General features: G+C 41.6%; 3 protein-coding genes across 5 annotated transcripts; 2 read left to right on the top strand and 1 right to left on the bottom strand.

Moving 5' to 3' along the window:
• Positions 1-10903: 10903 nt before the first annotated feature.
• On the bottom strand, positions 10904-49908 carry ARFIP1 (ARF interacting protein 1; the record flags this gene model as incomplete). 3 transcript variants are annotated; one of them, XM_081999056.1, is made up of 9 exons in its annotated part: positions 10904-11059; positions 19312-19486; positions 22530-22687; positions 26123-26344; positions 31194-31303; positions 32771-32866; positions 35590-35704; positions 44978-45079; positions 49801-49908. In XM_081999056.1, the coding sequence occupies 9 exons, from the start codon at positions 49906-49908 to the stop codon at positions 10904-10906; spliced, it is 1242 nt and encodes a 413-aa protein (XP_081855182.1). The 3 variants fall into 3 exon arrangements, with proteins under 3 accessions (XP_081855182.1, XP_081855183.1, XP_081855184.1); XM_081999057.1 differs by having other exon boundaries at positions 35596-35704; XM_081999058.1 differs by having other exon boundaries at positions 32771-32857; positions 49801-49878.
• Positions 49909-55117: 5209 nt separating this feature from the next.
• TIGD4 (tigger transposable element derived 4) lies at positions 55118-56833 on the top strand (the record flags this gene model as incomplete). Its single annotated transcript, XM_081998890.1, has 1 exon — positions 55118-56833. One exon carries the CDS (start codon positions 55118-55120, stop codon positions 56831-56833), a length of 1716 nt encoding a protein of 571 aa, XP_081855016.1.
• Positions 56834-74040: 17207 nt separating this feature from the next.
• Positions 74041-116419, top strand: TMEM154 (transmembrane protein 154; the record flags this gene model as incomplete). Its single annotated transcript, XM_081998889.1, has 6 exons — positions 74041-74624; positions 83037-83348; positions 85106-85133; positions 86239-86324; positions 87892-87952; positions 116071-116419. The coding sequence occupies exons 1-6, from the start codon at positions 74558-74560 to the stop codon at positions 116417-116419; spliced, it is 903 nt and encodes a 300-aa protein (XP_081855015.1). The 5' UTR covers positions 74041-74557.
• Between the last annotated feature and the right edge of the window lie 24893 nt (positions 116420-141312).

Raw genomic sequence — 141312 nt, 5'->3', positions numbered from 1 at the left:
AGCACTGTACATATGCAAAGCTTTAAACATTTAAGAAAGCTTTTACATCTAGACTACCTCATGAAGCAGTTTAACAGGAATCACAATAGTTTTGAGCAATTTTTCTTATACTGTCACCTACTAAATGAAGATGTTGTTATTGACAGTAAAGCTTCAAGTAAGAGCATGACTTTCGCAAAAAGCACAAGCCAACTCTATTAAAACAGATTTACTTCATAAGTCTCAAAGAAAACAAATTAAGGTGTTTCAAATACAGACCAATGAAGAATCCCATGGTTTTATGGAAATTTGTAAGCTATCTCAAAAAATATTGGGAATTTAAAAAAAAAAAAAAAAAAAAAATCAAAGCTACCACACAATACAAATATAGATAGACGAAAGCCAGCCCCTGATCAAAAATCAGTTGCAGGAAAACTCAACAGAAAAAGCTGAAGTAATGCCCTGGCACAAGAACAGTATCAAGTCAGAAATCTGGCACCGATTTCATCGTATGCCTCTTCAGCACGGTTCACATAGAGCTAATAGCAACCCAGATCAATTTGACATTGTGTGATGAAAAACCTTTGCTATCTTTGCCAGAGATCCATCATCAGAGTGTACAGGAACAAACAGACCCAAGTCACATAAACAAGCCTTAGGGCAAATTCGCTCTTGGTCTGCAAGAACTCTGCCACTCACAGCTTCACTGAAATCAATGGAAACAGACACAAAATGAACCACTGTACCTTTTCTTCTCAAAAGCTTGCATAGGTAGCAACGAACTCCTCTTTCCTGCTTCAGATTTTCTAACCTTATGTTATCAAGGTATTTGCAAGACTAGAAAACATACATAAAGATCTGTATGAGGTTTAAGTCATAGAAGGATGGAAAATATATTAATGGCAGGGTAAAAAGGGGAAGGGCTACAAAGAAAGTAGATCAGGATAGAGGATTTCAAATTTAAATCAGCTTTAATACCCAGTTGCTATTACAGAGGTCTGTATGTTCATACCTCTCCTCCCAAGTTCATGATCATAGAAGCAGAGAAGCATAAAAAAGCAGGTGCAAGGTGGTGGAAAGAGATTAACCACTCAAAGCAATTAAGTGTTGCATTAATTTAAAGAAATACTCAACTAGGAAAAAATCTTCTCCTCCCTACCACTTATTTAAAAATGGAAAATGTATTAGCTAGTCTTCTACCATCACAAAGCAGTATTCAACAGTTATTATTTTCTAACTTGGGTTCCCACAAAACCCAAGTTTTTGAAAAAAAAAAAAAAAAAAGACAGACGAGAAAGACAGACAGACTGACCAACCATACCCCTGGGCAACGTGCAAGAACCTCATTTTGAAACTTCCAATAAATCTAGATGCTTTAAGAAAAATGGGATCAAATCCTAATGAAACAAAGTTGTAGGTGATGAATCATCAGAGTCCCAGCGCTAACACACAAGAGTGGAAAATGACTGATCTCAGACCTGAGCACTTCTGAGTTAGACAAGGGACACTCCTAGTGAAAGGAGTGGAGAATGCAAGGGGAAGAAAACATCCCAACCTAGATGTAAAGATAGATAGATAGAACAGGAAAAACCATTCTCAAGCCAATGAGCCCTGTACTGTTTTGGATGAGGTAACCGTCACCCAGAACCAGGAAAAGGGAAGAATCAGCGTTTGGAAGGAAGGCGTGAAAGGAAAAGCACAGCATAAAGGCTGGCATTCAGCTTTATCTTCTGACAGATAAGCACGATGCAGGTGACAGAGGTCACCTGCCTGTAAGAGTAGGGCAGTCTCAAGTTACCAGATACCAGAAGACTGATCAAAATTCCCTTCTGCCGCCTCTCGCTGGAGTGGCTTGAAGATGTTACCAGCGCCCCTGCCATTACCGTGGGTGGGAGAGGAGAGAAGCTGGTAGCCAGGATGGGCTCTGGGCCGTTCGTTGGTATCAGCAGGTGCCTCCAAGCAGGAAGTACAGCGAGAGGAGGTGGGGAACAAGGCAGCCGTTCCCACTGTGAACGACAGATTACTGAGAGACGCCAGGACTGGGATGCGTAATAAAAACCAAGCAAAATTTTAACTCCTAAGAAGCCTCTCCGCGCTTTCCAAAGGATCAAAGAGAAGAAAAAGAAAGGGATCCAAGAACAAACATTTAAGATGTCTCAATTATGCTTAATTATTGCACGTTTGTTATCCAAAACAGCCCAAGAAGTGCAAGAGCTCTAAAGTAACATCTTTACTGCACGTTTTAATTGTGTCCATATTTGGCATAAAATTTTATTTCTTTGTCTCATTCATTGTTTTAGCCAACCTAATGTAACTTGGAAATGTATTTCAAAGTTAGAGGGTGGGGCCAACTTTCTCCCCAGGTAAGAAGACAAACGCTCTAGAGTAATTTGTTTCTTGCAAAAAAGGCAGTTGCCACTGAGACAGACATATATTATATTTGCATACACAAATTAACAGGTGAAATGCACGATGCGCTGAAGGGCATCTCATAATTCATACTGCAAGATATTACTCCCTTTAACTCAACGCCTTATGTTCTCTGCTGCCCACGTTCTATGTCAGGCGTCCTCCAAATTCTCACGAGAACAACGCCGATTCTGACACCAAAGCCCAACCACACTATTTGGATGTCTGGGTCTCAACAACAGCTATACAAAAAGGTAAAGGGAGCAACCAGTTGCTAAATGCAGATAAAGAAACTGCAAACACTGCCTCGTATAACTAGCCGCTGATCTTGCCAATACCCGTGGGTTACAAAGAAGATGCAGCTCGTGCTATCGCAGCAACTTGGTGCTTAACCACTTAATGCACCCAGCAGGATCCCTGATGCGGCACGACCTCCCTGCCAGCCAGCCAGGCTGGGAAGGGAGCCCCACGCGGGTTCCCCGCACAAGCCAGACGGGCCACAGACAGAAGACCCCCGCGGCCGGCAGAGACCTTGCGGGTTTTGTCAGGGGGCTCAGTTCCAGCTGCGTTTTGCTCGGGGCTCCCGGCCGCTGCGCTCACCCCGCTACGGGGAAGGGGATGCCAGAGGAACAGCCTTACCACCTTGTTTTCCACCCCGAGCGGGCCTTTGCCCAGGGCGCGCGTGAAAGGCGGGCAGCACGCCAACGCGCCCGCAGCCGGGACCACTCGAGGGCCCCGGGGAGGCCTCCTTACTTCGCGACTCCCTCCAACAGAGGCCGCCGGCCACGGGGGACTGCCGAGGGTTTTTCGGGGGGAAGCTGTCCCCGCCGCCTCGGCTGGGCTCGGGGGCACCCGCCACCCTCTCACCTCGGGCTCCCGCCCGCCCGCCGGACCCCGGCGCCCTGAGGCGCCGCGCGCCCGCCGCTCCCTCGCGCACCGCACCTCCCGCAGGGGGCGCCCTCGCCGCCGCGCCGGCGGCGGGCGCTGCCCGACCCCTTGCCTTGCACAAGTCCGGGGGGACACGCTGGCCCCAAGGGCGACAGCCCCGGGGGGAGGAGAGCCGGGGGTCCTCGCGGCAGCCCCCGCTCCGCCGCACACGCCCGCCGTGCGAAGGGAGCGGCGGCGGCTGCCGCCCGTTAATAGGGGACGGCCGGAGAGGTGAAGGAAGCAGCGCGGGGCGCCGGAACCCGGGTTCCCGCGGGGGAGGGGAGCCCGTTTCCCGGGAGCGCTCTCTCCACCGCCCTCTCGGTAAGGCGGAGAGGGACCCACGCAGGCGGCGACGACCCCTGCCCTCCGCTCCCCGGCTGCGACCCCCCAGCCAGCGGGAGACCCCCGCGGCTTGCCGCCTCCACGCCGCCGCCACTCACCTCCGCGCCCGCGGGAGCACGCGGCGCCGCGCGCAGCAGGGCCCGGTGCCGCCGCTGCCGCCTCCTCCCATCGCGCCGGGGCCGCGCCGCCGGAGCGGGAGGGGGCGGAGCGGCGCGCAGGCGCGGCGCGGGCGGAGCCGCGGCAGGTGACACCGGCGGCGGCTGCGGGGAGCGCCCCGGTCCGCCCCCGCCCACTCGCCGCCTGACGGCGGGGACGGCGGCGCCCGTCTCCTTCCCCGGCCCGCCGCGGCTACCGAAACAACCGTGCGGGGGGAGGGAGACCCGCACCCCAGCGCCGGGTGCTGCCGCCGCCGCGGGCGGAGGCGTGCGTAGGCCTCCGCCGTGGGTCTTGGTCTAAGCAAGCTCCTGGTACGCTGGCTGGTGGGTGTGTGAATATGTATGTGGGGTACCACGCGCTGCCCTCGAAATCACAGCAACTATTTCTATAGAAACGGGACAGCAGTGCCACCAGCCACGCTCCCGGGCAGGAGCAACGGGCTCGGTCTGCGACTGAAGCCTTTCAGCCTCTGCGCTTGCTCCCAGGCAAGCAAGCCCTTCCGACCCCGTCCCCGTCCCCTCACCCCAGCACTACGCACCAGCTGCGCCAAGCCAGTGGGAGCAGGCATGATGGGCCTGCAAACTTGCCTTGTGGCAGCAGCAGGCTGAAAGTCAGTCTTCAAAGCAGACAACGTGAGAGAACTGCAAATTTAAGATGCGACCGCAGCCCTGGGTTTATGTCACACTAGGCAGCTCACATGACTTGTGGACACCTGAAAGCCAAAGTACCATCTGCATGTTATATGGCGAACAAATACATTGTTCTGAAATACCGTGCCAAGAGATTCAATCACATTTGAAAAATAAAACCACTTTCCCAAAAAGAGCGAAGGTGAACTTCACTCAAGTAAATAAACAGTCACAGCTGTAAGGAACAACCACAGCCCACACACCCCAACACTACTTTTCACAGGAGGCAAATTCCGAGGCAGAATCAGGAGCACTTCCTTGCCCAAGAAAGGAGGGAGGGATGAAGAAAACCCTCACGTCCAGCCTTGCACAATCAGCTACCAGAGCTCCCGAGCCAAGCACGAGAAAGAAAACAGAACCTTGGCAGGGCCAGGGGTGGGAAGGCAGGAGCAGGAGGACAAAAGTGTGTCTCATCTCAGTGTGGAGTGCCTAACCTGCACCCCGCTGCCTCTGATCCGGAGCCCAGGCCTGTGGTGGCTGAGGTTACGCCATCCCGGCTTACAGTTCTGCAGCCAGAGATCTGACCTACTGGCCTGGCAAAACAGCCCGTCCGATTCACACGATTTAAAAAAAAAAAAAAAAATCAATTTTAGAACCGAAGGAAAAATTATGGAATGAAATGTCAGAACCTGGTCGTTTAAGCTCAAAATTCACCGAGTGAAAACAATTCAGCTGCAGTAAATGGCAATTCACATCAAGCCAGACATCTCCGCTTGGCAGGGTTAGCGGCAGCTGGGGAGGACACACTCAGCTTTGAGCAAGGACGGACATTCCTCGAGAGTGTCAGGTCACCCCTGAGGTCATCAGCGAGGAAGCGCATTGCCGCTTGGACTGTAGCTGCTTGTGTTGGAACCAAAGAGACTTGTTTTCATTGCTGCCAGTCATGAGCACAAATGTTCGCTCGAAAAGACGGAAAGAGAAAGCCAAACAAGAGACTTTCATAATGGCATCGTATTATAATGGCATTGTATTAAAAAAAAAGTCCAAAACTGAACAGGGCAGCAGAGGACTCGGGAGCCAGTCCGGATGTGAAGTTAAACTCTTAACTTTTCCTCACCCTGTGGGTTTTTGCCCCAGAACTTTCCCAAAACACAATGTTAGCAAATTAATTTTTAAGTTTTTAGCTGATTTTCCTCCCCCTCTAAAAATGTGAGCACTCAGCAGGCAAAGATTTTGCCCACATGGCTAAAATTCGAGTTACAAACAACTGAAAACAGGTCTTTACAGTAGGAAGTATTGAGCAACTTTAATAATAGGTAGATCAAGCAGCCCCACCTATAATAAGCAAGAAATGCACCTCCCTGCAACAGATAGCATTTATATGGGTTGGTCTACTACAAAACCAAATCTTGTTCTTAAAATGTTAAGATTTCTAGTTAATTGAATGCTCAAGACAGTTTTCAAGATGACTACTACTTTTAAGACATTACCTTTATTTCTTACGAGAGAAAAAAATGTCTTTTGTAAACTCTGCTTTTCTTCAGAGTCCAAAAAGCTTCCAATGCTTTAGGCTGAGCATGAATTCAATGACTGAACAGATAGATCTAGTGGGAACAAAGCAATTTATACCACCCGAACAAATGGTGTCATCATCTTCATGACTGCATTTCTACAGTGTTTGGACAAAGGCAGGAGAGAAAGTTATATTGTGACACTTTAGACACATTAAAACCGAGTTCTATTTGGTTTCAAAATTAAGCACTGTGGTAGTTAACTTCTTGAAACAAAACACTGCAATTAATTACCACTATCACATAAAACTAGCATGATGCATACATGTATGTAAGAAAGGCAAATCAAGACTGAACAGGCAACACCAGTTTTTAGCATTATTTAGCTCCTAAGTGCTTGGATTTACAGCCTTCAGTAGTCTTTAAAAGGTAGTGAGGTGTATAATTATTTTTTTAATCAGCACAGTAAGACATACCATTTGTTAAGTACCATTTACTAGGAACACATTGCCGATAGCTGAACTGTTCCTGACTGAACCAATGGCTTTATGCTGGCATAAACAGTAATAACAGGAGAAACCCAAACTAAAAATTTGTTTCGGGTTTACTCTGTTCTATATCTGATCTCTGCACTTAATTAAGAAATGTTATCACACAGCCACACTGGTACCCATCTAAGTTCTACCTCCCGGTGATGCAAGGGAACTCTGGAAACATACTCTTGATGTCTTTTTCTGCATCTCCTGGAATATCAAATATTTCCATTCCTCCAATAGCTATTATCTTTAAAATGGGTTCTCATAAAGAGATGAGACAGAGTGTATTTGCTCAGAAAACAAAGGTTTTCTCACCTGCAGTGATTAAGAATAAAGCTGAACATACATCTTGCGGAGTACAACTACTTAACAGAAATACACTACCAACAGTGGACAGCACAGAATTGTTGCTGCTGCTGCCCCCTTCTTAATTTTTTTTTTTTTTTTTCCTCCCAAAAGTCAGCTAAGTGTGAAAACTAACATTTTTGTGCCGGCACTCTCAGCCATACAAGTGAAAGATTTGCAAACCATGGACTGAGCTTGAACTGATTGAGCCTTGAACTGATGTCCAAGGCCATTGCTCTGCAAGGTTCATATGCTGCCTCTCTGCGTTTCAGTGTAGGGACCTTGATGAAACAGCAACGCATCACTTTTCCTTTCCACGGCTGCTCTATCAATTTATGCCATCCTTCTCCAAGGCAGGCACAAACCATCCTACTTGCTACTCTCATGCTACAGGGTAAGGTACTCCCTTAATTCACTTCCAACTACTGCCATGGTGAAACACCCCATCTACCTTGGCCACTTGGGTCCCATATAAGACTAAGAGAAATTAAGAGGTGACTTTGGTGAAAATGGGTGCGGTGAGGTGAATGAGACCGCCGTCCCAGGCGCAGGAATGTGCTTTCTGTGCAGCAGTAGCTTTAACACCACACCTGAAAGAACACAGAGATGTCAAAGAGCTACTAACAACAACAAGTGACAAAGAGAATAAAGAGATAAAAAACAAGGAACAGTCAACCCCTCTGTGGATCTTCTCATAAAAAATAAGCTTTTGGTTTGACACAACTTAGCTGCCAGTAGCTGGAGAAGTTTGGGGTGGGGGCAATACACAAAACATGAACAGATTAATGACTAATTAAAAAAAAAATCTGTGACTAGTACAACCTCTACATCAAGCATGCAGCATGGAAAAGATAACCAGACTAAAAAAAGCCCTAAAGATAATTGCAGATGAGGAATGCTAAATAATTATAATACCTTATTATTCTTGTAACACCACAATAAGGACCAAGAGCAGATAAGCACAGAATACAAACTGAACATGCCCCCAGTTCAGATCAAAACAGAGTCGAGGGGAACGTTTAGCTTTCCTTTCATATTACTTTGATCATTTTTGGAAGCAGAGACAGAACAGAGATAAAGTGGCTGGGAAAACCAGTTGACAGAAGATTGAAATCAAGCTGTTAGTTCAATGATACTGGTGTGTTACTGTACTCTACTGGCATAGACCTCTCTGCAAATTTAACTATAGATACATTTTATAACCAGAAGAGTTCTTTGTAAGGGCTTGACAAAGCATGATGCCAAAGAACATCTTTAGAGCAGAAGAGCTGTTTGTAGGATTTATGCAAACAACACAACAGGAGCTACAAGTTTCAAACAAGCCAGGAGTGCCGGTAACTTACAGTATGGTCACCAAGAAATGAAACCGTTCCCTGGGCCTCTGTTTAGTGGAGCAGCTGCAAGAGCATATCTGAAACACTATTAACCGCTTTAAATTCTTCTTCCTGAGAAACCTCACATAACACTAGAAGCACTAATGTGATAAATTGTAAGAGAGATGAAATCTTTCACAGCCAAAACTCTGCTAGGTGGGTATGGCCCCCTTGCCAAACAAACAAAAAAAATGCACCCTGAAAACTGTCTATCCAGATAAATGCCAGTATTACAACCTTAAAATATTTATACAACTTGTTAGTATCAGAAAAGCTGAAAACCGTAATTACTTCCCCATTAGAAACTTCAGAAGTTGCCTTCCTCTCATGATTTCCAGAAGCAAGTTTCTAAATTTGGTTAGACCAGAAGACTTGACTTTGAATACAAGACATGTGCTTGACTTATTCCATAAGCACATATATTTTAATGGGGGCAAAGAAAGAAAATTAATGTACTACAAAAGGCAAACAGTTTAATATCCTATCGATCAGCTGAACACAGAACTCTCCTCACCAAGGCTATCAGAGCAATTGCTTCAGTAAGCAAAATGGAAGTCACTCTTCCTTCTCTCTGGTATTAAACAATACACGTTTCAACGAGTAATCTCTTTTGTCCAACCTTTCATCCAGGTGAAGAGACTCTAGCAGTTTTAAGCCATTGCAAAAGTCTGAGGGTTACGCAATGGCACATGGGTCATACCCGCATAAGGCAATTTCAGATTCAAGTTCACTCTTACTGTTTCTGACAGATCAGTTCCTTCTGGGCAGGGACTATCCTCAGCAGGAGACACGTGAATCTGAGATAGAAACCAAGGGCACATGTTCCGTATATATCCTGGTGGTCTGAAAGCTGACATTTCAGTTGTAGTCAGTAGGTTTGCATTCGTCAACCCTGCTATAACGCTCCCATCTGCATTTCCTAGCTCAGCCATACACAGGTAACTTCTTTCTTGCACCATCATAACCATACGCATGCCAAGATTCAGAGACCGTGGAAGTCAAAGTCTTCATAGAAGTTGTAAATGTAATGAAACTTCCTTTAAGTCAAGAATTAGATACACTGAAAATTTGTTTCACTATGAGTTTACATTGAACTTGCACAGTATTAAATCATCCTGAAATAAAACAGTGTCAGTATTACCACCTAGTACTGCTTTACCAGAAGTTCCTGGGCAGGGGTGGCAACTCAGAAACAGGACTAAGCTTCCACTGCAGGAGCTGGGTTCTACTCTTTACCGTAACGAGTCAAGGAAGTTTGACTGCAAACACCTTTAATATGAATACAAAATTCACATAGGATATACATTCTGGGGAACATAAATGAACTATTACAAGAGATTCTGACAGAACAAAAACGTAAAGGCAGCTCTGTCAGGCCAAGAATTTAATGAGGAATGATTAAAAAGTTTGATTTACAGTTACATTACAGTTTTGTTAAGCATTGAAAACTTTAAGAACATCAGCTGAAAGGCATTTGAATGTACAGTACATAAATCATACAATCCACACCGTTGTAAATAACATATTTGAAATATTTCATTTTACTTAATAGAACACAAAGCAACGCAACATGTGCAAATGAGGACTCCAATATATTGAATTTAAAATGTCTATGATAAAATTGACATAAAATTTTACATTTAAGGACTACACGATTGACAGAGAAATTAAAAAAGTATCCTCTGTGGTCCTCCCATTACTGAAGTATGCTTTTCAATTAAATAGGAAAACCATACTGGCCCAACTTCCTCTCTCAAAAATCATACCTGTCCATGAAGGTTAACTAAAGCATTAACTTTCTCTAAGTGTAAAACAAAACAGCATTTACACAGTCTCCTTCCCCTTGTTGGGAATTGACAAACCGTTATGTGAAAGGGTTCTTGGACTATGTACACTGGCGGAAAATACTATCTTTTAAAAAGGCACATACCCGTGATTTAAGGCTAGTACGGTATTTGATTCATAGAGAAAGTAAAATTTTAAATGAAATTAGTACATTGCATGGTTGGCCTCACTCAGCAAACCACTTGGTGCAAAGCAAAAATGTGTGCTTAGAAGCCTCAGACTGACAGTGATTCTTGCTTTAGTGTTTTCCTTTTTTTTTTTTTTGAACCTATAATGGAAAGGTACATGTTTTAAAAAAACATTTGCTGCAATTCCACTAGTCAATGAACCACCTGCTACTGTTGCCTTATATGCACATATCACATATAGGCCGTATATTATTAATCTGCAAAATATTTTTAACTCTGTCCTTTTAAAAAGTCATACGAAAATTACTAAAGATGTTCTCTATGTTCATCTATAAAATACCAGATGTTGCTACAAATCATGTAAACCTTCATTTGGAAATATTCTGACTAGCCACCAAAATGACCAGAAATCACAAACATAATTTGTCAGTGCAAATCTAGAATAGTTTTCTTTCCCCTCCCTCCCTCAGTCCCAGTTACAGAAATAACCAACCTTCACATACAAAACGAGCGCTCTATATTTGAAATGACAGAAATTACATTTGGTTACCTTAAAGTCACGCACTTTCCCACCAAATTCAGTTTTACAGTATTATAAAAGGGGAAAAAAAAAATTAAAGCTGTCTGTGCAAGAATCACTACAACAGTCCTTCAACCCCAACCCTTAATTATTATCAGATTTAAAGATTTTAGGTTAACATTGGATCTTCTTCTCTGATCCGATTACTGTTCTTCAAGCCAGGATGGGGCATCTGCTCCAGGAGTTTTCAATTTGATGTGGAACTGTTTAAGTGTCTGTTCAAGCTGCTTTTGATTCCCAGCAAAGTATGCCGCAATGGCATTGTGGAACAGAACAAGCTGATTGTGCAATACCTTAACCTGTAGGCAAGGATAGAAAGAGGTTAAGAGGAGGCAGCAAATGTTAACAACATTACAGGTCCCTTACTAAAAAAACAGGTGTATTTGAGATGCTCAGACTTCATACAGGTTTATTTAATAAAAGTTTAAAAATACAAGTACGACATGCAAATTAAAAATTCTTTAACATTAAAGCAATTTAGAGTTTTCATAAAGTATGCTCAACAGTCAATACCAACTCAGTATGCATGGACCAAAAGCAATTCACTAAACAGCATAATGTTATCAAATATCAAACACTTGATTACAAGTACTTGATTCCTCGAAATTAGATGCCAAACCTCTATTTAAGATACCTACCTGCAGGCTAAATGGACTTCCCTGAGACAGTACATGACATTATCTATTTGCATATCTAAATGCATTATCTAAGTATACAGTTCATTCATTTGCCCCCTGTGCAGCGAGTTGCTGTTTTCCAGCTCATGTATACCTAAGTCAAATGAAATTGATTTTCTTTTCCCAGCAATACTTCTTGCCCATCTCCTGTAACACAGGATTATTTACAGCACTTGGTCAGCATCTTGACTATAACATTCGTGCAAAGTACTCAGGAAGCACACATGTCATAGCAGTAATCAAAACTTGGGGAGAAGAACACAAGAGCCGCTGGAGGGCATCATGTTTTTTCTCTTCCAGTCTGGTCTATGACAACAAGCTATAGCACTGATGAAGTCAACAAGTGTTACATTTTCATCCTAGCACACCAGGCAACCTGAAGTTGTGCATGATGAACAGTAGTACACTGGAAAAGTTCTGTCCAGTTTCTCCTGCAGCCTCGTGTGTACGCTCAGCCCAGCACAACCTTACTCTTAAGTCAGAGACCAAATCCTTAAGATGGTGGCCCTGTGCCTGTTTTCAGCCTACAAGACCTTGAGCCCAATAGCATTTAGCCAAGAGAACAGAGGAACAGGGTGGCTGACTGACCCCAAAAGGAAGATGTGTAGGCAGCAGATTTAGCTTTCTCTACTCAAATTCTGGATCACTGCCCTGCCTGTCAGCACAGTCCACAAGGGAAAGTCTAGTCCTGCCATGCTAGGAAGCAAAACTGTCCTTGGGCCAGGTTTGCCCTATGCCTACCAGTTGGCCATGCTTGTTTTAACAGGTTATTTAGTTAACGTGCTTTTCTGAAATGCATGCAACTCAAGACAGAGATACTTTATTGCCTTAATTTAAGAAAAAGATCTCAATTTAAAAAAAAACCCCACGTATTAGACATGCTATTACACTAGAAGAGTAACACTTACACTATTACACAGAAATGCAATAACATACTTTTAAAATCAAACACTGAGAAAAAAGGGCTGAGCATGTATGCATGTGCACAAGTGTATACAAAAGTTTCAGCACTAGAAGTTAAAATTTCTTCTCTGAATAATACAATTTATTTTTTTACTGAATAGTCTCATTTCACTAAGTTTTGCCCATAAACTGATGACTGTACAGACTTTAGTATCCTACTTAAGTGATAACGTCTCTTTGGTGACCCAAATTTTGCTCTAAGTTGCTCTAACAATTTGAAAACTGGTATTCCTGTGTTCTCTGCTAATAATTCAGGTGAATTTAAACTTAATGCATGTGAAATAGGCTTTTTGCCTTAATAACAGTGTAAAATGGTAGGTTCTTCCATCAAAAGGCTCTCCAAGAAGAAACATGAGAGGTGGGTATGGTTCGAAGGGACTCTGCAGTGCACGTTGTATCTTGGGACAATGTTTTTTTAATTTACAGCAGAAGACTCCAAATTCATGAAGTACAGACATTTTAGTATTTTGGAGATGTAGAATATAGCTAACTACACTTGTTCAACAAACTTACAGTTCAGCTTTTCAGAGTCATGAAAGATGTCCTTGTTCAGTTTGTGTGGTAATAGAAGTATATAAATAGACGGGTTTTTTGTATCTATAACAATCTGTATTTTCATCCCAAAAATATTAAGTCATACAAGTGGAACATGTCACGACAACATCAAGAGTTTGCTTTTAAAAGTAGAGAGCAAAAGATTTAGCAAGTACATTTTTTCTTGAGCAGATTCTTTCATCATTGACATGCAAGGTTTCACACAGTCCAAGCTAGTTCTAGCTCATTATTAAAATGCTACAAGAGTTTTATTCACACTGTTTATGGGAACTCAAATAAAACAAGGGTAATTAATACACTCTCCCAGCCCAAGTTCATCAATTTGAGGCCAAATTTTGTACTTTGTTAGGGTACCTTTTAACACAAAGCTTTTGTGAACTGCCCTGAAGTCTTCTGATAATTTTATCAATCCAGTCAGGCCTGGGCTTAAGTATGCCTGCGCGCACACACACACACACACACAGGCGCAGGAATTGACATGTAGAGCAGATGATTCGGACCGAAAAAAAAAATCTTTCGTTTTGGTGAGGTTTTTTTGAACTACTAGAGCTACCTCGTTGTATGAGGTCCTATCCCCAAGCCAGAGCTACCTCACTGTGGTATAAATTTTGTGACCGTGATCACACTGGATGCAGAGGTTCAAGATGTTAGAACTTCTGCTCTCCTCTTTCAGAAGCTGATTGCTAACTGAATCCCAAAAATGGCAGCAGGATCTTCTTATCCACAGCTTCATTCAGGTAACTAAGATTAAATTTCTAGAAAAAGATCACTTAAACTGACACTATACAAAGAAGCTCTGCTATGAGCTCTACTATGAAGCAGCAGCCAGCTAAGAGAAAAAGCTGTAACATCTCAACTTGTCTGATGTCCACTGCAAAAACACCTGCAACCACAGCTAAGAACTGGGTGACAAGTATTCGCTTAAAGCCAAATTCAAACCTAATCAGTGTTCCCATGAAAGAAAGGTTTCCCAGCCTAGCCCATTCCCATATCCAGCCATTGATTCCTACTTCCACACTATGTTTCACCTTAGCCCTCTGTTGGCAAAACATTCATGCAGCTATGTAGTCAGTTGGATCAGGGAGCAGATCTAGATTAAAACTAACCAGACAACAACATAGTTGCTTTAACCTGGATCAGTTCCCCAATCTGATTCTCTGCACAGCTGAAAAAACACTTTTGTAAGCACAACAGTGAAGGCAACATGGGGGAAGGGAGATAGAAGATGAAGAGACCACTTTTGGTTTTTTGCAGCAAAGCCTTGAAGTGACTGTCGGACTACAGCACTAAAGGCCAACCCTTGAGCACTAAGTTGTAGCACCTATTTCAGTAAAGGAGCATTTGAAGATTCGCCTTGCAATCAAAGAATGTTAATGGTATGCTGCTAAAATACAGGTTCTAGTGTATGACTAGCACACCTGTCAAAAAGCCATCATGTTTTACAGTTGAACATCATTTAAAATCATTGTTCCTTGTTAATTAACTACATACACCTATTTGTTCCTAATTATGAGCAGAGTAAGCATTCCATAATAGACTTGGCAAACTTAAATATCAAAACAAAACTGAACTTTGTGGGTAAGTATGAGAAATGGGCATGCCCTGAACGGAAGACTTAAGTACCATATACAGAAGATACTGTAGGTTGGACTTGAGTTTTCACATTTTCTCTGGATGCTCTTAACGTTTAATTTCTTTTTAAATATTGTCCCCTTTCCCCTACACCTCCTTCTGAAAACCCTATTTTCCATGGCCTAGTAAGTACAGATTTCTTTACATCCTCAGACTGTTTCAGCCATCTTAATGGCCAAAAAGACTACCCCCATTCTAATCTATCTGTCAGTTTGTACCTCCTCACAACTATCATAATCCTTTCCTAGCTATCTTTATTTGAAGTTATTTGGTCTAAACAGTTACATCATCCAGGTTTCCATTAGATTGCATATTGCTTTCATTTGTAGAAGCAAGCATTTAAACAAACTTCTGAAGTACAACTCACAGAAGTGCATTCAGCTTCTTCCTTTACACAGAAAGATTTGACATTTCTCAAGTGCATACATGAGTAAGTTTTTCCTGTCTCAAAAAGACAACGCCTTTTCAAAAACTTCTGAGTGGCAGAAATCTTTAAGGAAAGAAAAGGACACCCATCCTTATTAAAAAAAATTAACTATTTGTAAGCTACAGATTTTGACTGCAGCTATTCTTATATTCATTACCCAATGCCACAAACTTGTACAGACCTCTGCCAGCTGGGGTTAGCACCGATACAACTTCGCAGCAACGCAAAATAAAATCATTAGTTCTACCTTCAAGATCAAATGCTATAATGAAAGTGAATAGAAATCTTGCATATCTTGGTTTTACAGACAGAAACTTGCAATCCCAGCTTTACTATAATTCAGTTTTCTGAACCTTTGGGGGCTTTTAATTGAAATATTAACACATGAACCCAGGTGAACAGGCACAGAGAGACTTGCAACCATGCAATGCCTTTTTTCCCCCCTAACTGTAGGGCCACATAGATTATGGCTGTTTGGAGACATTTGCAGCAACACAGACCAACCAGAGCCCACCAGCCAGTTAAACTGGCTTTATAGTTCCTTTGCAGTGGCAGCTTGAATCACCACCCAGTTTTCCCTGCTCTCCTCATATGTCATGCTTAACCAAATATGGGACAAAACTTTTGAGTGGGAACATAACTGAGTGCAACCAGTGGAGATAAATTTACAAAAGAATGTCTAGGATTCTGTTTTGACATTAATCTGTCAGGCAAAAATTATGATTTATTTTAAATGTTTAATATTGGTCAGACTGTAAAAACATTTATCGGGAGATAATAATGAACTGATTTATCTAATCTAAAATTAAACCCTAAATTGCTTAATTGCCTCACTATGTCAAGGTTTCATTACACAATTCTGTTTTCAACACAGAAGTGATACTAACAACTAAGCTTGAGACTACACTGTGCTACATCCTGTATCAATATATATAAGACTAAGCCCAAAGGTTTACAACCTACAACAGAAAAATTATATGGCTACCATACCATCATCTTATTTAAAAAGGCTTCTCTAATTAGACTCAGAACAACTATTAATTCACATCTGGATTCAGCACCATGACAATATATATTAATAAAGTTGATGATTAGAGATTTGCATGTTCTAGTATACTGTAACATGAATCTGGCAAGGCCATGCCTTGATACAGCTGCTCAAATACTAACCCTCATTTGCCTTGTATGCAATAAGCCTGCAATAACAAAGGCTTTCTAAAACTGGCTGTAAAAAGGCCCTTTGTGAGAGACTGAGTAAAACCAGTATTTTGTCCACCTGATCTTCCTTCATTTTGATCTCCCATTCTATTAAATGGGCACCAGCATGGTCGTGGGGACAGACACACAAAATGGCAAGTTCCTGATGCTAAGAATGTAGTATCAGTATAACCAGTATAATTCCCTCCCTAGGGCTACTGTAACAGTTTAACAATATCAAAATGGCCTTTCCACTTGCGAGTTCAACATCATATATGGTCTTCAGCTTAAGCCATCTCCTAAGCAGTGCACTACTCTCACATCTGAAGCAGCTGTGTCACAGACACACCCATACAGCTGTACCCATTGTGCTCTTCCTCCTTTCTTTCTTCTCCTTCAGGTTATTTATTTATAGATCTTTAAATTATGATGGATCATAGTAATTGCTATCATATACCTTTGGAAGAAGTAGAACATCTGAGATTATTAAATCTAACTGAAATTAAAATCTAGTTCCTATACTTACTGATCCTATATTTGAGTTAATAATCCTTTATAAAAAGTAATTGATTTAGGAGCAGTCATATACACTTCGCCCACAGCTAAAAATGAAAAGTAATGTTTAGAAAGGTTATATAGTTCTCTGGAATTGTGCACTCCAATTTCTTAATACCAGCTGCAGGACAAGTATGAGGTCTAACAGGAGCTCCCCTCCTTTGACATTAATAACAAAATGTCTGGCACCAGAAAAAGAAATAAAGATGTCAGATTGGCAAGAACATCATCTCTCAGGTAACCACTGCCTCCCACTACACCCCAGGAAGTATTCTGGGCAACAGAAGTACAAATACTATGAAAGACAGATGCAAGCTGGGAAAAGTGTGCTCCTGAAATGAAAGTTTTGTATTAGGATTAAGACTACATATCGTTTACTATGGAGAATCCTAAACAATAAATAGAAAACACCAAAGTAAATCTTACCTCAGTAAAGCTCTCAGTAGATAATTATATTTAAGCCAATATTTGACTGTAAAGAAAGTCCTTTCTATGGCTTACTTGGGAACAAAATTACATACAACTTTTAGTAAATATTTTGACATCTCTAGTACCAAAACAGAAATGTCAACCAGTGATAAAAAGGCTTAACCATGTGAAAGGCCCCTCTGTATTAGTCTAAAAGAAAAGGCAGGAAGGAAAAAACAATCTCTTTCAGAAACAAAATTTGTAGGCTGTGACTACTAACAGGATGCTTGATCTAATTCAAGACTGTCAATTTCATTAGTGTTCCCTAAATTATCTAACTTATTTTTTTAAAAAAGAAACATTCTTGTACAAGATGGAAATAAAATGCTTTCACTCTGAAGCTTTCCTATCTCTATAAACACGAATTGATCAGTCTGCTATATACTTAATGCAAACAAAAAGGAAACAGGGTAAGTGCTATTTTCAAGCAATTTGAATTTAAGCATTAGAATTCCTGTACATGTATGAGCTGGAATGATCAAACAATTTCAACAGAAGTACATTATATTAGTAGCAAACTATTTACTAAAAGATGAAAACAAAGAGGGGAGGGAACAAACAAAAAAGAGACACCTTCAGTATACCCATTTTCAACCTAGCATAGTTTTAAATTAGAAAATGCTCATAAGAACTGAGTTTTAAGTATCAGCATTTAGATTAGACTTCAGCTTGTTAAAGAAAATTAATTTCAATATGGATTTTTTTCCATTTGAAAGTTAATGGGCTACAAGTACAGCAAGAACAAATGAAAGTTCGGGCAATACCAGTTTTTAATCATCTGATGATCTGGTTCTTCAACTCTTAACATGCTAAATGGCCATGTGATTCCAGACCCCTGGAATCCTAATGCAAATGCCTATATGAAGTAACAGTGCCCAGGAGCTACATTTTTAGCATATATCGTTTTGGAAACCAAAAGGTTTTTTGATTTCCTCCTTTCTTCTTCTCATCTGTTGACAGTTCATGTTTCTTCCTTGTCTTCCACCTTTATTCTAAGTAGCTGATGCAACTGCATATGTAATAATGTATTCAAGAATTCAGAGTAAGTTTTAATTGCTTTAGCTTGTCCCTGTGGTTTTCCCTTAAAGTTTCCTCCTTCCATGCAAGGAGCATGGTTTGCTACTGTTGTCATTTGGAGCCACTCCTGTATTCTCTGACAGGCAGCTGTGACTTCGATTCAGATCTTCAAAATATATGGATTAACACATACTGAAAATGTTAATCAACTACTAGACATTGACAAACTGACAAACTACCAACTTTTATGTAAGTTTTGATCATATTTTCCTCCCTCTGAAGACATAGGAAATACAATCATAGATGATTATAACCATTTCATTTACTATGAATATGAACAAAAAATCAGATCTTGAAAGACCATAATTTTTACATAAAACTAGAAACGAATTAGGAGGACTTGTTTATCAAGGTGTATGGAAATTTTATTTTTGCCTGGTAGACAGAATAAAAGAGGCAAGAATCCCATCATTAAGAGGGTATAGACGAAATGGTATGCTTGGAATAAAGACATATGAAAAAAACCCTTCAAACCAAGAGTTCAAGAGCCCTGTTTAGAATTAAGAAACTATAAGGGCATTAATTATAGAAAGTTGTATTTCTCGGTTCAAATTATTACAGAAAGCTTAATTTTGAAGAAGGCTCTTCACTGTTCTTTCACTTTCTTTCTGCATATCCCTCCATGACAGTGTTGTCAAACAGAAATATTACTTTGAATCTTAAAATCAGTAGGTATATGACCCGTTTAACCATTAATGCGATAAATGGGAGAAGTAATGCTTTTCCAAACTTGAAACCTCCCATATCAACATGAAACTTACTGCCATAATGTTTGCCATTTGTAACTGGAGCAGCTTGATCGGGGATTTTTAAGTTTGCCTGCTCTAAAAGTCTGTCATCTAGTGATACAGCAAGAACTCTGAAAACTCAGCTTATTTTCTTTGCTTGCTCTACTTTTAAATTAAGCTATATTTTAAGATTTAACAACTGAAGTATTTCTAGCAAAGTGGAAATTTACAGGACAAAACTCCTAAACATAACATCAGAAGTTGTAGCTTACCTTATTTTCTTCCAAAAATTTCAATTTGATAGATACATCATTACGCATTTTGTCATATTTCTCTTTATGTACTTGAAACAGTTGTTGTGATTGCTCAATCTTTGGCAGAGTGTTTGCATCACGAGGGCCAAGATTCAGCTCTTCTAGGTCTGTTCGATAGGCATCGTATTCAATCCTGACAAGAAAGAGGAGGAGGAAAAAAAACTAAAGGCAAAGTGTCTCAAAACAGACCTCACATACAGGGGCCAAGTACAATACATGATGAACAAAACAGTCAAGTACGGAAAAAATAAAAAACACAAGTGAGTTTTTTTCCCGTCCTCCTATTCATCAAGAAAAAACACTCTTAAGTACATTGTATAAAGCTGCTTCAACAAGGACCCTCCCTCTTCTGTTCCTGTCTCAGCCACATGTTCCCAACCCTCTGTTTTATGCTGCCTTCAGTGGTCAGAGCCCTTCCTAGGACATCTCAGATTATTAACCCAGATAAACCTAGTAAATTTTTTTTTCAGGTTATTATTCCGCTGTAGAATCCGTTCAGTGAAGAGTTTGTGCCAAGAGCAAGAGAAGCATTAAGAGTAGGACATCCCCTTTAAGCAGATGTTTGAGCAACATCTCACTTCTACCAAACTCTGCCCCAAGGCTTTTTCAGCATGCTCTAGGCTTCTCTGTATGCGTTAACTGGAACAGTTGTATACTTTTCCCACAAATGGTTTTGCAAGAACTCATATGCCCTGTAGATAAACAGGCTGCAAAAAGATGATGTATTATTTATACTCTGCTGAGGGCCTATCTATCTTCTCTAGAGAAGTCAGACTCTAGATCAATGCCACCACTGAAATTGATAAGGGAAGACAGAAGGTTAAGGCCAACAGCTGGGCAAGTATTTAAGCTAACTCTACATCAAAGATATATATCCCACTTCTAGATAAGACAGATGAAAAGTATTTTCTAATTTACTCTTGTTCTCTCCAAACTATCTCTCCTGGATACTGCTAGCAAAAATAGAATTTGTTACAGTATAGGCTCTTGCCTGCAGACACCTGACAACATTTTAAATCAACCAGCAAGTATTCATATACCACTATTTATTAAAAGAAGTTATAAACCTCCTTGATATCCTTCCATATTAGACTGTATCATTTTATTACAAGAATAGTGATGAACCAGTCACACCTTCTTTCTTGTTTTAATGGAACAAATCAAGATGTCTTAAAAGTGTTTTTTAATACAGAAGTAAGTTTGAGTATTCAGTTTTGTCTTCAAAAACATCAAGTTTTTGGTGTTTTTTGTATCAAGAAAATTTATTTTAAGCTTTCCATTCATCAACACATAGCATTTATAAGTGGGAAAAGCACCTATGGAATGTTAGTAGTTTAAAGATTGTATCACTAAATTAATCTTCTGCTTTCCAGGGTTACATATAAGTCTACCAGAACACTGGATCCTTGCCAGATAAAGGATTCTTATATTTAAAAGCATTATTGCAAGTGGGTGAGACAAGTGTGGTAATAACCTGTAACTTTTTTCCTCCTCCCCTTACGCAAGATATGCTCCTTTGTTCACAGCCATCTAGCACTTGACCAGGCAAAGCAACAGACAATAGCCAGAAATCACTCCAGGGTCATGGGCAGCCCTACCCAAAGCCTCACTCTTCCTTCCACACCTCTTTGTAGTTTTCAAATAATGGAACCTAGCATATCAACATGTGATAGATGCCAATTTTAATGGAACAAACCAACCTATTTCTGGCTTTTCAAATATACCGCCTCAAACAGGCATTTCTAAAACTGGAGAGGAAAAAAGTCAGGATTTAAAACTGGTTATAAACACAACTTTTCAGTTAGTGGTATAACTGCCCCCAAATGAAATGTAACATTTTCAGAAGTAAAAGGAATTATAATATTCACAGAGCTCTTCCTGATTCTCATTGCCACTTCAATTTAGGCTTTATTTAAATAATTTGTGACTTAATTCCAAGAAGGAAACAAACCAATTCAGAGTTGATAGAAGACAGGAAAAGATGAATGCTGAAGTGCAACTGGGGACAGGGAAGAAGCGGCACAGAAATAAATGTGACCTATTTTCACACTGCAAAATCATACACTGGCTATGTAAGTGAAAAACCTTTGTAATTTATTTGCCTTATTAAAGTGGCAAAATACTTGATGTCTTTAATGAACAGGAAGGGAAAATAAGGAAGGTATTTCAGGAGGGGAGACATATATTGAAAATGACTGGTAGGAACAATCGCAGCAGATGTATTTTGTATAAATTTTCAAGGTGATACCTGGAAACTGTATGAACTAGTTTTTCAATGTAAAATGTAAATTTATTATTAATGTAAAAATGTAATGTAAAAAATAAAGCCATACTTTACATTCAGATTAATTCTGTTTTTCATGCCTTTTGAAGGTTTACCTAAATATCAAAATAATAACTATTTTGCTTATAAATAAAGCATTAGAAGAATTAAAAAAGGGGGGAAGGAACTTAAAAACTCAAGCAGCTTGCAATTTTTGACCAAATAAAAAAAATAATAAAAATTAATATGCATAAACTGCATCCTTTTGAAAATTAAAAGAAACATGCTTTATCCTATTAAATAAAAGAAGTTCAGAATTGAACAAGCATCAGAAAGGATCATAAGTCCAAACCCTGGCAGAGGAAGGGAACCTGGCTTTACAGTACTATGCCATATCTGAAAGTGACCTTCTCCAGGGCAGGAAACCCATTAGCTACTGCTAGATATTATTCCCTCACTACGAAATTTCTTATTTATTTTCCAAGCAAGTCTGCAACTTCTGCATAAAAATTGAAGTGTGAATTGCACATATTGTGCATCAAGAGAAGCACAAGATTCAATGTTTTTCAAATAAATTATTTCACCTATTACAAAGTAGCTAAATAAAAGGGTTAGTCTTGCATTGTCACACTGCTTAGAAAGCCACCTTAATCTAGCAGGCAGAAGAAACATAATTACTCTTAGATATAGAGCTAACAAGTAAAATTAAGTCTACAACAAAGTATTCTCAAAACATTTGAAGATATGTGCAATGAGGTAGTTAACTGTAAATCCTAATTATATGAGAGATGTCTTACACTTACAAGGTTTTTATCCGACAGGTTAGTCACTCAACGACAAGGACTAAACTGATACAAAGCCCATTTCCTGAAAATCAGTTTGTAATGAAAATAGCTAGACATAGAATAACTACCTGGCACTTTCATACTGTTTCACAGTCAATAGTGTATCCTCAATTGTTTTATTCACCAGTGTATTCACACTGGCAATAAAAAAGTTAATAGCCCCAAGAAGCGTTTCTCCATTTTTAGCTAGAAGTTTCTGCGTATCTGCATTGTAGCCAAACTCCTCCTATAAACAAAAAGCAGAGAAAACAAAACTGTAGATCATTTAAAATCATAACATTCATCAGCAACTGTATAAAAAAATACAAACACACAGATGTGGAAGTTCTATCACTGCTGTTTTGGTATGGTTATGATTAAGCAGATATGATTTCAATACAATATTCAGTTCACAGTTTTTATGAAATCTCTCTAACATCAGTAAAACATGGTTTATAATTTTGTTACCATGCATGATGTTAAATCCTACTTTATAATGTGATTTTTCCGCACTCTGAAGTCTTGAATGTTACTTAAAAGTGCTAATGTAATCTTTACATTGTCATTCAGCAGGGTTTTAATCCAGCATCTCTCATGTGGTTGTCTAGGTAATGCTTTAATACCATCAGAGACACCACTACATTAAATACAATAATATAACTAAATTCACAAGGGCACATAGAGTTAATTAGCTATGAAGTTTTATTCTTAGACTCTGGAGAAAAGCACTGTGAAAAACCCCCAACATCTATCACAGTTTAATAGGCTGTAAATAATTGAAGAGCAGAACATAACGGATAGCAAATAAAAATGATAATGTAGCCCATCCATAAATTTTAAAGGGACAAGGGCAAAATTATTTCCAAGGCTTTTTGGTCACATTTGGATATATATTTGTTCATGTCTTTGCTAACAGCAGTGCAAGCTCTGACCAAGGCTGCAAAGATTTTCCTAATGCATGGATGCCAAACAAGTCCAATTATTGTACTTATGTCATCCATATGGCATCTTCATATTCTGCAGATGGGAGTTTTCACAAAAGAGTACAATCTCTGGTTGTAATGGCTGTAAAACACACTAGATTCATATTTGGAACTTTGTTTTAGGCTTGCACGCTGCCAACAACTGACTCAGAAGTGCTGTATTCTCCCAGTTTCCTTTCATCTGTCTAGAACACGAACACCAAAGCCAAATGATATTTCATGGTAACATTAATGACTTCATGAGGGTAAGGGTAGTGGGCAATGGTAAGGGAAGAAGCCTCTAGAAAAGGAGGTGCAGTGTACCTGAGCAATTTGAGGGAGGAAAAAAAAGGAAGAGAACTTAAGGCAGTTTTCATGAGCTAAGCCCTCTAAACACCATTAAAGATCTGTCGCCTGCGCTTTGCACAACTCCTTGTGTGGCAAAAGCAGACAGCCAAATCACTACAGGTCTTGCTGAAATAAAAAAAGTCTTTTTCAGCCGGTTTTGCTCTAACATTGCCAGCTACACAGTAACACTAGCACAGGTAAGAAGTAGGAGCATACAAGCAGAGACAACAGCAAATGGTCTGCCCTTCTCAGCAGTGTTTAGTCCCATCTCTTTTCCCTCCTGCAGGCAAGACTGCAATTAGTTTTCCAGCTGGTCCTCTGACCCAGATCATCACAGACCCAAATGAGCAACACTACCAGCTGAAAGGAGGGGAGGTAAGAAGGATGGGCCTGCAGTGCTAAGAAACATGCTAGCTACCAAAACAGTTCTTCAGTTTGCACAGTTTCACATAAAAACTTTTGAGTTTCGTCCATGACCTCTGTGGATTTATGAAAAAGACAGGAAATCCTTCCTGTATCGAGAGTTTACACTCAGTTCATACTCCACGCACAGTTCAATTAAAATTGGAATTCATCTGTCTATATAATTAGAGGCACATGAGCCTGGAACCAGGAGTTATCTTTGTATCCAAAAGAGAGACAAAGCATTCACATTAAGTAATACCTCTGCAGACACTACATTAAGATCTCATTTTGTTAACATATATAAAATAAGAAATATTACCTTAAGAAGTGGTGCTGGTTTTGGTGTTTTGTTTTTTTTTTTTAAACTTATATACTGTTATCACATTAAACATTAAAGACTAACTGTTCAGAAATGTGACTTTTAGTCTTGCACAAATTTTAGAGGCAACAATACTATCCCAAACATCCAAGAAGAGGAGGCCAGGCTACAGATGGTAATACAGTACAGATTAAACAAAGGGGAAACACAAAGAGGAAAGAGACAAACATCAGGCAAGTCTCCAAGAGGCAAAGGCTAGATAACGTTTATTACAGCAGCAGAAACTTTTATTTGATTTGCATCAACAGCCCCATTCAATAATCTACACAAGAGATGAATAACTGAAACAAATTCCAAGACCAGCATAAGATGCTAAAAGAGCCTGGAAGAACAGTATTCCCATTAGAAGTTACATGCTACTCATGGGGGAAAAAAAATTACAATCATTAAACAGAGCATGATGCCAGATTTGATCCAAGTTTCAGAAGAAACATCCAGCTTCAGCACACCCTTCATAACAATCACTAAGTTCTGACACAAACCACACGCCCGTACTGGTGTTGAGAGTAAACTGATGATTAAAAACTTCTTATTTTAGCACATTATTTAATTTCTTAGAGCACTTCTAGCAGCTACTTTCACAGACTTTCATCTGTCAGGCTGTAATATTAAAGATTCCTCTACTCCAGTGCAGGAGTCTAAAATTTTTCAGCTATCAGTTAAGGTTCCTCTCTGCAAGCATGAACTCCACCTCCTCCCTTAAAACTCAATGGGGATAGACAATCATGAAAAGGGAAAAATAGACAGAGGTTTTAAGTTTAATAATCACAAATGTAATATGTGCTGTTCTAGCAGCTATGTTTTAGGGACTCATTAAGCCCCTTAACATTGATTTTCCAAAGGATCAGCAGCATTATCACACTGATTTAACTTCGGAAGTACAGAACAATCAATGCAGAGGCAATCCAGCTACTACATTTTGTTCACCACATCTACCTTCTCTCTCTCGTTTACAGCAGACAGTTTTGTTATCAGCAACAAAAAGTGCCAGCATTGCATAAACGAAACCAAGGAATCATAACAACCCAAATTGATAGCTGAAGATTGCCTCTCACTCAGAAACTCCAAACAATGTAAGAATAAGATTAGTCCTATTAGTAGCAAAAATCTGATTAAAAAATGACTTTGAGATGAAGTCTCAATGCTTGAATCTTCTACAGAAAAATAATTTACTTACATTCAATGTACACAACTGAAGTAATGTGCCCTATTCTACTTACTCCCAGGCATATTCCCCAAAGACATCCTGTAATTGAAATGATGTAACATTCTGGAACACTTTGATGACATTTCATTAGAAGCAAAATGAACAGTAAAATGCATTTTCTACACAGAGGAAAGTTGTCAGTTCTTGAGCCCAACCATTAACTAAAGGCAAACATTTAAGAGACTATAAAGAACTACAGTCATCTCAGTAATTTCCTATAGTTTTAAGTGAATTACATAAGCTTTTAACACAAAGAGCATGTAATACATTGTTAACTACAATGTTTAGAAAAATAGCCACTAACTATTATATACTCCGCACAAGTCAGTTAGGCTTATCTTCATCTCTGCCATTTTGTTTTTAACACTACAAAAGTCTTACATGAAGTTCCAATGATTTCAAACTCAGGTCAGCAAATGCATCTCCAAGTTGCCTTTGGGTATGTACCATCTGGAAGAGTTGTGTGGACAGCGTCTGTGCCAGTTTCAAGATATTTTCGTATTTTTTTTTGTTATCTCTCAATATATCTATCTGAGCTTCTAGTTCCAGATCTACTGTTCTTGAGCCACGACCCAATTTTTCAGAGATGATCTGACGTGTACACTGGGGAAAAAAATTTAAATTGTAAAGAATCAAGTATATTCAAGACAACACAGCATACACCCATTTTCAGCTTCAAGGGACATATAATTACACACAATTCTTTCACAATCACCCCTCCCAATATAAGTTTGCACAACAAACTGAAAAAACAACACACTCTTTAGAAGTTTATCAGGACTCAGCAAGAACAGTTGGACAAGTCTCAACTCCTACTAAGATGAATATTGAAGTTAGCAAATCAAGAGCATAACTAATTGTTTCTCAAGTAAAAGAACTCTTATCTCTTTTTAGGTTTGGTGAATCTCATTAAGTTAAAAGAAGCAATTTAGCCCACTGCATTAAAAGTCAGTTAATGGGAGTATTACTAGTTCTGTATAAAAATATCTAGTTAGTGGTCTTTTGGGCTTTGTCTACCAACCATCCAATTCCAGATCATCCATGTTATGTTTTCCAAAAATGTTATTTTGGGGGTTTATTTGGAGATGTTGGGGGAGTGGTGGTAAGGAGGTGATGGTTTTCAGCATGTTCTTTAAAGCTGACTGGGAAACTACAAACTCCTACTGAGAAATATGTAAAACTATTAAAATACGTTTCTCATTATTTACACATCTATAAAATGGAGCTGATTATCCCAGAAAGACTTACTATTTCTTTTCTGTCACAAGTTAAATTCTTAACAGATTTGCAGTTCATTAACACAGTGAGCAGAAAACACGCTTTTACAAGGCTGTAGACACTTTCACCTAGCCAATGTCTGTGACAGCCGAGGCTGCTACCACAATTCCACTTATCTGTGACACCTTCTCTGCTAGGGATTTGAGCCCAACTTGGCAGTGAGCCTCCCAGGGTACACATTTGGGTTACCCTTGACTGAGACATAGGAAAAGCCATTTGCAAAGCAGATGTGTAGCAAAGCCATACAATTTCTCTATGGAAAGCAGGAATTATTTACTGTTATAGTAAGTTACTTGATGTTAATCTGTGGTCCCAAGAGATGAAGGGATAACCAAGTTACATATATGAAGAGTTACAGCTAGAAACAGAATTATGAGGAAATTAAGTTAGTAGTCAAGGCCACAAGTACCCTGAAGGGACATAACCTAAATGCAAAGCTTCTATCTTGTTAGGTGAAATAATGCCCAAGCCCATTTTATATCACATTCCCCAAATACATTATATCACTGGATTTCCCAGGGTTTCCAAATTCAAGGACTTTACCTTAATCCAGTCTTTACTTATGTCCAAAAGGAGATAAACATTTAACCTGCTAGAACTTTTACATCCTTTCTAAATTTAATAGACAAACACAAGAAAGACTCAAAAATTATCAAACAGAAGGAGTTGGTCATAACCCATAAGCTTTAGATTGGAAGGTACAGACTATTTGGGCTACTTCATTAGATTCAACCAATTAACAAGAAAGAGCACAGCTAATCTAGGAGACATTTGTCTGTCAAGAATCAGAAATTTGGGAGAGCATAACAAATCATACCAACACAGAATACAACTTTACTACCAAAGTCTGCAACAGAAATTGGAAAATACAGCTTAGCAATGACTGTGGTCAGAACCTAAGTAAGCATTTCACTAGCAACTATGGAATTGATGCACAAATTTTGGCTATTTTCCCAAAAAGCCAAGACAAACACACACCTATGGAAATGCAAGAGAAAAATCTGAATCATGGAAGGCAAAGTTTTTGGAAGCCAGAATAAATTACAAAGGAAGGAATTATTTTCAACCAAGGAGTATTTGCTTCAGAAGTTACAGCAAAACACCTAAAGAACCCTGTAGTGACAAGTGAGGAAAAGCAGTAATTCGAAAGACTTGCACTCCTTATTTTGTTAAACTGAGACCTAGCTAAAGATACAAGTTGAACACTGAGACCGAATAAAAATAATTGAGAAAGAAGACGCACCTATCTATTTTGATTTACTCTAGTTCTAGGCAGACTAGTACAGACACACGCATTGCTGTATATTCTCACTAGCAGCGAAAATGCTACATATTAACTCCATTTTCCTTTGTTCTAAAAGACTATCTATAAAGAACACTGTCCTGAATAAAACCACACCCCTCAAAAAGAAGTCACACAATGCAAAGTTTAAGAAAAACAACTCTCTCAAAGAAAAAAAAAAACCACCAAAACTACATTTAAGAGAAATCTATTTTAAACTGTGTATGTTAATAGATGAACAGATACATTAGTGGACGTGGCTCAGAAATAAAAGTTCCATTATTAGCCCAGTATTAAAGAGAGGCTTGTAAAACAGGAATATTGTTTTTTTCCCCTCAAAGTTTGAGAAGTTGTATGAAAAACAAAAAGATAAGCTTTTTATTAGAACTGCTCAAAGTCAAGAGGATTCAAAACTTTCTTGTGCCTATGTCTTCCTCCTAAACTGAAAATGCCTCTCTCATCCAAAGGGGGAGGCAGGGGAAGGAAAAAGAACAGAAAAAGCTCTTGCCACTAGATTATGGAAAGAAGGGCAACTTCTTTTCATTAATAATTAACTCATGATTACTAGGGAGCATAAGACTGGAGAGATCAAGGAGGGACAGTAGTTGCAAAGGCAACAGAACAATCTTATGAAGTTAAGTTACCGGAAAAAGTTAAATACAGTCTACAAAAATTAATGGTTAGGCTAGACAGAAAACCAGCTTTAACCTCCTGTGATTTTCAGTTGGAAACAGTTTCTTAAAACAGAAATAAAAGTAGGACATAACAAAAGCAATTGTCTTTCATTCACAGAAATGCACACAGGACAAAAAGCAAGGTACTTAAAATATATGAAGGCATACTTAATTTCTTCAGATGGCTATGACTTTTGAACACATCCAGTAATTTGGATTTCACAACTCCTGATACAGTGACAAAGGAACTATTCATGTCGGATCCCTGAAGAACTTCCTAACAGGAAGTTTCACCACTAACTCCACTTGCAGATTAATGTCTGAATAGCATGGCTTTTAGCTCAACTGTGGGCTTCCCTCCACTAACCATTTAGTCCTTCCCCAGAACTAAATACAGAACCATTTAGTTCTGCATCTTCTAACCTATGATCAGTTAGCTATTATGAGATGAGGAGGCTTCTTCCCACAACCTTCCTAAAGGGAGCCAAAAAAAGCCAGTATGTCCACAAACTGAAATACTGTCCTTAATCAAATACGCTTTTTGTATGTAGCCTATATACAAAGTGTTTTCAAATGTATGGCATCCCCAAGGACATTTGCATAATGCTCCCTCAACTCAGAATGAATTCATAAGCTCTCTGAACAATCCTGTTCTTCAAAAAAAGCTGTACAAAAAGTCAGTATGTGACTCTAGAAAGACCATAACTGACCTATTTGGGGAACAACTTCAAGCTTATAGATTTCAAGAAAGCAGATCCATTTAGTTTTCTGAAAGTGCTAGTCTTTGTTTGCTATGTCATAACTGGTGGGATTCCAGATTTCAGGGAGGAGGAGTTTTAAGCCAAGAAAGAAATCTAAAAATACAGACTTTGTAAAGACTACTGCCAAAGAAATAACGTTCTAAACAAGGATCCGAGACCATTTTTCCCAGCATTTTTCACTCGTCCTCTGGCTATTACTTCACATAAATAGGTTTGCAATCATTCTGCGACTAAGATGTTTTTTGGGGGGGAGGTCCTCTAAATCAAGGCACCAAAAAGACAGAGTAAGGTCAAGTCCTCTCCTATTCAGTTGTGGTATAGCAGATTCAATCTCCAGAGTCAATGTTTCTCAGACAGAGAATTTTAAAGAACAGCTTCAGCTGAATAGCATGTATTCTGATTGGACCACAGCACACTCCAGGAGTAGTTGGCAGACTTCTGCAGTTGCTACAAAATTTAGATTACAAGAAAAGTAGAAATTCTTTAATGACTAATTAAATGGCTTTTAAAGATGCAAACTTCCAATTCTAATAGAAAGAACAGCATAAGCATTTACTAGTGGGTAGAATAGTCTCCATCCTTGCTTCGCATTCTCACTGGGGAGGAAGTCCTTATCTGGACTTAAGAACACTGCAGGGATTCAGACCTGTGTGTTATAAAGGAAGTTTTTTTCCAGAGAGTCCTAATTTCTTCATGGTTTGATGTGGATCCCACTGATGCACAACCCACACCTCTGTCATTTAAGTTGCAGGCATAGCAAAAAGCTATTTTTCAAAACTAGTCTTTGTTTAAAACTCCTGGTAGTAATATATTCCCTCGCAATTGTTCCTTACCTTATGGCTTTTTAGTAAGAGTCACTTCTGGCAAACTGGTATGCTTTAAGCACTTTTTCTTTATTTTTTTGTTATTATTTTAATTTCATCAAATCCCAACTGATCACAAAGAAGCCCCATACAAGAGTAAAACACACATGAATCGAAGCAACAAATTCCAACACTAAGAAAAAACAATCAGCGAAGACAGTACAAAAACCTCAGAATAGTGATTAAAAAGTATGAAACTTGTAGATGGGCCTAACTTTTTCCCATCAGCTAAACTTCTACTATATCAGCAATCAACTCAAAGATAGCAAAAAGATTTAAACACAAGCATTAGTGCTGAAATACATACATTCTGTATGTTGAAGGGGACATTAGAAATGGAACATTCTTTCCCTTGGTAAGTCAATGATACCTATGAAAGATTTTCCACTTAAAACCAGGAATTTAAAGAGGCATACAAAGAATGCTACATTTGGAAGAAAACTAAGCCTTCCCTATGCATTCTTGCTTATGCTCAATGCAACAGCAGACCACTTTCAAACAGCACTGCGATACTTTGAAAGCTTCAGTCAGATCCAGCAGCAAACTCATTTCTAGAATACATACATACACACACACAAATACATGTCTGCATACCTTGTAAGTGTTTAGGCTCCACTTTCTCACCAATTCCAATTTCTCCATTGCTGGATTCTTTACTTCATCTGCTAACACAACAGGTCCACTCTTCTGCTGAGCTCTGCCCCCTATGTCAGACACAAAGCAAATCTTCAATGCCTTGGGTTTTTTTTTGTTTTAATGGATTAGTAGCGGGTATGGAAGATTTGTGCAATTGCACATGCAAAAGCAGGGCAAGGTGACATTAAGAACTTGAGACAGATATGCAGATTTTCAAAATCAATTCCAGAAAGAAAGAATTATTTTAAAACTGATAGAAAGCATGTATGTATCTCAGTATTTCACATAGTAATAGAATGAATAAAGCTTACCTGCATGCATGGAGTTTTACTAACCGACCTTAAAACAGCTTTTGAGACATGTTTATTACTTAATCTAGGTTTTAAAATTCCAACAGTTGAACACCTTCTTGGATGTAGCCAACCTAAAAGTCTGTTTACAACCTGCAGATCATTAACTGAAAATTATCGGCGTGTAAAAACTGTTGTCACACAGTACAACCAGCAAGTTTCAAAACTTTAATTTTTTTTTTCTTTTCCAATGAACGTCATCCTTTCCAGAAGATGTGTTCAGCCAATATTTAACCTATTTATTTTAGCTTTATTAGCTCATTGTATTAGGAATAATTAATTTTACAAACCACCAGTATAAAACTAGCAACAAAGAAAAGACTGAAAGCCACAACTTAAGGTATCTAGGGCCAATCACGACACATTAGTTGCCAATACTTAGCATTTTCAAGCTAGTATGGGATATCACGTGGATTCTAAGTTTTAATTTTGCAAAAAAACTTCCTAGTGTCCTAAATAGTAAGAACTGCAAAGCATTATCACTTTTTAAGCAACATTCTTATTTACGCATGTACAATTTTGACTACTCCTGCCTCTAATCCCTACTGCTACTTGCAGTCACTTTAGCCTTGCCAGGTTATTTATGTAAATAAGAGTTTGGAAAAAAGTCTATACAGATGCCTCAAGATACTCCTTTAGCATCAAGCTCTACTATGTTCTTTACATCTTCAAAATGCTGTGCAAACATTAAGTAATTAATCCTCTCAGCACCCTAATGAGGTAACTGAATAGGTTTTCTCCTTTTATATAGGAGGAAACAGACAAAGATGTTAAGTAATTTGCCCATAGGCACAAAATGAGTCAAGTGGCAAAGCCTAGTTGGGTGTTTTGAATTCCTCATGGCCACCTCATACTCTGTTCTACTGGAATATGTGATCATTTTGGCAAAAATCACCAAATGTTTTAGCTTTAACCTAAATAAGAGATTTTGGTTACTCCCATTTTATCTACTGTTTGTTATTATTAATATTTGGTAATCTAAAAAAAATTTTATAGAGCAAAAAGCAGCATACAGAAAGGAAAGCAGATGTTACTTTGTAAACTGTTAAAAGCCAGAAATGAGAGCTACCAAAAAACCCCAGAAGTTATATTTCCAAATAACAGTAAATCAAATTATTATAGACATGGAGGAGTTAGTACAGTGTCAGCAGAGACAAGGGCGTTATCCATTCAGTGCTATGATACCTGTGGGAATAATTAAATCACAACCTTGTCCAGCCAGTCTGCTAGCTGCTGCACTGCTAGGAGATATAACAGATGATTTGGGTGATGCTGAGGAACCTGAAAAGGGGACATATTTAACCATGAAAATCCATCATCTTACCTCAGAAGGCAATGTGCACTCTTACACACATAGGATTTTTTCCAAAACCAAGAAACATTTGCTTCAGCAGCACACTAAATAGAAGCATTCACGGAAAAGTTGCTGGAATTTGATGAAAATGCTTTTTGAGAGTTGCAGCTGTTCATGTGAGCTACTCCAAGTTTTCATGATTTAATCTTTCTCTAGGTCATGATGACAAACCTTTTTGTTTTGTTGTGTTTTTGGGTTTTTTTTAAAACAATCAAAATACAACTGACAGCTTAATCTGTAAAGTATATACTATCAACAGAAAATTCCATGAAAGACTTATTTATGGCTTCCACAGCTGAAACCTCCTTTTTAAGGTCTAGGCAGATTTCACTCTGCACTGTCATTGAATGGCACTCACAGCATTGAGGGGTGAAGTAAGCTCTGTAATCTGTGCCAATTTCAGATACACTTGATTAACATCTGCTCCTAAGTCTGTGTAAACACACACTAATAAGCTCTCCTGAAGATCATATGAGCCATTAGCTGTTAAGGTGTATAATCTCTTTCCCAAAAGAAAGCTTTTTACAGCACGTGCTTGTTCTCGTAAAAAAAAAGCCAACTGTAAATGACCTGCACCGTGTGTGTTCTCTAAACTGTTTTAGGATTACGTTTTTCAGAACTTTGCAACTTCCACATCACATAGATGTGAAGTGTCATTCTTATGAAGTTTTCAGGATTTAAAAAACAAACAAATTAGCTTTTTCTCTGTAGTGATGAGTAATCATAAGGCGGGGGGGACACATTGATTTTGCCAAGAAATTCTGAGATATGTCAGGGCTGACAGTGTGCTGGAAGAAAAGGAAATCAAACCTAACCTTTAGCAGTTTCAACAAAATTTAGTTATCAGTAACACCAAAAATATCACTCAAAGTAACTGAACCAACGATCAGCTTTTGCCTTTTAAACATACTATAGAGCACTACTAACATGGAGTACAATTAATCCTATTATTTGGATACAATTGCACAGAGATGATGAGATTGAAAGACAGCTCACTTGCTGCGTCCTTCCATAACGATACATTGCATAAGAGCTGCAACCGGATTCATCCAGGCATAAAAGTCTGACTGCAAGATCCTGCTAAAGGCCCAAAGACTGAATCACTTCAAGCGAGCTAAGACAAGCAGTTAAAAACAACCCTTATCATTTGACAGAGTATTAATGCAGCCTTACGCATGCTTCATCATTCAACATCCCCCAAATCCTAAAAACCCTTCCCCTCCAGCATTGTCTACTTTGCATTCAGAAATGAAGCGCTAATAAAGGCACTCAAACACAAAATAGAATTTTTAGAAATAGGGCAATCATTCTACTTTTGTCCATAGTTTCATAAGAAGCCTTAGTTTCTACCACTTCATTCTCTGACTTGGTTAGAGCATTAGGAAAAATCTGAAGAAAATATCCTTAGAGGAAAACCGTGATACCGTGTTAAAAATTACACGTCCAAAGCTCATAATTTGTGTACATAGCTTACTACAGAACATTTGGAATTCAAACATATTAGTGCAGCTTAAAACACATCTTCGATACTTCTTCCCTTACAGGCTATTGCACTTGACAGCTGCAACAGTTATCCTCCTAACAGAATATAAAAAGGCAAGAATGGTGAGCAGTTTGCCATCTGCCCAGTTTTTAGCTAGATATTTGCTAATTTCAAAGACTTAAAGAAACCACAGCATTCATTTTGTAATATATGTAAAGTACAGCATGTAAATCACCATTTTCATAAGCACAACATTTTACCAAACAGGAAATGAAGCAAAATGTAAATTAAATCTATGACTACAGAGAGACTTATTTTCACAGCTGCTCATCTGAGATCATTTCAAACCTCTCAAAGTTCAGAAATTGTCAAAGTTACATAATCCATTAAAGTATCACTTTCACATACACTGTGGCACTATTGTTTTTAGATAGATGGGAAACACTGACATTACTGGCTTGTTCATCACTTTTTATTTCTCATTGTTTCATACTAGCTTAGATTCTCTAAAACATACATTAATACCTGCATAGTGAATTAAATATTGATTAACTAAAATCCTGCTGCTATAAACAACCACAACTCTGTGTTGAGAAAATATGAGAACAGACACTTTTTCATTAGGTAGTACCTGGAAAAAGAGACTGAAAGCATTATCACTGCTAACAACTATATATTAAAGTATTATATACAATATTACAAAAACAGAAGAGACAAGTCTCAGGGGCAACAAAGAATTCCACTCATTAATCTACTCCAGGTAAGTGAACCGTGTATCAAGAAATAAATAACTCTCCAGTTATGTTTCAAATCAGAACAATACCTGCAACATTTAAAGAAAATTTCAATGCAATGTAATAGTAAAATTCCTCAGTCTGACACCATTTTAACATGCTCAAGGACTTCCCCTTCCTGTAAATGTAGACAAATTTAACACTAAGCAGTTTCCACTAGTCCCTTGATAGATGCCACAGAAGTGTACCGTATATTGTCTATTTTAACAACCCAGCCACCAGAGAAGATAAACAGGTTGTCACTAATGCATACCTCAATGTGTACACTTACACCAAAATGCTCAAAGCAGCTACAGAACATTGTATTCCTGACCATATGAAAATAACGCCTAAAGATTATAAATTGAGAAATAAAGACAAAAAAAGCAGTTACCTTTACCTGGAAATGGTCCTGCCTCAATGACTCCCTCTTTGGTGCTGTCAAAGCCATGAGATGTTATTTTGGTTTCAGAAAGTCCAAGTCCAACTGGTAGGGAACATTTCAAGTCCTTGGAAATATTCGAATAAAAATGGAAAGCCATTTTATTTTTTTTTTTTTTTTAAGAAGTGACTCAAAAGTATTATATTATTATTTCAACAGCTCTCAGACAGACAATTCTGCCTTTAGCCTGGAATGTCTTGGCTGGTGTCACAGCATTCTACTGTGATACACAACTAAACCAAAGATGAATAAGAAACACTACAAGTACAGCCTGTGTATTTATTCTAGAAATTGTTTTAATGTTGATGAACAACTAGAATGCCATCCCTTACAGCAGCAGCTACCAAAAACGTGGCCTGCAACATCACGTTATGTGGTCTGAAGCTGGTCCAAACAACTATATTAGTTTAATAATGTTTCCGGTTAAAAACTGACAGGGGTACAGAACCATCTGAGACTAAGAGCAAACATTACAAACCAAAAGTGTGGAAGCAACTCTCATAAGGTTAAAGATGAAAAAAAAAGTTCACTCTAAGCAAGAAATAGCTTTAAAATTCACAGCATCCTTGATTTCTACAAATAGCACATGAAATCTCTTTAATATTTGACATGGGAGGAGCATCCAGAAAGGTACTACTTCAACAGCTTCCTTCTGAGCACTTCCTCTACATCACAAGTGCTCACAGCACAAAGTTGCCGTTTACTTCTGTTTGCTTTTGCAAGTCTGAGATCACCTCGTTTAACTTTTGAGAGCTAGATTAAGTAAGTAGATTAACTTTCAGGCAACTGAAGTCTTCACAGAAACCCAGTGCAGGCCTATTACTGAACTATGAATTCATACACTATAATTCACATACCATCCTACTGCCCATTTTTGCTATCTTACCCACCTCTACAAACAGCTCCCAAAGGTTTCCTGGACTATATTTCCAGCCATCTGACTGAAGTTTAAGCCTCTGGTGTTATGGAATATACTTCACACGTTTAAAAAAGTTCAGGTATTCAAAGCTATTTAAAATCATTAATTCTTAAAAGCAAAAAGTGAGTGAAAAGCTACTCTGCTAGTAAAAGTAAAAAGGTAAAATACACTTCAAAAAATTAAGCATCAAGAAATCGGAAAGCTGGCAGTTTCTGGAGTCAAGTACTCTGTTGCAACCCTTCTGCTTCCATATAGAGGCAAAAAAGATGAAAAAGTATAGAGAAGCAATAGTGAAATTTGCAGAGAAAAACTGGCTTTAAGATGCCTAAAAACACAGCTTTAAGATGCCAGTGCCTGGACATGTGTAGTAACTATTTATAATATATACAATGCTTCTAATTACAAGGAAAACACAACCTTTAAAATGCGATCCATGTTTGACATATTACTGTAGGCATTCAATCCACAAACCAGAAGGAAGCTAGTACATAAGAATGATACTGCCTAGAGGCTCAGACTGTCAAGAAGTGGCTTTGGATAACATCCCCACAGATTTAGTTAGTTGTCTTTAGCTTAAGTCAAACTCCTGGGAGGAGGGGAAAAAGGAAGAGCTAAAAACATATAAATTCCAGCAGAGTAGAAATCGTGTTGACATCGAAAACCCAGGATGTTATTGCAATCAGAGTAATCAATTCCTATAGCCATACTTTCACTCTGAACTGGCTATTTAATAATAGATTATGCTATATATATATGTATCTGAAACACTATACCAAAAAAGGGGAAAAATAAATAGCATGAACAACAAATAGTAGTCACATGCAGAACCTGATCTCACAAATTAAGCATATCACAACATTGGATACATACTGTTTTCAGTCTTCACAACTGACTTAACACTGGTGCTTCCATTTAAGTACTCGCAGTTGGTGGTATGCTGGAAAGCCTTTGCTTCAACTTAGCTTAGCTATTAGACAGAGTCCATTTAACTCAAAATGTAGCAAGTCACTAGGAGCTGAAAAAGCAGAGAGACTTAAAAAAGGATAACCAGGTTGCAGAGGAGAAGATGCACTGATTTAACAAAAAGGACATGGCATCAGGTTTTTTTCCCCTGAAGGCACCTTGGCACATATAGTTTTCAGAAACATCTAAATCTGAAGCCAAAGAAATGTAGACAGCTAACCTGCTTAAGCATGTTTGCAATAGGAATCTAAACAATCATCTGTATTTAAGGTTAAAATGCAGAACATCTGCTTTGTAAAGACAAAAATTTAGGTATAAACTTAAGCAATTGTACTACTTCTGTACATTCAACTTAATTCTAATTTGAAGCTAAACATAGGCTGAACAAACTACAGAGTTAAATAAGTCAGAATATTACAACAAATCCTTCTCAAATAAAAACCTGATATTTGGATCATGAAATTTATTAAGAACTACAATTGTGCATATATACACACCAGGGTTTTTTTACATAAATATATATATACGTATATGTACACAAACACACGTTTGTTTGAAGAGATCTATATTTTTTTCATTGAAAAAAGGCTAAGATCAGGCATTTTTGCCTAAAAAGGCAAAGAACTGCATTCAAACCTGTTTTTAAACACCTCTACTAACCAGTTGACATATACCCTGCTGAAGATAGATATCCTTACATATGAATTTAAAAGATTTACCATTTGTTGATTTATACATGACCACAATTGTCACCAAAAAGTCAGTGATCATCAATACATTACCATTTTGCTGTTTTAGAAACATGCAAGTTACTGTTCAGTAGAGACACATTTCTACACATAAACAATTTTTAACATGTCATTCTTGCAACTGATTGTGTTTTGGTTTTTTCCCCAGAAGTGTAGATAAAAAAGCTAACCAAAAATCTGTAATCATTCTGACAAAGCAATTATCCCTTCAATAACTTACAAAGAAGGATAATTTAGAAACAGCCTTACAGTAAGAAAAGACATGCACAAAACTCCACATTTAAGAGGAGGTGTGACAGTACTTAAGGAGATTTTACAGTGGTAAGAAGGCAATGTAAATAGCTTTCTTTTTTGTTCCCACCAAATGTAGGTTTGCTGTTACAACAGGGAAGCGAGGACAGATTCCCCAGAGATTATATTTTTACTATGTATTGCTCTAAGAGGAAGATGTTGATTATCAGAAGATCTGCTTTCAAACTCATAAGCAATTTCCATCCTTCTTCGTGAAAGGGAAACAAAGTCTTTAGAATTCATCAAAATTTCTTGATACATTTCAGAACCACAAATCTGTTACGTGATCACCAGCACAAAAGAAAAAGAGAAAAGATGCTTCATTCATAATATTCAATTGTATGAGGCTGAAAACCATGGCATATTTACGCCATTATCATCTAGCAGAAGTATTTTAATATTACAACTTCACTGAGACCCAGATCTAGAGATATAAAAACCCTACAACTCAGAAGATTCCCAAGAAGTCAACAGCCTGGATTACCTATGCCGTTCTCAGACACTTAGCATGCTAAAGGCTCAAAGCAGCAAAAGCATGAGGTATATATACAGGTACACAAAACAGTTACACTATCTTAATTTGGTCTTGTCACGACAGTGCAAACGTATATTGTATAGGGCATTTAAAACACTAACTCTTTGTTACAATCTCATTTTAATTCATTCAAGCCACCATATAACTAAACATTTTAGTAAGGTTAGCCTTCTTTACGCAACTAAGAGGGATATTCATAAGTTTATTATACAGATCATCTAGAGGAATCAATATGAATTTTTGACATATGAATCCTGTTGAGACAGTAGACGTAGCAAAAAAAGACGCTCTGAATGTACGTTCATGAAAGAATGTTGGCTGAATTACAAAACTATTTCCAAAAAGATACTTCCCATCCATGCTCTCCATAATAATCTAAAATGCAGAGGGGAAAGATACCAGAACAGTATTGTTTCTCCACCAGCCGAAGCTAGCATAGCAGAAGCTAGCTTAGCAGAAGGTTGCTAGAATCTGCTTAGTAGAAACTAGCTTAGCAGAAGCTTACTAGAATCTAGCTTAGCAGAAACGCTGCCTCAGTAGTAGAACCTTAGTAGTGGAACCTTAGATACTAGCTCAGTAGTAGAACCTCAGTAGACACTAGCTTAGTTGTAGACACGTTCTAGACTAGCGCTTAGTCGTAGACACGCAGTAGAAATGACACTGAACTAGGAACAATCATATGCTTGTTTAAAATTTCATCCATCATTTAAAGAATAAATAAAACTACTCAAGTTACCTGCAGGAAAAATTTGCAACACATCTTATTGTAAAGTTCACAGTTTAAAGTTTTAAAGACTACAAGTACCATGAAACAAAATATTACGTAGATCGGCATAATGTCTATCCAGTAAGATAACTGGCTCTGAACTTTAACTTCTTACCCTAATTAATGTACAAATGAAGCTCCTTGTACGTATTCAGCATTTTGTTCTTCTTTTTGCCCTATTATGTCACTCAGCGCCTATTTTCCATGAATTAAGCCACTAGATCCTCACATCAATATAAATTCAAGCATAAAAATAAATGGGATGAGAGCTGAAGGCTTAATGTATGCTGAAGTGGCAAACAGAAAACTGACACATTTCTTCTATTCTCCAATATATTGCTCTTCACTCAGAAGACCCTTTCTTCTACTACATCCCTTTTGACTTACTTAATATCATACTACAAACCAGTTTTAAATTAGTTTCCCTTCTACTCATGATTAACATTCATACTACTGCTTTTTAAGACTATGAAGCAGACCACTTGGCAACAAAGACTGGTCTTTTTTGTTTTGTCTCCTAAAAACAGTTTTCTAGAACTGACACACAGAAATATATTTTAAATCAGTCTACATTAATTAAAATATAATTGCCCACAGTAAAATCTAACTATGCCAGTCAACATAGCAAAGCTTAAGAGATTAACTCAGATGTTTCACGTAGAACATGAATGACAAGGCTGACTTCTTTTCAGAAGGCAAAAGACAAAAAAGAATTGACCTTATCTGTGCCGTCTGTCAATAAAATTACAGAACAAGATACTGAACAGATGCAGTCAAAGTCATCAGATCCCAGAGTTTATTTTGCAATTCCAGTAAGATAAATTGAAGACTCACAACAAAGTTAATTCATCTTTTGCAGCCTTAAGTTTATTACTGGTATTATATATACGTTTAATAATGGTTTTGTCCCCAAAAGAGTACAAAAAGAGCCAGGAGAAGAGAGTCTATACTGACAATGAAAGGAAACAATTGGAATAACAATTTCAGAGACTCAGACTGATAAGAACTTCATATAGATTTTGTACAGTAGTTTAAACATAACAAATAGCTTACAGCTGCCTGCATACCTTTACAGGCAGACCAAACAGGTTTTTTTATTAGTTTAATTTATTCCTCTGCAGCTTTCACACTTTACAGCATGTTATTGAATTAGGAATAATACACTTCCTCACTCCTTCCTACAGTCCTCAGCTCCCAATCCCCTCTGTGACATTAAGACACCACTATTCTAATCGTATAATTATAATAGCATAGGAGGAAAACTGTGTTCTAGAAGTCAGCGATAATTGAAATAAACAAGTGAAGAACAGAAACCAGCAAGACTTTTTTTTGTGTTGAGTTTTCTTGTACAAAGTAGTAAGAAAAACATGTTTGATTAGGTAATGCTGAAGTCCTCTCTTGTTAAGACAGACTAACAAATGTCCAAATACTGGCAAACAGTTCTACACACCAAGTTTTTAAAGCTTGAGTGAGTTCCAACAGAGTTTGGCAAGCTGAAAAGCACTGGGTCAAGCTTCTTCATAATGAAAGGGCATCAGACATTTCACCCAATGACAACTGAACCTACAGCTTTTTTTAGTTTAAAAAAGTTTCCATCCACCATATGGGCAGGACAAAACTTGTCAGAATTCCACAGGCATCTCTTCTTATTACAAACAAGACAGAATTAGAATGTAGCAGCATATTTCTGAATGAGACTTTACAGTTAGGCAGACACTTAAGTTACCTTATAAATATGCTTTTGATTCTTTTTCTTAAACAAGAACCAAGAAGACACATCAAGTGGTACTATATCACATTCCCACAAGACTGGAACTAATATACTTTCTTCTGAAATGACATTATGGCAATCCGTCTGATGTTCGGTACAAGTAGTATTTTTCTTCAAAGAAGGAATAACCCTACTTGCCATTTCCAGGTAAATACATTTGCACTGCATTGCCTTGCAAAATTAAATACTTCTCATGCTTGTGTACATACAAATACAGCATTTGGTGGAAATGTGCATTCTCATGCCTGGGCAGCTTATAGATGAGGTCTGATGGAAATGCTAAAGAGAACGTGAGTCTAGAGGAAAGTTTAGTTTTATCATTAAAGAACCCTGAAGAAAAGGTTGTACAACTACCTCTTTACTCAGTCTGTCAAAAACATACAATCAGAGCTGCTCAAGGGTTTGTCACAAAATAGCTGTAGAAGACCAAATAAGAAATACAGGAAAAATTATGTTTTATTGTTTACATCAGAATTGTACATCTAAAAGAATGGCTCCCTGATCATAATAATAAGAATACAAGAAACTAAAATAACCTCATTCCCTAGCTTCCAAAGAAGGTGTAATTGATATGGGTATATTGGAGTTTGAGTGCTCTAAACTCTACTGTGGTCACATACTCTAACCAAGCACTGTGGTAACAGTATGACTTAAGGTGGCAATGGTTTCTTGCTCCCTTCTTAAGTGACCTCCTAAAAATCAGTACTTGGCTTGTCATTTCCATACTTTGATAGGAAAAGAGACCCCTGAAAACATGGCACAGAGATTTCTTGGTGCCATGCATATTGCTTTTGGTTAAAACAAAAAACTACCTGGCACAGAAAAAAAGACAAAGCATAGCATTAAGCATTAGGAATAACAAACACAAAGCAAGATGAATAGAAGCTAAATATTAGAATTTGAGACTAACAGATTAGTAAACAGACCTAGATGCTAATTCCAAGAAGTCTGTTTTCTTTGTTTTGTTTATAAGAAGCCCCAGTTATCACATGCTCTGAGTTTAGGTCACACATGCAGGTGTTAACTTGTTTAAGACAGTTCAAAAAATATTTGAAATGTACTTCATCTTCATTGATCTCCGAATAAGCATTGTGAAAATAATTACAGCAAAAAATGCAACTACGCTTGCACAGTATGTTTTCTGCAACTCAACCAAATGTTTAACCCATTTTCATGGAAGTTTCAAAACGTAGTTAACTCCAAACCAGCAAAATAATCAGCATGCCAGCAAAAATCTACTTCATCTTTTATATGTGGCCATATACAAAAACTACCTCAACATTGCAACTTTCCATAGAAAATGGTGATTACATTTTGACTGAACAAGAGCTCTGACCTAGTCAACAACAGTGCAAGTTCCATTTATTGTAACTAATAAATGGATGCACTACACTGAAGCAGCAATTCTTACGTAAGGAAAAATAACTTTGCAGTTAAGTCACAGCAGCGTCAAGATCATCAGGCTTAAAAATCTCTTTCTCTACTTCCAGGTGAACCCAAATTCATTACAAATTTAAGGTGTATTTTCGCTGTCCCCCGTAAACATAGGTACATCTTTATCAAAATTTAGTTTTAACTTTATTTAATTAAACATCACCCTAATTTTTACATTATGTTATGGGTAGATGTTACTTGAATGACAAATCTTAAGAAACATAAGCTTTCCCTCATTGCAGTGCTATTCATAAAAAAAAAATCATGGCCCATTCAGCTGAAGTAGAAAAAATGCCCAGTAAAAAGTGCAGTACTTTTTTAATAAAAGCTCTAATATGGATGCATTTCCATCTCATGAAGCTTTATACTTTTTTTTTTTACAGCCCTGCTCACTATACAGCTACCCTGCAACCAGTCAAATGGTCTCAGATGTTGTTTTCAGGATGTCTTTTATTTTTAATGTTTTTTCAAACATTAGTACATATTTTTACATTTTTAAGTAACATTTTATTTATAATGATAATATAATAAATACATGTTTAAGACTATACTTTTAATATATACTTAAATTCTAGTTTTCCTGGTTTATGAATAAAATTGATGGATTAAAAAATCTGTATCCTCAAGGGTTAGAGTCAATAATTAGAAATGTATACACTTGATTGTGCATTACAGAGCACCCAATACTTTACACTACTTAACATTCAGAAAAAAAATCTGCCACTACTAATATATCTTTCATACTGTACATTGCAAGAGCTGTTTTGTATCTGCTTCAGTTTTTTACAGTTTTTTTAGTCAACTTTAACTATAATTTACCAGCTTTGAAGGAGTTTTTTCTTTTAAAGCTGAAACTAGAAGACAAAATTAGCCAGATAGGTATTTTACCAATATTCAGGATGTATATGTAATTTGTTTTTAAACTTATGAATGTTCTCCCCTCTAAGCAGCGTTTTAGTAGGACAGAATAAAATCTTGATGTTCTGCTCAGTATTTCTTTTAGAATTAGTCCCGCATTGCAAGTCAGCATGGGACTGTTAAAGGTTAGAGATTTCCTTAAAATCTAAGTCTCAACAGATATCAAATAAGCGTGGATAATTAACTAGTCTTCACATTTCCAACTGAAAAGCAAAACAGAGAAATACAACCCCACATTCCATAAACTGTACCGTAGCGCCCCCTGCTGGACAGCCAAACACAAGAACAACTGGTAGTAAAACAACCCCAGCTTCAGGGAAAGAACTCAACATTGCGTACAGATGATTACGGCAGTATGATTTTTCTTCAACATATTCTGGATTCTGATACATTTCGTCTATATAGCATACAGCAATACAGCAGTAATTTTTCAGTTTCATCACAAGAAAAGTTACTTCTCTCCTGTTCACAACTTCAGATCAGAACATGACTATCTTTACCTTTAGGCATGTTTCCTCCAAACTTAATACCTCTTAGAAGTAGCTTGCTTCAAACAATCTGATACTTCTTAGTAAAAAAATGTAGGATTTGGTAGCCTGAATTCACAGGACCTGTTAAGTCTCACATTTTAAAAATGCTTGTTGTCCCGTTTTATAAATAAAACTGTTGGATTAAAAATCAGTATCCTCAAGAATCAGAGATAATAATGTAGAAGTATATACACTTGATAGTGCATTACAGAGCACCTAATTCTTTACACTATTTCATGTTCAGAAATATTTGCCACTACTAACATGCCTTTTATACAAAAAAGGTTATTGCAATGTGCAATCACATTATGTTATGTCAACTTCAACAATAATTTATGAGCTTCAAAGGAGTTTTTCCATTAAAGCTCTAGAAAACTATGTCAAGTGAAGTCTGCTATGCATTGCATTGTAACTTTATCATTTCTAATAATGGTACCTTGTTAGACAGCAAAGAAAGTTCTCACCCTGTTAAAGCTGTGCTCATGAGAATCTTCCAGCTGTCCATTGCTAGTCACAGGAATTTCTGCTGCTGAATTTTTGGGAGACTCTTGAGCCATTGCACCTTCCTATAGTATAAAAAGAAACAGGTTAGCATTTGTCTTAAATTTCCAATGAGTGATCTATGTAAAAATATTTGATGTATAGGTTTCATAACAGTTGATTTTATTTCAAACTCCTATTGGTAATATTCAGATATACTAGGTCTGTATACATTCACTTAATTACATACCCAAATCACATTAATATGCTAGCACAGCTCAGTCAGAAGTAATTTAAAGCTTCAAGATCTAAGAGAAAAGAAACACTAAGATTTAACTCATTAACTGGCCCTTATGTGGGGCCAGACAAATATTTTGTATGCACACATGACCCTTAGAGTAGTTTATGTATCCGATACCATAAAAAAGGTGAGCTTGGCTAAAAAAAAAAAAAAAAGAATTGTACTAGCTAATGATAAACAAGAAAAATGAGATAAGTGCAATGAGTTTAATAATGTGTTACAAAAAGAAAAGTAACAATTCCAAACTCTAACTTGCTTATTGTATCATAACATAGTGCCACCTTCTGACAAAACTGTTGGTATGCAAGTCTCATTCAGTCAACAGCAGTAAATCTAAAGTGAAATGCAGAAACAAGAACTGAAAAGCACCAATGCAATTCAAGAATCAAAGGTAGTTTCAAAAGGCAGTGCGTTATGAACAGTGGCAGCAGCTGTGAAACCAATGCTTTCAAGAACAACCTAAGGTATAACCTCAGAGATGTTCCCAGAAGAAACGCACACCATTTACAAACACCTCAAGAGGGAATAGCACCTTAACACTCTCCAAAACTAAGAGAAACTGAAAATTTCAGCCCTCTCAAAAAGCTACCCCTAACTCCGCAAGACAGCTTCGTTAGTCAACTAAAGCTTAAACAGTAGAAAAATTAACACACAACCGAAGCTGTGTTTGTTCAATTACTTACATAAAACTTGTCTGAAGCCTTCAAACCAGCCCATGTACTTGTGCCAGACATGGTACACCACCAACAGGCACTTGAGAATAGCTGCTTTCTTCCCTTAAAGCTCCTAAATCAAACTGAACCAGCCCTTTTCAGTCAGAGTCAGGAAGAAGCTCAGGCTGAAGTACCAGCAGCTTCTCAAACCACGTGTGAGGCTTATGCAGGATATCCGTATAACACAGAGGTTTTACTGGTACTTACTCAGGATCGCCTACATCATTCTTAATTGGCAGCATCTTCTGTTATACCCCATTCCTAATATTTCCCCCACTTTTACCTATTACTACTTCATTTACTGAGGAAATCAAGCTTACTAAAGTAAGATTTGAGGCCTCCCAAGCTTTTTTTCTAACTAGCCACTGTCGGTGGGCTCAACTAAACACACTCCTCTGCTCCTCTAACTCCAGATTGCTTTCAAAGCTATGTGACCATAACTTCTTTCAAAGACTGTAAATTACTGAGACTTCACCTCTGATGGTCTTCTGAAGCAGAGCTCACTACTCAAATCCATTGTTTGGTATCTACCAAATCTGATTTACATTTCTGAAAGTGTAATAAGCTTCTTCAATTAGGAGCATAAAACACCATCACAATCACACAAAAAAGGCAAGGAGGCTGAAGTCCACCAAATTCTGAGTAAATGCTGTCTTTACTCACACAAAGAAGTGAAAGAAAAAGGCCAATGCCAAACCACTCCAAGAACCATACATATGAACCACAATCCGTGGATGCATACCCATAAAATACCATCTGAGGCGATACATTTTCCCCTTTTGAGGATCAAGACTTCATCTACAAACTTACCAAAACTTGTAAGCTATTCTTTCAAAAAAGAATAGTGCTTTACGAAAACACTTCGCTAAAATGAGATGTTAAATATTTAGGCACAGCTTTTGAAAAAATTCTAGAGAACAGATTTCAAATCATTTAAGAAAAAGTCAGTGTGCTATAAATTCAAGAAAAAGTGACTTCATAACACACTAACTTACTGGATCCTAAATGAGATGGACTGATGGGGTAAGTACCTTCTTTCAGCACTGGGAAAGAATAGCTCGCACGCCATGTATTCACATTCTCCATATAATCCAATCTTCACCCACAACTAGAACACAGAACAGCTTTGGTTTTGGGGTCATTCTTCATACAAAAGAACAAACTCAAAACTCATAGCCCTTAAGTAAATGAAAATATTGAAGCACACCAAAAGGTCTATGTTTAGTTAATAAGTACTTTTAAAACAGTAATTTGTTTCATTTCATAGCATATACAGTATCTTGAGTTGGAAGGGACCCAAAAGGATCATTGGGTCCAACTCCCTGCTCTTCACAGGTTGTTGCTATACAACACCATTAGACCAAATGTTCTAGTTACCTGCCATATTAGACTTTAATTTAGGAAATCTGTCCAATAACTCAAGCTTCTTAAGCTTGCTCTAAATCTCACATCTGCTCAAACTCCAGGACTGCCAGGAACTATGCTTCTACTTGACACGGTAAAGTGAGGTATTTTTTGATATGCTTGGCCTGTCACAGCTACCTGCACAATACTGAAACATTAGCATAGGCTAACATCACTATTTTTGTTCTTCTTTCTGCAAATTGTCAGAAAACACAATGTCAAGGGGAAGTCCTGTACCATCAGGGGATACACTTTGTTTGGCAGGGATCACAAATAAAATTGTATCTCCAAATTTAATTAAAGGCAAAACAAACACCTGGCTTGGATGCTTTTCAGCAAGAATCTCAAAGTATTTTGCTAATATTGTACATTGATATATGTCTATGCATTTATTCAGTTATACACACTCACGCATATGCATACATGTCTTTAATAAATACATATATTAAAAAAACAGAAAGTCATCAGCTTCTCTGGACAACTTATGAAATCTAAAAAGGCCCAGAAGCAATTTACAGGTTTTTTAGGTGTTGCTACTTGAGGCAAACCTATGCAACAACTTCAGAGAAAGCAAAAAATTACTTGCTAACTTCAGTTTCATGCTATGTCTGAAGTAGAACACCATTTTCCATTGCTGAAAGGTGGATGGATGTTTCACTACTCCCCTTCTCCAGTCCCTACAATAAGTCACTCATGTCCAATCTCCCAACCACAACACATCTGCCACTCCCCTGACTACACAGTAAACACTCAACTCACTTGCCTGACAATAGGCTGTTTCTCTGGATTAATTTTCCACAGTTTCAGTGAGTTGAATCAGTTTGCAATGAGGTCAGACAAGCACCAAAGATATGTGAGCATCTGAAAAAGGGAAGTGGGATAAACTGCTAATTTGGCTCAGCCCTAACAAGAAATCACCACCTGCATTTTAGTCAACAGCCTGAGCTAGCACTGCTACCAAGAACAAGTCCTTGCCCTCCCCCCTCCCGCCCCACCCTTAACCCTAATTCTTCCCCCCATCAACTTTTCCCATTCCCACACCTCTTCCCTGGGCCAGAACAATGTATTTGTACAGCAAACAAGATTGTGGAAACATCGCAGTTTAAAAGAAGGTGACCTATGCCCAAAAAGGGGATGGGTAATTTTTCCACTCAAATTGGTTCTCCAAAACAGTTCATTGCACAGCTCCAACACCTATACCTTCAAAACAGAGGGTGTAATAACACAGTAAAACAGTACTAAGAATGAAGGACTGCTCCCAGACACAGCACCAGCTTACTTCAGCAGTGCAGTATCTCAAAATACTTTAACTGTAGACTGCTGCCAAAACCAGTGGCCATTCCTCTTCATCTCTGGATGCATGTTTCTGCAACCTCATACAATCTCGGTAAGCTTACTGAGCTGAGAGAAAACTGAACCACCAAATCACAACCATATTTCTGTTAAAACAGTGAATATGATTGCCGAATGAAGTGTCCCTTTGGCAAGTGCAGCCCACAGCTGATTTAAACTATAGTAAGTATATAAAGAAACTGCATCCTCAGAAGAAAATTTATCATATGTAGGAACACTAAAGTAAACAAAGTTCCTAAAAGCACATTGATGTATGAGGCATGAATGAAATATGCACTATGGAAAATCATGAAGTTTGAGCTGGATATTTAGAAAAATATATTAATCCTTCAGTAATTTTTTTCTTAGCACATCTCTGTTTGGAAATATCGGATTTAGAGATGTACTAAGTATCTATGGAATCATTATTAAGTTCTTATAAAAAAGTTTAAAAACAATCCACTGGTACCGAAACTCTAACAGTCATAAAGTCAGCATCATCTTTTTTCATTCTCACTCTAGAGCAGCCAGGGAAACATTTACTCTTCACCTTTCTGAAACAGCCTCATAAACACATCTGATTAGCTAAGTATTATGACAACCTTAGGAATTTATTCATTACTTCAAAAAGATACAGACTTCACAATGAAGGTGCAAGCTGTATCTGCTCCCAGGAAAAAAAAATTCACCACTCCCGCAGCAGATAGAATGTCTGGTTACAATGATGTTACACAAAGACTGCTGCCTTTTAAGTACCAACCCTTTCTTTCTGCAGCACTTGCACATTTCAGACTCTACCCTGCCTAAGTCTATTCAGCTTACAAAACAAATACCACAGCACAGCAAAAGACTACTAGTTGAAGTATTCCTGTGTTATGAATTAATTGGATTGTTCTTAACAGTGTCTCAAAACCAAACCCACCCATTCAAGATAATGTGCATGAACTCATATCCCCATACTAACTTCACTGTGCTCTGTATATAAGAATTTTTGGCAGTCTGAAACTGTTGCTGGGATTGGTTGATTTTTACTCTAATATAACTATCACCCAATCACCTCAGAGTCAGACTGGACCTCTTCTGCAGCTGGATGAGATTCATCAAGTGTTGTGGATTCACTGCTGTGTTCTGACATACCTGAAAATAAAATAGGTTTGGCATGCATTAATTCATGTCAAAGGACCTTACAGAAACCAAAGCAGAATTTCAGAAAACGTTTCTTTTACAAGTTCTGCTACAGCAAAGAGAAACCTCCCTCTTTTGATGATGACCAGGTCTTTAGCTCTCCAAAATCTAACCAATACTAGGAAAATAGCTTAGCATAAGCTCCCATTGCCAAAGCAACCTTCCCCACACAGACGGCTAAGCTCACAACATAAAACCCAGGAAGTCAAACAAGGTTCTTCAGCTGATATTTCCTGTCACCTGCAACAATACACTGACTGCATCCTACCATTGCAAAGATCACAATTTTGTTAAGACATGAGACTTATCCAAACATTGCAAGTTTATGCTGATGCTAAGACACTGGAACCTACTAAACTGTTCAGTCTGTTATGCCTAACTAAAACCAGAATCCCTTTCATTTGATTCTCAAAAAATCTCACTTATGGAGGCACAGAAAGTCAGTAACACTGAGCACACACACAAGAAATCAACTCTGAGTAGCGCGATCATGAAAGAAGTTACATACTTTTCTTATTTAAGCTATGTTGGGTATCTAAATTTTATTTCAAATACCTGATAACTACAGGTGACACTGCAATTCACCCAGCTGTTTAAGAGTAGACAACCATTCATTAAAAATTAAAGAGTCTGTCAGTATTGAGCATACGTACACATGACTTCAGTTCATTAAGTCTTGCACCATTTTATACGTGTTCAGCCACATACATGATTAAGAAAAATTATGAAGAGATCGCTATTTATATTGCATTTCAATTTCCCAAGCTATAAGGCATATATTTTTTTAAAGCAAATAATTAAGGTAAGCAGCTCACATGACAAGGGAAATAAAATAAGGACATAAAGGCTAAGAAACTGAACCATCTAGATTATCTAGATCATATTACACTGGATAACCTATTACTTTACTTTGGAAAACCAAACACTTAAAGTAAAAGATTTTCTCCAGAAAAACAATTCATTCAGGGCTATCACTGATGAAGTTGGATTTTTCTCCGACCAATACAAAGTTCCTTTCAAAGTAATTAAGCATAACTGCTTTATACATCTTTCTTAATTTTCTATAATTCTTCTGAATATGAGAGACCTTACAGCAGTATGAAAGACCATACAGCAGAGGTGCTGTTTTCCTACACAGTCCTGTCCAAACTCTGCTTGTGGTTGAAAATAACCTCCATGCTTAACAGGTCATTTCTGAGTAGATAAAAAATTTCGATTATGGACTAGATAAGTTAGACTCTGCTGGTTAGACAAGAAGCTAAATCCATCTTGTAGTGCAGTCTTGGTCAAGACAATCCGTACCTCAGTTTTACCACATTAGTGATCTTGGAGCTATGTTTGCACCTCACATGCAAACTTCTATACCGTGATAATGCTGTGTAAGACTATTAAATGCTATAAGCAGCAAAAATATTTTCTCTTAATAACCTAATCTAGAGGCATGAACCATCTCGCAAAACCCATGTAGATGACACTGCATAAAGACAAATAATTATTCATTTTTTAAAATCCAAATTAATTCACTGTTTGTATTACAACTCCCCCCCCCCCAATTTTTTTATAGTATTCTTTTTCTGCAAGCAGTATCAACACTTTCAACACAGCTCGGCAGGATCACAATGACCAACTTGAAGACATGAGAAGGGGAAAACTGTAGATTAAAGGTGGCTTTTGTAAAAAGTTTAACTGTACATTCTAGTTTACAGAATTCCCTGATGACTGCTTCTATAGCAAAAAAAGGGATATAAACATCAAATATTGGGTGTAAGGATGAAAACTTTCTACATGTTTATGAAGACTCAGAAGTTAAGATATTCATGTGAAAATGTGGGAAGTTCGGCATCTACATACACGTATTAATCATACTTAATGTTCCATTACAGAAATGCATATAGATCTTCATATCTCAGTAGGTCCTGATTTTCTCTTGCGTGTCTTCTCTCTAGGTGTCAGAGAAAGGGTCATTCTTTATAAGACTTTGCTAATCTTTCATAACTGTATGAATTCTACATTATCAATTATTTTTTCACTAAAGCAGCCACAACATTAGAGCATGCTAGGTAGGTAGAAGACTGTTAGTTGTACCAGGATATTCATTACCATCAGCTGCACTTACAACAACTCAGAGATGTTCTACTTGGAAAAAACATGCCTGATCCATATTCTGACATGAATTCAAGACCAAAACCCTGCCTTCATCACTCCTGCCCCTCTGGATTTTTTTTCCCCACAGACTAATTCTGCAAATTCACAGAATCACTAGGTTGGAAAGGACCTTCAAGATCATCAAGTCCAACCATTAATCCAGTGCCACCATGTCCCCTAAACCATGTCCTGAAGTGCCACATCCACACGTTTTTTGAACACATCACACAAACACATTTTCACACAAATACTGTACCAGAGTAGAACAGAGGAGACGAAATAGACTGAGAATCTTCCCCCCAAGGCAAAGCCACCTTAAATGTGTATCAGGTTACAACCTCAGTCATTTTAAGTTCTGCTTACCATAAATAGAACTATGTAATTTTAAGTCCTGGGGGTTTATATGTGTTTTTTTCAACTGGCAAAGTAAAAAGCAAAGCAAAGACTTAAAAACAACATACTAAGCTTCCTCTACGAAGAGAGCTTCAGAAACATTTAACCAATTATAATTAGTGGTTATAAGAACATTTTTATAAGTGGTTTTAAGACCTTTCATAAAAAAGGCAAATTCATACTTGTTTATTCATGCAAATATGAATTAAACGTCATCAACAATAAATTCACTTTGAATAAGGGGGTTTATTCTTAACATAGTTACATTACTTAGGTAAATGACTTATGAACTCAGAAACAAGAACCATGCGATTCTCAACAATTACATCTGCTTTTCTAAGCAGGGTGCACTGGCTCCTTCACTTAAGTTTTTCTCTTAATTGCCCATAAGGTAAAAGCAAGAGATCTTCTGTCCAAATAAAGTTTATTTACACACTTTTATTGTTGTCTTATTACTCCACTACATAGATAAACAATAGAAGTTTCTATGACACTGCAGAAAATGCAAGTGCTGGTGGAAAATAATGATTTAAGGCATATTTTCTTAATTTCAATTTCTAAGAACACTAATTCTTGTCAAGATCAATTGCTTTTTAAAAAGAATTTAAAGAACTGTATTAAACACTTTCTGCTGCAATCAAACCAGTTTCCTCTTTACGCTCTTGAATTCCCTGGCTGCTCCTCTTGCAAGATCTAATTATGCTTGAAAGTTTCAAGACATGACGGAGATAAGGGCTGGAGGACAGGGCTGCCACTAACTTCCGTACTCCCTGCTCTAGGTCACTCAACCTGCCCCTAAGTGCTTTAACACTTTGCTCATCTCCCGATTAGCTAAAGCATGGGCTCCCATTATGGCTTCAATTTTTATCAAAACAGAAAGAAGCAACTGATGAAGATATTGCCTCAGCTTCCAATTTTTCCAATCCAATGTTCTTCTGTGTTTCTTATTCCTTACATTTTAACTGTGTATCTGTAGAAACATATATACGATTCAGACAGCTGTTTAGTTTTGGAGTCGCACTCATCAAATGACATCCTTCTCCAGCCCTGCAAAAGAACTCTTCTGCTATCTTTCCTAGAGAATCAACACTTGGATAACAAAGCCACTGGCTGCAAGTGCCAACTCCTCGTTACCACTTTCACCACACATAAAAAGCACACGTTAAGACACTAAACTACATCCAGTGCAGGGGATAAAAGATGAAAGGCTATGAGGGTGGTTCAGTTAAAAACGATAGATCAGAGATGTACTATAAGCAACTCCAGAAGAATTGCTTATAGTTGCAAGCAACATCAGATGCAACACCTGCTTGTCACACACCACCACAGTGTTTCCATGTTTTAAAAACAGTAAGCCAGCTGCAAAAGACAAATTGGAACACTTAAAAGAGTAATTGTCAGGGCGTGGAATAAGTCCCAGGGGCATGAAATTTATGCAGCATTTAAAGTTTTTTTCCTCCACCAACAAACAGGTTCCCTTTCTCTCTCTCTCTCACGGAAACCCACCTTCTACCAGGCTCAGGCTCTGCCCGCCCTCTCCGGGTACCCACCACCCCCGGAGCAGGGACCCTGCCGTGAAGCCCGCAGACAAGCGAGGGAATGGGCACACCCCAACCCGCACCGCACTCCGACCCCTACGGCACGGGCACCCGCCCAGCGGCCGGCACCCGGGGCGGCGGGCAGGCCGAAGCGGGCGGGGGACAGACCCAGGTGGGCTGCAGGCTTCCCCCACGCCGCCGACGGGCCCAGCCGCCCGCCCCCACGGGCTGCTGGGGAGGCCGGGGAAGCGGAGGCCGCTCCCGCGGCGCGACACGTAGGACGAGGAGGAGCGGGAGGTCAGGCCCTCCCCGCCCGGACGACCCCCGCGCCGGGCCCGGCCCGAACCCAGAGGCCCTCCCTCACCTGCCGGCGGCGCTGCTGCCGCCCTGGAGGCGTCGCACTGAGAGGGGAGGGAGGACAGGGCGGAGGGAGGGAGAGGGATAAGGAGGAAGCCGGGCGGGGCGACGCCAGGGCCCCCTCTCCAGCTTTATTTCCTTCCTTCTCCGGTACCAGCAGGAGCCGGAAGCGCTTGGCCGGAAAGGCGGCTGACGGCGGCCGCGCGGGGAAGTGCGGCGGGCAGCGGCCTCTCTAGGCTGCGGCGCGCGTGTCTATGGTCGCTGCCTGGCCGGGCCGTAGCCATAGCAACCAGAGCCGGGGCCGCCGCGCCTCACCCGCCGGCAGCGGCGCCCGCCCTGCCCTGCCCGCGCTGCTCTGCCCGTCCTGCCCTGCCCTGCCCGCACTGCTGTGCCCGTCTTGCCCGCTCTGCCCTGTCTGCCCTGCCCGCTCCTCCTCTCCTGCCGGCGCTTGCATTTTACTACTGCCCGGCAGAGGCCTCTGGCAGGGCGGCCAGGTTCTGGGGGGGCCGAGGGGGTGCCCGGCGGCGGTGGCGCGGCGAGGGACTTCTCACCCCCCTCCGCTGGCGGCGGCTCCTCTTGGGGTAGGCCAGTGTGGTGGGGGTGTGGGTACACTGGTCACCACAGTGGTGGCGGCTGCATCCAGCCCTCGGCCTGTGTGGGCACAGGCCCTCTCCTCGTCAGGCCCGAGGTGTGCTTCAGGGCCTGCTCCCCAGCCAAGGGCATTTGCGGAATTATGCTTTGCAGCCCTTGGCGTGCATGTGCCAAGTGGAATCGGGGAGGCTGCTCCGGCCTCTGCCAAGTGCCATGCCCATGAGATCAGAGTGCTGTCTTGAAAACCAGCCTCATCGAAGGCCCCCACAGCCAAAAGTGGCAGAGCAGGAGCGTGCCTGCGTGCGCGTGGATGTGCGCGCCTGCAAGACAGCGCTCAGTACCATGGCAGAGGCGTCGAGAAGTCCTCAGCCCGAACCCATAGTGAGGAAGAAAAAAAGCATATCTATTGAGGAAAAAATTGACATCATAAGTGCTGTGGAGAGCGGGAAGAAAAAGGCAGACGTTGCAGCCAAGTATGGCATAAAGAAGAATTCCTTGTCTTCAATCATGAAAAATAAAGAAAAAGTTTTGGAAGCCTTTGAATCTTTACGATTTGATCCTAAAAGAAAAAGACTAAGGACTGCTTTTTATACCGACCTGGAGGAGGCATTGATGAAGTGGTACAGAATTGCTCAGTGCTTGAATGTGCCGGTGAACGGTCCTATGTTGCGCCTCAAGGCTAATGATTTTGCCCAGAAGCTTGGACATAGTGATTTTAAATGCAGTAATGGCTGGCTCGATCGTTTCAAGTCAAGGTATGGTTTAGTTTTCAGAGCTCAGCCTGTAGAAGCAGCTGCTACTACTACAGTGGATGCTCCAACTCTTCGGTACCAAAATGCTCTTCCTTATTTTTTAAAAGATTATCAGACAAAAAACGTGTTTTATATGCAGGAGACTGGATTGTTGTATCAGATGTTACCACATAACACATTTGCTTTTAAAGGGGAAAATTGTTCTGTAGGTAAACTAAGCAAGGAGAGAATAACCTTAGTGGTGGGTACAAATATGGATGGCTCCGAGAAACTTCCTTTGCTTGTTATAGGAAAAAACAAAAGTCCATCCTGTTTCAAAGATGTGAAGTCGCTACCTGTAGATTATGAAGCAAATGATATGGCGTGGATGACTTCGGAAGTGTTTGAACAGTGGATGCATAAACTTGATGACAGATTTCAAGCGCAGCAGCGACAAGTAGTTATTCTTGTTGATTCTCTCCCAGCTCACACAGAAGTAAAGAACCTGAAGTCTGTCAAATTAGTGTTCTCTCCTCCCGACTCTTCTTCATGTATAACTATGAAACAAGGGGCTATCAGAAGTCTGAAGGTTAAATACAGGCAATGTCTTATCAAGAGATTTGTTGACTGCGTAGAAGGTAATAAAGAGTTTATGCTGACTCTTCTGGATGCAATTGAGATGTTGCACCTGTGCTGGAGGAAAGTAACACCAGAGACTATTGTAAAAAGTTATAATGAAGCAGGATTCGAATTAGAAACCAAGGCAAATGGTAACGACACAGAGGTTGAAAGTAATTTTGATTTGATTGCACATGCACAGGCAGCTGGAGTGGAGTTTCCCGAAGGTTTATCTTGGGAGGAATATGCAACGCTAGATGATGGCTTGGTAACTTGCAAAATGTCCACAAATAATGAAGGGATGTGTGACAAAGAAAGTGCATCAGATAAAGCTGGGACATTTGTTGGTGATGAAGATGAGAGCGAAGGTGATGGATTTCAGGGAGCTGATCAGCCTTTGCCATCAAAAAATGAGGCTTTGACTGCTTTAGATACCCTTCGAAAGTTTCTTAGAAGTCAAGACATGAATGATTCTCTTCATGATTCCCTAGCTGACCTGGAGAATTTTATTCAACATGTAGCGTGTAAATAAATATTTTAGCAAAGTGTGAAAGCATGTGATTTAAAAAATGGAATTATATAAATAAACAGAAATAGGCAGTTTAATAAGTGTTGCTGCAATGTTCTCTAGTGTGTCTCGCTCAGGTGCCTAGATGTATGCAATGAAAGAAATTTGAAGTTATGAAAAAGGGCTGTGAACTGAAGTTTTCCACAAAATTGGGAGGAAAGAACACAAAATCTGGGGTGGAGAGAGGAAATAAGTTGAACCTTTAAAATTGTAACTGTAGTAAGTACAGTGGAGGCAAAAGCAATTCTCAGGATGAACTGTTGCCCACTTGGAATTCTTTCTTCAAGAAGAGATCAGCACTTCTTCACATCGATAATTTCACTGGTGTCTTTAGCACTGTTGACAGTGGAACGGTAAACATTTATGAGCTTGGTGCTTTTGATACTTAAACAAACAATTGCTTAACACAGAAAATACATGCTTAAGTTCTGAGAACTAAGGGGTTTTTAAAACAAATTTTTTTTTTGTCCTTGTTAAAGAATTCTGGCCATAGTTTATTCTTGCAGCAGATGACGAACAGCAGAAAGTTAGCAGCTTTGGATATGTTTTGTTTTCTTAAAGCTTCTCATGTGTGGATACACAGGAATGGCATAATCAGTTGTCTGAGAGTCAAAAGACAAACAAACTTTTACTTGGTCTTTGAAGAGGTCAAAAAGGAAGGCTGTTCTCTCCCTTTCAGCCTTTTTGGTATTTGGATTTCATGTAGGTCCTTCTGTGCAACTCCATGTATTTCTACAGTAAATACAGAAAAAAAAATCAGCTTATGCAGTATCTACACTCAAAACCTTCCTGAACTCTTGTTTTATTTCCTATACTTGAAGGCGTTGCTGTAGGAGTCAGTGCACCAGTGTGGTTTATTATTATAAGTACCATTAACGAGGGTGCTGTTTACATGAATACAGTGTGAAGTTGAGTAAATCACAGTACATTTACACATCTTCAGGTATGGGGTTCAAGCAATGTAATCACACCAGAGCCAAAAATCTCAATTTGTTTGAGACATACTGTTTGTGACTTTTTTCAAAACCCATTTCAAATATTTTCCATATCTATCAATTTTATTCTTTTCAAAATTTAGATGTAATGATTTTTCTATTTTAGAGGAAGAATAAAATATTTTATGGAAGCCCTTTAGGAAACCTGTCTAATAAAGAATGTGTTATGGTGCCTAGGATTAAACCATGAGAAACAATCTCTTGCTTTCTTGAGTCTTCAGTTATCAATAAATAGTTTGGCTGAAGCTTTGTTTACTGTTCTTTCTGGTGGAGGACAGTTTATCCATTTCTAAAAGCATTTCAGAAAATGTATCAAATTGTTGGAAGATGGTGAAAATATGGGGGTGGGGGTCGTAGTGAGAAAATGCCTATGGCTAAAACTGTATGAATATTTTACTAGAACCCCTACAAAAAAACCCCACGAACTTCTGGCTTCTAATTCTGCAATATCTGATGTGAATTGCATCCAGATATTCTGAAATATCTGTTGCAAATTTCTGTTGCAATTCCAGTAAAAGAAGTCCCACACAGAGATTTATAGTTTCTGTAAAAGAGGTACCTCTATCTATTATCTCCGTTAACTACTTGTTTTGTTAAAATACAGATGCAAAGTCTTTGAAATTCGGAAGCTGTGTCAAATCAACACATTTTGCTTGCTTAAATACTTTAGAACAAACTTACGAAAAGTACTTTTTATTTTGGCTAAATCCCACAGAGCCTTATGGATAATTTTCCTATAGCAATCTTTTGATTTAAAATCCACGTTTTCTTTGCAACAGCTTCTCCTGCTAAAGGCAAGTTTAGGAAAAAGTTACGATTATCCATATAGTAAGTGTGTATAATAAAGCTTCGACTCCATGTGGACCTTGTGTGAAAGTGTTGATCTGAGTGGGAAAAGCAGCAGATCTTGGTACAACTAGGGTTTGATTTGCAAAATGAGGCTTAGAAAATCAGGAGATAGGAAATAATATCGTTAGCTGATGATGAAGGAAGTGAATTACTGAGTGCTGTCATACTCCCTCATGAAAACAACAGGAAGGATTTACTAATTTGGCCTGGACTTGGAAGGTGAATTGTGGAACCTGCTTTAAAAAGCACACACCCTGTTGAAATCCCGTATCTTCAGAGAATATATGACTTTTTCCTCCTAGTCTCCTAGTTCATTCTGAGAAGCCAAGCTAAAATGCACTCACCGAAACTACTTTTTTAGGTCAGACACTTTACATTCTAACACTATAGTTTTCAAAATTATTTAGGAGCCCAAATATTTCATTTCACTTGGATTTTGGTCACACCTATAGTTGAACCCCGAACGTGAAATCCATTATGAAGCTTGTTGCTATTTCAGGTGTTTGTTGTCGGGGAGATGCAGGCTCCTCAGATCCGACATGCTGGCGGTGAAAAAGGAAGCGGTATGCTATGTAAATGTTAGTCATTTCAGCGTGCGTACGCAGTTTGAGGTAAAGATTTTTTTACCTTGTCTAGGTAAACCACCAGGACAGTGGCTTTTTATGTCTGGGGTGGTATCTTTTGGAGGGAGAGGAAGACTATTGCTTTAGACTGCACCATATTTAAAAATAAGAACCTTTTCTATAAAAGGCAGATTACTAAGACTGTCATGTGCGTTAATACTTCAGATACTAGTTTGGACAACTGTGCTTTTTCCTGTACGCTTTTCTACTTTATGCTATAGTTAGATAATGATTACGTGCTTTGGCATCAAGTCAGTGAGGTCACTTTAAGTAACCCGAAGTTACTTCTAGAAGTGTGAACTGAAAATACAAAGTTTTAAGAATATAAATAACTTCCAAACAAGGCCAAAATAAAAAAAAATTAAAATTGGAGCATACATTTGATATAACCAAAAGCATCCTCAGAGCCATTCTTGAGACAAGTTATATGTAAAATGAAGTATGCTTTTCAAAATACATCTGCATTTGAAAACTTTAATAAATGCTACACTATTTCTGATTTTTGTGTGTGTTACTGTTGTGTGTCATTCTGGATACCTTTCAGATCTATAAAACTACATCTCCTTTTAAAATTGTTACTCAGAGGAAGGTTACTCACCTCTGAAGGTAAAAGGAAATTACTTTTTGCACCTTTAGGCAAAAACAGAAGAAAGGAGGCAGTCAGGGATTTATAGGACAGCAATCCATAAGTGCCTCTGTACCCAGGATCTGTGACATTTTTATGGTTCAGTAATCTGGAGGAAGTAAATAAGTAGACGGTTTCTCATTATTTATTTTGTAAGGCTTGAGAATGATAGTCTCAAATATGGAGAATCTTCAGTGTTTTTAAATTTTAGAAATGCCATACTACATTGTTAGCTAGTATTCTTACAGTAGACAACAGCAATCATATGCAAGTATTAACTTCAGTTAATTTCAGATCATTTTTCTTTGTTCTCTCTACCACCTCGGAAAGTAAGTTGGCTCAGGTAGGCAACTGATCTTTCAATGAACAGTAAGAACCAATTTAGTCAAATTTAACCACAACAATCTCGTAAATGTCAATTAAATTATAACAGTAAAATATTAGTAAAATACCTTTAATATTTTTTGGTGGTTGTATTCACTGAAATGGTAGAATGAATATTGACCTACTCAACACTTAAGTAAAACGTGTGGTGACTGGGCAACCACGACATGCAATGACAGCCTTTCACATTATTTTCTTCCTTTAATATCAATAAATGTTGGTGCTTCCTATTCTTGGGAGGCTATTGTTAAAGGAGGACTTTGCAAAGTTCTTACTGGAGCTACCGCCAGAGAAGAGATTTTATATTTAAGCATGGAAGTCGGTATTTGTATCTGGATGTTTTAATATGACTATTTTGGGGTTTCCTTTCTTGAAAGTCAGAACCAAAATCAGTCCATTCATAAGGAAACAACTCTCTTCTAACTGCAATTTTTGTGATGTGATGAGTGGCAGCATACTTCTTATCGATACCTTCATTAACAGTAGAAAAATCTTTGCAACAGGTGAAAAGATAATTTCATGCCTGACAGCCTGTTTTGACCACACAGCTTTTGTATTGCTAAAGCTGTGATGTACAGAGATGCGATTCCCTTTTACTGACATAACTAGCTGTGGTATAACCACCTAATTGTCATACAAGATTACTAATTCAAACACAGCCCATTGCCCTTCTTGCTAGTTGAGTGACTCCTTTTGAGATGAATTTGCTCTCTCACAAATGTAGTTGTTTAACGGTCTCTAGTTAAACCGTACAACTTCTGGGTTAAGGCATGGTGGGAAAACCAGTAATGTCTTGATAACTTTTTCCTAGCTGTGTCACCTCTGCTCCTTGAGCGGGATGGAAAAGTACGAATTACAAGTTACCGGGATCAGTAAAGTGAATGAATACCACACTGAATTAGCAGATCTGCCGGGCGAGAAGATGCCATATTCACAGCAGGTTTTAAAATGCCTTACTGTGTTCTGCAATATTTCATCTGAAAGCCACATTCTTCCTAAGCTTTCACACCGTCCTACCTCTGGCGCAACTTTCCAGCCTTGTGTGTGAATAGCACCGAGGGGAACGGGCCGATCCCCTCGCCGCACACGTAGCCACAATCCGTATGACTTGTCAGCCTGCACGCCGGGCGTCAGCCACGTCATCAGGGAGGAGAGCTCCAGAGCCGGTTTGCATCCTCCACTTCTGCCTCTGTGTGGCTTTGTGTGCCGGTGCGAGCGCTTGGTTGTAATCGCCGGGGTGTAGTGACTCATCTGCCTGAGAAAGTTGTGGTCCGATGGGATGGTGCAACCTCACCCCAAATGCCAAATGGAACACCGTCCGTCATAGATTGATCGGCTGTTTGAAAACTCTGTGGGACCCGGGACTGCTGATAGAGATATCCCCGGAGGGTGGTAAAAGGACTCGGCTCTCCTGGCTGAGTAGAAAAGCTGGAGAGCTCTATTGTCTGGAGAAGTTCTTGCAAAACACTCGCTATTCGAGAAAGATTACTTCGACGTGTGGTAACTAGTTGCTGGATTTCTCATCTGAAGTCATGCACTTCTCTTGAGACCTGTGCTGTGGGGCCACCACCGTAACACACATACAAGGAGACAACTTGCTGAAACCGCTGCTTTTGCTCTAGCAGTGTTGGTGCCTTGTACTTCTAAGCTGTATAAATGATGCAACATGATATTTTGCTATTCAAAATTATAATTCTTTCCTCTTCCACCTTTTTTTCATCCATTGCCTTCTATCATTTTATATTCATTGCTATCCTGCTAATTCTGGTGTTAATAGTAGGATTGTTGGCACAACCTTTTGGCAAGTTGCTTTTCTCCTTACTCTCCCTATTTCTAATATTATCTTTTGCGGGTGGTATTTTTGAATCATCTCATATATCAGCTAGTATCACACTCTTGGTACATATGCTCGTGATCTCGGGCCCTAATTTCTCCATTGCTGCATTTAGTGACCTTCCCAAATCCTTGCTTCATTTAGCCAAGAACATTTAGTATGTCCATGTTTCTTTTTGTCTTTTCCTTTTGTAGAGGAGGGTGAGCAGTGCTTTTTCTAGCAGTTGCCTGCGATGTCCGAGAGAACTGGTAATAAAACACGTAATCTTTCTCTCCTTTCAGGTGTCTCCATTTTTTCCTTCTGTCAGTGGTCCCTTCTGATCTGTACTTTCAAGATTTTCAATTTGACATTTAGTATCTTCATCTAATCCATTCCCTTTTCTCTTTTATCTCTTACCCATACCTGCCTGTATAGCATCCTTGCCACATTTCACTTTTACATTTCCATTTCTAAATATCATACCCCTAACCTCGGCTCTTTGGATCTTTCTCCCCTCCTCTTTTACCGGCCCCATCTAACATTTAAACTCCATTTCAGACTCCCTTTTCCTCCTTTCTATGATTCAATGTCTATTTCTCTTCTCTAAAAACAAATATTTAACTCTTTCTGGAGACAATCAGTATTTTACTTTCTATGTTACTTGGCGTGTCTTCATGATACCCTTAGATCAAAGATTAGGTAGTGATTCAAAGTATGTTATTTTCCCCGCATTGACCTCTCTGCATTTTCTTTTCTCCCATTCTTTATTCTTAGCACTTTCAAGTCTTTCCTTTGTTTGAGCCTTTCTTTTGCACTCCTGATCACCAGCATGAGTTTGATTCATTTTTTAAGCTGTAAAAAAATAAACCCACAAATAAAACCTGCACAAAGAAAGAGTTTGGGGTTACTTGTTTACATAGCTAACTGTCTTACAATGTTGCATAAAATAAAGCAGATTGAAAGCCAGCTCAGGCATTAGCGGTTTTTTATTTGAATTTACATTTTTTGTGGTTTATCTTCACTCTGATTTTTGCCATTTCAATAGTTGTTTGTGAGATTTCAGATATTTATGCCCTGTTTGGCTTTGTAGCCAGCCCATATGGCCCGAGATAGTGGAGAAAAGCAGATCAATCATAAAAAAGGAGGAGTTAAAAGGTACGGTCCCGGTCCATTAACATTTCCCTGCAGGAACTCGAGGAGAACTTGTAAGTCAGGTTAAGCAGAAATTTTTATTCAAAATCAATATTCAGAATCTCTCTGAAAGCCCACATCCATACACAAATTAGCCACAGAAATTGATACAAGAGAGAACACCGCAGGCTGTCTGAATTCAGGATGGCAAGAAATGGCCACCCATAATTCAACTCCACTTCAAAATTAGTTGACACAAATTTTTTTTTTTTTTCCCCAGAGCTAATGAGACATGATTTATGTAAACTGTATGTCACTGCACTGCCCAGGGCTCAGCTGCATTCAGTAAGCAAATAGACATTTGCCTAGAGACAAGGCAAGGCTGAAACAGCATTTCTGTGTAAGAGCAATATTTCTGTAGAGTTTAGAAGTTGCAGGAAGGGTCAGATGAACCTGAAAACCGGCATGGCATTTCAGAAGTCACTGGGAGACAGTTTGTAGTACGGACTTGGGATCTGAGTTAGAGATGCTTACTATGTGCAGTTGCCAACAACTACTGAACTATTTTTGAAAAGCTGTCTGGATGGATACCAATTTTACTGCTCTGAGAAAAAGCAGCAAAGAGCATTACATGTACATTCAACACATGGCACAGACAAACATTACAATTCAAATTCCAGCAGAGACAAACCCTCAGTTCCCTGTGGGAGCTGAGGGTGACCAGACTCAGCACATCACATGGTGAGCAGAGAAGCAGGAGCAGACGTGGCATATGCTGTAGACATGCAATAGCGAGAGAGAAAAGACAGGTACAGGCAGACGGAGCTACAGGCTCTTGGCTCTGCCTGTTGAATGACTATAAAGGACCATCCTGTGCCCCATCAGAAAGGCTTTCCCTACATGCCCCATTACCAACCTGATTTTTTTAAAAAAGCAAAAGAAGTCCTCTTATGAACTGAAAGAGATTTCAGATTTGATAATTTCTTGCCAATATGGCAATGTCGCGCTTCATACCCTTGTAGCATGTGGAAGGTGGCAGCAGAAACCAGAATTGCAAAAGGTAAAGCTGCAGTAAATGCATAATGAAGCCTGTAGGTTTTTATGACCCATTCTCACCTGGCCTTCACTCAGCCCATGTAGAGCTAGGTGCCCTAAATCATACAGCACCTTCAAAGATTTGTCAAAATCTAATTTAATGCCAGCAACTCGCCCTCTACAGCTAACAGGAGCGTATTTGGCAAACTTAATGCCTGGATGGTTAGAAACCACCTTGCAATTTCATTTTACATAGTCGTGGTTAAATAGCTTTAAGAAGATACAAGAACTTCATCGTTCCCTAACAATACTGACACTGTGATCTATACCCTTAATGCAACTCCAAACCTGTATTCCTCTCCAACCGCCTGTGTTCTCAGCGTTGCTCTGTTGAGGACTAATAGGGGGATGGCAGATAGCATCCTGGACAATGAGATTATATGAAATTTACATTAATGTAAGCTTCCTAAGAGATTATTTAGAATGGGGATTAGGCAGCTTTATGAATTCAAAACTTCCTTTGGATTTCTTCATCCTCTCACCTCATCTCATAGAGGGGAGAACCCACTGGCTTGCACTGGTGCAGTCTCACAGCGGGGTAGCATGATCATTTTGAACAGATTTCTTTGTGGGGAGCTCTGCTAGCGTTCGCCAGCATATTAGTCTGCAAGAATTAGGAGGGAATTTTGCAACGTGTGGAAAACAGCCCTTACGCACCAGCCAGTGGGAGGTGCAGCTGCTGCTCTGCCTCCCGAGTGGGTTGAGCCAGCCTCCTACTAGGATGCCGACCCCTCAGGCAAGGCACATATTTCTGAGATTACATCTTCCAAAAGCAGAAATGCAGGTACTGGTTTGCTTTTCACCATTCATCCTGCACTCTCTTTCCTGTCTGCCATTCCAGCTCCTCAGAGATTAAAAATTCCCCATCAGCCGCCTGCATGATCGGATCAGTCTCCCAGTTCGGAAACCTGGGATATTTCTGTGCCATCCACCCGCCTGATTTACAGGCTTTAAATATAGCTCCTATATTTGGCAGGCATCTTTTTGCTTTTTTTGAGTACTAGATATTTGCATTCTCTAAAAGCATTTCCAGCTCTAATGGGAAAAGAATGAGTTGTGGACCTCAAACGAACTCCACACTTTCTCTCTCTGAGTGGAGATACAACTGTAAGAATTTATACCATGCAGACATCTGCCCTTACTGACTTTCAAGGGGGTTGTAGACTCAGGCTATGTCTGGATTGACCTTTGCAGACATGGTAGAAGACGTAAAACTTCACAGTTAAGTACTCAGAACAAAAATGGATTAACAGAGGAATTACACATTTGCTTCCAGGAAGGCTCTATTTCCTATAGGATCATATCTACAGTTCTTTCCATTATGGGTTTCATTACCAGCCGCTAGCATTGACCTCTTTAACTCTTGATGCATCTGCCTGTACCTGGACAAATGCCAATTCTCACGGAATTTTAGTATTGCTTACCTTGTGCACAGGGTACACCTATGTATAAAAACGGTACCTTCTGACAGGAGATCAATCTTCAGAGCGCAGCACATAGGCAATGTGGTCAGTCTGTCAGGCCCAGGAGCTTCTCACTTCGCACCACACTTGGGGCACTTTGGCACGGCGGTGTGGCTGCGGCACGGAGAGGTGCATAGAAAAGGAGCCATAGGAGTCGAGAGGTATCAGTTCGTATACTGCTATTAGGATATGTAACTGGGCTGCTAGCCCATGCTGAAGTATATTTCACTGTCACAGCTCCCTACAGCGACCAAAAAAAAATATTTAATGAAGATACGCTATACGCTGACTTGCACTGCTGTCACAGATACCAATCAAAACATGGATCCACCTGAAAATGAGCTACAGCACATCTAACCCAGCTGTTTGGAAAGGATTTCTCCTCATACCAGACCCAAGCAGGAGGAAGAGGACATAAACAGCTGCTTGTATTTTGGCAAACTCACCATTTCTACAATTTATACAAATGCACGAGGTTTCATGAAGTGACATTTTGGTAAGATCAGCGCTTGCACAACTTAATCAAATTCTTAAGGTTTCACTAAGTGACAGCTGTATCACAACTTAAATAGGAAGCCATTCTGTACATTCAGACAAAATGAAGTGAATAAACACATAAACTTACTTTAACTATGTAATAGTTTCTTTATAGTTTCTTTAACTGGCATAGTTTCTTGTGGGGAATGAAGAAAGGCATATCTCAGAGGCAAGGAAACAAAAATAAAATAGCAGAAAAGACACAAGGCAAAATTTCTGATTTTTTTTTTTTTTCCAGGCAGTCTTTGAGCACTACAGTCAGCTATACTGAACTGAAAGTTAGATTCAAACTCAGGGTGCTGAGAAACGATGCTTTCTGCCATAACTCCACTCAGCATATCCCTCCCTGCGTTGTGACCGATGGGTTTTGGATGAATAAAATACCACCAAAAAAAAAAAATACTATCACCTGCATGAAGACCTGGTGAGTGGTTAAATACACCACGTGGTGGGACAGGGCACTGTTTTCAGCGAAATAAGAACTGTGGGCAAGATACTACTCGCATTGCCTACTGAACGTGAGGGGGCAGGTATGTGATTTTCCAGGTTTCAGCATGGCACCCGAATGATTTCAGACACTCGGCAGAAGTTTACAAATTCCTGACGTAGCGTCCTTGGCATCGCAAGGACCGTAGAAAACTCGTAGAGTTAGCAATCTGTGTGCTTACTACGATCGCACTGACAGAGGGACCCATCACATAATTAGCACCTCTGATGGTCAAAGCAGCATTAACAATATAGTGCCATAGAAAATGCTGTAACTGCGTATTTTTTTTTTTAAATCGTGTTTCAAAAATACACTTAGGTCCATGTTAAAATAACCACCTATGCCTCATTGCTACAGCCCTAGCTTCCCCCGGCATAGAGGAGCGGGCGAAGTACCTTCAGGAGCATCGACGCTTTTCTGTACAGGGGCCTGAAGTCAAAAAGGCACATGCTCGAAAGGCAGGCTGAAAGCCATCCAAGCAGCCTTCGTTTAGCCTCTTGCTTGTATACACATTATAAATACAGTCTTTCTACAGACTATCACGCTTTTTTCCTTTAATATCTGTTTGGTTTTCAACCCGACGCCGTCTCTTTGATTCTACTGGGACTATTTATGTGCTAAAATATGTGCACAACTTCTGCAGAGCTGGACCAAGACAGGGCTGGAGGCTGCCTCCGTGGTTTTAAAGGGTGACTCAGAAGACTAGACTACAACTGGGCACTTGGCTTAGGTCCTTTAAAGGTATTTAAATGACCAACTAGGAAAACAGACTTTTTCAAAGTATCCAGGAACCAAACTTGCCCCAGATCAGATATCCATACTCTTGAAAGTAGTTAGTGCTTATTTGCATCTTTAGGTATCCGAGTAGCTTAAAAAGAAGCTTGTCTTTAATGTTTCTTTAGAGTCTGGACTCTACATTAACTATTTGTGAAGTAAAGTGCAGTAATTACAGTGAAAATATGCAAAGGAAAAAGAAGAGAATGTTTTAATTCAAGAATAGAGAAAGAGACTTAGATGGGAGGATCAAATGAGAGCTGCCACAGCCTAAAAAAGTATCGAGCAACATTTAAGCAGCATTATTTTAGGACATCAAAGTTTATCCTCAGATACTTAAGGTGTGTCTGGAAAAATCCTAGTACTGACATTACAGCTGATGTGTTTTTTTATGGTCGAGTGTTACTGAAGGAATGTGCTTTTCAGATTTTATTCTCGTCTTATGAATTGTTCACAGCTGAGAAAATACCTTCAAAGAGTCAGCTGAAGCACCCTAGAAATAAAAATAAGAAGAGTTTAAAAAATCTAGTTTACTTTCTCTCAAGTACCTTGTTTCTCTACTCTTCATTTTGCTAAATTCACCGACAATTACACCTGAGACAGATTTATGTTTGTTTTTCAATCCTTTACTTCATCAGTCTCACTTTTTATTATCTCTTTAAGAGAAACGTTGCAATTTCTATAGAGCGCTGTGGGGTTTTTTTTCAAGCCAGATCTTAAGCTAACCCTGACTTGAAAGTGACGGCTGACGAGCAGGCACCTCCGTGTCAGACACTCCGGACTGGCGTCTCACCTAAAGATAATTCATCGGCCGATGGCTCTTTTCCCTGTTTAAGTTTCCGACCGCGCACCTATTAGCTGAGCTGGCACAGGAGAGCCCGTGGCCGGACAAGGCTCTGGTCCTCGCGCCGGACACCCGGGCGCTGTTTCTTCTCCCAGGAGCAGTCGCAGAGGATTTCCATTCTCCGAAGTGTTTTTCCAAAAGGCGCAGATGCTCTTTTTAGCATTCTGGTTGTACTGGCCGTCCTGCACCCGGCCATATGGCGAGGTCGGCTCCCCTTCCGCTCCTGCATGGTCATTTCCCTGCAAAAAGCCTTTATTCCTGATACTGGAGACTGCGGTCAGCTCCTGTTCTGAACGGGCACCTGAACCCCGCCATGTCCCGCTGCGAGGCCTCTCAAGCAGCTCGTTCCTCTCAGCTTATTACACGACTCTACTTTTCGGGTCCACTTCTGGTCAGACGTCTTCCCAAACCTCTGACGGGGAGCGGAAGGGCAGCCGCTCCTGCCAACAGAACGGCAGTGCCCCGATGAACCACTTGTTCCTTAAATTAGTTTACCTTGGGCTCTTCGCATCAAATGTGCACTTACAACACAAGCTTGGGATACGTTGCAAGCCCGCGGAAAATTTATATTTAAATCATTTCAGTCTCTAATTCCAGCGCAGACCCCAAGCATTGTAATATGTCATTTACATAATTATTTTCAAAGAATGAGACAAACCTTTAGCTAATAATTCCTTGCTCCGCAAAGAAGTGAAAATGAAAACCTGATTTATTCATACATAAAAGGTCAGGAAAGAGACCCAAGCCCTTTTAAAAACTACTGCATTTTCTTTCAGTTTCATTCCATCACTGGCGTTGAAGGATCCAAACAGAAAACGCTAATAAATTGCAAATTTCTGTCACACCAGCGCTATTGTTAGAATTAATACAAGCGCCTAGAAGCTTGGTTCTCGGAAGCGCGTTGCGCAGACTGTGGCCGCTTGTCCGAGGCGCGCGTGGCTGCGTGTCTCACGAGGGTGCTCTGCGTAGTTTTGAAATGGAGCGGGGCACAGCCTCTGGGCCCAGCTGCCTGGGTCGCCCATGTTAAACCAGACAGTTCTGGGGGCAGAAAAGGACATGGCGGCTGCTGGAGCTCGGGAGCACTCAGGAGTTGTACGGTTAGGGCAGAGCCCCTACTATTTAGCCACCAAAGGGAACATCAGGCTGGTAGCAGGGAGGTAAGCGCAGGCTTTCCCAGAAAACAAACCCTGAAGCCGTACTTCGGGGTGTTCATCCCAGCTTTATCCAGCCTGCACTGAGACGAAGACAGGCCTCCCGGAGCCTCCCCTAGATTTCAGCGGTAGGAGTCTTGGAAGGTCGTGGGCGGAGGATTTCCTGGGCAAAGCCTGCCCTAGGCTAGATGGAGGCACCGCTTGGGACTACCTACGTCCCATAATAAGGCCGCGTTTCTCTAGCGGCCGAGTAACAAGGCGAGTTTGCTGACCAGACATCATCCTTTCAGAAGAGCGGTCTTCAGCCACGGAGTTTGCCCGAAGTAAAGCTGACCTCCCCCAGGAGGAAGCATATTTCAGAGCACTGTCAGTACTACAACAGAATACAGCCATTGTCTGGTCTAGGATTTTACACAAGCTGCAAATAACTTAGGAAGCTTTTGGCATGTGCAAAGATTTTAATCCACGTGCCGCTTTCCAAAAAACGAGTAGAAACGAAGCGTCCGGCCACACTTCAACGCCAGTCTGCCAGCGGCCTAGCTGCACCCTGCGGCCTTTTCCGTTTCAGAAGAGTTTTTTGAGTCTCTCTTTGAATCCATTTTTCATTTTGTTAAAGGAAACTTAGATATGAACATCTGGGTGTTTTCAAGTATAGTTTCTTGTTTTCTTTCAGTTCCTATTGAGCTCCCCAAAATATCGTAGCCATGATTTAACAGCCTGTGTTGTACGTAAGGAAGAAAAGAAAGACAGAGACAAGAAAAGAAAGCAGAAATTTATGAGCCCAGTTAAGCAAAAGGGTACTTAAAACTGGCAGGTACTTGTTTTTGTGCTTTTATTGTCACACTTATTTTAGTTATGTTGTTTTATGATGCCCAGTTAGGGACAATATCTCATTGTTCTAAGCACTGGTCTAATTTATACTGGTGGCATTGGTTTCAGAAAGGTATAAATCTTTTTCTTGAGCGCCTCTGTGGCTGAAATAAAATGTAACTTGTCTTTTCATATAATCCAGACTTGAGAGAGTTTACCGGAGAGAGCGCTTTATCTTCTGCAACTCACCCAGGCAAAGCTTGCTCTGGAACAAGCCCAACCGTGGGTGCGGTTCCAGATCCACATGAGGTTTCTACACAAGGATGCTGTGGATCTTCGCCTCGGTCCTGCAGACCTTGCTTATCTCGGCAGCCCGCAGAAGCACCATTGCAGCCGGGGCTTGGGCTGGCTTGAGCAGATCCCTGTGGACTTTACATACCCAGCGTTGCTTTGGGAATTTTTTATTTTTTATGTTGCAGTGACCTGCAATACAGTGCAAGTTCCCATTCTTTCACAGTGACTCCTGGGAGAATTTTTTCTGTCCCTTCCCAACGTATGTCAGAGGCGGAAATAAGTCACTAAGGGACTAGCAGGACTCGAGTGGCGCTAGCCCCTGCCTGCACTTCAGAGCAGGCAGATTAGCTGCTGACGTCTGCGGCAGACAAGCTGCCCTGGCAGGAGCTCATGATACAAGCCCTATAACTAACCAGCAACTTGCTCCACCACTCTCAGAAGTTTAGCTGTTGTTGTTGTTGTGAGTTTTCATAGGAAAAAGGAACAAGAAGAGTGTGAGTCAAGTGGCTGCAGCGTTACAAAACATTTCTGTTTTTCTGAAAATGTCGCACTGATGACATCCTGTAATCTCAGTGATGCAAATCCTTCTCTAATTAGGGAAGCACATTAGCAAACAGCCTAGCTAGGTAGTCAGAAATGCCCTTTATAATATAAAAATCAATGAAACGGTACCAAAAGTGTGTGCAGATGTCAGCCGGGTAACGTACGCTGAAAATAGCCAGGAAACTTAATTGTCTCACCTGTGAAAAGACATTTCTTTTTGCTAAGGCGTGTTGTGGAAATACACTAAAGCCTATGAAATTATCAGGTACAATCTACCCCTCTTACAAAAATGATCTGTGACTGAAGCCACCTAGGTTTCCAAATGCACAAGTTGGTTTTGCAGCAAGATTGTCACTATAGCTTTTGGTTTCCGTATTTCTCCTGCGAAGAGAGAAGCACGTGGCTGAAGACGATGACCGAGGCAAAGGTACTAACCTTGCTCCCCAGGCAGGCAAAAGGGAGCCCACCAGGGGTGCTTCAGGGGAGCGCGATCGCGGTGCTGGTGGGGATGGACTGAGGTCACTGCCCTTCTGTGACAGTCCGATTAGTCAGCATCCAAAATATCTCGTTCTCCTTTCCCTACAATTCTTTTTTTAAAATATTAAAAAAGTCAAATGTGTGCCAAGCTGCCTTTGTATCACTCTAAAGTCTTAATTAAATGTAACGTGGCACAAAGTCACGTTTCCTGAACTTTAATTTGCCTTAGAAATCATTACTTGGGTACACACCAGTGGATGGCTACCTTACTCTCAAGGGGCAGCGGCGAGTTGGTAGCCGAACGTATGCCAAAAATAGCTGATGACAGTCCGAGTGGGAAACGCTACAACTTATGGAGAAAGACTGGGAGGAAAAAGATGACAGGATGTAGTCTTGTACATTAGAAATATAAGATAAAAATGCAGCAAAGATACAAAACAAACCCAAGTCCTTTCCTCTTTTTCCTTCCAGTCCTTCTGTCTAGGGTTATGTTTAAGTAAGGGATGAGTGAGCTGGGCTAAGTATACAGGCTGGGGCAAAATAGCCCAATATGCAGGGCAGGATAAACTGGGAGAGCACGTTTGCAGCCCATGTGGTATTAGAACAACTGAGAGTGGCAAACGTGGGAAGGAGGTAGGGAAGAAATGGACAGGAGGATGGCACATCCTCTATACATTAAAGCAGTAAAAATACTGTTAAAAAGTATGACGTTGCCTACTGTTGACTAAAGTTAAAGAAAAGCTGAGGCTGGACAATAGTAACGGCCTCAGGACCTAAGCCTATGCTCGTGGCAACACAGTTTTTGCCTGTGCTGGCCCAATGGCCGATTGTCGGTTTTCCTATGTGCTGGATTTGGCCCAACTAGACAAAGCCACGGTGCCTCTGGGCACGTCGGAGATGTCTGGGTAGCCTCAATTTCTGGACTTTCATAATCTATATCGATTAGACACTATTACTAATACTTGGAACTTCTGTCATTTTTTAATGGGAAAATCTTAAAAGCAGTCGCAAGTCTCACCTCTGACACTTCTGTCTGGTAAGTGTTGTCATGTATGACATCATATTAAATAATATCTCCTAGAAATATTTAGATAGTCAGCAGTTTCGTAACCCAGAGCTCCTCTTCATCTTCTCGTAGCTGCAGTGTTGTACCTTTCCACCGTTTTATGAAGTGCATAAACGTACATTGCCAATACTAAGCAACTGGTTCAGATTTTTAGTTAATTAAATCATTCAAGTGTTTTAAATCTACTAGCAAGCTGGTCATCAAATGAATCACTGACCTATTTCTCAGCTACTCAAGCTAAGAAACTATAACTGATGACCTATAAAAGCATCGGTGTGTTAAGAAACTTTATTAGCTGGAGAAGCAGAGCAACAATTGGTCACTTCAGCAGCTCCCACCAGTCTGAACAGAAATATGCACCAGTGCCAGCTTCAACTAATTCACCAGAAAGCAGGTTTTGACATGGACTAATGTCTAGGGTAAGTACCATGAAGCTGCTACACAGGCAGCGCACGTCTCTTCTTCCTTAGTTTATTACTGGAAAATTTGATGCAAATATTTAAAATGGCTTGAACATGGGATGCTCCAGAGTAAAATCTGGGGTGCAGATGCTCCTGGAGAGATGAATTTTAGACCTAGTGCCTCTTTGTACAGTGGAACAAACCAAACCTATGGCCCATCCTGCTTGGGGAGAGGTAGGGTTTAGATCCAGGCCCAAATTCTGAGCCCTGGCTTGGCCCACCCCAAACAGCAAGAAGATTGGGAATGTTGGGTTTAATGTTGAGCTCCACCGTTGCTCTTATCCAGTGACAGGCGATGCGTGGAAGCCCCCGGTCAACCCTCATGTGTTTCTGAGTGAGTGGGCAGTGGTGGGGCAGTGGGGACAGAGGACGGGGCAAGGGGGTCACAGCTATGCCCCGTGGTCTGCATGCCCAGCCGGAGACCGCCGGGGGTGAGCAAAAATCAAGAGGAGGGAGGAAGGGAGGCAGGAGCTACCTGTCCCCTCACCACCTCCATCAGCCATGCCACCATGGACCCCCATGCCAGGAACTGCATCCTGGTGGGGCTCTGTCCCCTGTCATCTACAGCCATTGTCACACCAGTGTCTAAGTGCTTTCCAGCTAAGCCACCTGCTCCTAACAAAAAATGATGTGGTTTTCTGCTTTTTCCTCTTCCCTGGCTCAAACCAGTCCAAAATGCTCAGTTAGAGGCTGCCAAGTGAACCGACCATTTTTCCTGTTTGCTGGAGACAAACTGGGGGCTTGGGGGTTGTAAATGGACGCGGCGTCCCACCGTGCTGGGGGCAGAGTTTCAGCTTGAAAACCAAGGCAGGAGGGGAGGCACTGTTGAAATCTGCTTGCTCAACCACTCTGAAAAACAACGTAAAACCTTCCTGCTAACAGACGTGAATGAAATTTTGTCTCTGATTTGTATTTGTATGATGCTTGTCCCCGTGACACTACATGTGGATGAAGGGAGATGGTAGTAAAGTCGGGAGTCAACAAAGTAGAGGAGAGTAGGAGCTCGCTCACCTACAGCGTAAAGGTGCTTCAGCCGAGTTAGTGCTTTTTTTTTTCTTTTTTTTTTCTTCTTCTTTCTTTTGCAATCATCGCTCGCTTGACAGGCCCAGACGGAATTACATCACTTCCTAAAACCCATCAAAGAGAGTCCATCTCCTGCAGAAATGCAGCTCAGATGCACCCCGGCAGGAAACAGGAAATGTAAATGTTCGGGTGAAGCCGGGAGCCGGCCGAACGCCCCTCGGCCGGGAGCACCGCCAAGGCAACATGCGAAGGCAAAACCTCATCGCGCTGCTCTCTGCCCTCTCGCTGGCCGGAGGATCTGCCGGGAACGGTGAGTACGAAAGCGTCTTTTGCCTTCCGAGGTGGGACCGCGTTTCGTGCCTACAGCGACAGGACTGAGTTGGAGGGCAACACCCTCCAAACTAAGCGCGAGGAGAAGATCTGTGGGGACTTGCTCTCTGCTTCTTTTAGCTGTGTTTACCCTCTCTCTTTTCAGCTGCCTGACTTTTTCAAAGCTCTGACTTTTTTCCTTAGACCTAAGGCAGCAACTGAATCCTACAGTTCCTACATTCCCTAAATTGCAGGTGTGTAGGGAACCGGAGTTTCCACGCTGGCCCACCAGGCATTTTGGTTCTAATTTTGATTATTTGTTGTACTTTTTTAACCCCACACCCATACTATCAGCATTTAATAGTAAGGCTAAAGACGGAGCGCCACTTCCATTCAATAGCCGACTGCCGATTTCCGTAGTCCCAGCACACTGAAACCGGTTTAACAAAAGAACAGGGTTCTGGAGACAAATATTTTGAATTCTCGGCTGCAAAGTGATCAGCACTGTGGATTTAGGTCCTGACCCTTTGGAGGAAAAACCATGAGCGGAAAAGCCGCTTGTGACAAAATGCTGAAGAGTTGGGGTGTTGTCGCAGAGGCTCTCACCCATTGGCAGGAGGTGGCTTGTTCCACTGGCATTTTGGCAGCCAGCATCAGACAGGCAGCTCTTTTAGTACAGCCTTGCCTGGTGGTGCTTATATGCCTTTCGGTGTCAAACAAATCCCTGCCAAAGCGCCTCAGCACGGACTAGAGGTGTTTGCTGCCTCTGTGCTGCTGTAGCGGGCGGGAGCTCCCCGGGGAGCAGGGAGAGAGGACGGTCACTCTCCGCTATCACCGGACTTCTATTAAGCTTTTAAAATGCATTGGTGAAATAGGTGGTTTGGCACGGCTATTTTTTTTTTTCCCTGAAAACCAGTACTATTAGCAGGGTGTAAAACAGGGCTGCTGGCTCCCGGCGTGCTGAGGAGCCACTGGCGGTGAGGAGGCTTGCTTGGCCGCAAGAATGAGCTAAGCAAGGTATAAAACAGTTTGGTCTTGTCTGCGTTACTACAGCCCTGCTGCGTTACAGACACCGTAGGAAAACGCGCTGCAAGTGTTGGGCGTAGCTCAGAATCGAAGCGGTCGGAGGAAAAAATCCCGCCACGGACAGAGCGAAACGGAGGTCCCGGGAAAACGGAGGGGCATGACGCAAGCAACGCAGAGGGATCAGGCTCCGGCTTCCTTAGCTCACCTGCAGTGTACTGATGGCTACTATTTCATCACTATCTCCACAGGGCGGAGGGATGTCTTGATCCCCGACCCCCCCAGCCCATGGCTGGGCCCCTCCTGCCCTTCTTCACAGCGGGCATTAAAGGCTGCACAAAGCACCGGGCAGGTGCCATGTACCAGCTGCCCCAACCCGCTCCCCCTGCTTTTAGAGGCTTCCTACCAGGAGGTCCACTTTTAAATTTTGCTTGATTTTGGAACAGTTCCTCCACGGGAGCGAGTCAGTCCTGCCAGAGCGCTGTCAGCCCTGGCTCTCCTGCGGCAGCCCTCACTGTCGGGGAAGGGGAGGAGGACACCCGCCTGGAGAAGACAGGGACCCTTGCTCCCCACACAAAGGGGGCTTTTGTTTCTGCAAACAACCCCAAAATGTAGCCAGGGCTTACTCTGACTGCAAGGGTGGGAGGGGGGAAGCTGTGAACTTGGGCGTTGGGGTTGAAATTGAACTGGAAAGGGGAAGAGTTCATGTTCATAAGAGTGCCTTGTGTACCCCACAGGCACTGGTGGGTCGGGAGCCCCTCTGCTGAGGGGATCCTGTGCTCTCAGGTCAAGAGGGCAGGGCCTTTAAAGGATCTTTTTTCCCTTTTTCTTCTGGTCCCTGACACAGTCCTCACCTTTAAAGTGGTCTGCTGGAGAAGGGGGGCAGAAGCTCTTGGGGATCTCCCAAGTCTCACCTCTACTGTCTAGAAACCATTTACAAAACAGGTGATAAGAGTGTGATTAAATCTTGCCGCATAGACAGATTGAAGCCTTTCCAAGCCCTGTTCCCATACCTTGCTGGAGCCTTGTAAAACCCTTGCCTTGCCATTTGGATTATGATTAACAGACAGTTTCCTCCCGGCTACGCTACAATTGCTCTAAGCCCATAGCTCTAAGAGCGTGCCTGAGGTCTCAGCTCTGGGTGCTGGCCCTCTCCCGGCTCCACACCAAGGCGGCATCGGGATTTGCACCAGGCCCCTTCCCCTTCCCCACCTCCTTGCTTTGTGCGGGCAGAAAGCCCTGCGGGTGACCTGCTGAGGACCAGCAATGGTCCTGCCTGCGCCAGCTGATGGTCGTCGCTGCTCAGCCTCGCAGCAGCCCTAAAGCCCTAAACCAAGGCACGTGCTGTCCGTGGGAACAAGCATTAAGGCCCTTAGTATAGCTTACAGGAGCAGGCTGTGACCCTGCGAGCGCTTCCTGGGGTACGGCACCTCCCTCCGTGCCCGCTGAAACGTGCGGGAAATCGCAGCGTAAGTGGCCTGACGCGGGGAGCAAGAAGACGCGTGAGGGAGGGGAGCGGTGAAGCGTGTCAGGTCGCCAAATGGAAGAGCTGGGGTGGCTGCAGGTAGCGCTTTGTTTCGGCTGCGTCTCTGCGCTGTTCTTTTGAGCCGCCGTTTGCTGTCAAAGATCCAGAGACTCAGCAGCTTGTGCCGGGATCGCAGGCGGCAGCTCTCCCTCCGGCAGAGAAGAGCCTTTTAGGTAAAGTCCCCTGCAAAGCCAAGGTCTCTAAGGGAGCGATGTTTTGGACCTGTTTCCCCCTGGAGTAATGAACTTGGGAACAGGTGTGAACCCATCAGTTGCCTGTTACAATTTTCCAGCAAAGCAACAATGTAAGAAATGAGGATTTGCTACATCCTCTCTTTCCAAAGTGCAGCACTCTAAAAAGCAGATGAAAAATGCTTTCTGCTGAACACTTCAATTCCTTGCACATATTTGCTCCTGTTCATCCCCTTTATCCACACACACACAAACTTCCACTGTGTTTTATTCAAGTGCTTTCAGGGGCATTTCAGAAAATCTCTCCTTTACATGCGCAAGACTGTATACTAAATTTCAGTCAGTGACCCCAGTCTAATTTTCCTCAAGAGATTTTACGACAGCTGGAGAGCATTCGGAGCTTTTGAATCTTTAATTTCAGGGTCCTCCTGCGAGCAAGGAGCACCGAGAGATTTGCATCACAGCGAGGTCGCACGGGTATCACTGATGCAGAGCTGGAAGGCCACGAGATTAAGTAGATGCAACTAAACGCATAAAATGGTCTGGAAAACCCTTAGTGCTGGGGGTGAGGAATGAGACTACAGGTTCACAGTTTGACTCTAAGACGCGTGACTGCATTTGCAGCACCGGCAGTTAACGCAGCACTTTGGCTGGATGGAAGTGCAGTGAGGAGAAAGCAGCTTCCGTCGTCTAGAAATTAACTTAAAACAGTCGTTTCCTCTTTCAGGTTATGCCTAGATAACACTTTCTAAGCACCCTCCTTTAATAGGATCTTGTCTACAGATTAGCCATTCTGAAAAGTTTGTGCTCCCTCATCAGAGAGCGTGCGCACCCCACAGCTCGCCTGCGGGCTTTTAAGGATTCCTCTTCCAGCCAGACCGACAGGCGGGACCTGCCGCAGCAGGCAGCTGGGCAAGCCCTGGCCGTGGCAAGGAATGGCCCTTCTTACGGCAATGTGAAATGCAGGGAGAGGAACGGAACAGGGATGAGTTAAGCAATAGAAGAGAGGATCATAGAGATGAGGTGGAGTCGTGCGTGTGACTATACCACCAGAAGGAATGTGTGTATGGAACAGAGTGATACAGGATATGGTAACTTTGCTCCAGCTTACATGGATTTGTAGCTTTTTTTTGTTTTGTCACCCTCTCGTTAGCCTTCCTTTCACTGCATTTTTATAGCTCCTAGGAAAGTTTGGAAAAACAAAAAATTCCCTTTCAAACTGACAAGCTTGACAAGCTAAGTCCCTTGACGTAGCTCTTGCTTTTCCCCTATCCCATCCCTTTTTCTCCTGTAAGTAGGTGCTATAGCGTAATTTGAAACATTCCCTTCAGAGGCACCAATCCTTGAGTCTGATGAGAAGGCAGGAGGGAGACGGGTGATTTTGCAGCAGAACCCAATGTGCTGACTGCCGGCTATTTTTCTTTGCCTCGCATCCAGCTGAAATCAGAAACCTGTTTGCCCGCTTACTTCATCAAGAAGCTCGTATCGCCACCTCTGGGAGCTACAGCACAAACCTCAGAGGAAGAAATGCTGCAACAACAGAAATGTTGGTTGGTTGATTGAGATGCAGTTGTCTGGACTCCAGTCTGTAAAGCTGCTCAGTATATTCAGCTCCCTCTGTCTCTTTTGAAAGGCAGGCTTGGGAGCACCTCAAAAATTTCACAAAGTCCATCAGTAATCCAAGTGTATTTTTAAAGTAGAAAATATTGAATTATACGTTATACCATGGTATCTGCATACAGGGACATAGCTTGTTTGTAATTCATAAGAACTGTAATGGAACCTTTTTTGCGCCGCTGCTAGTGCTTGCTCAGGCATTTTGGCCCCTTGAGGGCTGGATCCCCTAATATGTCAGTGGTGGGAACCTGAGGACTTCTTAGCTCCCAGTTCCAGCTGTGCCCAGCTCCCCATTGGGCAGGGACACAGCTGCATGGCAGCCCCTCTCCCTTCTGCTCTTGAAAGCACGGAAAGTGGCAATATGGGCTGTGCTGAAGCTGTGGCGTGCTCCCATCCACTTCGCTCGACACGGGGACAAGTCGCCAGCACTCGTGCCCGAGGCGGTCCAGACAAAGCTGAAGCCGATGCGGTTGATGTGTGCGCAGCTGCTCCTTGGCCGAGATGTGCAGAGGGACGAGTACGGGTGTCAGACCGTAGCCAACAGCATGAGACTGAGCTCAGCAAGAGGAAGGGCACGGGCTTTGCAAAGACAAGGAGGTATCTCCATGGTCAGATGTGACTTGCTCCTTGTTCCACTCCATTGGCCTCAGTTTTCCATCTTCAATAGTTATGTTATGTTGTGTTGTGTTGTGTTGTGTTGTGTTGTGTTGTGTTGTGTTATGTTATGGCCAGACTCCCTTTTGGAGGGAGCTAGTAGTTCCCTGCAAGATGAAACCCAAGCACAGCTAAGACAGCTCACGGTATCAATGACCGCCGCAAACCTGGCTCCCTCCAGGCATGGAGAAGATGTTTGAATAGCATCTCACAAAATCTCTGACTCTCAGATGCTCTCCCTCCTGCTCCAAACCTTGCAAGGGCCAGCGTTCATTCGCCCTGCAAAACAGCCACCGGGGCTAGCTGCAACACAGCCTGCTCGCCATTTTGAGCACTTTAAACTGAAACGCTATGAAAAACGATGACTACCTTGGGGCCAGCCACGTGGCTCTCACGTGGCCCCGGCAGCTGGCTGCGGCGAGCTGCCCGAGTCCACCTCTCCCCACCGGGCTGGAGGCACAAATCCTTCCTTGGTTCAAGCCAGCAGGCCCACCCAGGTGCGGGCTGCGATTTTCCTACTGCGTAAAAAATGTGACGCGTGGGTGGCCCGAGAGCGGAAGCAGCCCCCACATGACAGGTAGGGCATCCCTCGCGTCCGGGCCGTGGTCCTCGGAGGTGACGGGCAGAAGAGCTGGAGGGAGATGTGTGGAGGCAGCAGGTGAAACCCAGGAAATAAGAGCGATATCCTTGCAAGAACATTGTGCAATTGGCTGCCCTTCTGCTGAAAGACGTATTTAATTCACTCGGAGAAAAAGATCTCTGTCAGAGGAAATGGTGTTCACAGAAGAGATGCTGTTTTGTCCCTGGAATTATGCAAAGTGGACAAAAATACATGGCAGCAAGGTCACTCCCTGTGATTTGCCATTTTCTTTGCCTAGAGACCAGAAAAGGTAATTCTATTTCACACGGAGACAAATAGTTTGAAATCTGCTTCATAGCTCAAAAGCAGGCAAATAAAAAGCACCAGAGATGCTGGAAAAGTCTCTCTTGGAAATGAAACGCAGCGTATGCTGCAGCCGAAAGTTCAGCCCTGCAGTTAATGAGGTGTGACTGTTTGCTTTTGCTTTAAAGTCACACCGTGCTTTAGACACTTGAAAAAATCTGTTTTAGCTCTAAGACTAAATGAGAAATAAGTTCTTTTTCCCACACCCTTTCCCATTTGTACTATTTTTAGCAACGGGCTTGTCCTTGTCAGTATATCAAATGGGGCAGATGACAGGTTTCAAGGGTGATGGCCAGAGGGGGAAAATGAAGCAAGATCATCGAAGCGGTTGGGTGAGGCTGAGGTGGTCCAGCGGTGCCGCCAGCGGTGCAGTCCGTCGCGCCGCGGTCTGTGGCGTGGCCATCTCTAGCGAAGCCTCGCCGCTCTATGCAATGGCAATCGAAACGGAGCGGCTGCGGGCACCGGGGACTGTGAACTACCTCAGGAAAGAAAAGTCAAGTGGCCAAACTCATCTGGGAGAGGAGCTCTGCCTCCCGTCCTCTGTGATAGGATTAAGGAGAGTCAGCAGGTCACGGGAAGGGTCGGAGGAGCAGACGCGTAAGGGGTCATTACCTGCAAGGGAGGCAGAGACCGTGTTTTGCTCTTGACTGAAATACTAAATACAGAAGAAAGTGACAGAGAGGCTATTGATACAAAGTGCTTTGCCACTGAAGAGCTGACTTCCACCGTTGGATTGTGGTGAAAGAGTCCGGTGACCTTTGCAGTATTAAATGCTATATTAAAGTAGCAGGTATTATTTATTAAGTGTTAACATTCTTCCCTAGTTTTTAGGAAAGGATGAAACAAGCAGGTGCCTGAGTGATAAGCACGGCATAAAAATCTAGCTGAATCACTGCCGTCATACTCAAATCATTGTATTAAGTTGAAACTGGGTTTCCTGGAATAGTGTCATGAGATACCCATTTCCTCTTCAAGACAAACTGGACAGCTGAGGAGATGCTGCAGAGTGGATTAAGCAAGAGATAGCGCTCTAATCCCAGTTTTCCTCTCTCGCTTGGCATCCCTGGGAAGGACAGCATCCCTGTCCTTCTGATTTCTCATTTGTAAAATGGGGATGATAACTGCTCATCTCTCAGGGCCATTATGAAGATTAATGTGTTTACAAAAGCATTTAAAATGCTAAGTACTTTTGGTTCCAGTCCTGTGAGATTGGAAATGCCAGCACTGAGGTGCTGAAAACCGTAAGCTCTTGCTAACTCTAGTGGAAACTGTGGCTGCCCAGCACTTTACAAGACAGGGAGAAAGATGCCATTGCAAAAGTCATGAAACCCCATCCTGCTTTATTGCATAAAATGAGAGCCGCACCATGCCGGCATTGTATCTGATAGGGCAGGTAACACAAAAAAATCATTTAATTTCATGCTAAGAAAATTATTGAAGACTTTTCATTTGGAAACATGTTGATGTAGTTTATCTAAGGGCCGATTCCCGCACCTTTGGCTACAACCGGATTTTTGGCATCAGTATAGAATAGAGTATCAGCCCAGAATTTGCTGTACTTCTGTTAAGCTTTAAACTCCCTCACAGTCAACACAGACTCTCAATTAGCCTCAAAAACCCCCTTGTTTCACTATTACCAATACAGCCAATTTTAGCCACTTTTCTTGCAAAATGTGTGACAAATGAAACCAAAACCCAAATCAAGCTTCAGAACCCCCTAGTCTTAGCATTTGTGAAGAATAACCAGCACTGACCCTTTACCATACGCTCCTTCACCCAGCCCGTAGGATCAGACAGAGGAGCAGTTAACTGCATCTGAATCCAGTAAGGTCCCTGCGTTACTACTACCTCTTCCAGCCCACGCAGAAGTGAAAGTCAGTGGCGTTGGCAGGCTTCAGGCTTCCTTTCACCAATTCTCTTTTTCACAGTGAAACAAACTTAACAAATTTGAGAAAGGCACAGGAACAGGGAGAGGAGTGGGCCGGAGGAATTGGTGAACCAGGGATGATAATGGTCTTTCTGAAGGGAGCACTAACTCTGTGGGTAAGGGGAGGGATGAGAGAGGTCACGGCCGTATGCGCCAAGGCTGAGGAGCAAAGTGGGGTGGGGTGGTTTACTGAGAAGATGACAACTTTTATGCGAGAGCGAGACAGGATGCCAACCTGCAGGAAAAAAAAGGTCCGTCTGTGCACGGCTATGTGCAGACAGACCAGGCGTGCTGACGTGTCCCAGTAAAAGCCAGCTGAAGAACATGGCCAGGACTGGTAAGATTTAGTGACAAATTTGAGATCTAATTTTACATCTGATGCCCAGGACTTCAAATCTGTGTGTACGGGGCGTGTGCTGATTATTTTTTTTAAGACGTCATATGAAAAGTAAATATCAAAGCTGTACGCTTTGACTCATTTGTAATACCAATAAAACCCATAAAATGTTAAGTTGTCCTCATATATTTGGCAGGCTCTGAAAATGATGGTTCAGGAGATGGATCACCGATGTTATCCACCGTTACAGTAATGCCTCCTCCTGCTATGCGTTCTTCGACCGTGGCTGACCACGAGGCAGTACTTGCCACTGCAAGCACTACTGAAAGCAGCTTTGAAACAAAAAGTACTCCGAGTACCGAACTGAACGCCGTGAACAATCAGGACAGCCTAGAAGCAGCGGAACAGTCTATCTTGACATACGTTGTCCCCGTCGCGCTGCTGGTCCTGCTGATCTTGCTGATCGTATTTTTTGTAATACATCATAAAAGGAAAAAGTCTAAGCAAGGTAAATCTGACTTCTTGTGCATCAGAAGGACATTTTTAGGACGCGCTCGACGTTAGCGAAATGTTACGCAGAGGCCTGGGATGCCACGTTTAGGATGTTCTCCTCCGGTTGTAGTTGCTTGTTTGACAGACAGGAAAGGGATCCGCTCCTGGCCAGCGGTGCTTGGGCGCGTACCTCTCCTTGGGCGGGAGCTAGTTCTGGTTCTTGGCACCTCCTGCTCACGCTGCACGCCCACGGGAGCCGTGGCACCGAGCTCCGGCTCCCGGCAACGCTGGGAACGGCATCCGGACCCGACTGTGTGGCGGCAAACGCTTGCTCTTCTCTTTATGCTCAATAACTTCACGCAAGGTGAATTCAATGCTTCTATTGCCTGTGCGGCCCAGGAGGTAAAGCTGCCCGGAGCTCCAACAAAATAAGAACAAGCAAAACCATTTTGTGGAAGACTTTTAAGGGAACCTGTAGGGTGGTGGCAGCTATGAAGATACCACAATAAACGAGCTAGGAATCCCGCGGTCAGACTGCCCGGGTGCTGCGATAGGGAGAGCAGTGCTTCAGGAAGGTACTTTGTTAGCAAAGAGATCAGTAACTCAGAGTGTCAAGCCACAGAAAACAAACTGAGGTGTCATATTAAAACCCTGCAGTTGGTAAGTGAAGTCCTGAAATGGTCGTATCAGTGTCTCTACAGAACAGGAGTGCAGCTGTAAGCTCCTCAGCCTGCAGACAGTGACATACATCCGATACAGATTTTAAGTCCATTTTTCAGGGCATTTTTGGGCTGCACCTGCCTTATCGCTGGGTCACCCTCGCAGCGAACTCTAAATTCACGACCAGAGCACCTAGGTGCCCACCTGTTTCTGGATGACCTGAGATGCAGGTACACTCTTCAGAGGGACGGGAAATGTGGTGCCTTGCAGGGGCACAATCCTGGGATCTCTTGCCCTGTGCCTATTGCTTGGATTTTGGGCATCCTCAAGGCAGGAGCAGGTGCTTCTGTGGCCCTGGCATGGCTCTGCACTCAGGGAACATGCTGGGACGAGTGGGAGGTGTCAGCACCCATTGGCAACAATGAATTAAAAATAGTCTGATTTAAGACAGTATATAATGTGAAGCCTATATGCAGTTCTTCATTCTTTTTTGAGGACTGAGGCTTTTCAGTCACTTGAGTCCCAGAGGGGAAGTTATTTATCTGCATAATGGCTGTTACACTATTTTTTTTTCCCCATCTTTGCTTTGTCTTGGGGTCATAACTAGCTTTGAATCCCTTTTGACATCTGGCCGGTTCAGCTTCATTTGCCTAACTGAGATTTAATCTGCGATGCAAGTCCACACCCCCCTTCTTCTCTCCATGAGTGGCTCTCAGAGGCTCCAGGCAGAGCTGGATTGTCCCGACGCTTCCAGTAAACAATTTTTGTGCAGCAGTGGTTCCTTTTCAGGATTCCCTTTCTCTCACGACATCTGTTTTGCTTAGGGAAGCATGCACCTGCAGCGTCCTGCCCACCGTGGCACTAACACTTGGTTTCCTCCCAGCACGGCTGCGCTAATAATGAGCTGCCATTAGTGTGTTCAAGATTAAAAGTAATAGATTCCTCTGAAAATTACAAACAGGACGAGATGTTTTGTCTTTCATCTACAAGTTAACTATTACGCCTTTTGAAAATGCGACCTGTTTTACGCGACCCTATTCAAGGCTTGCTTGCAGTCTGGACCCTGTATATTTAAAGAGCAGAACTATGAACACCAATTTTTTTCTTTTCCAGATGAGCTGGGAAGCGAAAATGTGAAAAGGTAAAGTCTATGAACATCACTCTCTCTTTCTTTTTTGGTCTTTAACAGGATATTATGATTTTTGGCTCCTTCACTGCCGGTTTCAATTCAATCATACACTAAACACCATTACCTTTTGCCATCAGTTGCTCCAGTTCAGTATCTCCAGAGGTGGCCCCACAGGCACCCACCACCCACCCACCCCTATGCCTGCTCTAGGCACCCATGGTCCCCCAGCCCCAAGACATACCAGGTACCCCATGAGCAAAGGGGATCAGTTCCCAGGCTCGTCACAGGCTTTTATTATTCAGAATAAGCTCTGTGCCTTGCTCCTGTTTTTCAAGTTTGTCTTCTCACTCCGAGGTGAGGCAGAAAGGCTCGCCCTGCTGCCGCGGCAGCGATGCCTGCGCTGCTGGGAAGGCAAGCCAAAAGCTGAGTGGTTCTTCGAGTGATAATTTTTATCGTTACCTTTTATTGAGCTCCATCTTGCTTATCAATGCCAGAAGTTATTAAATTGGCCTCACAGGACAAAAAAAAAAAAAAAAAGTTTTTTTCCCTAAAAATATTTTTTCTACCATGTCACTCCGGGAATGATCAGCAAAGGGAAGGTAAATGGAGATGTTTAAATAAATGCAGTTACTCTACTCATGCTCTTTCCTTTTGAAGTCACTGCCAATGTCATTCACAGCTGGGATGAAACTTTAGGCCCTCTGCTTTTATCACTGGAGCAGCGTGACTTTTGCCACGTGTTCTAGCAGGGCAGAGACAAACTATTTTATTTTTCAGTTTTCTGTTCACAGTAGGGCCAGTTCTGGAACAGCTGCAGCGGTCCCGTGTCCTGGCACAGCCCAGACTGTGCCGCCCGAGTCCCTCCCCGTGCCACCTCCCAGCCAGCCCGACCTCTGCCCAGGGCCGGCATCTTGCCGCCGCTCCTCCACATCGGTTCGCAGCCGTTTTGCTCGCACCCCTTGGGCTGACGTCTTCGCAGATTACTAGGCTAGGATGACTTTCCAGGGTTTATACGTGTGCCTGGAATTATGAACGATTCATACAAAATTACTACATCGTAAACTGTTTGAATTAAACATTTTGTGTAATGCCTTTTCTTCCCCTCTCTCCTCACAAGTCCTATTTTTGAAGAAGACACACCCTCTGTTATGGAGATAGAAATGGAAGAGCTTGATAAATGGATGAACAGCATGAACAAAAATGGTACACGGTAACCCCTCTACTCCACCATCCCTCTCTTTCTAGCTGACATAGATCCCATGCATAGAAAAATCAATGTAAGGAATTTTGTATGGATGTCACTGCTTTCCCTACAACATTTTTAGTTGTGTTCTTGACTCCCTGCTACTAAAACAGCAGCACAAATGTCAGGGGTAGAATTGTTCAGGGGAGTATTTTAGTTTGTGTGGGAGCTTACTTTTAACATATGATGGAATATCATAAATGTTTTGAGTTTCTAGTAGACACCTCTATTAAACACACATATAGCTGTGAACAGTATTTATATTTTTAAATACACATGTTTAATGCTAAATACCAGTTTCTGAAGCATCTAGTCCTTTCAGTCTTCAGAGCTTCTCCACTTCTGTGCTCCACATTGCGCTATTGTAGCAGAAACACACCTTTACCCATAGTTCAAGCCACTGTTTACTTAAAACTGCTGCCAGTATCCTATGAATACATCCCTCCCCTCTCTGTGTCCTTTCCCTGGCTTGTCATCTCTACTGCATGGAACGCAAGCTGCTCTTTGCTGCCAGCACCATTCACCATCTACATCTTCTCTGGCAAGTCTATCAGCCCATGGAGCAATTAGTTATCACTTTATTACCTGCCGTAATGACCACCAGCAGCATCTTCAGCTCTTTCTTAGCTACTTTTAAGTATCTTGTATTTCCCAACTCCCCCATTTTCCTCCCAACTGAAATCTCCCAGCCAAAATCTCCCTGGGCCCTGCTTCTTCCTTCAAGGCTCTCCTCAAAAAAAGGCAGGTCTTCAGTAAGGCATGAATTATCCGAGGCCCGATTTTGAACCGCTTAACAGCTTCTCACTGGCTGGGAAATGCTGAAACCCTGATGCTCGTTTCATTCCTGGTCCCTTGCCTTATATCCAAATGGCTCATTTGCCTGACCTCCTAGGAATGCTTTGTTTTTCGGGACATAAAACTCTTCGGAGCATTTCCTTGTGTTAGCACAGTGCTCCACATGATGGGGCTTTGACCTTCGCAGTCCGCAAGCTCTAGCAGAAAACATGTGCTACGCAGCAGTAGTGAAATAGAGACATTAAGTATAGGACACGGGGAAATAGTGCTGTAAAATATTTTTTTTAATTCTGTGGACAGAAAGGAGCAAATAGTTTACATCTGGGGTGGGGTTTTTTTTGTTAGCCTTCCCTAAACCCCTGCCCCAAATTCCCAGCTGGACTATAAAGCATAAGTGCAACTATAAGCAGTGGAAGATTAACACGTAGCCCTCCTCATGGCAGTTTATAAGAAACAGTCCTTAAAAGTAGTTCGTTTGTATAGATGTACATAAACAACTGAAAGACATATAATAAAGAAATTATGGCAACACCTATCAAAGGGAAGGAGGATTTAAAACATATAACATTTACGCTATGGGGACCATGCAGCTTTTACAGCTAAAAGGGTGCAGAAAAGCATCTGCAGTTTTACATTCTAGAGAGACTGTGTGATAAAAGTTGATGCAATTTTGAACTAAATTTAGAAGAGCTGCCAAGAGTAACTATAGTCTTGTTTCTTACCCTTTTTCAGCTGACTCTGAATGTTTGCCTACTGTAAGAGAAGAAGAAAAAGAATCTATTGCCAACCCAAGGTACTTTTAATTCATTATATTATTTGAAGAACTATGGTTGATGTCATTCCAAAATAATCTATTTTTTTAAATATGTGATTATAAATAGAGTGATCCTTTGGTCTATTTAGCTTTTAAACTTTTTATATAGGAACTTTAATTTCAACTTAAACAAAAAGGCTTGATGTTTAGTTCTAAACCAGTCCCTGCTTGTGAACTGCACCGCTAAATAATCTTGCAGTTGTAAACCTGTGCAAGACAGACAACCAGATGGCACAGATGGAGTTTCACTCGCTGATCAGACTTTAATCACAGTTTCCCAAGGTGTTAATACAAGCATTCAGCATAGCTTCCTCGGCACTCCTCACTCCCCTCTGCCGCCGGGTGCCTGCAGGTCCCCGAGAACTGCTGCCAGATGTTTTGGCTGGAGCTGCGACCTGCCCGACAGGGGCTGGTCCCACCCCGAGAGAAACCCAAAGGACCTTTCCAGTGCCGCCGCACAGTGCTCCCCCGGAGCTGGCGCTCGCTCGTGGTCCAAGCAGAGATCCCAGAGGGATGCAAAACCGCAACCCTGACAGCTTGTAAACTTAAATTCGTTCTGGCTGTTTTCCTCAGGATTTTGGCCAGAACCCCTAAGCCCCTCTCAAAACTCCCATTTCCCCTAATTAAAAATCGTGGTTCCAGCTGGAAGCAAGGGGCTGTCCATCGCCCTTTCCTGCACGCTTGTGTTACAGCTGCATTTTGGGGAGTGGGCAAAGCAACTCTTCTGTGCCAGGTTATGGTAACAGACAATTAAACCACCCTGTGTGCCAAGAAAATCCCTGGTGCAGTGGAAGCAGTGGACGCAAGCAGGCAAGGCGGGGAGCAGGGAGGGGTGGCAGGAGGAGGACCTAGATCTTCCCCTTGCCATGGCACCAGATAACTCGGCTCAACAGGCCCCTCTGATGGAGCTGCACTTCCCTCTAGACCTTCGTGTTATCCCGATCCCCCCATTTTCCGAGTTTCCTTGCTCAGGAGTGAAAGAGCCGTGATGTTAAGTCACCGCTGCTGGAGACTCCGCAACTCAGCGGCTCCAAAGCTGCAGCTTCAGGGTAGCTTTTGGATGGGGCTGCTGCACTGCAGCTATTTGTATTTAAAAGGTTTCTGCTTACACCTATTGCAAGAGAAATGGTTATTGTGGAGGGGTTGGTTTGTTTGTTTTTGTGGTTTTTTGTTTTTTAAAAAAAAAAATCTCAGATTCTAGGTTCCAGATGCAAGCAAGCACAATAATTTTACCCTGAGCAGCTGGAAAAGATGCTGGATTCACTAGCCAGCTGGGTCTTCCCTTCCAGCCTCTAAATAACAATTCAGAGGGGGAAAATTGTTAAGGAGAGGCAGCTGCACAGTGGTGGTCTTAAAAAAACCCAGGTTTTCTGAGCATAGCACTGACTATAGGAGGGAGTATAGGACAAAGTGCGCTTGAGCCATATGCTAACACCAGCAGAAGTTAGTCATGCTCTGAAAGGCTTTTTAGGCACAACGACACCCTGAGCATTAAAGCATTAAGTTTACTTCCCAAAACTTATCAGTTCATTTTCAGGGGGAAAAAAAAGTCATCATGACCTACCAGCTCGAGCTGACATTTTAAATACCATCATTGCTAAAGTGCTTTTGTACCAGATTTGCATTAACCCCATCAGAAGGTGGGGGTTTTTGCTCCTGACTGGCAAAAGGTATCTTTGGGCTACACCCTACCTCAAGTTCCCCACCTGTAAAAGAGAGATATTGTCACTTCAAAGCGCTACAGTGAGGCTTAAGCCTTGATGCAGAAAAGCAGCCCTGTTCAGATAAGTATTCTTCAACCAGAGTGAAGGTATTCACAGTATTTAAGCATATTTTCTTATGACTGGTATCTTAGGGTAAAGACTGTAGAGAAATTTATGCCTCTAAATCATAGGAAGGCAAACAAATGCCAATAAAAAGAGGGGATTTGTCTCTAAAACATTCAGAGCGGCTCAGACAAAGGATATTAGGTGAATACAAAGTGCAAGATTATTAGGTTCGATTTCAGATTCTGAAAGACTGCTTTGCTTGGGTAAATTTCTTCTCAAGTTACGGTAATTCCTTTTTTAGATTTTATTGATGATATTTCAATACGGGAAACATCTCAAGGCCTCACTGAACACAGCTGGCTGAGTTTTGTTTTCCTGCTTCATAAAGATGCTGGGGAGAGTTCATCAAAACCCAAATGTTTTGAACTATGAATTGATTTTCATATCATTTTGAAAACATCTCTGACTAAACGTTTCAATAATGACATTTTGACATTTTCATAATGAAAGTTGTTCCAAAACTACTTTTCAGAGTAAGTGACTTTTTCATAGAAAATTTAAGAGAAGTTTAAATAACAGAACCCTGTGGTGGTGAAATATTTCTAGGTGTTTCCCTTAAAACTACTTTCTCAAATTTCCTTTTACATGAAGTTTTGAAATGTGCTTAATTTCTAAGTGAAAAGGGATCTGAAGTGGTGGGATTTCCTGGTAAACAAAAAAAATGGGTTCCCGTTTATTTCTGCAATTGAACCGTATCAGACCAAGATCTGCTGCTTTCCCTGACCAAACTCTTAGCTGAATAATGTCAGAAAGAGAACTACATACAGAGAAATAGATGTTTTCAGCAGCTCTTTTGAGCAAGGACAGTGAAAGACTATGAAGTAAAACAAAACAAAGCTATTATTATGGCAAAAATTTGTACTCCTGAGCATCAAGGACGCAGATCTGTGCACAAGAGGCTAGATACGACAGTCTGGGCTCCTTGGTAGGTGCAGGTCGTCTAACTTGCGCATAAGCTAAGTTAAAAATATATTTTTAAAAAACGTATCCACATATGTATGTATTTAAAATAACAGATCTTGCCTTTGAAACCTGGTGCTAAAATTCTGATTGCACCCGAGCAGAGAACCACGGAACCTCCCCAGCCTGGCCGGGGCTCCCATCCCGTGCACGCAGGAGGGAGGGAGCGGGCCGGCGGGCACGAGGGTGGCCGGCGAGGGATGATGCTCCCCTGCTGCACAAGCGGGTGCAAGGCCAATCTCTTCTCTGGGGTCCTCTACTCCCCCGGCCTGTCCCCTTCACAGCACGGGTCTTCGTAGGCTGCTGAGTACCCCTTGGCTCTACCCCGAGGGGGTTTGGTTTTCCTTGGGCACCCTCCCGGTCTGTCTGAAAAAGGGTGACTCCTTCTTATGGAGATATGTTCCAGGTGGGGAATAAGTCGGTACAGAAAGCAATACTCCTTTCCCAGGCTGTGCCTCAGTTTGGCAAGGAACTTAACAAAACACACAAAATATTAAGGCTATTAGTGGCGGGTTTAACTTCAGAGGTGGTTTAAACCCCGGCTGTTAATGCTGACTGAAACCTAGCCAGCCGATAACAGAAAAAGTCACATTTTTAATATGGGCATGAAGCAAACGTTATTAATAAAGTGCTAGGGAGCAAGCTAGCTAGGCAGAAACCAGCAGGGCAAAGAAAATTCACCTGTTACAAGGCCAGATTTAATACAAAAATTCCATCTGTCAAAAATTATCCTCACCTGTGGAAAGAGGGGGATTTGATTGCTCAGTCCTCACCTGGGAGCAGGAGAAAGGGTGCTGGGGGTAGCCACTAACCAGCAGGGAAATCAGACCAGCCCTTGCTGGCAGCATCTAGCTCCTCAGAGGGGGTCCTTCCATGCATTGCATGGCTGACCCGTTGGTTTTCGGACAGCACCTTCTCATGGACTCCAGAGATACTCTTGCATATTATTTCCTGCTGAGACAACTAACCCAACAGCATGACACCGGTGTGTTTTTTTTTTTCTTTTCCTTTTCCACGTATATGGCAGTGATGGTGAATCATGAAGTCAGAATGGCAAAGAACTGGTTAAAGGGACGCAGTGCACAAGCTAACGATCCCCCAGATACTGGGTGAAATGGATTTACATACAATTCATCTCAAAAGGCCAGAGAAGCAAATGCTTTTGTTGTGTCCTGCTACATAGAGTCTTCAGAAAGGAAACCTCACCAAGGGGAAGGAAAAAAAAAAAAAAAAGAGAAAAAAAAGGAGAAGCACTACAGTAAGATTAGGGGCTGATTTAAATTCCTTCTGCAATGAGAGTCATCACAAATCAAGAGAAGCCTCTTCTCCCGCCACCCCCAAGTTCTCAAAATAGTCCGTGTTTCTGTCTAGTTCTTCAGCTGTATGTCGTGCAGAACCACTTCTGTTCAAGTTTGGTGGGTTTCTTTGTATTTTTTGTGGGTGGATTTTTTTTTTTTTTTTTTAAATATAAACAGCATCTGTAATTCTGGACTACCCTGGTTTGGCGGATGTGAAGCTCATCCTATGCAATATTTGGTTTTCAATCTGCTTTTTGGTAACAGCGCACTGATTTGCACAGGACTTCTGCTGGAGAGGTACCAGAGCAGGACTGACAGACCAGCTCTGAGGACAGAGCAGCTGAAAAGCCTCTCAAAGGACTCAACGGAAGTGACTGCAGCACAGCGAGGGCATGGTCTTTGTAGTGTGCTTTTTGGTTTTCAAATTAAAGGCATTGTACAAGTGAAAAATGTTATTTCAAGGTTGCCTTTCAGTTCGTTATCTCCACAGATTAGTAGCCTGGACTAGCTCTCACCTCCCTGCCCAGTGCTGCTCTCTAACAACCACCTACTCCAGGAATATTCAACTTGAAAACTTTTCTTTTTTAAAAAAATAAGAGAGGTTGAAAAATTGAACAGTTTGGTACTCACACCAAACACAAGCTTAGATGAGTATGTGCTACATGTAACTACTTGCTCAAGGTTTTCAGATGCAATAAGATTTCTGCTGCTTCTGTTTTTGAACATCATTGAGCTTGGAATACCTGAAAGACATTGACTTCTAAATGTGCCTGATCACCTTTAATGACACTGGGCCAGGGGGGGAATCAGACTCCTGAGATACCTCAAGGTAGGAATATAAATATTGTGATTGCGTCCATTGATGTTTGGTGGCATATCACCTATGGATGTAGTTTAAATATGTAACACACACAAGAAAGTGGCTCCTTGTCTGTGCAAAACTTCTCCCACCTTATTTAAAATATTAAATTCACATCCTACCATATCTTATATCCTACCCTATCATATCCTACCTACCCTCATCTTCTATTTAAATATATAATTTCTTCCTACTCATTACATGTTTAATATGACCAGTTTTGGTTTGCCTGCAAATATTTCACTAATAATGTTATCATGCATAGCTTGGTTAAAGAGAGCAAACGCACACCCCAAGTCTCTGGGATGACAGCTAAGCGTCACTAACAGCTGACAAACACAGAGCAGGGTTCAGCTTTGCGAGTAATTGAGGATATGTCAAAATATAAAATGAAAAACTGTTTACAGCTAACCATATTCATCCATTACTGAACATGACTTGATTAGTAATTTCCTCAAAGAGTAAAAGATTTCTTCATTGTTCCAAAACAATTTATTGCAAATATTGGATTTAATATGAGTGACGGTAAATTAATTTTCCCTGCTTAGACAATTTTTAACTTCTAAAAAAAATTTTAAGTTCATCTTTCACAACTTCTTTTTTTTAACATTTCCACAAGTTCCTGACAGTAAACTCATTCTCTAGAGCATTGATTTAAAATAATGCAGTCACAGGGGAAAAAAACAAGAGACTGAAATATAGAAAATTTAAAAAAAATAGAAGTGGATACTTGCCGGTAGCAGCTTTGTTAGCAACTTCTTTCCAACCCACGAAGATGTTATGCTTAGACTTCCTGCAGTTTGCAAAGCATTAACCTGAAGATGCCCAAAACAGAGAATATTTTCTTCAGCAGTACAAGATAAAAAGATGTGTTTTGAGACCCTTACCGGCTGCGTGGTTGGAGGGCAGGCCGTGGTAACCCAGCAGTTTGCAAGGTCGGTATCCAAGTGGTGACTCCTGCCCCGGCTTGCTTCAGGCCATGCACCTCCACGTCCAGCAGCCACCGCCTTCTCCATGAAGAGAGTTGAAGCACAGCTGGGGCAAAGAACAATTTGAGTCCTTGCCTTCTTTAAAATTTTATTATTATTTTTCTACTTTTGAAACTTACCAAACACACCCCAAAATGTCATAATATAGCATGTCAGTTCTGACGTGCCGACGATCCTTCACCCCATCCTAGCTATGCATCTATGATAGTGTAAAGCAGTAACTCTACAGCATTGAGTCTGCTACAGCATTTGAGAAGACGCTGCGTCACGCATGTGTTTTGTTGTTTGTTTGGGATTAAAGTTAACCCCAGATGGTCCTTTTGTTAGATAAAATGCTGTACAGTTTCAAATAAGTTTCTCAGAGAGATTCAGTTTCACTTAAAGATTTAAACGTAGCTTGAGAGAATGCATATTCTGTAAACCTCACACTAATAAGCATTAATTCTAATTCCAGAGTTCATGATTAATCAATTTCTACATTAAGCTTTGAAATCAATTTTGCCTAGAACTACCATCTAGGTGAGAGCTTTATAATTATCTAGGTTATGCCATTTACCATCTGCAAAACCTGGCATGCCAGGAAATTTCTTTTCCTCTTCTGGAACTTTCTAAGCATTGCAAAATACAAAAAGTGGTTTGGACAATTCCTTGGCCAATTTTGGATATAAATAATCTGGATCTACTACCTTTTAAAAACACAAGTCTCATAGTTGATGAGTTACTATTGAAGAAGATAGCATTTCATCAAATCTTATCCTCCCCCTGTGAAAGAGACCATTTGTCAAATAATTTGCATTTCAGTACAATTATGGATATTTCTTATAGATTCCCTTAGTACTAGACAAATGTGATTTTTAGCATTTCTATTTTCCCTAAGCATTTTTACATCATTATTCTTCTTCCTCTCCAAACAGAAATGCTGGTCTTAAACTATGGAGGGGATCACTCATTCATCCGATACCTCACCCCAGCCCTGTGCTGCTCCATTTCACCCCTCTGGTCTCTTTCTTTGACCTCCATTTTTTACCTTGACGTCTGCATTTGCCACGGCCACCGCCCAGCATCCACTCACTCAGGCTGCAGCCGAGTCTTTCCGTGGCCCCCAGTTCTGCGGTCGCTGCCCTGACTCCTCTCCCCGCTCGCCCCCGCCGGTACTCCCCTCTCCCACCCACCCGCGTGCCCCTCGCGCTCTCGTTTGTTTTACGCTTGTCCTCAGTCCCTGCTCATTTCCTTTTACGTGCGGTTTACGTCAGTATTTTAGTCTTGTAGGTGGATTGAAGTACAGGGAATGCAGATCATTTTACTCCTGTATTAGTACCATCAAAACACTGTACGATTCCAGTTTACAAGTACTACCTTTGCACCTTCTGTTGATGCACCTCAATTTTCCCTAAACGATGCACAGCCAGGTCCTCTAACCCACAAAACAAAGAGCAGGACAACCAGACAGCAGATAAGATACTAGCAGATTTTTTAAAAAAATATTTTAATATTGCCATACACTACACAGTATTTATGCCCCTGCTGTAATATCGTTAGCTCAGGCTGATGATGAGCTCTCTCTCTCCATCATCTTGCAACATTTACCACCAACTGATAACTCAAATTATTATGCCGCAGTAGAAACTGAGAAAAAGCATGCACTGGAAAGTTGTTTGCTTCTAAAATGTTTAGCAAATGTGATGATCTAAGGAACTGTTACCTCTTCTTCCATTTTCTTCAAGTATTTCAGTAGTTATCCGGCACTGCTCGACAATTCGACATCTAATCTACAGTGTGAGCACTTTGTGTCCTAGAGAAGGCAGGAAAGCCAAAGGAGGAATTTTGAGAAATATGTGGATAAAAAGAAGGGTAACTAAGAACCAGCATCTCTTCTACATATGTTTAAAAAAAAAAAAATCAGTATTTTAACAGAGAATTTGTCAACAAAATAGAAATAACTCCTCCATAAAGTTACAAACATAAGGCTACTGGCATTGCCAGCAGTTAATTAATACCATAATAGTCATGCACTTGTCAAGCACACAACCCTTACATTAACCTCAGCAAGAAAGAATGTTGGTTTTAGTTTCTAGGTAGTCATAAGTCACGGATCCATAGATAACTATGGATCTATGAGATTAAAAAAAAGTAAATTGTTTTGCAATGCTACGTCTGATGTAGGGCTATTCAAAAAACCAAAGAACTTTTGTTTATTTTCTGTATATGGAATTGCTGTATGTGCAATTGTTTTATCAAATAGCTGTTTCAATTTATTTTATAATTTAAATATTTCAAAGTCATAATATTGTTCAGCTATATATAAGAGCTTGAGATTTTAAAGAACCTTTTCTAATAAAGGTTTATAGCAGGTTTTAGTGTCTATAGGTTCTCTTTTTCCCATAGTCCTGCTAATCCATTCAAGTCAATGGGTGCTTATTATTTGTTGTTGATGTCAAGATTACTTAGGCCTTGGAAGATGTACAAAGATACGTATATATATATATATATATATATGGTATGTTGATACGTTACACTCATCAGCTAGATAAAATTCAGGCAACAAAGCCTGAAGGCTATTGCACTTAACCTTTCCAAATTGCAGAAGTGCTTTGAAATTGATTTTCCCTAAGCGAAAAAACCTGCTTTACATTTCATTATATTTTTATTTGGATATTCCAAATTGTCTTTATCAAGAGTCAAATTCTGGCTCACTGAAATTGGTGAACACCCCCATGATTTCTCCTTGGGTGACTGTAGCCGTCTACCTTTAATGATCAATCACTTCTCAGGTTATTCCAGTTAAGCACCAAAGTGGGAGTCTCCAAATTGATAAAGCTGCTAAAATAATTTTCAGTGGATACAAGAGAAAAAAGAGAAGGAGAGGTATAACCAGGGAGAGATTTAGAAAAGAGCATTTTAATGATGAAAGGTATTACTTTCATCCATGTTTGCAACAGACAGTTTCATTAGAGAGGAGCAGAATGGCATGGGGGTATCCAGAAAGCTCAAGTCAGTCTTGATTCTCTGCAATGCTTTTAATATTCAACCAACCTCAATATGAGAGCATTGTAGCGATAACCAGGCAGAAACTAGTTCTCTCTCCCTCACTCATCTAAACATCACATCAGCAAGAGACTTGTCTCTATTTTGGGGCAAGACTTTCCTAGGTCTTTCTTCCTTTTTCCAAGACTAGTTCTCTAAGGAGGCGCAAGTGAGGACTCGACTACAGAACCCCATGATCTATGTTGACACCTTGGGGAGTCACACAGGGTTACTCCTCCCTCCCCAGGTGCTCACTCGTGCCCGGCTCTGCCCCACTGGCACCACCGTGCCTCTCTGCCTGCAGCCCCATGGACTTGGAGCTCCTCCAACATGCACCTTCTGGAAGGAAGGAGGATGGAAGCAGTCACGGAGCAGCTGGTTTGGCAAGAGGAGACGAAACGAGGGCTGGGCAAAGAACAAATCCTGCGCCAACGTTATCATCAACGCACATGGAAACGCAGCCCAAGGGCTAACTCTGTGCTTGGGTTTTAAGAAGGGCTTAAGTCATAGTTTACGTGAATATTGGTGAAAATCGTAGTGGCGTGGTCTGACACGACAGCGAAGGGTAACACCAGCCGCTCTCCTGCAGGCTGCTGTGCCCTTCCAGTGTGTGGCTGCTTCAGGTTTTACACTGGATCAGTTCCCCAGCCTGATTTTTTTGGGCGAGACCCCACATGGTAGTGGGGCCGGGAGTGCTTCCAGGCTACCACGCAACCCTCCGAGCTCTCACAATCACGTAAACGGTCATAGACACAGGGTGTTTCGTCTGTGCGTTAGCACCGTCGCCATCGCCCGCTCTAAGGGAAATGGTCTTTCTCTGCTAACAAAGGCTAAAGGCATACCCGAAATAACACTCACAAGAAGAAAGGCTATAAACACAGCACGGCTCGGGGAGCAAACTGCACCTCATTTCCACACCCAAGCCGCCAAGCGGCGGCAACGTGCTGGCACAAGAGCCACAATCGCACCGACACACTCACAGGTTGGGGATTATTTAAGTAGTGTGTTATTACAGCCCAACTTGCACTCTCCTACAGGTTTTTATTTGTATATTAAATTGCCTTTTTTTTTTTTTTTAATTACCAGATTTTCAATGGTTATTTTTATACCAGTAACTGTAGTTTAAGAATTGTCAGACTGATTCTGGCAACTAGAGCAATTAAATTTGCTCATTTGGGCACCTGAAAGACACAGGAAGCCATTTGATACATGCTAACAGGATTTTCACACAAAGATAAGGTTTCTTGCCTTCCCCCATTTTTTTTTGAAGAGATGAGATGTGCTATAACTTTCAAATAGAAGGGGAACATAAGTACATCTAGCTTTTATTCACCTAATTTTGATTTTTTTAAAAAAAGTTCTCAATAGAAGGATCTTTTTATTAGCTGCTCTTTCATGAAAAGGATGATTTTTTCTCAAAACCAAACACTTCTAAGTATAGACATTTCAGTGGTTAACTTCTGCAAAAACTTTTAAAATTACTGAAAAGAGACTTCTGCACATATTTTGGAAGAAAGTTTCGAAAGAAAAGTATTTTTACATATGGAATACTAACATCAAGTCCAGAAGTGGAATGAAACATATTAGTTCAATTAACTTTCCTCCTTGCTCCCAGTCAACTCAAATTTTATTTATTCTTACTTTAATTTACAGGAGAAGCTAACATTTAAGACTTACACTTTTTAAAATAGAGGAAAGAAAGCCTACTACAAAAATACCCACCCAGATATTACTGATAAAAATACCAACACAGAAACGTAAAATCAAGTCTGAGTTCGAACTTACGTACTTATTTTTGGGAAGCAATACCTAATGAAGATGCATACAGTACTGTCATCACCAGGAAGGCAGTATTATCTCAATTCTTATTTTTCTTCACAAGCTCAAGAAACCTATACACTTGTATAATGCACACACAGAGTAGAAGTTGAAGGCTTGCTTTATAATCACTGACGTTTATTGGATTTGACAGGTTTCTTGAATATACTTGGGATTTGCTTGTTGCAGTCAGACTTCTGTTCTACTTTACAACCTGAAATCAGGAGCAAATGGCAGATGTTAGGCTGCTGTCATTGGGGTTTTTATGACAAGGCATCAAAATAGCAGGTTTCCCCAATGGAAGCAGCAGTTTTGATAATTTCTTATTCAAGTTAATTCTGGCAGATTCAGCACCCCCACACACCTTTTTTTTTTTTTTTTTAATAAACATAGTAGTTTAGTTTCATTTGCTTTCTACTCTCAGAGATGCTAGTTGGGCTTTTTGTTGAAAAAAATCTTGTTTCTTTTACAACAGGCACCAATTCTACCTTGAAAAAAAAAATCTTTACAGTTGCTCCAACCTCCGTAGCAAATGCATTCAGGCAGTAGATGTAACGGTAGCAATAATTCATCTACCATTCGCCACAGATTAGCTGTAACTTTTACTATTCAGTTTAAGGTAGCCAGATTGTAACTATCGAGAATAAGCATACACCCTTTCCGGATTATACCCGCACGCTTGTCCCGCTCTGCCTTTTTCTTGAGAATACAGCAAGCAGCACTGGCTGCAGGGGAGTGTCCAGCAAACGGTTAGAAACGAGTGAATTATGCACAGGGTGGAATAATATTATCAAAAAGCCTTGGCTCCCATTTCCTGAAAATAAATAAATAAATAAATAAATAAATTTATTTGGGCATGGTATTACAATGAACCAAAGCGTTACCTTTTCAGCAAGTGGCTGGAGGCTTGCTGTAGCCCCGCAGCTACCGGTAAAGGAGCTTTTTTGGTTCCAGCCACGCTGCCGGGGACCCTCCCAGCCGTACCTTGGCTCAGGGCACCCGCTTTGCTCTGCCTTAGACACATCCAGCTCTAGTTCAACATGATACTCTGCCTGCCCCCCCCGGAGGGAATCCTGACCTGCAGCTGCAGGAGTGCTTTTTTACTGGAGGGCATCTTCCACACTGAACCGTAAATCCTGCGACTGAACGACGGAGCCCAGGGTTTGGGGGCAGCTCGTCGCGGCAGCAATGCCGGGGGAGGAAATACTCTCGGATGGAGGGGGAAATGCTCTTTCCCCAGGACACCCTGGCTTGTCTGCCGTGCTCCCCAGGGTTTGGCCCAGGCTGGTTACAAGCTGATCGTTCTCTCCTCAGCAAAGGGGTGCCCGACGCGTTCTGGGGAGCACCACTGACCCTCGCTACCTGCACATCACCCTGGGGGCTCGCCGCAGCTGCGGGATGGCTCGCTGTGCCGGTGGGGTCAGCTGTAAGGGTGATCGCCCCAAGGAATGAAGCTGTGCCAGTCAGTGCCACAGCCAGAGAAAAACTCTTCCCAAAGGAAGATCGCCCACAGTCCAAGCTTCTTCCACAGGAAGATGTGGCTTTGACTCCCACAGCACACTAGATAGAGCAGTATGATCTTCAGCCAGACTTTTTCAGTCTTATTCAATACTAGTCATGCAGACCAGTCCAAATGATACAAGGAGGCTCTTCCTGAAGCACCAAAATTAAACTTAATCTGTATTTTGATAGTTTTCCTCAAACTTAAATAGGACTTCTCTCAAGTAAGGACTGCAAGGTTGGCCCTGATTGTTTAACATCAGCATTTACTTTCCCAAGTATTAGTGATTTTTAAATAAATCTTAAGGGTATTTTGTAGAAAAACAGGGTCAGTATAAGAAAGTAAAGAAACACTTCCCCCCGCTCCTAGAATAACTATAAGCATTTTCCTTAGGGAAAATAGATACTTATCTGCTAGGCTGTATGGTCTCTTGTACACAAAGTTAATGCAGAAGAAATCAGACAGCAACTTTCAGAAGCAGGTTGATTTAAGAAGTCTAGTTTCTTTCAGTCACTACATAGCTGGACTTGTAAAAGGGTTTAATGCTTTATTCACAAACAGCAAAGAGGGAAAATAGGGCTTGTGGAGACAGTAAAGTGGAAATCTTTCTGAAGCTGGTTCATCCAGCTGTTGGATGACAACATTATAGGAATATGGGCAAAGAGCATCGCTGTCTGCGGAGCAGTGACTGTCAGAGTACACAGATAAAAGGGGTAGCCAGGGAGAAATAATAGAGTAGATATAAAATAAGGAGCCTATAACCCTAGAGGAAAAACAAGGATTTGTATAGCCATGCATTAGTTGGATTCACAGAGGAGATTTATTTTTAGAAAAACACATGAATAAAAGAAATGTCTCTTTACTGTAATTTAAATACTTAGGGTTAAACATACCGTTAGCACTTAATTTAACCATAAATGATTCTTTTCAATTTTTAGTGTCATGGGCAGCTGTGTAGGAAAACTTAAAAATACAGTAAGAGCAGATCCAGTCAACTCGTAAAAGACCATAGTCTAAAAAGGACAAATCCTTGTGTTACCTTACTTGAGCCAAATTGCTGAACTGAAAGCAAAAACCAGGAGAAGGCATGAATCGAAGTATTATCCTTGTGCATTCCAGGAGCACGGGAAGAGCTGAGGTCTGGGGGAGGACTTGTAGGTCCAGGCAGGCAGCACAATAAACTCTGTTCTATTTATTTCACACAGATTGCATCTATTCTGTGAACTCAAGGTTAGTCACAGGAGACTTGAGTTACTACTATTTATGGATATACGTATTAGCATAAAATAACACCAGTCCTAATCTGCTCCCTCAGTTTTTGATCAAGTTTTATATATTAATGATTAGATGTAATGCTCCCACACACTAGACCTCAGAATTTGTTTACACCAGTTCACGCCAAAGCTTCAAATGCATTAAGGGGGAAGTTCATTATTTTTGATTTATAATTATCTGTGACAAGAAAGATCTTAAACAAGAGCAGAAGAGAGTGGGAATGATCTACTCATCCTCTTGTTTATGCAGCTACTACAAAAAGGCACGTGATGATTTTGGCCTCAGTCCAGCTACCATTCATCTCTATAGGATTCTTTCTGTGACTCTCATACAAGTATCACAAAGCCCTTTTTAATCTTGAAATAACTCAGGTGTAGACAGGCCAATGCTCTCAGTCTACAGAGATCCCAAGCTGCTGCCTGGTGGCTGATGAGCTATTAAGTGACAGAAGAAAAAATTGTTGATATATGGTATTATTGTTCTCCAGTAAATAAATATTCCCGTAGCCTCAGTGATTCACTTCCCTCCCATCCCCATGCCATTAACTGTCAACTGGGAATGTCAGCTAAACTTGTGCAGTTCTGGGAAACATAGGCCAAAAAAAAAACCCAACCAGCCACAACCATTGTTTAAAACCAGTAACACTTGACACTTGGGTTATGCCGGCTCTGGAGTCACGTTGCTCTCCGACCCGAGCCCTGTGCACCCCGCAGGAGGGCCCAGCGGCAGCTCCCCTTGTCCCCTCCTCGTGCCCAGGCAGGGCTGCTCCAAGGGCTCTGCAGCCTGGGGGGCTTTGCCAGTGCCTCTAGGGCAAAGTCCGTCCCAGTCCCTGCCTCAGGCTCCATCCCTGCAGCACTGCGGCAAGCAGGAGCTGACAAGCAAGGCTTGGCAAGTTCCCTGCCCAGCTTGCTGCATCCCATCTCCACCCGTCCATGAAGCATCCTGAGGGCATGGAGCAGTGGGGAGTTCGTCCCCACAGGAGACACACTGGTTGGACGTCTGCAGTTTTATCGTTAGTGTCCTTTCCACATTACACTGAAGAGCTGAATCAAAGCAATTTGTAACTTTACAGCTATCGGCTCTCTGACCTTCCCAGTATCTGTACCTTTTTTTTCCCCCTCCTCCTAGTCTATTCAAAATGCCAAACATAAAAACCTAATGCTTCCTTCCTCTCTTCTAGAAATCCTTTTCAGAGTTTTGACCACATCCATGCACACAAGCATTTTATTCCCAGTAGCTCCCCACCTCATTACCCTTTGTCTTACCTTGGACCCCAAATTTATGATTTTGTTTGCCATTTTCCTGCATGCAATTCTGTGCCTTATTTTCCTGATATTTCTCTGCCTGCCTTCTTAACACAATCCTTGATCCTAGACAGACACGACCTGCATCCGTTTGTTTCAAAAAATCACTCCCCTCAGTGATTCTTCCAGCAATAACCCTCTAATCTCTTTCAGAATAATATGAAAATCCACATATATTGTTCTTACTTTCAGCCTGCATATTCTTGCATTTGTGCATATGAAATGTTTTACACTCGAATATAAATCTGAAATTTAAAGTAATAAAACAGATTAATTCCTTGCATCCTCCCATCCATTCGAAACTGCATTTACAGGAATTACTCCATTGCCGCACAAGCGTCTCAATCCTTGTCCCCCAACCCGGCTGCCTTATAAATGTAATATGGAGCTCCTCCTGGCATGATCTGCTGCTCTGGGTTCCTTCCCCTCTCACCTCACCCCGCACCCCGGTCCTCTGCACAGGAGCGGCGCAGGGCTGCTGCGGGGAGCTTAGCCTGCCTCCGTGGGCCGCGGGGGATAACCTGGAGCGGGACTGAGCCCGTGCCGGGTTATACTGGGGCCTGGTTTTACCCCTCTTCGATTTGAGCCCGGGAGAAGCAGAAATATGGCTTAAAGCCATCTTTCACTCTGCCCATACAAAGGGTACGGCAACCGCTATCCAGCTGCGCAGTCAGCGCTTCGCTTTTTCCGAAGCGAAGGCAATCGCGGCACGACGGCCCCCGCCTGCCCCAAGGCGGGCTCCCCTCCCACAGCCGCAGCACGGCGGTTCCCCGGCTTCGACCCTGCCCGCCTGGGGCACGCAGCTTGCAGGAGAGCCACGCACCTCCTCTCACCCGACCCAACAGCTTCGGTACCCCATCTGTCAGCGCTGCGAATCACCGTCGGGACGCGCACGCAGCGGGGTGGCCGAGAGCGGCAGGGAGAACGTTTCAGCTTTGCAGCATCCGCAGCTTCTGAAGACAGAGCCACTGGGTGTCTATAAGCAGAGGGGGACAGAAGATTTTTATGCACAGATTGCACAAGCATGTTTAGGCCTGTACTAATCATTGGTTTTGCGATAAAGCCAATAGGGTTGTTATTCTTTTCCCAGTTAAATATATACGTGCTCAATCCCAAGATCGTGTCTAAACCGATGTCCTTTAGGTAGAGGCAGATGTGACCACCTATGCTGCTGAAGGCAGTTAACCCAAAGGAAATACTGGGATGGGGAGGGGTGGGAAGCCAAGGCTGACTAGCTACACATCCAAAAGAAATTGTGCAAGAAAGACCCTGGTATTGTAGCCCAGGAGAAATGGCAGAGGAAGAGCAAGAGCCAAAGAATCCAACTGCTGTCTCATGAAACCCTTATTCCATAAAAAAGGCGCTGAAATTAGATTACATCTACACATCATGATAGCTTCCTTTACATAGATGGATGTAGTAAGATGTAGTAAGTAGATGCTTATAGAAAGCAGTTACTAATGGTCTCTTCTCCCAAGTAACTAGTGATAGAACAAGAGGAAGCTGCCCAGGGAGGTGGTGGAGTGACCATCACTGGAAGCGTTCAAAAAATGTGTAGACATGGCACTTGGGGACATGGTTTAGTGGGCATGGTGGTGTTGGGTTGATGGTTGGATTTCATGATCTTAAAGGTCTTTTCCAACTTTAATGATTCTGTCATTGGTCTGTTCCAATGCTTGACCACTCTCTCGGTAAAGAAATTTTTCCTAATATCCGGTCTAAAACTCCCCTGGTGCAACTTGAGGCCATTTCCCCTCGTTCTATTGCTAGTTACTTGGGAGAAGAGACCAACACCCACCTCACCACAACCCCCTTTCAGGTAGTTGTAGAGACCGATAAGGTCTCCCCTCAGCCTCCTCTTCTCCAGACTAAAACAACCCCAGTTCCCTCAGCCGCTCCTCTTAAGACTTGTTCTCCAGACCCTTCACCAGCTTCGCCGCCCTTCTCTGGACACGCTCCAGCACCTCAACATCCTTCTTGTAGTGAGGGGCCCAAAACTGAACACAGTATTTGAAGTGCGGCCTCACCAGTGCCAAGTACAGGGGCACCATCACTTCCCTGCTCCTGCTGGCCACACTATTTCTGATACAGGCCAGGATGCTGTTGGCCTTCATGGCCACCTGGGCACACTGCCGGCTCATGTTCAGCCAGCTGTCAAGCAGCACCCCCAGGTCCTTTTTTCCTGGGCAGCTCTCCAGCCACTCCTCCCCAAGCCTGTAGTGTTGCATGGGGTTGTTGTGACCAAAGGGCAGGACCCAGCACTTGGCCTTGTTAAATCTCATGCAATTGACCTCAGCCCATCGATCCAGCCTGGCCAGGTCCCTCTGCAGAGCTTTCTTACCCTTAGCAGATCAACACCCCTGCCCAATTTGGTGTCATCTGCAAACTTACTGAGGGAGCACTCAATCCCCTCATCCAGAGACATTTGTTGGTTGAGACGTGGTTAAAAGAGTTTCTAACTTCCCTAAGGTCCTGCAGTTATGAAGATGCCTTTTCTGCACCATCTTCAATGAACATGGAAAAGAGCCTGTTTTGCAAGGACACACGGGTATGCTGGAGGATATCAGAGTTTATCGGAGTTACAGGCCAAGCTCATTCCTGGTCTTCCACTTATCTTTAGACTATCTAGAAGTCAGTAGGTTAAGAGGATTTGAATTGTGAACTAGAATTTTTTTTTTTTAATCAGTGTTTCTCAGACTTGTGATCTTTTAGCACACATCACTCTGGACTGAAGTTCACAATGAAACTCTTTGCTGAGGCACACCCCATCACCAAGCTGCCCCCAACCACCTGGTGGGTCATACTCTGGCACATTCCACCCCACAGCTCCTTCTCACAAGCCCACACCACAGCAAGCTCCCACTGCACTTGTTACATGCCTGTTGGGAATAAGTGCTGTAAAGGGTTTTATCTGGTTCCTAGCTGTGCAAAAGCAAGTTTCATCTTTGCTTCTCTCACAGAGACCTGCCAAAACCTGAACCTAAACACTTCCAGAGTTTGCTGCCTTCAGCCTCCTTCCTACATAGGCAGAAGAAACTGCCCAAATTAGAACCCATACCCTGCTGCTTGCCAACATGTCTAACTGAACGATCACATTACTGTTAGAGGTTCCAGCTATGCTATTCATTTACTGCCACTCTGTCACTTTACAAAAGACCCACAAAGATCAGTCTGAAGTGTCTTTCTTGGTTTTTGGTTTGGGTTTGTTTTTGTTTTTTTTTTTTCACATTACTGTTATTTCTTAACCTTCAGCAGTTCTGTTTTTTTGCTAGCCTACTGCATGTGGTTGCTCCTCAGTTACCATGACACCCACTAATGTGCAGAAGACTAGAGCCTAAGAACAGAAAACAGCCAAGTCACATGAGAAGATGGACAAGTTGTCAAGCAGATAAGACTAAAAAGCACACAGAGGCTGCTTAGCTGATGTAAATCAGTGTAGCACTATTGAAGCCTGAATTATAAATCTCTCCCTCCGACTCAGTAAATACCTTCAGGGATCAGAGAGCCATACCTGCAATTTGCAGTGCTGGAACAAACATTTTGATACAGATATCTTTTTGTCAATATATAACCATTCCAGGCGACACAAATCAGAGTACAATTGATTCTAGGTATACACTTTAAATTGTTCTTCTTTTTCCACATCCTTTTGCTGCTCCAGACATATTGAAATCCTTCAAAATACCCAAAATCAAGCAATACCAGGCAGCTAGAACCATTTAGTAGCGATAAGAAATAATAACAATAGGATGCACTCACTAATGGTCACATTACAAGTCTGACCATCATCCTGAAGCACTAGTGACCTAGCCAGTTGGACATCAATCACCTGATGTCGTCTCTTTCTGGTTTCTCTTTGGCCACATTACAGACCGCCCGACTCCCAAAGGTGTTTCTGAACAACAGTCCAGGAAACTCCCATGCTGAGCCAGGAGCTGCTGAGAGCAGACCAACAGAAACAGCACAGAGATCTCTCCCATTTCCTATCTGGCTCTTCATTAGGCTAACACAAAAGCAGGCTAACTGAAAAACAGCCCCGAGAACACAGGGGAAAAGAGACTTCTTCGAAAAACCTCTGTCTTCAGCATTCACATGTAATGGCTACTTTCTAATCCAGCATACCATTTATTCAGAACAATCTCCAAGGCATCTGTTATTTTCTTAGCACCACACACCTAACTCATAGTTCTGGTGCAAGTTTTAACAGGTTCATAAAAAGCCATTATTTAGGGTCTGATTGGCCCAAGACTCCCTAATATGCATCTTACCTTGGAGCCACAAGAACTAGCATCATGTTACCTGCTTCCCTTAGCAGGAGCCCTCAGGCAATCAGTCTTGCTTTTATTTCCATGCTTATCTCGGCTTTCAAGCCATAGCTACCAGCCAGGAACACAAAGTTGTGGCACTACTGCTTCTACAGAGGACCACACCAAAGCAAATTGGTGGGCAAGGTCATGCCAGGTGATACCCACTCCCGAGGCTGGGCTGAATTGCTCCCAAGGGCTGAGATAGAAGGACTTCCAGTGGAGATGGCTGCTGGTTGGTTCAGGTGAAGGATGGTTTGAAGGGTAGGCTTTAATATCAGTGCAGATAAAGCCTCAAAGGTTGGGCACTGTCTTACTGAGGTTTCAGGGACCCAAATTCTTTAGTGGCATCTAGTAGCTAGCTAAGATTATATAGGAAGCTTGAGGCTGATGAGAAAGTAAAGAGTGAGAGAGGTTTCAAGCATTCAGTGTTGGCAGAGAATGGTTTTCTTTGTATCTGGTTTGGTAGAAATCTTTTCTTTTTTTTTCCTTTTATGACCTAAAAAGCAGAAATGTCTGATATTTCAGTGCTGGTTTTCCCTTAAACAGAGACTACTTATTGTGGCCATTAGAAACCAGCTTTAAATAATGAAATTCATATTGCATGGGAGCTATTGTGAAACAGAATTTAGGACTTCATCAGTGAAAGCCTAATGCATTAACCCTATTACGCTTCCGATGCTATAATTGTCGTAGATGGATCTTAAGGAAACATGCTGTAGTTACTGTTCATTTTAAAAAATGATAGACAAGATTGTAACCTATTTTAGGTAGAGACAGATGAATAAAAAAAAAAAAGGTAGGAAAATGTGTCGTTAAGCAATTTGTTCATCAAATTCAGTGTCTTGACACTGCCCATGACAAATACCTCCTGCTCCAAAGAGCAGATCCTCTTACAGTATATCTAGATTCTATGGGTGTATAACAATAAAAAAATCCTCCTTGGTTCCTGTAGTTATTACAAAGCATTGGATTTAATTATCTGAATACAGACTTAAGGCAGTTTTTAAAAAATTTCAACTTATTTTATACCTTTTAAACAATTATCAGCTTTTCTTATGCAATAAGATTTTAAAACGGGGACTATTTTTGGTGTAACAATTTAAACAACAAAATGTTTGTAGTTTTTCCATCATAATACTGGATGCCAAAGCTGAGCTCTGCAGCCAGTTTGCTGAAATCCTTTGTAATCCTCGGCGTGTTATTCACCTGGATCGCCTGCTGAATTTTACGAAGTAGAGAGAGATAAGATGAAGAAAGTGAACGCTGTGGGTTTTGTTGATGTAGTTGAACTTTTGGGAACTACAGTTACAGACATCAGAAATAAGCACAAACACGGACGTAAGTATGTAATCCAGCATTTATCAGAAGATATTCAATGACTTTCCTGGAAGTATGACACCAAAAAGCAGCTAACGCTGTGTATGGAATACGAACACTGAGCAAAAAGCGGAGGTGAAACTGAAACTCGGCTCCAAAGGACATGGAACAGATTTGAATTTCATGGCTCAAACTTCCCCCGCCCCGCTCAGAGACTCAGCCCTGAATATCAAGTGCTTAAAATCCAGGTGACCAACAGGAAAAAATGAACCAAGTTTCACACTCTCCTTCCTGCTGGAAAGTAGAAGTTAAGCAATGCACGGTCTTTCATCTTTTGCATTAGAAGATCAGGCCATATCCAGCTTGGAAGGCTTTATGGCAGCAGTGGGACAGGTAAATTGACGATGACACCACAAGAAATATTTGATTGCCCTTTTATGTAAATGGGTGAAGTCCTAGACCTAGTAAGGTCAACGTGACTTCTGCCAACTGTTTGGGAGCCTCTATCGTACGTTTGCTTTGACAACCACTTAACAGAAACGAGTGAAGCCTTTGGGGGGCTCTACGAAACGCGAGCCGCCGTACGCTAGGTTGGACAGCAGCTGGGTTTGGGGAGCTCCTGCTTCCTCAGCCGCTTGTTCCCAGGCAGGCTCAGCGCACCGGCGCCCAGCGTCACCGCGTCACAGAAAAAAAGGGAGCAGTCAGCTGAGTGAGCTTCAAAATAAAGGGCCCGAGAAGGGGCTATTTCTGAGCTGGTTTTCATTAAAGCTGCACAAAAAGCTGGTATCGCAGTCGGGGTGGGGACAGGGCTGTGTGGCGTGGCGGGGAGAGGTCCCCCAGAGCCGGCGCGCAGCGAAACTGCGGCACGCCGCTCGGTGCCCCGTCCTCTGCAATTGCACGGGGGAAAGCCCAGGCTGGCTTCTGAAGCTGCTGCCGAGTCAGGGAGGCAAAACTAAGAAAGGCCTGACTTGTTATAAAGAGATCCCAAGCGAAGCCTGAGACTTCAGAGCATTTTTTACTACCCCTCCATTCTCGAGCGAAAAGCCACCCCCCTGCGACTGTCGTTACCTTTTCAGGTTGGCTAACCCCGCTCACCAGACAGCAAAACGATGCCTTTTTTATCGGTAGCAGCATTACCGAAACTCCAGAAGGCTGCGCGCTGCCCGGCGGCAGTTGCTAGGGAGCATCGAGGCTCGCGTGCAGCACCGTTAAGGCACCAAACGGGCGGCTGAAGGAGCGGCTCCCGCTGCAGCCCGGCATTCCCAGGGGAAGGCAGTGATGCATGCTGCTGGCCTCTGCCCGCGGAGCCTCAGCGCGCTCCTTCTCCTCTACAGCCTCGAACGCGGGAGCCTGTGCTTTTCCCTGAAAATCTCCCCCCCCGCTCAAATTCTGCTGCTAAACTGCGCAGAGCTGCAGTGCGAGCCGCGTCAGGAACCGGCCCGAGCTTTTTCCTCAGCTCTAGCAGCGTTTTCGGCCCTGTGTCATCGAGGCACGCTCCCAGGAGGCCCGATGAGCGCAATGCTGAGCAAGTCTGCGAAGTCTGAGAACTGTCTAGATTAAGGCTCTCAGCACTATTAATATTCATGCAGCTGATGGCACATTATAACTCTTGGCATGTTCTTCTACAAATAACATGGGTCTGGAGGCTTCCTGCTGAATTAGGATAGTATTTACTGCATGGTAGCCTTCTGAGCAACACTGAAGATGGTAATTGAGGAGATGTACCGGCTGAGGAATTTTTGTTTGTTTTCTAGTACTGCTTCTGCTAAGGGCTAATTTTGCAAAATAACATGTATAGGCTCATTGCTTTGCTTAATAGAAATAGTGAGCACAGCCACAGAAGAGATACTAGGTTATCTTGCTTTTGTTCAAGCTTAGGACATGGTTCAAGCCCATTACACTAGTTAAGCTACAATAAATACTTGACCTGTGAGTGTTAGAAGGGAATTCATCCTTATTTCCTCCCCCTTGATTACATAAATCTGAATGACAAGCTACTTAATCTGGGTAATAGTTAACAGTCTCTGATTGCAGCTGTTAATATTACCCAAAGGAATACCAGCTACTAGTCAAAAAAGCTGTGGTAACACCTTGCTAATGAGAACCATATTTGAGGTTACTCAGACTAACAGTTTGATTCCCATAAACATGTTCATTAAAAAAAAAAAAAAATTTGCTCTTATAACAACAGGATCAGTAAGAAGGTCCAACTATATAAGAATCCTGTAACCTTTGGAAACTTGGACTGCCTCTGAACACCCTGAAATTGCCTTCAGCTTTCCCTCTTGGGCAGCTGAGACTTCTAATAGGCAACTGCTTTCAGGCTGGTTTCTTTAATTAAAATTCTTGAAACACTTTAAATTGCACTATACAGCCTACACAGAAGCACCATCTCTGAAAGTGATGATGACCCTCAGAATAAACCTTGAAAGCACTAGGCAATCAAAAAAAAATTTTTTTTCCTCCCTCCCCTGCCCTTGTATTTCAGGACCGTCTTTCCTGCTGATGCTTGGAAATCTCCAGCTTTTGCTTTCCGGAAAGGGGCTTTATGCTGCACTGCTAACTTTTCTATCCGAGATAGATGAAACATAATAATCTGAAGAGATCGCTCATCATAGCAATTGTCAGGGCTGTAACATCTCCTCTCTTCAGGGTCTCCTTATTCAGGGAAAAAAGACAGCATTCAACACAAATTTATGGTATCATTTTTCCCACTCCCCTGAACTAGGATCTTCCCTGGGAGCCTATTTAGCTCTCTACGCTACTGTCTTCTGGAAAATTTTGTGTCACCTGCCTAAAGTAAAACTATGCTCTGAAGAAAGAACAAACCTGCAGCCATCCACTTGGTTCCTCAGGTAATGTCTGTTGGTTTTGCCTTTGAAAAGCAAGTCTGGGAATTCTCTCTGTGATGCTCGTCTCTTGGATGCAGTTGTTGAACAGGTCAAGTCAAACTGGGGCTCGGTTCCAAACGTTTCACAAAACCCAGTGCTTTTGTTTAAAGCTGTGTCATTTAAAAGTACAATTTTGCATGCAATGTTCAAGAGTACTGTAAAGAAACCCCCCAGCAACACTCTTGTATTATAAGCAAATTAAAACATCAGTATGTAGCATACTTAGGCTAGACCTGGTTTAACTTGAGGTATATTTGCATTAAGCTATACCCAGACATGCAAAGGTAATTAACTCTATCACTAAAACTAGTGTATTTATGTAGGCAATCTTTACCCAGCCTTCTCACTGATCGCACTTTTTCTCTTATTTTATAAGTTACTCCTGCCAAAACTGTGATAGTCCCTATAACAGAATGAGCAGAAATGGAGAAACGGAGTAGGGAAAAAACAACTCCAAAAGGCCTTGCAGTATATCGACTCTGTAAATATAAAAAATGAGGCTATTTTCCTGAGTCAGGTTAAGAATTCACAAACCCTCCCTGATATGATATTACTGCTATGAAATTTATAAGTAGACGTCTATGGCAAAGGATGGTGGTGTTACTAAAACCCATGGTTTGAGATGGAAATTCCCTGTTGATGATACCACCTGTGCGATCAGCTTCCTGATGCCCTCACAGCACCGTCCTTTATCTTTACTTGCAGCCTGATCCTGGCTCTGCTGTAGTTACATCTGGCTAAACTTTCATCGATGCTGCTTGCAGTAAATTTACTCCCTTTGTGTCCCAAGCAGGGAGGAGGCTTGGGAAATAGGCTCCAGTTACTTGTCTGCATCCATGAAAATTTGCTTTATCTATCTTGGAAATGTCTTCTCTCTTTCCCAGACTACCTACCTGCAGCTGGGAAGCGTTAAGCTGTTACACCTCTTGAAAATGACATCTTGGCTAGCTCTTTTTTTCTTTACCTGTTCCTTTTATTGGAACAGAAAATTTACATTATGACTCGGCTTGAGCTCAGTATGTCTGCGAGGCCCTGTTTCCTGTAGGAACGAAGCTGAAAGAAGATTTTCATTCTTGGTTTCTTGTTGCTACTTCTATCGTATCTTCTATGTTTTGTTTGAATGCAGTAGGTTCTATCCACAACCATGATTTTATTGTCAAAGTCTGGTGCAATTTGCTTCCACACAGCTTTACAGCACTCAGTAAAACCGTGGGAGAAATGTGAATTACGCCTTACCAGCGACTCTAAAATCATTCTTGAAAAGAATAGCTAGAAAACAGAAATGAACCAAACATCTGCCGGGAGGGAGGAGGTTTCAGTTCCATCACGCAGGGCATTTGAAGTGACCTTCCCAAGGTCAGCTAGTTCAGTTGTTGGGAATTAAAGGTAGAACTAACCATGACTTTGCTAGGATGGTCGCTTATAAAAAAGGAGCTCTTTGCTTCTTTACTTGAAGTCCATCACATCCTCGCATGAAGCAGATAGATAGGATGATTCATACCATTTAGCGAGTGGCAGCAGGTGCTCTAAATTAGTAGATTTAGTATGAAGCTTTGGACAGCCTATGTGCAACATATGCACTGCAGCTTAGAGGGTGAAGTTTGAGACAGATGAACCAATCTATATTTCACTCGCAACAAAAAGTGTGGCTCTGCTCCCTTGTCACTTGCTTCTCTTGCCCATTTTGCTACCTTTTGTCTGCTCCTGAGATTTTTTTGTTTTGTTTTGGTTTGGTTTTTCCTTCTCCCTCGCCCAGCAGAACACGCTGCGAGTAAGACAGCTGCTGCTCCGGCATCCCCCGCTCCCTTGCCTGCCTCCTCCCACACCTGCAGCGCGACGGCACGGCTTCCCCGCAGCTCCGGCCTGCGTTCGGCAGCGGGGACCCAAGAGGCAAATAAGCACCACGCTGCAAGCCAGGCCTCCGCGTCCAGTGGGACGCGCTCCTCGCAGGAGTCTTGCCAAAGGCTCCGTTTCTCAGGCAGCAACCCTGCCTCAGAAATCCTCCCCGGCCCGGGACCCCCTCACGTGTGCACCAACAGTGGCCCCGGCGGGTGGGCTGCCTGCCTCTCCCATCCCAAACCCCGAGACATGGGGCCTCGGGTGCGGGTGGGTTAGAGAAGCTGAAACATCCACCCGAGCCAGCACTCCGATTCCGTCCTCATTTCTGCAGGCAAGCGTGATGCACAGCACGGCAAGCTGTTAGGGTATAGCTATCTGTAAGCACTCGGCGCAAATAGTCTTAAAAAAAGTAAGGATGTGAATTTGAATTGCATTAGTCAAAATGAAATAAACCTTGTACAGAAGGCCTCCGTCAGCATTAAGTTCATTTGGATCCCTGTTTTCCGACACAAAGAAATCCTTTATGCTTCCCTTTATCTGCAAACAGCACTTCAAGCTTAGAAAATTTATCATAGACATCTGATAAAACCAGATATATGGGCAATTGAGTCAGATTTAAAAAATGGTGGTTTCATATTTGAATTTGCTCCTTTCATTTGCTTATTTCACCTTATTATTTATGTCATTTTAAAGATGACATGGCACAATACAGGGTCACCTTTCCTCTATAATAGCAATTTTCTTGTAGATTTGTTACTAATGCATACGTCCTCTCTTTCCTGGCTAACTGACATTTTCAAATCATCATCTAATTTTTCTATGCCTTTTAGCATGTAATCTTTTCAGTTACCAAGGTCGGGGGCATGTTTTAATGTATTTTAGTGCAGTTTTTCTTATACATGCATTTTAAGTGTAATAAAAAAAAAAGAAGACAGATTGCAGTCTTGCCATTAAGCTTAATACCAACTTCTTCTACAGACGGTAGTCCATCAAGATTAAAAACCCTACAGGAAGAAAATACATCCAGACAGCCAGCAGGTATCTCTTCAGCCTCTAGACAGGGTGCTTAAAAGCAGCGTTTCTCTAGCTCTGTCGCTATTTCATGCACAATAATAACCTCTGGCAAGTTTTTGGTGTCCTTACTGCATTGTATGTTGAAAACAATACAGTTCTGCTTAAAACTGTTCTGTTTTATTTTTAAAATAAGTTTTATTGAAACTGTATGTGTGGTGGCATTAGAGTCTGGCATACGACAGTGTTAATCTCCCTGCTTAGTTCTGCCAACACATTGATCTGCAGTACGATTGCTATTTTTATCCCTACTGTTTGAAATACAGTCAGTCATGACCACATTTCCATTAAAGACTAGGCGCTGAACCGTTTTAATCTGTGACTAATAAAAAAATCGTTAGCATTTTCATTAAATCCACATACAGCCTCGGCACTATCATCGGTGCTGGCAGAGTAGTGACTTTCTGTTTCTTGAGCGATGCATCTGCCATTGTTGGTGATCTATGCTGATCAGACAGCCAACTTGTTCTTTCACTCCCAAGCAGTATGTACTCAGTATTAGTGTCCCAGATATTTTTGATCGATGTGTAAATCTATTACTCAGCTGGCAGGGGGAGAATACCACAATGAAATGGAAAGCCAGAAGAATAAGCAATAGGTCCAAGAAATAGGAACTAGTAACCCCTTGACGTGGGCCAGGTCTAAGAGAGAGACCTCTGTTCTCTCAGTGCAAGGGGCAGAGATCCATATTGTAGATGTAAGAGTTTTAGCTCTGCTATTTCCTTTGTAGAGGGCAAAAAATGCACATGCGCTTTTGTAAACTTAGGAAATTGTGACCACAAACACAAATGTTAAAATAACGTTGTCGTTCTTCTAGTCTAACTCTACCAAAAGGAAAATATTATTCATGCAGACTTAATTCCTGCCTGCTCCAGGAATATAAAGTTTAAATTAACTACCTGATTACATATTTATCTATGTATTTATTACAGGGTCGCTTTTTCATTCTGTGGGAAAGGTGAGTGATGCTCTGTGAGGAACCAGGGCTCGCTAGTGAAGGAGGCTGCTGTCCTCCGCAAGAGGAGCCCCTGCCAATTCGTGGCAGAAGGCGTAAGCTGGGCAGCAGCAACTGAGTTGCGGAGCTTCAGCTGTTGAGGAAGGGACCTGGCTGTAGCTCCGAAGGGTGAAAGTGCTCCTCTGCTGCGTTGTCCTGGTGGGGATGAGGGAGAGGTTTGGAGACTCATGTAAGCTCAAACATCTGTCTCAAACAAACAGGAAGAGGAAAATCAGGTAAACGAGGTTATGGGTGGATGATGAACAAGAGGCAGTATTAAAACTGAATAGCAGATGGGAAAAAGTTAGTGGGCAGCCAGAAGTCTTTTAGTGTGGTTAGATAGCCTCTGGCCCAGAGCTAGCGTGGGGTCCGGGCAGAGCAGCTGCTGTCTGCCCGGGAGACACATTAAACATGGCAGAGATCAGCAGTCAAAAGGTAGGAAATGCCAGACAGAAGTTACACAAGTAATCTTTGCTCTTGTGCATGTGTTTTATGGTAACTACATGATCATGTACTGCCTTTTTTTTTTCCTTCTCCCCCACAGGGCCTAAGCTTTTCTCTCCATGCACAGGCTGGATGCTGCCAGCGGCCATCCCACGCACTTAATGAGCAGCAATTAAATATTTTCTTTTTTCCTTGTGCTCAGCGAACAGCATCGTATCTTCTGCATCACGTACTAAAGGAGCCCTGGCAGAGCTCTCATATAACGGCCACAACTCTGTAAAAAAAAAAAAAAAAGTTAGAGGCTCCTGTAATTATTATTTTTACTTTTTAATCTGTGGGAGAGCAGGGCCTGTATAGCCATTGTCCCGATTACTCAGTTTGAGGCGCCCAGAGCTCGGCGGCGCCGCGGCTGAGAAGCCTGAGGCGAGAGACAAGGTCCCGCGGGGGACCAGTACACCTCGGGCGCTGGAAAGACCCGCGTGCCTGAGGCACAGCAACAGCCGCGGGATGACCAACGCCTTTCGTTGCCGTTTCTTAACACCGAACGGTTTACGGATACGGAGCGGTACAAGGCGGGGGCGGTTGGGAAGCGGCGCAGGCCAGACCCGCCGCGCTCGCACCGGCCGTTCCCGCCGCACCGCCGGCGCCCACCCCTCCCCGCCGCCAGGGCGGGGGCACGCGCACGTGCGCGCGGGCAAGGCCTTCGCGCCCTCCTCGCACCCCTGACGTCACGGCGGGGAGTGAGCGCGCGTCGCCCCCTCCCGCCCCAGGCTGAGCTCACGAGGTGCCCCGCCCAGCGCGGCGGGAGGGGGCGGAGCGCGCCGCGGCCACCGAGTGCGGCTGCGCGCAGCCCGGCGGTGGGGCCGGCACCGCCGCGTGACACCGCCCCCTTGTCCCGGGCTGAACCATGCAGCCGCGGCGGTACCTGCTCGGCTCCACCTTGCCCTCCTTCGGCGTCATCGACCCGCGCCGGCACGGGGGCGGGGCGGGGCTTGTTGCTGGGCTACGGCTGTCATCCGCGCGCGCCGCCGCCGTGCTCGCTCTCTCGCCCGCCCGCCCTCCCCGCCCCCTCCCGGCGCCGCAGGAAACGAGCGGATCCCGGGGCGCTGCTGCCCGCCGCTCCCCCCCCCCCCCCCCCGCGCCCGGCCTCCCCCCGGCCCCGCCCCGTCCCGCCGCCCCGCGTCGTCGCTCCCACATGCCGCAGAGCGGAGCGGTCGCGGCGCCGAGCCCCGCCGCCCGGCTGCTCCGCGCCGCCTGGCTGGGGCCCTAGCGGCCCCCCCCGCCGCTGGAGCCGGGGCCCGGCGGCGCCCGCAGTGCATGAGAGGGAGAGCGGGGCGGGGGCCGCGGCCCGAGCCACTCGCCTCCCGGCCGGCGGCGGCGCGGGGACCGGCCTGGGGGGCAGCGAGGGGCGGCGAGGCGGCGGCTCCATGTGAGAGGACGCGGCGGCGCACCTGAGCCGCCGGGACCGCCGGGGCCGGGGGCGGAGCGGGCCCAGGGACCGGCCCTGAGGACCACCTGCCCGCAGCCCGCCCGGGGGGGGCTGGACCCGCCTGCCCCCTCAAAGCCGCCCGGCCCCCGGCGGCAGCCCCGGGCCAGCAGGCCCCCTCCCGCCGGCGGAGGGGTGCTCCGTCTCGCCGTCGGCATCGCCCCGCCGGCGGGAAGGCGGGCACGTCGCAAGCGGAGAGAGAGCCCAGCGGAGCCCGTCCCGAAAAGTGAGTGTGAGCGGGCGGAGCCGCCGGGGGAGGGGGGGGCCGGGTACCGCGGGGCCGCCGGCGGGGCACGCGGGGGCCGGCCCGGGGCGGGGGGCGCCGCCGCTTCCCATGCGGCTCACGTTGCCGGCTGCGCACAGTCTGGTGCCCCCGCCCGCCGCAGGCTGAGGAGACGGGGCTGGGGGGCTAGCGCCGCCGCCACCGGGCAGGGCCGAGGTCTTCCTCCGCAAGTTGTGCCGCCCGCTTTGTGTCCGCCGCCGCGCCGTCCCGGAGCGCCGGCCCCTACGAACAAAGGCGGCGGGCGGTCAGCGGGCTCGGGACCCCCCCGGTGAGAGCCGAGCGGAACCGCTGAGGCGGAGAGTTGTGTGAGGCTGGGGGCGAAGCGCCCGGCTGCGGTGCTGGAAGCCATCAGGTTCTCAAACAGCAGCCCCCACTCCCCCCTTCCCGGGTTTTTGTTTGTTTGGTTGGTTTTGTTTTTTTTTTTCTTTAAGGGATTGAGTGGCTCCTAATAGACCCTGTGGCTGCCGCCTCATTTACATAACTCTTGCGTGGAGGGAAAACGTTATTAAGGAGTTGCTTTTTCACGTAAAGCATTTTTTAATGCCGTTTAAAAGCCAGGAGTACTGTCGGCTCTTCCTGTTCCTCGGAGAAGTTGCTTCTTGACGAAGCAGGAGAGAGTGCTCTTACTGCAAATCTTGCTCTGAGGCTGGGACGGAAGGGTCTCGTTTGGGGCTGGGACAGTGTTTGCTTGCTTGGGTTTTGTTTTGCTTTTTAGCATTTCTGCAGGGCGTAGAATTGCCTTCTGAGCAAAAACTGCGGCAAAACTTAGATTGTTTTAATAGAGTATCTTAACTTGCTCTTAACCAAAGAAAACGCCACCACAATAGTTAGTTGGGAAAGGAACATTTACATGTCAGCATTAAATTGTACTATTCAGGAGTTAATATTTATACAACGCTTAGTTTTATACGAAGAGGATGTACTAAAAAGTGAAGAGAGGAGATTGAGTGGTGCTTATTTGATGAGACAGTATTCAGGCATATATCCAGAAATTGTAACTGCAAAAACCGTTTGCATGAGTCTAGCCTCAGCACTGCTTCCTCCCCACATCTCTCTGGATGCAGTCTAGAAAGACTTTGAAGGAAAAAAAAGTTGTAGGATTTGTCTGGTTCTTCACTAAAAGCAGAATAAACAGCCTGTGAACATCCCGTGGGTTGGTTGCTTAGGGTCCTGCTCTTCTGTGGTTTTTTTACGAGCTGGAATTGAAAGTAGAGAAAATCAAAATGTAGCAGAAATGTATAGTTTCTGAAGTTCTCAAATACATGCATGTAGATGGAAAGCCATACTCCAGAAGTCCAGCAACATGTTCTTGCTCTGTGCTTTACTTTGTTTGTGCTACACATTTGAGAGTACGTACAGTCTGTTTCCCAACTGTGTACTTGTCTGTTCCACTGAGAAGGAGACAGCCTGTGAAAACTCGGGGGGAAAACCTAGACATCAGTAGGAAGTTCAAAGGTAGATGGGGCACCTGACGTTTGCAGTTTCTTTTTGAGACCAAGTATGCTGACAGGTAAGAAGACTTTTTTTTTTAATACCAAGATATTTCTGTATAAGCTACCTGTCATCGCTGCTGTTGTAAAAAGGTGGGTAAAAGAAGTTGAACTCTCCATTCAGTTCATTCTTTGCTTTTCTTGGCACCAGAACAAGGAGGTCAGAAAAGGAAGTTGCATTCTTTTCAGGCCATAGTGTTAAGGAGATGGTCAGCGCTATGCTGTATTTAATATCTGCAGGAGCTAAAAGGCACTTTGTCCTTTTTTCGATACTGTGATTACACTTGCTTTTATGTCACTTCTTGGTTCCAAACTTAAATCTGCCCTTTCCCACTCCATCATCATCCAGTTGTTAATGGCAGCCTGGTTCTGTCTCTTGATGGCATTTAGAGATGTGCATTCTTGTTGGTGTTCCAGATTCATAAATATCTCAAGAAGATATATCACTTTGTTATTTAAATGATTTTTGTCAAGGTTTTAAGTTGTTCCTCCTATTGCAGCTTAGATCCAGTCAATGTAGTTCCTTTGTTCAAGCTAAATTACTATTACAGCCATATCTGTTTGGAAACATGTTTATCAGAAAGTATGTGAATATTATTCGCATTAACTGTTAGAGAAGCTTTTATAATAAGTAGCTTTTTTTAGTTTAGGGAAATAAATAATTTTTATCTTTAGACTCTTAGACTGACAAATTAACTTTACTTCCCCCCCTTATGTACGCATTTTTGCAGTACCTTTACAAAAGTTTTGTTGATTACTTCAGTGGAATTTGTTGTCTCTGAATCAGAGAACAGGCACGGTGTGTGATGATTTAGGCCTGGCAATATTATTAAACTGAGAGGAATGCTATTCTTCTGTTTCTTTAAAGTAAACTAAGTTAGTTAAGTACCTTCTGGTCAGTGTGTTTTAAATTCAGGCGGTATTTAACAAACATTTAATCTTCTGGAATGTTTTCTGAAGAACATATGCTAGTTAACTGAGTGTATGTACATTACTTCTGAAATAAAAGTAACATAAAGACCCTATTTGCAGACCTGCTTCAGGCTTTTCTTGTGTGGGCTGTGTATATCAGGTAATTCCTGAAAGAGATGGTGAGGATTACATGTAAGCTCTTGAAAATGCTCTTCCATGACAGAAAGTCTTGTGATTTAGTGAATTTGTGGAAACTGATGGATGGTTCTGTGCTGAAATGAATATATGTATTCACAGGATAGACAAAATCTGTTTACCAAGATCGCTTCTATGGACTTTAAGATAGTCTCTTGCGACAACAAAGGCTATGAGACTTCAGATATTTGTCTGATGAAGACCTAGAACCACATAAGTGTAGAAGTTAACTTATTGTTAACAAACTTCTTGGTCTTGCTTTGTGGTGGTACAGCCTATTGCACAGGCTGTTCTGGCTTAAATCAAAGGCCGTTTAGCCCAGTATCCTGTGTCTCTCAGTAGTCATCACTGGATTTCTGTGGAGGATTGTGGGCAGCCCTATGTGCTTTCAAGTCCTGGTCCCAGAACACCCTTCCGGTTGCTATCAGTGTGTGCTTTAGGGCTGTGTCACTTCTGTGCATTTGGTAACCCTTTGTGGCTTCCTCTTGGGTGAACGTGTTTGGTGGCTTGAAGGGAAGAGTGGGCAATTCACTGCTTAGTGACTTGTTTTGAATATACAAGTCGTCAGCCATGTTGGTGGATACGTTCTAATTCCTGTGAGAAGAGAGAGGAAAAATGCTTGATCCCTGTCTGTTCCTCACCTGTCACAGTTTTGTGTTCAGTAGAAAATGAAACATGGTTCTCTAGCTTTCACTTTATATAGATTGTGGGTAAAATAATGAAGTAATCAATTTTTAGCTCTGTTTGCTGATCGGCTGGAATCAGTAAATAAACATAACTGCTTGATTAGGCACTTCCTTAAATATTAAAGTACCCATTTACTTTTCTCCTTTGAGAACTTTGAATATGCAAGACAGTTTTTGGCTGCAGTGAATGCTAGAGGCATTGCTGCTCACTTGTGAGGGAACATTTCTTGGGCAGGGAGAGGGAATGGGAGCAATTATTCTGTTGCAATGTTGTGAATCCTGCCTCGTTCTTTCCACCAGCGATTCTGATCAGACACTCCCATGTTCATCCTGTATCAATGTATGCATTGCAGTTAAGTGTTTTCTAATAGATCCTTGCTGGTTTTTTGTCAGTAATGTGGATATAATTTATGTCTGTAAGCACGTCCAGTTGCAGCCCAGATTCCTGAATTTTATGCCTAAAGCCTATTAACTGTTTGTGGGGCTTCTGTTTTTGACGCTCCCCCTGCCCCATTTACTTTGAAATAGCGGATTTCTTTTCAGAGCTTGATCAAAATAATTTAAATTTGGAAACAATGCATGTGTATTATATTATAATTTAGTTTGCACAGTCAAGTACTTCAAAAGTAAGGAAGTAATGTCAATAAAAAGGAACTACTGCATTCAATCTTGTTTGTGCTTACTGTGACAAAAACTATGTCGTCATCTCTTCAAGACTGTTCATCTTTGCAAAATAGACAGCTCTTTATTATTCAGTAGCTCTTCAATATTTTGTTTTCTCAGTATTGTCTGAAAGAACTGTAGTTATTCTTACAAGGGCAAAACAATGTATTTTTGCCATAATGTTGTGTCTTAACATACCAGGAGACATCTCTTCCCATTTGCTGGGGCAAGGGAAGATGTTACCATTGGCTAGAGAATACAGCACCCACAGCTTGGCTGGTAAGAGGAGGTATGTGAAACAGTCCTTATTGTCCCAAACTAGCTTGCTTAGCTCTGGCAAGCTTTGCCTGCAACTTGAGCTGAGGTGGTTGGCTTTGCACTGGAGGATGAGTAGTGTTGGTGCGCGCTGTTTTGCAGGTACAGTTCTGCTGTGATGGTTTCAGCAGGTGCATGCTCACAAGTAGCTACAAGAGCAAGATTTGCTCTCAAACAGCTTTTTTTTTTTTTTCCTTCCCTCCTTCCTAAATCCCTCCAACATGATTGGTGGTGACTGTTGCAGTATGAACTAGTAAATTTGTATAGTTTTTTGACCAGCCACAAATAAGGCCCTAAGATGGAGAAGCATGGGATGTTTTAATGGTATGTGCTGTTTTTAGTTTCGGCTGTAATTTAGAGTTGTACCAACATGATATAGTTTTGCAATGCTGTTTACCTCAGATTGTATTTAAAAAAAGTGATTTTTCATTAATAGTCTCACAAAAGGTTGAGAGTGCTGTTTGTATTTTGTAACCCAAATAGATTGTTATGATACCGATTAACATTTCAATGTGCCCTAGCTGTCATGTGGGCACATGAGGTCATTGGGTTGTTGGGGGTGGGGTGGAGTAATGTGTTTCTTGAAATTGCTTGGTCTGTGTTCCTGGTTGGTCACACAAGACTGCTTTCTAGCAGCTATGGTATCAGGGAAGCCTGTAGTAGGTAGTGGTTGGCTAAGCTGGCCTAGGTGAACTTAGTTTGTCTTGTGACCTGAAATTGGATGGCTGCTTATAGCAGAGGGACAGTTCTGAGGTAGTTAAGGTTAAGTAATGCTTCCTGTTTAAAGACTGACTATTCTAAGTTGCCCAAAATGTGAATGTTTTGAAGTGCTTGCTTTCTTGAAAACCTTTCCGTAATACGGATGGCATGAGCTGCCTTGCTTCTCCAGAGAAGCAGCACTGAGAAGTCTATGCGCTTCAGCGTGGGCAGGCTGAGGTGAGGCGTACTCAGAGGGCCTGGCCTACTGCTGAAGCAATACTTTCTAAGCACAAGATTTGCCTCCTTACCAAGGCAGGAGAGCTGCCCACAAGTGGAGCCAAGAGGTGTGCATGTGCTGTGGTGAGACCTGGCCTTGTGGAGCTGGGGCTGTGGAGAAGGGAGCACTGGTGGAGGAGGCGTTGCAGTAATTTCCTCTAAACTCTTCATAAACCTCAACCAATGAGTCTTGCTGCTACAGTATCCTGGGTCATAATCATGGAGTCATTCTTTCCCTTCCCTGGTTCCTCTCTTTACACATGGGTCTCTCTTTGAAAATTACAATCCTGAACTGATTCTGGGATAATCATTATGCTTGCTCCCATGTTCCCTTCTCCAGTTCTTCAACTTTTTGGTTCTATGTCAAAGCTTGTCGCTTTCCCTCTTCAGCACTTCTTCCTTTAGAAATGTCGCTCTGGGTGGCTAGGAAGGTGGGAGGAGACCTTGACAGGATACAGGTTACCAGAGACTTCCCCTGTGTGTTCCCTTGCTGGGATTATCAAAGAGCTTAAGGGTGATGGTGGAGAGCTGACTGCACATGGGGTGGTGAGGGGCTCTTTTTGATGGATTGAAGTGTTCCTGAACTTGGTCATGCAGAGTCAGGGCTACTCAGCTGTGGCTTTGTGTTGTTGTAGGTTGTGGCAGTTGCTTTGAACTTCTGAAGGACAAGAACTGCAAACCCAGGGTGTGTGTTGTTGACAGTGTCTGCTTAACTCTTGCCCCTTCTTTGACTGGTATAGCGTCCTTACTGCACATATTGGCTCTGTGTTCTCACAGATGCTGGTGAATGCTTTTGAAGCATGTGTTTTTCAGGATAAAGTCTATCATGTTTTCTTTAAGGTAAAACTTTATGTTTAGATGTGCTGTAGCAGATGGATCTGCCTATGCTCTTAGGGAGTTTGCAGTATTACAAGCTGCATGTGGAAGGATATTGTTCTCTTTATGTAAAATATGTGATATCCTTTATAGGATAGAATGTGTGTCCTTTCTATATCTGCAGGAATAAAAATAGTCACAATGTTTTCAGAAGTGAACAGGCTACTTCAGGACAAGCTACTTGTCTTATTGAATGACTTACAAGCCCAAAACACCACAAGCCAAAGCCAATGGGTAAGAAAAGGTTTTGAGCTTTTTCCCAGCTTCCCTTTTTAGGAGGGTAAGCTGCTCAGTGTGTTCCCTGGCGGGTGCAAGCCTTTCAGCATTGTAGCATACTTCATGCTTGAGAAGTCGCTCGCTAGCTATTGCAGTAGCTGCAAAATCTAGCATTTCTTTGCTAGACCTGACAATAGTGGGTACGTGCTTTCGTTGACTTCTCCATTGCCTAATAAGGCTGCTTTTTAAAAGAATATTTTCTTCGATGTTCAAGGCCATAACTACTTAACGATAACCAAAACTACAACTCTGGATTCAGACCTCTCTGAAGAAATGTTACTCATCTTTTGCAGCAAGTGTCATGCCACATCGCTTGGCATAGTTTTGAATCTCTGTTAAAGACAGGATGTCTACGCCTTTGCTTTCCAAATGCTGCATCTTCGCTAAGCAGTGTTACTTGTGGCCCCAAGCGTGGGTCAGGTGGTCGGTAAACCCGCAGTTTGCCAGGGGTGCCTACTTCTCTTGCTGCTTATATCTTGTCATTTTGTTTTAATTCATGCAGTCATACTCAAAGCAAGAGATCATCTAGCACAATAGAAAAGGGCCCTGAAACTGTGATCCTGGAGATACCCTCATCTAAGTTGTAACGTTTGTTTCTGAGTTCTGCTGTGGCAGTTTTGTCTGTTGTTGCCAGGGCTGATGAATATGTCTTCAGATCTGTGACATTTCTGTGAGTGGGTGGATCACTGCGATGACAGGTAACTTTTTTTCTTTATTGCAGAGTACAATAGTGCCAGTGTTTATGGATCTTGAGGGCATCTTCAGCATCCTTTAAATCATGCTGAGGCAAAGTTGCTTTGTGGTGGGTTTTGTTTTTGTTTTGTTGTCTGTTTGTTTTTTCCCCCCAGAAACTTTTGACACTTTTTTTTTTCCCCTCCGTGTACCTAGATAGCAGGTCCTATTGGATATTCCAGCAAGATGGACTTGGAAATGATCAGTTCGTTTGGGACACTGTGTTTTGGGGAATTGCTTTTCTCCTAACTTGCTGCTTGTTGCAGGAGGGCTTTATAGGGGGAGGGTGACAATGATTCAACCTGCTGTGCTTCTCCCCACCCCAGACTGCCCACCTGGTGCATGTTTAAACTTCTCTGTGTAGCTGAGAGGGGGGCGGATGCATGCCCTTTGTGGCAAGCCTCTGGTAGAAGGGGGCAGTTGTACCCCTCTGCTTTCGTGCTGTGTTAGTTGCGTTACCTGTGGTAGCAGGTGGATTCTGATTGTCCTGTCCCCAGTCCGGTTAAGAGATAGACTTAGTTACTGCTTGACTCCCAGCTTGATGGACTTTGTCTTGCCCTGGAGTTGCTCTGCACTACCTGCTGCACGGCATGCAATCCTGAACAGCTGCTTCGTGTTCACGAAACATGGCAAGAGTAGCATGCAGACTTTGGTAGCCTCTTAATAACACAGTAGTAATTCCAACTACGTTTTGACATTACGTGTCTTCAGGGAAGTGATAATATGTGTGAAATAGGTCCTACTAAGAATACCTTATGCGGGCTCTAATCTTAGGTGGGCTCTAAGAGACAGATGTCTGAACTTTTCATTTTTCAAATCTGTAATACAGAAGTGTGTTTTTGTTAATGACCCTGATTATCTCCATAATGGCAGTTTCTTAGGTTGTCTAGATGTTTAACTTAATTTTGAAAGTGTTACATACCTGAGAGTGCACTTAAAACTAGGGTCGTTCTTAGACGTGGCTTGCTGTAGCAAAACAACTTTGACATTCACGGTTATACTTGATTTGTTTCCAGGACATATTGTTTCTTCATTACAGGTTTTATGTTGTATTCACAGATTTATAGCTTATTGCCACAGTAAATCTTGCAAATTGTTTTGTTGTTATTTGTCCTTGGAATACTGTTATGCTTGACTATTTTGAAATCAAGTAATTCCTGATATGCAACAGAAAAGAAGTGGGCTGATACTGAAATAACTAAGGGTCAAACTTCAGCTCAGCCATTACTGATGTTTGGCTGTGCCTGGTGGGATCAGTAGGTAACACTGAGTATGACTCAGGAGCACAAGCAGAATTTTTTGTTTGAAGGGTAGAGGTGGGTGGTTTCCCATGTCATGGGGTGGATGTGTGGCTGTCTAGTTAGGGGAGCTACATGCTGCGGTTGCTGGCTGCCTGTGTAGGAGGTACGAACAGTCATCCCGCTCAGCTTGCGTGTTGTTTACATGGGCTGTGGGAACCTTTCAAAAGGGTGCTGGGAATGACTGCAAAAACAAAAGCTTGTTTGGTGGCACAGAAGAAATGTTAACTTTTTGGTCCTTCTTATTCCTATTGTTTGTTTACACTGTGGTGTGGTGGGAACAAAATTGATTGCGTAGGTTAGGCATGACCTAGCAAAGATTAAAAAAAGAGAAACTTAAAATTGAAACAATTTTATAACAACAGGAATATAGTCTACTAAACTATGGGGTTAAAACATCATGAATAGTGTAAGACCTTACTATGAAATTCATGATTAATAAATGTTTTCAAACTTTGCAAAGATTGAGGGTTCCTGAGATGTTATAGTCACTTGTCCTTTAGGGGTTTGTCATTTCATATTGTATTTGGCCTGCTTAGTTGCTGCTGAAAGGAATGGTTCCAAACAGCTTCTCCCACCCCCAACCTTTTCCTGTGCTAGCATTGTTTTAATCTGACTTTTTGGTAATTAATTTTGTGCTGTTTTACACCATTTTAGTTCCCTGAATTTAAGTGAGAAGGGAACTAAAAATCGAGTTGAGTTTGCGCAGTGTGACATGGGATGTGCATTAGAGCTGGCACAGGGGATAAACAGCTGGTAGCAAATCCTTTGGGCACTGGCTGGCCATTAGATCAGCTTAACCGTGCCCTGAAACCTCATGGTTGTGGTTTGACGATCTGCCGAAGCTGGTGTATGTGCTGCTACCAAAAGGGATGATCTTGCCCCCACAGGCTTTTTTGGCTTTTGTGGTTGTGCTGTCCACTTCTCAAATCCAGCTGGTTGTGAACCAAACATGAGTGCTAGTGCTGCCTGACTTATCCTTTTGCGTAAGGGGAGAGTGGGATTGCCCCTTTTAACAGCAAGACAAATTTAAGTAATCCAAAAATGCTCATAATCCGTATGCGAAACTGCAGAAGTGTTGTGGTATGTATCATACTGTAAATGATATGCATGACAAAAACCACCTTCAGCTACTAGTGCCAATTCAACCTACAAAATTGAGCATGCACTTGATCTTCAAAGGTTTTTCCCTGGAGTTCCCTTCATATTGCAGTCATAGCTGTGCCGATCTGGACAAACTAATCCTTTTATTCAGTAGAGCTACATTTAACACAGTGATCAAAGCTACAGTGTGCAGAAATATTAGTATTCAAATCTGTGAAACACAAGGGAAACAAATTGTTCTGTGAGCAGCAGAGCCAACGAAACCTAGTTTCCTGTGGATTTGTATCTTCTGCTGCTCTATCCCACTACTGCAGTAACAGAGTCCTCGTTACTATCCTGTTATCTTCTGTGACATCCCTTATGACAGTATGTTCAGATCCTGCAGACTGCTGTGCTACTCCCTGTATAACGTACCAAGCTTTTTTTAGTTTTCTAGCTGGGCTAAAGGCAGCATGTGCTGTGACTATTGCAGAGCTATGTGTATGCTTGCTGGCTGCTGCCAAAGGAGGAGAAAAAAAAAACATATCAAGAATTCTACTGATTGTACAGCTGAGTTTAACTTTTGTGCTATTCTTTCTGCCTATTAGTTGCCATCTCCAGAAAAGAATTAGGATTTAATTAAAGGACACGGCTATCTCTTTGTCTTTCCTTTCTTTTCAGAATCACTTTTTGGAAAGGTCTGTAGTGCCACTGAAAAGTTCCACATGTAAAACTTCTAGCAGTTCACTATTCTTCAAGACCAGTCTTAATTTTGTTACAGCTTATTATGCTGTTTAATAAAACATGTAAAACTTTTTAAAAGTACATTAGGTTTGTAGTTTAGGTGATTTTTTTTTTTTGTTGTTGTTGTTTGAACCAAGTTTGGGGATCTGAGCAATTATATGGAAATGCATTGCTTCATATTAATCATGAATTTCATAGTAATGTCTTAATGTTTTTCGTGATATTTTAACCCCATAGTTTAGTTGAATATATTCTTCTTGTTATAAAACTCCAGTTGAAATCAAAGCTCTTAGTGTTATTTTTTTTCCTATACCTTTCCCTGTGTATTACTCTGCATCTCTCAGGTAGAATTAACATACCTGATCTTTCTGATGCTTTTTAGCATCCCCTTTTAAGATGACTGCTGTCAATTTTCACTTTTTTGAACTTGTTTTAGTTTAATTAGCATTTCAAACTTTTTTTTTTACATTGTGTGCCTACTTGGAATGCCATATTCAGTTTTTAATGTACCAGTTGTAATATTCTCCAAAACATTTTATACACATCCCAACTTTTTTACTTCTTCAGTGGAGTATCAGGAGTGAACATTTTTTTCTCAAATTTGTTGCTAAAATCCAGAAAGTTGGTGAGTAGAGTATTTACCTTGTTGATTGTTCTTTTTGTCTGTCATGCATTTCCCGTTTTAACTAGCTTGGCTTACAGTTCCTTCTCTTGTCTTAAGGTTAATAATTGTCACGTGAGTGATTTTTGCCACCTTTTGCTTTCTGGACCACTAGGGAATATGTGAAGTAGTTCTAGTACAGAACCCTGGCCTTCTGCTTTTAACTCTTTTCTGCAAGTTAACAGACGACTTACTGCTTTTTCTTTTGATGCTTTGTTGCTGGCATCTAAATGCAAAGAATGTTTTCCCCTAAGACCAACATTAATTTTACTTAAGGGCCTCTTGAGACTTTGGGGAGGCGTTTTGAAAGTTTTTCAGCAATTTCTCCTTAGTTTACTGTTTCTGTTCTAAAATGTTGCTAGCCTAAAGAAACCATAGCTTCCTTTCCAGAAACCATGCTTTGTATTTTCTGATATCAACCTGCATGTGTTTTACAATAGTATTGTCTAAACAATTGTTTCAGCTAGCTTGCTGATGCATGAGAGACTTGTTTGTTTGTAACACCTACATTTAAAAGAGCTAGTAAATATGAATTAGTTTGTGCTGTGTTTTTTCACATTCTAATATTAGATATTTTTAGTAGGAGGTTAATGTAATTTTTAAATATTTACAAACTAATTTTTCTCTCTCGCTCCTCTGCTGTAATCCAGTTCTGATTTCTGCTAATAAAATGAGAAAATGCAAAAGTACCAGATTTTCTCCAAATTACGTGTTAATGGTTTAGGTTTGTTATCTCTGTTCCACTCCCTCAAATTGTGTGGTGGAGTGCTGGCAGCAGAGAAACGGGTGTGCTTAGGTTGTCTTTCTTAGACTTTGAATTTAGGATCTAGAAGGTCTTGAATTCAGATGACAGAAACACTGAGAGATGTGCAGTGCACAGGGAACAAACAGGAGTATAGAGGTCTCCTAATTAGTGACCAGGCTGATGCCTGTGACTTGTTCTTCCATCTATTTTTTGTATCCCTTTTCAGGAAGGAAAACAACGTGGAAACCCAACCCAGAGTGAGTCATTTCGCTTTTCTGAGGAGAAAAATGGCAGCCAAGACTGTTTGGTAGGTAGACCATTCTGCTGCCCACTAAGAGCTTGCGCAGACACAGTGTGTAGGAGGCAAAGCTATGAAACTGCTGTAGATGTTTTTGTGGAGAGTAATCAGTAATGTTATTCCAGTAGAGGTGTAATAACTTTTTAACTAATTAATGAAAGGTCAAGCTCATTAAATCATTCAAATGTAATGTATTTTATCAAGCTGGCAGTTTTGGGAGCAGGATCCAAACAATAAAATACTTCTTCTATATTTTAACTGGAATGTTCTGTTTTAAAATGTGTTTATTAAATAATTTAAAAACAGAATTGCCACACTGGATCACACTGACATTCTTTCTAGCCTAATGTCCTGTGTCTGATAGCAGCCATAAAAGAGAAAATTGTGTACAGTAACCAAGAAGTTCCCTAATTCTTCACGTGATCCATCTCAAAGCCATCTGTAAGTGGATGCATGGGGAACATTGAGAACAAGATGAGTATTGGATACTTTTCTGCTTGTGCTCGCTCTCCAGCCACTTTCAGCTCATGGAGTATCTCAGCCAGAGTTTGTTTCTGTTTATTCAGAAACTCTCACATTATTTCTCTTCTGTGAACTTGTCCAGTTTCTCCTTGAACCCATGTAAATTCTCATCTCCATTGCATCCTTTTCACGACAAATTTCACAGGTCTGCTAGCTTTTGCCTAAAGAGTCAATTACGTTTTTAAGGTGGCTCCTACTAGCTTCATTAGCTGCTGCCTTTGTATGTGTTGGAAGGAGCAGTGAAGAGTCAGTCAGTTACTCTCCTTTGCTTTTTATGTGACTTGCCTCTGGCACAGCCCCTTGAAATTGGGCTCTTTGGTCCAAAAGAGACGATTTTTCAGGTATAAGTTCTGATATACTTAAGTAATTTTTGCTGAAACAGTGCACATCTGTAAGAAGGCAGATATTTCTTCAGAAACTGCTCGATTTTTTTATTGAAAAGGAGAGGTGCTATTTGGGCACCAGTGCTTACTAGTGTTTCAGGATTGAAGTTAACCCTAGGAATAGCGACTGCAACTGAAATTTAGGCTACGGGGGTGATGTTTACTGAAGAATTGCTTGACCCAGTGGAAATGATGAGTACTGAAGTAAGGATGAGGAACTCTCATCTGTGTCTTGAGGAAATGACAACTCCTGTATAGTTGTTACTGTGGCCATCTTGTCACATGGTTAGAACATCAGCTTAGCAACTCTTAAGTTTCAGTGTCTTGATAGGGATCATAAAAAAACAAAAAATCAAACCCTGGGGTCTTTCTGAAATGATAAATAGCAAGTTTACTATGTTAGCATTACAACTGTTGCAACCAGGCAAAGTAAACAAAAATTCAATCTTATAATTGAAGTTGTCTTTTGGTCTGCTGTGTTGATAGTGCATTGTCAACTTCCTTTTTTAAATATCATCGTATATATGAGTACTTTTGTGAAGAAAGGTAACTTTACTGCTTATTGGTTTTCTGTAAACCTCTAAAGTCTTTATTTAACTAGGTGATTTGTAGAAGATAAATGCATAAGAAATAGATTCTGCAAGCTACATCTTGAGGTCCTATTAAGGTGTTAATGGCTTTGTAACTTAAAGTGTTTCTTTAAAAGCTGATTTTAAAGAATAATCATAGATCTAATTTTTTTTTGTTGAATTGATCGCTATCATGAGGACAAATCTGAAGACACTTGTGATGCATTTTTAACTCAGTGGTTAATTTTTTGTTGCCACTACTGATAGGCTGTCATGTCAGTTCTTGTGGAGTACAGGTGAGATAGATAAATGAAAGCTAGCTTTGGTCTTGCAGTCATTGGAGTATACACTTAAATTTGGTCATAAGAATGCCTGTAGCAAGGTAAGTGTCTGCATAAAGGTTTGTTGCATCAGTAGCTACAAATGTAAATTTGTCAGACTTCTTAGTGATGTACTTTTGTTGCCTCAGAACAAAAGTGATTGTTCAATCAAAATCAGAGCAGGATTTTTTAAGTATACTTAAGTCATTTAGGAACATAAATTCCATTGACTTTGTGCTGTGAGAGGAGCAGAATTGAACTGAAGCAGAGGATTAATTTTGGAAGTTAAGCAAACTGAAAAGTACAGTTAATCACAAATATCAGGCAGCATATGGTGTTATATGGAGGTCTCATTCTTGTATGAATCTTCTTAAGCCTAAATGAACATCTGACTAAAACTGTTGAAAGACTTGGTCAGATATGGGCAGGGAAAATTAGCAAAATGTGAATTCAGAACTTAATTAGGAAAGCATTGTGTTTAAACTTATTTTTAATCGCTATTTAGAAGTCATGTTTATTTGCTCTCAAGGAGTGTGTAGGAAAAGCATGTAACTCTCTTTAGAATCGGTGTCTTTGCAATAGTTATTGTACCGCTGTTTTCTTTGCCAACACATGTCCATGGTGCAATAGTAGGCAAAAGACTCCAAAGTCCGAGAAAAGCTTTAAGTTGAAAACCTTAGAAGGTGGTTGAAACTTTATATATTAAGTAAAATTACCTGTCCATTTTTGCTATGAAATATGATGGTAGTTTGTTTGCTTCTTGACTGTTCATTGACTAGCTGTTTGTTTGGCAGTAGCTAGGAAGACTGCAAAACTTCTTGTATGACTCTTGGTTCAGCTATCAGTTGTCTTTCTGTGCCTTATCCGGCTGCATGACAACTGTTTAATTGAAAAGTTTCACATCCTATTGAAGTGTTATTGTTAGAATAAGCACTTGATTCCAGAAGGAGGATATAATCTCATGGCTTGGTTGTGAGAGTCACAGTGTAGGGGAGGGGATGCTATCATGGTCCTAGATAGCAGACTTGTTTGTTTTATAAATACAGATTATTTTTTCTGAATAGCAAAGGACAGAACTGTGTCTAATTGTAAATGTCTCTAAGTGGGGACAAATTTTTACCATTGTTCTGCTACAAGAACTTTTGCTGAGCATTCAAATGCTACATCCAGTGTAACAAATGGGAATCTTGTCCCTGCGAAATTGCAGTAACAAGGATGAAACTTGCTTATTTATTTTTCCTTGGGTAGTTGTGCATGTAAAAAAACCCCAGTAGTTAGCACTATGCTTGACCAAAAGAAGCAGATGAGAAACAGTAGCAGAAGAATTATTTCAGATTGCTTCTACACTGGCCGCTAGGACAAGGGGTATTGCACTGTTAAAAATGAGTAATAGAGTGCATATACAGACTTTTTTCCCCTCAGATCTTCTGTTGCTTTACTATGTCTGTGTTAACGTGTTATGCGTCTACCATACTTGTATGTAACTGCTGGTAAAAATGTCTTTCACAGATTCTAAATATAGTGATTTAAAGGAACTATATCTGCCTGTCTTTTTTTTGCCAAGCTGATGGTGACTAGATGGAAAGATGCCTTTCCCGCCCCACTTTCCCAGTCTCTAATCACAGAATTAACAGAGCTGACTTGTTAACAAAAGCAAGTGTAGAAATTGTGAGTAAAGGAGGAGACTTCATTTTAATTATTTCAAGGATTGCTGATACTGTACAGCTAAAATTAGATCAAAAATACTGATCTTGCTTGGAGGAAGTTTGTGGCCATAGTAATGTTAGAGCTGGTTATCAAGAATAGTTACCAAAAAACCCCACACAACGCCTAAGCACTGGGGAATTAAGTTCAAACTTTGTCCGCTTCAGTTTAATTGAAAGCAGTGGACACAAGTACTTAGAGCACTTTTGTTCTTTGCTCACTACAGCTCTTCGCAGTCATTTGGATTTGACAAACAAAGAAATCTTTGGATCCAAACTGAGTGCATCCATTGAGTGATTTTGTTGTTGTACAGAATTATGATGCTCTCTCTATAGGTTGTCGGTGTTGCATAGGAAGCTTTGCATAAGTCATTAATATGATAAATTTGAGCTTTTGGCAGGGGGGATACCTTCACCAAGAACCCTAAACTTCTCTGTTGATGAATAGGCATGAAAGTTTGCATTGCACTTACTGTCTTTCAAAAAGTCAATGCTAAGGTTTTTTATTATCAGTTTAAGGAAATGGAGAAGTTAACAGATTTTAGAACTTTTGAGTTGGTGATTTTTAAGAAAGCGTAGTTAAATGCATTCTATGAGGTTTCTGGTGTTTCATAGACTAACAAAAGGTTGCTTTATTAGTAGCTTTAATGAACAAATCGCTTTATTGGCTTAGACATACTGGTTCCTTTGTCGGTCCAAACAGCTATGGGTTCTTGTTTCAATTCACCATTGTGCTAGAGTAGAGAAGTGATAGCCATTGACCTTCTGTTAAAGCACAATAAAAAGTTTTTTGTGAAGAAGGAAAGTGTGCAGGGAAAAAGAGGAATGCAGTTCTGTGACTTGAGTTCAGCAACGTAAAAATCAAGAGACAATGTACCTCTCCTGTTGCTTTTCTCACTAGGTGGCTCAGTATAGTGAACCACCTGAAACAAGAAAAGGTGAGACTGACTTTCTGAAGGCTGTTTTTCATGGAACCTGTGTGTAAAGAAGGTATTTGTATTGTAGCTGTAAGGAAGCATATCAAGTAGGTACTTGTTTAGTTCTGAATGGGAAGTGTGTTAGCCTTCAAAAAAATTTCTTTTTTATTATTGATTGTCTGGTTTGTTTTATTATGTGATTAACACACATGACTTAATTCAGTCAAAGGCTATGGTTAAGTGACCATATTTTAGTTCCTGAGTTATTTCCTAAGAATTTGTTTAAATGAGGAAATAGTATTTTTTTTTCTGGCTGTATGGTTAAGACAAAGAGGAAATTTGTTAGATGCTTTAGACTTTTGTTAAGAATAATAATTAGTTCTCAAAGTTAATGTCTGTGAAATGAAAGGATACTAAATCAGGTGGTATGACATTGGAGTCCCCCAACTCATTCTTGGAGTTACCAGTTGCTTTAAAAATGTGTCATTTTACTTGTAAAAGATGAACATCTTCCTGTAACTAGAATAATAGCGTTACATTTGAAGCTGGGGATTCAGATAGATTTGCCAAATGTATTTACATTACATAACATGTGAAGTTATAATCATGATTAAAAGGATTAGGAACTTTCTTTTTAATGAAAGCACTGTACGAGAACAATTTACCGTTCTCTGCAAATAGTGTGGGGTGTTTTTTTTTTTTTGGGTGAGGGAGTGCAGTGCAGCTCAGATGTTCTGTAGCTGGCTGGTTTCTGGTTTGCAGATTTGCACTGGAGCACTTGTCGTTTGGTGGGAGCAGCTGCTGGAATGTATTTTACACTGTAGTTAGAGTTTTGTTGTAGGGATTGTGTTGTATGCTTGGTGGTTATGATGTGTTGGGCCTAGTTCATAGTGGTGTCTCTATTTGTATTACAATAAAGTGTTTGAATTACTGTTTTTCTCATGGAGTAGTTTTGTGCTCTAATGCCTTCCTAATTCTTCAGGAAAGCAAGTTTTTCCTGAGACAATTTCTTGGGGAAAACCATGACAAGCAGTGAAGCTGCCCTTGCATGAATTTATCTAGATTTCATTTTTGAGACAGTTGTTCCCTACAGACTTGCTTTTGAAGATAGGATGACATTAGGTGAGCTTGTATATGAATACATAGAGCAGAAGCACTGCACTGAGAATGTGTTCAGACTGTGCATTGCAGATCCTGTTCAGAGAGGAGCTGACTTGCCATCATGCTCTGGTTAGTAGCTATAGCTTAGCATTGCTATTTAGAGGAAGTATCTTTTGACTTTCTTTAGTTTTCTTCTGAATCTTATGGCATCAAAAGGTCATTAATGCAAAATTTGCATGGCTTTGCATGGAGGAAACTTAGAACAGGAAAGCGCATTTTTTAATTTCCTTCCCATGTGGAGGTGAGTTGGAGTTTTTTGTTGCCACTGTACGCAGTGCCCTCTTTTCTACCTCTGCTGGTTACTGCCTTCCTTGCTTTTCACCTTTCTGTGGTCTATCAGCTTGTGCTAGGAGGCTTGTTTTGCGCTCTAGTGCATTCTTTCCGTGGTGCTCTCTCCCTGTCTTCTTCTGGATGCAGTTTTTTTCCTCTCGCCCCTTGCTTGTCCTGCTCTGCCCTGCCACGCTTGTTTTGCATTTTAATGCTGTTTCAGTAGTTTTATATGTCTTCACAACACTTGGTTTTGTTTTGTGAGCCTAAAAAATGGCTTGAGACAGCCCTGATTTTTGAAGGAGCCACCTCTTCCAGGGGCCATGTTAGCACTCCCTTCTGGCAGGTTTTCACAGGTGTGCAACTCTGTGCTTGCCACTGAGTCTGTACATCAGCTCCCCATGTACAAAATTAAAAGGTAACTTACGCCCTCAGAACTGTTTAGAATCAATTAAGGTATCTGACATTTTTGACATTATAATGGTTACTATAAAAATACAGTAGCAGTAGTCAACATGGAAATTTAGTTCAGAGGCAGCAGTTGGCTAAACATGATTTATATTTGTAAATTCTTAATGTCCAAAGTATTGCTATGAGTAATGGAATAGAAGAAGTGGTGTGGCTTTGCATAATACTTTTTAACCCTTTAACCTACTATGTGGAACCTTGTGTTTTAACAGCCCACTGTTGGGGAACTGGTTTTGAGGTTGTGTTGGTATTGTAATGACTGCGTACCACCTGTAACTTGAGTATGTGATGGCAACTGATGCCGGGTGTACATGTCAAAGAAAACTGGTAATTCTGGTGCAGTTTTCATTGGAAAGATTAAGTAAAGACAAATAAAACAAACTGCAGAATTCTGGCTGTCCAGAGCTGTGCTGCAGTTAGCTTTTTCATTATACATTTCTTCATCAGTATCAACTTTGTAAGCACCTGTCTCGATAACAAAAGGCAGCCCACAGACTGCATGTACTGAAGAAAGAAGATGCAGCTAACATCTGTTTGTTTTAAAATCAGCAATCATCTGCAACATACAATAAAACATGTGCTGTCTAGCCCTTAGATATCACTGCATCTGCAATAAGGAGAGTGCATTTGATAACCATCTTTCAAAATATATACCTCAGAACAGTATTCTTCTAGAGAAACGTAAAATCTTTGATTATCGTGCAAGAACTTAACTGCAATACAACAAGAAAAGTCACTGTAGTGGCTTCGCATTGTGCCTTGGAATCTATACAGAAAACGATTAAACATTACCAGCTATATTGGAAAATGTATGTGGAAGAAATTTCTCTCTGACCCTCTTCCCTAGCTTTCTAATAATCCCCTACCATAAAGTTCATGATCAGAGCCAAATGTTTTGTAGGTGAATTTGCCTCAAATAGTACCAGGGCCTGCAGACCAATAAATGCAAAGCTTGCCAATGAATCTTCACCATTGTATGGTAAATACTTGCTCTCCTCCCCACTAAAATCAATAAAATCTGTGTCTTGCATATTCATGCATCAGAACGTAATGTATGCAATACAGTTTACCAAATGTTTTTATGGGAGTAAAGGGAGGGAAAGCAAACAACTGCAAAGCACCCAAATGAACTCACATCTACAAGTGATAACAGACATAACCACTCTATTTTTTTCAGGCAAGCAAGGTATCAAGAGGAACTGGGTAGTCGGGGTTTAACCAAGGTGAGCCTAAAGGAACCTTCAGAAGACAACCCTGGGTCTTTAAGTATGGCATTATGCAGCCTATCATGGCCTCAAGAGAGGGGTTTTGTGGAATGGCATTAACTTTCCCACTCCTTTAAATCTTGGGTATATCACCAATAAGTAGTAGTTGTTGTTCAAGGAGGGGAAAATAGATGAAGGCATTTTAACTTTTCCCATCTTCCTTAAAATCTCTCTCCATTCCACAGGTTTTCAGCCACCTCATATTGATTAACATAGCCCAGATGAAATCAGAGCTTATTCTCAACTTAAAGGTTGTTCTCTTGAAGTCTGGAGGTCTTCTGTACCCCGATTCTTTGACTATAAGTTTGACTAATAAAAGAGATATTTTGCTTTGTAGTATAGGTGCTTCTAACACTGTTCTCCAGACCAAAATTATTATCTTGTAAAACTCACTTTCACTTAATTTGAGCAGAATGTTAACCTGGCTTTACAGTGTTCAATTTCCCCAGCTTAGAGTCTAGTTCTGCCTTGAGTGAGACTCTGGCTTATTCAGTTTCCTTAGGGCTTCTGTCTTCATCACTGCCTCGCTAATCAGAAGTTATTTTTAACTCGCGTAGCTGCCTTTTTCATCAGTCCTTTGGGGGTGGAGATTTAGACAGAGCAGTGGCATGATAGTTAGAAGAACAGAGGTTTCTATTCCTAGGTTCTGCCACTGACTTTCTCCGAGATTCTCTTATTTAAGGGCATAATATTCCTTTTTATGCCTTGTCCTCTATAAAATGAGAGTAGTTAGCCACACCTGTAAAATGTTTTGAGATCTTTGGGTAAACAGTATTCTGAGTATTTTTATTTGTTTCAGGGGATCACAGTCTGTGATGATAGTATAACAATACAGGTTTGTTTGTTTGTTCGTGGAAAAGAAGCAACACGAGTAGTTTACCATTCTGCATTCACATGGCAGTCTGTAACTTCTGTAAGATTCTGAAGTTAGTGTGGTCTTTAACATAGGTATTTCATTCATTGTTTAATGGGAGCAGTGACTTAAAGTGAGTTGCCATTATTTTTGCTGGACATGAGATGTTTTAATGAAAATGGGGGGTTACATTAATTACTTCAGTGATTGTGGAACTGTTTTAGCAGGTGCTAAATTTCTGTCCTGTTGGTGGTGTTCAAAACACATTTAATGGAACATAAATATTGTTTTCCTGTAATGTACACAATATCAAGGACAGACCTACAAACTCCTAATGAGAAGTTATTTGGCTTAGTGGTCCACATGTTATGTTTTTTCACTCTCATGGAAACAGTTTACTGCTATAGTTGCTGCATTAATCCATAATCCAATACAGGGAATTTATTTGAGGGGTTGAAGGCAGAGAGAAGAAAAAGAATGTGTCTGTAATGCACTGTGGGCAATAGTTACGCTAAAAATTAAGATAGGGCTCTTAAATGGCTCCATGTTTGCCTCTGTCAATGTGTGAGACATACACACTAAAGTTTCACAGTAAAATTTGAAGGTGCGACTAGATCCTTTCTCCTACTCCTCAAGGAAAAAGACCACACCAACCAACCAAACAATCAACTCCCCAGGCCCATGTTGTTCTTCCTGTTATTTCAGCTGTCACAAACGCAGGGATAACCAGGCTGCTACTTAAATCCATACAATTGGCCTGCTTTAAATATCTCATGATATTAAATGAATGCTGACCCTCCAGCTTTGGTAAGAACTATGTCAGTTCAGTGTACAATTCTGCTGTGTTCTACCTAGCACATCTCTAGTAGCATATATGCACAAATATGACCTTGAGACTCTTCTGAAATTGTGTTATGTAGGTATGTCTCATGTTGAAGCTCCCATGTAACTTACACGTAGTAAAATGTTTGTATTAAAGCCATTTATGATTGCAAAGAATGTGTGTGAATGGGTTGTAACTGTAGCTGAAGGAGGACTGGCGGAGTCTGCATGTGGATTTTTAAAGCTTTAAAGACAAAACTGAAAGAGGGAATTACCAAAAGCTCAATGACAGTCTGGTTCCTCCAAGGGTACACTGACAGGCGTTGCCGCAAGTTTTCATGTTGATGCCTTATTGCCTAAATTGCACACTTTTTGTTTTCCTTGATGTATCTTTCTTTGAGTTTGGTGCTTCATAGAAACCGAAAGCAGGATCTTTGAATAACATTAGTTGTTTTTGCTGGAGTTTGAAAGGTAAAATTATGTGACTCAATCTCTGGAAAGTGAGCTCTGGAGTTTTCAGCTCTAAATGTCAGGTACAATAATTTTCATTCCTTTCCCCCTCTTCTGATGTGAAGACTTTGCTTATAATTTTAAATTCAGCTTATAAAGAACTCTGAAGAAACTTTATCAAAATGCTCAGACTTCTGAGAAAAGATGTTAGTACTTACCTTTCTTCTTTTGAATATGTGTTGACTTCTAAGAGCTGTTAAATGCTCTGTCTGGATCTTGTAAATCACTGTTTGTGAGATAGACTATTCATACTTTATTTGAAAATGTTGCTCCTTTCCCATGACTGAAATGAATTTCACAAAGTAGCCAAGAAGACATGCTGATTTTTTAATGCTTGAAAATTTCTCATGCTAGAATCATTTAGTGAGCTAGTCCTTTACTCTGATTTCCAGTGTACAGTTTAGATATGAATAATTGTACCGCGCTCTTAAGGATATAAAAGATATAAAAGCCCAGAAATCATTTGGTGCTGACACACGTTTCTTCCTGTGGGTCAAATTAATTGGAAAGAAGTTTTGAACAGGATTAAGCGAAGGCATATGAATTACAGGCCTAAGTTTTGTTTTTGGCACCTGCTATTACGTGATAGAATCAAAGCCTTGAGCTGCAAAGAGAAGCCTGCAGACATCACCAGATTGCGATCCACAAAGCATTGCCTCCCTGGGACTGGTAACAGCACAGACAAAAACTGCTGTGAGCATCCAGGAGATCTTGAAGCAAGGTGCGGAGAGGCAAGAAAATGGCTCTAGCAAGCTTGTCTCAGTTTAAGTCCATGTTCTAGGTAGTAGTGAAGGGCAGGGGGAGCTTGACACATTCCTCTGGGTCGGATACAGCAGTAGCTAGCAGGCAGATCCGGTGTTCTGGCCTGCAGCTCCTCATTCCTCTCTCAGCTGGCAGTGGACTACTTGCTTCTAAAAATAGTACATGTTACAGATGCTCCTGTTACCACTGCATGAAGGAACGGGGTCCTTCTGCTTTGTGGGGGTAGAATTACAGTCCCTGAACATGAGCAGAAGCAGAGCTGCAGGAACCCACGTCTCGGTGGACACTGGTGTGTGGAGTACCTGAATCTGCTTCTGGTGCTCATCAGCTGGCTTACATATTTTTTTCTTCTAAGTCTTTGCAGGTCTTTGAATACTGTCAGGCTAACTTAAAAAGCAGCCAGCAGGAGGGTGTAGCATGCAGTATGCTATTAGGAAAGATTGACTTTTTTCCTTTATTTTGAGTTTGGGAGTTTGCATAACGGACATCCAGGTTTTTGGAAGGAAATACTCCTGAGATTAGATTAAGTAGAATCCTTTTAGCAAAGACAGTCATCTGTTTTTAAGAAGATTGGCCAATTTAAAGTCAGTTTCATTTTTACCCTTTTTGTGCTTTTGGTCATTTTGGGGAGAGTACTGTATCTCATTTAAGTTTTAATTCTTTTCTGTTTGTTCATTCTGAGTGCTGCTATTTTATAAAGTCAGACAGAATGTTTTGTTAGCAAACAAATGGGAAGTATAAAGCAAACAGACCTTCCTTCTCTAATAAATGCTTCCATTATTCTTTCTTATTAGTTAGATACAATTTTATGTCATGGGCCAAACTTGAGTTGATAGCCAAGCCGGACATGATAATGTTGTCTCAGTTGTGGGAAATGGGTAAGGTTACTGATAAACTTCTTATTTTGAAAGGTGTCTGATGTCTTTTGAGAGTCTTTTTTCTTTTCTTAGTTTAGACTTGCTGGCTTTGCTGACTCTTGTAGTAATACTTTTTTTTTTTCCCCTTCTTTTTGTTTTGTTTTGGGTTTTTTTTGTGAGATTGGAATTTAGGATTGTACTGATAATATGATACCTCAAACTATTGGAGATTATTGGCATGGATTTTAAAGAATTGAGTTTTATCCGGTTAAAATAGGAGGATACATGTAATGAATGCAATATTTATTTTCCTGTTTAAATACTAATAGCATAAAAATATTTAGATGGCCACAGAACTGAAAGATTCTGTTAAATCAGAATTAATTTAATTAAAAATAATTCTCAAGAGAATTAACAATACTGCATATGGATCTGGATGCAGACACAAATTTAGCTGTTAATCTGAGTATCTCAATTTACTAGAGTATTGCACAAAAAACTGGGTGGCTGTATGCAAGTTAC

Source organism: Phaethon aethereus, assembly GCF_964289735.1.
Source record: "Phaethon aethereus genome assembly, chromosome: 4".
In the NCBI taxonomy this organism is placed as follows: domain Eukaryota; kingdom Metazoa; phylum Chordata; class Aves; order Phaethontiformes; family Phaethontidae; genus Phaethon; species Phaethon aethereus.
The sequence above is the reverse complement of the archived record's forward strand: the minus strand, read 5'-3'. Positions and strand labels throughout refer to the sequence as shown.